Source organism: Rhipicephalus microplus, chromosome X (genome assembly GCF_043290135.1).
Source record: "Rhipicephalus microplus isolate Deutch F79 chromosome X, USDA_Rmic, whole genome shotgun sequence".
Taxonomy (NCBI): domain Eukaryota; kingdom Metazoa; phylum Arthropoda; class Arachnida; order Ixodida; family Ixodidae; genus Rhipicephalus; species Rhipicephalus microplus.
This window is the reverse complement of record NC_134710.1, coordinates 82,542,054-82,686,232: the sequence shown is the minus strand read 5'-3', so window position 1 is coordinate 82,686,232 and position 144,179 is coordinate 82,542,054. Positions and strand designations below refer to the sequence as shown.

Here is a 144,179-nt window from a genome sequence, read left to right as displayed (position 1 = left end):
CCTTTCTGAATAAAAGTTTCCCCTGTAGTTGCTTATCTTGTGTGCTACCCACTTTCATTGCTCTTCCAAAACTTAGCTTGATACGTTTGTTATTACTACCCAGACTTCTGGAGCCACATTCATCTATGTGCATTCCCCTGAGCCTGTCATATATCCTATGCGACATCAGTGCATACTCTATGGTCGACTGCAGCCTTCCTACCTCCCATGTTATTTGTCCTTCACACTTCTCAGTACTGTTGCAAATGATCAAATCATGACTTTCACACATATCCACGATCATTTTGCCTGTTGGTTCAGTATACCCACCTATATCTTCTATGGGTGCATTCGTATCTCCTAGTATAATTATCTGGCACTCTCCTTCTAATTCCTCAATGTCCTTTGATATACACTTCACCATTGCCTGGTTTTCCTCTCTGGCCTTTGCTCCCGTCCACAACTACACCAAACCAAGGAGTGTCACCTGCCCAGCTACGTTCCCTCTTAACCATAAATGTTCCATGTATCCCTACCTGACTCTTTGCCAACTCATATTTTTATGTATGAATGCACCAATTCCACTCCCTTTTTTGCTGCCTTCTGTTCTATTGTAATATTCCCATACATAGTCCGGATTACAAGGTGGTTGCTCCATGTCCCAAAGATGTGTCTCCACAACCCCATATACCATCAGCTCCTCCTGCTTCAATTGCTCTTCTATCTCTTTCCACTTTAACCTATTACTGCCACCCTGCATGTTAATATAGCCTACGTCTGACTTAGCTCGGCCCTTGTGCTTACGTCCATTTCTTCTCCCACGGACACCGTGTGGCTTGAATATTTGTGCCCCTTTAGAACCATCTTTGGCTACACTAGGGCTCTGGGTCCCCCTAAAAAAGTTGTGGCTTGACGACCCATTCTTTTACCGAACCTCCTGCCCGTCGTACCACTGTAGTGAATGCCATCCTGTGCAAAGGGGCGAGCGCCGGGCTCGTACACGTCTTGGTTCACTTCCATTACGCTGTATCCGAGTTGCCGGCTCATACCCTTGATCACACAGTTGGCCTCTACTACCCTCCTTTCAATCCTACGAGATTGCCCCCAGACCTCTGGGACTGTGCATATGGTCACATGCACACTCCCAGAGGCTTCTCGGAGCTTCCGCATCCCATTCTCTAACTGTCTCTGGAGGTTCTGATCCTTGCCCTTCAACACATCATTGAGCTCAGCATGAATAATGACAAAATTTTCGCCCTCCATGCTGTCCTCTACAACCTCCTGAGCTTTGGCCAGTGCATCCACCATGCTCTTCCCTCACTGGGCCGCCACCCTCACTCTCCCATCTTCCTTCACTACTGTCGCGAAGACGCCATCCCTAACGCTGGTCACGTTATAGAGTCCCCCACCACTAGGACCATTCTACGCTCCAATCACTGGCTTCCTGTTTGTGATGGCGCCCCTGTTTGTTTCACCTGTTTCTCTCTCTGCCGTCTGTCCTGTGTTTCTTCCCTGCTCGAAGACTGCCGCGCCACCGAGCTGTATGTTCTCGGAGCCTCCGTGCTGTGGCCAGACACTGCGGCCCCCTGACTTCTATTCTCGCCTGTTCCCGCCTGTCGCCTTCTCTGCTACCCACGCCTTGCGTCTCACACAGCTCGGAGCCGGGGCAAAGCACCATTAGCTCCTTTACCCGTTGCTCGAGCTCGGTCCGCCCTACCCGTTCTTTTTGAAGGTCGCCCTTCATTTGTTCTAATAGGCTGGCGGTAGCCTCCTCCCGCCCACGCAACGCTCCGAGCTGTTTTTGGAGTTCTATCGTCTGCTCCCGTTCCGCCCTAAGCTCCCCCTGAAGTCCCTCGATGCTAGCCTCCATGCGCTGCACGGCCGCCTTCAGTGCCTCGCACAGCCTGCACACGAAGCTCGCCTTCTGCGCGCCGGCCAAACTCGAGAATTCTGTCTCGTCCAAGTAGCACCAGCGCTTGCATTCTTCGCACTGCACCAGCTCACTCTCGCCCGTGGTTTTCCTAGCCTCCTTAGCCATCGCCCGCCCGACCATCGGACCGAGCGCCCGACAGCCCTAAGCTCAACCCTAATCCCGCTATCCAGCCGCCTCCGCTAACTCTCCTACCTCAACAACTGTTAGAAGCTGCCGCCAACACCACACACACACGTGTTCAATTTCGCTAGTAGACCCTCACTAGGTCCCCTTCGTGTTCAGCTCTAGCTAACAACTAACCGGGCGCCCCGAACTTCAAAACAGCCGCCAACCCACGGAGGTACGCCTACCCCGTTCACGTGGTCAACGTCACTGCAATGTTGCCCGAGTCCCACACCCACAGCACTCGCCCCGCAAGCTATTGACTAGAAGAGGAAAAGAGGAATAATGGTGTTCACAAACACAAAGAAATAAAGGAAAACTTATCTCTCGTTGCGCGAGGCTTCTGCACCAGCTGCTTTGTGGGTTGCTTCGTGCGTTCTTTATGGTCCCTTAAACGTAAACATTTTGACAGCAATCTGTCTGGCTGGGTAGAAAAGTTTAGAAAATTGAAATTGCTCCAGCCACAGTTCAAAAAGCCCGACGTTTCGAGACCGACTCGGTCCCTTCCTCAGGGGGTGACTGTCTTGGTCATGGAAGTGTCGTCGCGTCGTGTTCTCTCACCACGGCTCCGGCTTTCCCTTTCCACCACGTTTCGGAGACCGTGAACGTACACCGAAGGCATTGTTCCCAGCGAGCGGTTCACGTTGGCAGGCGTATGCTGAATGTGCCAAGACTCGAGCAAGAGCCTCTTTCCCAGATTCCGTTCTGTTTCAATAACAGAAGCGCCGTCTAAGTCAATTTTATGGTCGTGCTTCTCGCAGTGCTCCGCCAGAGCGCTACGTTGCACTTCCATCTTCCTGACGTCGTTCTTGTGTTGGCGCATTCTTTCCGGGAAACACTTGCTCTCGCCTATGTAGCTGGCTGGACAGTCAGAACACGACGCTTTGTAGACAACGCCCGGGTGTAGCTCCCTCGGAGGCCGGTCTTTCGGCCGCGGTAGTAAGCGAGCGAGCGTCGAAACAGGTTTATGGATTACCGTGACCCCGGCTTTTCCTAGGATTCTCGAGAGCTGTTCACTTATGCCCGGCACATATGGAATGGCGACGCGGTTGTTCGGCGTCTTCGTTTCTCTCGTGTGCGGTGGTGTGGCCAGGGCGGAAAGGGGGTCGGGCGGTGTGTCGCTTGCAGGTGTCTTTCCGCGGTGCGGTGGTTGTCGTCAAGTCTTCGTTTCTCTCCCACCGCACCGCGGAAAGACACCTGCAAGCGACACACCGCCCGACCCCCTTTCCGCCCTGGCCACACCACCGCACACGAGAGAAACGAAGACGCCGAACAACCGCGTCGCCATTCCATATGTGCCGGGCATAAGTGAACAGCTCTCGAGAATCCTAGGAAAAGCCGGGGTCACGGTAATCCATAAACCTGTTTCGACGCTCGCTCGCTTACTACCGCGGCCGAAAGACCGGCCTCCGAGGGAGCTACACCCGGGCGTTGTCTACAAAGCGTCCTGTTCTGACTGTCCAGCCAGCTACATAGGCGAGAGCAAGTGTTTCCCGGAAAGAATGCGCCAACACAAGAACGACGTCAGGAAGATGGAAGTGCAACGTAGCGCTCTGGCGGAGCACTGCGAGAAGCACGACCATAAAATTGACTTAGACGGCGCTTCTGTTATTGAAACAGAACGGAATCTGGGAAAGAGGCTCTTGCTCGAGTCTTGGCACATTCAGCATACGCCTGCCAACGTGAACCGCTCGCTGGGAACAATGCCTTCGGTGTACGTTCACGGTCTCCGAAACGTGGTGGAAAGGGAAAGCCGGAGCCGTGGTGAGAGAACACGACGCGACGACACTTCCATGACCAAGACAGTCACCCCCTGAGGAAGGGACCGAGTCGGTCTCGAAACGTCGGGCTTTTTGAACTGTGGCTGGAGCAATTCCAATTTTCTAAACTTTATGGTCCCTGCACAGAACACCTACCAGTATTGCCGTCTGGTGGCCGCCGGTGAAAGGCATCATTATCCATGCCACCGCGAAGACCGCGGTCGGCACACTAGTAGGTATATTCCAGGCACTATAGACATACCCCCGTATTCACAAACGCTCCTCGACTCGACTGTCACCCTTCACTTGACAAAGCTGCGCACTGCGCCGCTCCTCGAATAAAAATAGCGCTGCGCTACTTAAGAATAGTTGCAAATTATAGTAATATGCAGTGACTTTTTCTGCTTAAATATGGTACTTCCATCGGCTTTTTCAAGTGAGGGTGGAGCGTTGAGTGAAGGGGCGTTCTAGAATACGGGCCTCCTTGATATATATATATATATATATATATATATATATATATGGTTCTAAGGCACCAAGTCTGGCAGTACAAGACCCTCGTTAATAAATTAAAAAAACATATATATTCATTAACGAGGGTTTCGTACTGGCAGACTTGGTGCCTTAGAACTATTGGTGTCAGCTGCCAGCTCGTAATAAGTTCACGTGCTACGTGAGCCACACTGGTAGGGTGGCTAACACAGGCGCTACAGGTGCTACGTGAGCCACCCAGGCCCACTAGAGGTAGAGTGTACTAGAACTTTTGAGTGGCGCGACCGAAACGCTTTCCCCTTGCTTTCTTCTACCCCAACTTGTGGTGAAAGTAGCGGCGGCGCTGCCATCGCCCAATCTTCCCACTTGGTTTACTCGGCTGGCTCGGCGGCATGGCCGGCATCTCGGTTTTAGTCGCGAAATGACGAAGAAGTAGAGTCTAAACCATTGTTACGCGCTAGGTTGCACAACTGGATATCCGCGTGTGTAACAAAGTCGGAAGTTATCACTTTTCAAGGCCCCGAAAGACGAAGAACGACGACTTCTTTGGGAGCGGAACCTCCATCGGCTTGACAAGCCGCTTGACGCCGATTGTGCTGTGTGCGATTTACATTTCAAACCGCATTTCATTGTTAGAGACTACGTACACGTTATCAATGGTGTTCAAGTCCGAATTCCTAGGGGAACGCCGACACTTGCCCCTGATGCAGTCCCGACGATCTTGCCCAACCTGCCTGCATATTTGACGCTCAAAACTCCGGCTACGCTGACCCAAACAAAGCGGTGTCATCAGTGTGTGCCGGCTGAGAATGACAACAGAAAACGGCGACGCATTAGCACTCCTGCACAGCTCCTTGTGGATACCAACGGTGCAACTTCTGCAGATGGCGACGAAGCTGACGAGGCAAGCTCAAGTCCCTCGTCTGACGCGTTGTCACTCTCGGTGACCTTCGTGGTCTTGTCCTACCATCAAAGTCATGGGCGCTGCACGAGTTTCCTGGATTTGCCGGCGTGTCGTACGTAGCGTGCTCACTGAATCCTAGCACTCGTGAACTTTGCATTCAACGAGACGTATACTTCACCTGTGCAGACAATGGAATCGTGCAATGTGAAGCATTCGTGCAAGAAAAACTAATCTGCAAGTCCAGTTTAGTAACTGTTCGAGAAGCCTCAGATGCTCTGCAGCTTGTTGCAAGCGTCCCACTCTGTTGTGGAGCAGCAGAAACTTCATTTTTGCCACCATCTGACCTTACCCACGGTTTACACGCGCAAATGAAGTCAAGATGAGAAATCTTCTGCAGTGTCAAAAGCGCACAGAAGCACCTAAAACTGAGCAGGCTATAAATTGCTACAGTGGCGTAAAAAGGATATAATTTTTCGTGCATATTTTCTAACACTCTTAATTTTTTGACGGTACACCAAGAAGAAAAAACAATTTTTCCTAGAAGAGGCTTGTAAGCGAGAGAACGTGCAAATAATGACGCGAAATCTCAAAATAAATCTTTGATCTTGAATCTTTTTGTATTGAACCTGTGATGGTAAAGTTAGCAGCATTAGGGATCTCGGTGCATAATTCATCGATCTAAGCCAATTCATTGTTGCACTTCAGTGTCCCTTCAAACGATCTTTCGACCATAACATCTTTTTTTTAAATGCATTTTGGAAAGACAACCTTAACTCTGTCGTTCTGTTTGCTTTGCTTTATGTTATCTTTTGTATCCTGGCTCTATATTTTACGTTCTTTACAATTTACCTAATTGCAAATGTATTGCTTTATAAATATGTAAACCTTGCATTTATGTTATCAATTATGATTAACATTAGTTACGACTCTGCTTTGCAGTGTTGTTCTGTTTTTTAAACTCTCAAAATCTTCCACTACTATGTTTCACCTAAGACATTCTTTTGCAGTATTACGTATTTGCATTTCTGTGGGTCCTACAACAATGAATCTATTCCCATATTTCAAAACCAAAGGGAGGTTTAGAAAAAATCTGTTGTTCTTCAAATAATATCTATAAAGCCTACTTTTTGTCGTGTGTGCACGCAGCCACAAGCAATGAGCCTTTTATTTGAGTCCAGCTTTGGTGTTTTACGTGGAATGGACCAAGAGTTCTTCGTTTTGTGTGCACCATATTCCTTTTGGGGGGGGGGGGGGGGGAGGGGGGCGCTTCCGGTGTGTACCGGCCAGCTGGTTTCTCGTCTAAAATGTGTACACTTTAAAAATTTAAAAAAAAACGCGCTCGTTATATTGTACAATGTGCTATGCTGCTTCGGGCTGCACTGCGGTCAGCAGCAACTTCAATAACAATAATGTCAAATAACCTTTATTTGCACGAAAAAGGGGAGGTATGTGAATAAGAAAAAAAAGAGGGAGATCATCTTCACACTAGGCGCGACAGAGATCCTCCTTGGTACCAACACGTACGCGGAACGCCTGCCAGCCATCCGCCCGGGTAGATTGGTCGACGCCAGCGCCACCGCATCATTCCACGCCGAAACGGCCGCTCCCAGGCAGCTGCTCGCGCCACTCAAAAGCTTCTAGTACACTCTACTAGAGGTGTGCGCCGAGGTGATTTCGACCGGCGGCGGCGTGGGGTCGTCCAGAGTCGGTGGCGGCGGCGTTGTCGGCGCACGCCGGTTAATTCATCGGCGGCGCGGAAACCGAAACTAAAAATTCGAAAGGTTCTTCTGCCAGAGGTTGCTGAACTAGTTGAAATTAAGGGATTTTCATCCAAATAGCACTAATGACACTACAAAGATGTGTCGACATCACGATGAATGCAAAGCGTTTTGTAAAATAGTTTTTATTTCGCTTTCATAATAAAGAACGCGTATTTCAATTTATGTCCATGTTCTACCACGAATGTGCAGCACTTTGCTTGTTTTTTTTTTTAAATTTAAGATGCGGCAGTTTGTTTCTGTTGTTGGCTACGTCATACTTCATGAAATCTTCTTTCATTGAACATTGAGCAAGCACCGACGCACGTCACTCAGTTCGCTTTTTCCGAATTGGATCTCACTTTTACATAGTACGCTGCACGAAAAAAGAAGCACCTCTGCTACGAGTTTTCTTATTGCGATTGCAGGAAACCGCTCTTTTGAGTATCTGTCATGCCTTGAATGTTACTTTCCTTCAAACGAATCGAAATACCTACTTTTCGCAATATGAGAATGTTTTATGTAGCGGTATAAGATGCGGAAGAAAACAAATCTGCGAATTTAGTCAACTAGTCCTCACCGTTGTGTTGAATGAATGAAGTGTAGACATAAGCGTGGTGCAAAAGGGGCACTTGACCCCTTCAGGCTGCACCAGCACTTGCTACCTACTCTAGCGACAGCAACACGACCCCCTCCCCCATCCATGATACAAGTTGAAAGAAGGGTTTCCTTTTTTCCAAGACAAAAACCTGTCGATTGCCATATGTGAAGATGAGAGCAAATGCAATATTTTCTCAGATGCACAGTCCATACTGGTCATGACCTGGACGCCCGTTGACCACGCCTGCAGAGAACGTTGACTCCCCGACCCCTTTGTGCTCGGTCAGGGGAGGGGGACCCCCTTGCAAGTGGGCCCCATCAAAATTTCTCTTAAAAACGTCACAAATAAGAATGCTTGATAAGTATGTATAAAACATTCAACTTTTCAATGCTTTTTTTGTAGCGTGTACACGTGCTCAATACCCATCAGGTGTGTGAGACAATTGAAATCGCAACTGCCACTCTCGACTGGTTCCGGAAAAGACTCAATAGAAGAATGCAATTACGAGTGCTGGAAACCTACGTTCGTTTGTCAATTTGATTTCTAGGCATGATTTTAATTCTTATATAAACAAAAATAAAACCTGTAAAATATTAAAACAAAATGGCTGATATTGCAAGATGTGTGTCCCCCTTCGTGATTTTTCTAGACTTACGCGTCTGCAAGCCACATCTTGTGTCACAAACTTGCAAGTGTCCCCCCTCCTCCCCAAGACATCTCCCAATACTCCCCCTCCCCAATAAAAGGCACCAATGTAGGCCTCCGTAGGCCTCCGTGATTGCCTACTGGCGCGCGGCGGGCCATTACGGTTGCTAGGACACACATTACCGATTTCGACATGCTTTATTGAAGGTGTGAAGGATCAAGAAAACGCCAATTGTTGTAAATTTCTTTAGAGCTCAATGATAGCTTCTTTGTGAATACCATAGATTATCGAACCTCACTTTGTGTATAATGCTCCAATGAAAAAAAAAATGGTTTCACCCTGGGTCACTGCAGAGTCAGAAGCCATCGCATGGACAGGCTTCATTACGCCTCTATATAACATTGCTAAGGTTCAGCACATTTGTACAAATAATTCTCGTTAATTGAACATTGAGTATAATCCTTGCTTGGGTTAGTATGTGTGAAACATAAATTTGAAAATTAAAAATTCTCATTGTGGGTTTCTGCAGCAAAGACACGTTGATTAAAACTGATGATTTCGGAGCTACGGCAGAGGTAACATTCGTTATGTTTTTTCGGTTACGGTAATGGTAATGCGTTACCTTTTTTTATGTATATATAGAACGTGGAGCCGTGAAGCGTTCCACCTTTTTTATTAGAGTAACGAGTAACGTATTTAGTTACTTTTTACTGTAACGGATACAACCCTAAATATATAGACTTATAGGAGTGATGTCGGCCCACACCATCAGTTGCGGTCTATAGGCTGGCTGTAAACATTACATAGATATATTCCTTTCATCCAGCACGTGATAGTGAAGGTTCGCTCGACCATTGATGTTCTCAACCTTTGAGGAATACACAACAGCTTCTTAATAATATGCATATCATCCAACCGAAGCGTGCACTTTGTTTCGCTAAAATTAACAGTCTACGTGAGTGCTGTCGTCACGCCGTATGTTTTAGGTAGAAACTTGGCCTACTCGAAATACCCAAAGACGTCGATCCACCTAGCAACGCGTGGCTACCCGCTGACGGTTCTGTATGAAAATAGCATCCACAGTGGAGCCTGTCGCATCTGCTGAAAGTTTATCGCAACATTATTATACTGCCACTTCGCTTGTATTTTTATGTCACTGTCTTGCGCAAAGACACCGCCATTGTGGTTCAGTAGCTGAGGTACTCGGCTGCTGACCCGCAGGTCGCGCGATCAAATCACGCCTATGGCGGCTGCATTTTCTATAGAGGTGAACATGCTGTAGGCCCATGTGTGGCAGATTTGGGTGCATGTTAAAGAACACCAGGTTGTCATGATTTCTGGAGTCCTCCACTTCGGCATCTCTCATAATCATATGGTGATTTTGAAACGTTAAACACCTCACATTAATCAATTGCCTTGCGCAAAGCACGCTTGGCAGTCTGCGAAAATTCTAGATTATTTTAGAATCTTCTGATAAGCTTGAAACACCTACAATATGGATGATGTTCGATGCCACGGGTATATATGGCGACGTACCTTCGCGCAGATCATATTATCGACGACCAATGCTCTGATCACCGCTATCTGCGTAAAGCGTGAATTTCTAGTACTTTGTACTTTGTACTTTTCTAGGCACACGTTCATGAAATAAAAAGTGTCGTTTTGAGCAACCCAAGTACCATATTCTTTGCCGTCGCAACCACGTGGCAATAAGGTAAGTAAGATGAGAACGGTAAGTAAGATGAGATTGATACAAAACAGTGAGATGGGGCGTAAGTGCACGGACAAGTTTTATTTAGGATGCGTATACCACAAGCCATTTTCTTCTATAGAACCAATATAATGTGGATTTGTTAAATTACTGTGAAGTTGAATGTCAAGAAAGGAAGAACACGAACTTGGAAAGAGACAGTGGAGACGATAAGTGATAGGTATCGACGTAATGTTTGATCGGTCATTCCACGCCAAACGTCCAAGGCGTTTTGGCGGCTATCTTTGGTGTATTCGAAAAATGTCGGGATGATTTACTCCATTGAAAGCAGTCTATTGCGGAAATGTTTTGCAGAGAAAAATATTTTTGGTCACCTGTATGTGACCAAAATACCGGCTATAGGCTGGGCCCTATATCGAGTCCTAAGATAAAAGCACATTTACTGAGCGAGTCTATGTAGGCTCCATTCATTTTGCCGACCCATGGTTCAGAATATTTAAAACCTCCTACTATGGCGTGCCTTGTTGTCGTATTGACGTTCCGGCTTGTAAAGCCAAAAACTTTATTTTTCAAATGATAAAACTGTTCATATCTCTTCCTCCCCGGAACTCATTCCACGTTCTTTGATAAACACCAGTCAAATATATTTAAAAAATGCTTGGATATCAACTATTCATAACTCTAATTTAAGGATGTGGAAATGAAATGACCGTCACTAGATGACCGATGAGGTGAAATATTGACATTAAAAAGCATAGTAAACGTGACTAAAAAGCTAATTCTACGCTAAAACAATGTAACCTGAACTAATGATGTCACCACACATCTAAAACCTCATGCAATGTATATTGCATACCTGGAAGGTGCAGTTATTCAAGCGCTTTTTGCAGTGAAATTCGGCCATAGAGTCGATCCCGTTCATGGTGGTGCTATTTTTAAATTTGACGTTTGAATATATAACGAAGCATTAGGAAATTGTTTCCATGAAACCCCTATTTTTTTTTTTTGGCGATGTGATTGAGGATTGTATGCATTGTGCTGGCACGAAGTTTAATGTAGGTGATGTGTTTATAGAGTACACCGTTCGCTGGCTGTGGTGAAATAGAAACAGCAATTTATGTTAATTCATGCTACAAAACTCACGTGATCTGCTCCCCGAGAACAGAAGAATACATAACGAAGTGCGTTACTAACGAACGGGGGATTTAAATATTTCTTGGTCTTTTAATGTTGTTTCTGTAGTCCAATATACAAACGTTCGTATTAAACGAGCATGACGGTACGAAGGCATGGAATTGGGTTCTGCAGCTTGTTGTGACATATGTGCCACTCCAGGTCACCTTTATTACGTGACATCGGAATCGACAGAGCTTGATCTGTGATTATGTACCTAATCAACGGAGAATAAGTACTAAGCTCCAGATTCATTATTAATGTGGCTTCAAAGACGAGAAAGCAGCACGATTCGCGAGCAATCGAGCACCCGTTCTCTTTCTCTCTATTGCGTTGAACTGCTTGAGGCCTCAAATGCCACTCCAGTTTTTTCTTGAATAAATGTTGCGATTGGGAAAGTTGTGAGCGCCAAACAAGACGTTAACAAGAACGAGGGAGACAGGACGGGTGCTTGTGAATGTCGTGTAAAAGCATTAGTTAGCGCTAAAAATTTCCCAATAGCAATGCGCCATCTGGCTGGATTTCAAGTTTTCTTGATATGTACGATGACACAGACCATGAGCTTTTGTCATATCATTTGCTACCGATTAAACAGTGGCTGCGAAATTTAGGGTACCATGAAAGTTGTCGCGGCCATATTTCAAGAAGGAAGGAAACAGAAACGCACCGTTCATGCCGTACGTGATCCTTCATCACTCGCGGAAATAAATTTATTGAAGCTGAAACGTGGTCGAAGAATTCTTTTACCTCTCAGCAATCAGAGAGGCTTTTAATTCTCGAGTCTCTTTATGAGATATTGCTGCCATCTTTTCCAAACAGGCCTGCAATTCCGTTGTACCGACACAACATAGCAACGCCCGTGTTTTTGTAGATTTTTTTTTCATTCCCATTTAAACACTTTTCCATTCATAGTCATCTTTGAAGCGCGGCGTCCCTCACCCATCATTGCGTTTTTCCAGTCCACACTGCAAAAGGCAAGGTCGTTTTCCACGCTCAAGTTTCTCGTACCCAATCTTTCGCGCTCTTTGTGCTCTTCAAGGAATGCAGAAAAACTACAAATCGCAACGAGCTCTACACCGTGCCTTCGGGACTGGTATGGGGCAAACATGTTGCGAGTGGTGTCGCAGTGTTCTGCCATTGTGCTCCGTTCGCTGTTCCCAGAGCTCAAGTTGGGTCGACACGCGGCGTCGTTGCGGTGCAATTGGTGTCGTGTTTCCCGTGTCTTTTCTTATACACAGTGTTCTGCGAATAAATGCCTCTGTGTAGCCGCTGGTGCGGAGGTCACGGATTACGTTTTTCCTTCCTTCCGCAGCTGTGGTGACAATCGGTGGTTGGATTATCGGTTGTTTATTTATTTTAGTTTTCTCGTTTAGCTAGTTTTCTGTATTCTTGCCCAAGAAAGGTGATCTAGGACATTTTTTTTTTCTTGTGGGAATGGCCATAGGTATGTGCGTACGTGGTTGCAGCTCCACATTTCCAAGTCGTAGGACTCGGACTGCCCTGCCAACGGCCCCTATTCTCTTTCTGCTCTAACAGCCATGGCCGTCACGTTCTTCCAAACCTTCTCCTCCTTCCTACTTCTAAACTCTTTTCTCCACCCCCCCCCCCCTCCCTTCAAGCCACTGAGCCCTGCTCTCGCAAGGAAAGATAGCGTCTTTTTTCTGTTCTTCAACCACAGATTTATCCATTCAAGGGAAGCTTGCATGCAGTAACTGGTTTGGAAGGCAGGTAAGGTTCGCGGAAACTCACCTCACCCTGAGCTACCGAGCACAAAACAAAGCTTAGCCGAGAGGCATGAGAAGGCTATAGGAGATTACACAGCAAGATGAAAAGAGAAGATATTTTGCCTAATGAAGTATTGCGAAAGCCACTGGGGCCATCCTTTCCTTTACCACCATCCCCACTTCTATTCGTACATTAAAGTAATTAGAAAAGTCCAACCAAAACATATTAAAAAAAAACGACGTTTTGAAACCAATCTCTCACCCCTGAGGAAGAAGCCGGACCAGCTTCAAAACATCTGTTTTTTTTTCCTTAAATATATTTTGGTTGGAGTTCTCATTCCTTCAGTTTCTATCCAAAACAGACAGGCTTATGTCGAATGTTCACCTTTGATTCCTGACGTACATTATATCCTCGCTGCTCCGATAAACCCCCTCACACCGAAACATTTAGAGAAGCAATGACAAGTGCGCAACCGTAAACAGCCCCTCTTTTTTCTTGGACGCTTATAGCTCTGGTGTGCTTGTGTGTGCGGGGGGTGGGGGGTAATACAGAGAGGAGTACTGACGAAAAAAATGTTGCATCTTGTTTTTTTTTCTGCACCAGGTAGCTAACGACCTAGTCATTATTTTATTTTTGAGAAAGCAGCATACAATACAACACAATCATGCCCACCTAAAAAGACGCAAACACAGGCGCTGTATTGCAACTGATGAGTTATTGTCGAAAGACTCAGCTTATGTAGGATAACACGTACATGTGCACTAACCACAGGTCCTTCCAATGAAGACAAGTTTTTCTTGCAGTGTTTTGCAGGAAGACTTGATGAATAATGAACCATGAATGCACCTTACCTGTTACGAAACTTGGGACAGGTAACACACTTTTTAAAGAACGCGACTCTGTCAAGTCATGGTTCTCAGATTTTCTGCTGACAAACATTTTATATTACAGCATTCTGCACAATGACCAAATTACAAGCGTGGGCGATTGTATATACCAGCATAGTGTCACCAAATTTCAAAATAGCACAGGTATTTACAGCAGCCAATTCATATGGTACTTATTGTATTTAGTGCTATCAGCGCGCATGTGCCTATCGCGGAAATTCCATGTAATGTTAAGGTTCTCTTTAATATGATTATTTAAAGGCAGTATAAATAACTTGTTTTTGTATGTTGAAAGATAATATATATATATATATATATATATATATATATATATATATATATATATATATATATATAATTGCAATTATTTCGCATGTGTTTTTCAATGGTGCTCCTTCGACGTTTATTGTATGAGCCGGACCAAGTCGAATATCGCTCATTTTCAGTCCAAGTGCGTCTGTTTTAGAAACATTTGGCGAGTCTATTAGTCCGAGTGAGTCCGCTGGAGGAACGTTTTGATCAGTCTGAGTATGAGTGGGTATATTTGAGGAAAGTATTAGTGGATCTGGCTGACAAAAACATCGGTGAGCCTGAGTCTGACTGAGTTTAAATAGAGAGGAATTTCGTTAGTCTCAGTCCGATTGAGTCCAAAGCAAAATATTTTTATATATGGTTTCGTTACACCAGCCGTACAGACAACAGCATAGAGGCTTTCACTTGCCGTCTTCGCGCTCGCGATGATCAAGAGTTGCAATTTAGAACATTTGTGCACCGGGCCCCAGTGCATAAACCGGGTTTTCAGCAAAAATATGTCACTTCTTTCAATCAAAATATGCCGGAGGGAAAATTCCTGGTGATCGAATGCTTGGTAGTCTGTAGGAAATCCTGGCACTGCGTTGATACCGGCTTATCGTACACCATTCTATAGAAGCGGCAGCGGAGCTTAACACTCATGAACCATGGAAAAGCGCAGACAGAGAACAAGTACTCCCACGTGCGAACTTAGTTTAAAAAATATTGGAGCGATTTCCTTTTTTTTTTTTTTGGAGTATCATTTCCAGAAGTCATGCGCGGCAAATAAATATTTGTAGTACTTTAACCCAAATATATGCGACTAACAACCGCCTCATACTTCAGCTATATAATGAAAATATACTAGAATTCCTAGACTTTCAAAAAAAAAAAAGAAGCTATGGCATACACTGCACGCCTTTTTATAGAAGATGCACGTTACGTACGTCATTGCGACCAATTCCCTCTCGGAGTGAAACTGTGCGTGCTTATGTGCGTGTGTCTGTAGATGTTAAGATCGGCCTCCTTGGCTGGGCGCCGTTTGGACGCGGGGGACGATTGCATCTAAGCCTACCCTGATTTGTTCCGGATCAATGCTCTCGAGGTGCGCCAAAAGCGGCGACAACACGAAAGTCATACTTCGAATTCTTTAGGGCTGTTGGCTCCCCTCGTCAAAAACTCTTTGGACACGTACGCCTGACTGACTGACGGCCTAGGAAGAGCTGTTTGAAATCGAGGCTGCTTGTTTTGTTCGACGTGCCAAGAGACGCGCTGAACAATTAGCCGAGAGCTTGGGATCCCTCGTCAGGTATGTTTCCCACACTCTGTGGTGCTTGCAAGTCTTCCATTCTCACAAGCCCTAGCCTGCCTAGCTCCGCAGACCCTATTCTGCACATGCGATGGAATGTTATTGCACTGTGATGTGTTGTGCGTATTCTTGCACTGTGACCTACGTTATGTTTCTCTCTCGCCGTGTGACAAACTGAACGTGCACCTTCTCTCTTTCCTGGGTTGAAAAGAAGGCAGTGTTTGACTTTCTCTCTCTTTCTCCCTCTCTAGTTTTTTTTTTAATCCTTATTTGCTGCTCCCTGCGCTCCCTGCTGGGCTGCAGAAATCAGGCACCTTCTTATAACCACTACCACCCATTTGGCGGATGGAGATGAAGACGACAATTTCTTCGGACTACCCTGAACTGCATTGACATGCAGTCTGTCAGTTTACAGTGATCTGCAAGGCGGCTTTCCTGTAAGGTTTGTTTTTCAACCAAAAACTCTCGTTCACAGACTGCTTTTATTTCTCATTTTGAGCACGCGAGTACAACAAAATGTCACCTCTCCAAATTCCAGCGAAGGCACGCGAGCACAACAAGATCTCAAAAAAAAAAAAAAAAGGAATGGCAAAAACGAAATGAGCGAGAAAAGCAGCCTGTGAACGTGAGTTCTTGGTTGAAAAACTAACCTTACAGAAAAGCTGCCTAGCAGATTATTGCAAACTGTCCTCTGTTTTCTCCTTCAGATAATTTTAGAAAGACCAGGGCGTAAAGCGAGAGCACCAAGACCTGAGAAGCTCCCTGAGAAGCACCCTGAGAAGCTTCCATCACGCTTCCATGATGCTACCATCAACATATAGCTACCTTTAGTGTGTAAATAGTGTATATAAACGTTCCTCTTATCAGCCCCGGCTACTCTGCTCGACTTCTACCCGAGACTTGGCTAGCTCCTTCGAATACATCACGAGCAAGCAAAAGGGCACGGAGTTGTACAGGCGAATATGTGCGACACCGCATCGCTTTTATTACGTGACATATTCGTTCTCCGCTGCGTTCGCCCGCTCGTGTCCGCAGATAACGTTCCAGTTTTATAGCGATGAACACACAGTTGATTGCAGTCACGTCATTGAATATCGATTAAACAGAGGTTGCATTATTTATTTGCAAATTACTTCACCATAAAGTATAATGAAGTAATTTATTACTTAGCCACTTGAGGAGCTTTCTAACGTGACTAACTTTTTTTATCAAGACCTGAATATAAGGTTAAGATTTATTTGGTTAATTTTGAGCATTACCTTCGAAACAGAAGTACATCACCACTGTCCGCAACAATTATTATTCATCTTTCACAGTGCCAGTAGGCCCGTTCAAGGTACGTGATGAAAACATGTTTGCTGGAGTACGTCATATATGACATGTCGCTCAAGTGTCTGTCTCTGCATTATGCATTTCCGATGGAGGTGGAAATGTTGTAGGCCCGTGTACTCAGATTTGGGTGCACGTTAAAGAACCCCAGGTGGTCAAAATCTCCGGAGCCCTCCACTACGGCGTCTCTCATAATCATATGGTGGTTTTGGGACGTTCAACCCCACAAATCAATCATTCATGTCTCTGCATTATTGACGAATCCAGCCGTCTTTTGTAAACTTTTTGCTGGCAAGTTTCTTTTAACTTAATTTTGTTTTTTTTTAACTGGTGGCCCCAGACAAGCTTATTACGCCTCTGCTCACCACTCATATAGCGTTGTTACACGCGGCGCCAGTGCCGACGGGGGAGAGTGGCGTTTTTTGTTCGTCAAACAAGTCACCGAAGGGCTGCCAGCCGTGTTTTGTCCATCTTAGCCGGGAAGTGAGGTGGCATTCCGACACCATAAGACGTTCGAAGTGACGACCACAGTGGTTTCTTGGTGTCACAGGTGCAGCGTAGTGGCCATGCCCCAATCAAAGACGTTGACGTGAGCGAGTGTGAGCGGCACCGTCAGAAATGGTGTGTGTCCCCCGTGATTCAACAGCGCATTCTGGACCCATTCCCTGATTTAGTCAAAACGCACACTTTATAATGAGCCACCCGGCTCATTCGCAAGAGATCTCTCGCCCTGTCTGTACAGAATGTTATAAATCCTCTGTTAAGTTTGCCATCCTACTCCTGAGTGCACATGCGTTTTCTTTTCTGTCTCTCTACACCCCCTTTCTTGCCCCTATTTCTCCACCCCCAGTGCTGGGCAGCAAACCGGACGCCAAGATCTGGTTAATCCCCCGGCCTCCCTTTCTCTCTCTTGCCATCTTACTGCCTTGGCATCTTCATCCCGGATATCTGATGCCTGAATTAAAAGGCATCAAATATTTTCTGCAGCGTGTTGAGACGCTGCATATAAGTGGTCATCTTCGAAAATTATCAACTTTAACACCACGGACAGGTGATGATATACCCTGAGTAGGTTCGAGCATGTATTATGCCTCGACGTTTCTAATCTCCATTAAACTTCTCCATTTCGATTTCATCCTTCGGGGCTTTGTGTAGTTCTTCACTTAACGCGCTGCATTCGTGCTGCACTGCTACCATTTCATTTCTTCTGTGTATACGCCCTGTTTCGGGCACGATCATAGGCTGCCATCTTGGACTGATTATGATGCTGTTTTTTATCCATATGAATATTCGAATAGTGCTACGGTGAACTCGCATGCATCAACACGCTGGGCCAGTACATTCAACGTTGTATGACCAAAATCATTGCTAATTACGACATAGAAAACCAGCAAAAATTGATTTTAAGCCTAAGATGACAGCGTCTATGCATTACTGTAACTGTTACATTTATTTTTTGTCAATTTGTCCAATATGTAATTTCATGCAGCGGCCGCCGAACTTGTGCCGCTGTTCATAGTGGTACTCTCGGTCTGTGAAGCTGAATGTAGATAACTAAGAAGCCTGTTTTTTACTGGCTACATAAATGTGAAACGAAGCTATAAACTAAGATGAAAAAGAAAAGGACAAATCTGTGAAAATTCCGTGCTGGTGCATAAATGGCGCGCCGATTGCGCCGATGAAAAACGTCGGCGGCGGCGCGCCGATCAGTTCGCGTCGGCGGCGTGGCGAAAACTCTTGGCAGCGACGCGCCGACCAGTCGGCGCATACCTCTAACCCTAACACAGGTAAAGTGAGCTAGAATAGAATAGGGTAGTGGGCTTGCAGGGGTCTCCTGCTTGACGCCGGGTATGTCACACGTGTGGTGGCGCCACCAGCGACTTCAATGTAGGGCACTGCCTGACGGAGGCGTTGGTGCGCAACTGAAATCATGCTTTTTGTGCGCTGTTATCCCATGCACTGGACGGAAATGCACGAAAATTTTGGCAGTGTAAACAGTGATGCTGATGTCGCTAAGACAATAAAAAAAAGAAAACTAGCGTGGAGCTAGGTGCGTAGGCCGTTGGCCTACATGTGCGCGTAGGTAACCATCTAGAACACTGTAGCATGGTGTATGCAGCTATGCTGTTAGCTCGTTATCTGATGTTAAATGAAACACACCGGATACCGTCAGTACTCGTGCGAATAAAGCTGTAGAAAACATCCTTTTTTATAAACTTTGTCGGCGTAACTCGCGCGAACAAACTGCATGCAGAACTCGACGCATGCAAGGGATGCTGTGCAAATATGAGATGCATTTAAATTCTCTTACGAGTGATAAGCAGCGATGGCGAAATTTTCAAAGCTTACGTTGTGCGGCTATCAATTTTAAACTGGATTCTTTGCATTTCTTGGGCCCTACTTTCGTCACGCACGTCTTTTACGAGCGCGTGAAATTATTACCGATGCTGACCTTGGCACACACACGGGAGTTTACCAGGGGCTCTTAATGTTATACATTTCACAGCATTCAAAAATTTTCAGCTGCTCATTCTTTCTGCATCACCATTATATTGGCTCTGTAATTTGGCTATTTTTCCACTGAATATTCCTATGAAAAGACTGTAAAAATCCACAGATAAGAAAAACAGGAAGCCACTCTCCCCAAGTACTGGGCACAAGTGCATGAAAATTTATTCATCAGATATTGGGCACAGTTGCACACTTGATATTTCTTCTTCAAGAGCAGCGGCTCAACTTTAGATGCTTTGCCTTTTCCCGCTTCTCTGTTCTATCAGAATTAATGCCTTTCACAAAAAAGTGTAACCGTGTAACGATATAAAAGCTGATTACGTCTTTTGAGAGGCCAGGGGCATGTTGTGCGCACTCAACTTCTTGGGAAAACTTTTCTTTTACGATTGTCAATACATCCAAAATGCTGTCCAAATGCAACTTGTGGCAAGAAAAGCACTCCGTAAACATGTTTTCTAGCTTGCTCACGAAACTGTACAGGTGGCCAGATGGATACAACAGTCCACCTTTGTCACGAAAGATGGTTAGACGAGCGAGCTGAAAATCTTCTCCTTGAGCTGGCATCGTGAGTAGTGCTATGCAAACTTCGCAGTTCGTTTTCATGACACACTTTCGCGCAATATAGCGAGCAACATAAAATATCAGCCTGGAATCACTTCTAGCAATATGCTGGTTGTGGTCAATAGGTGCTGGCAGAAAACTAGGCTCATCCACAGTGCTTGCACAGCCAACTGAATCGTTTTGTGGCAGTTTGTCAGTAGCAGCATCGATCTCCAGCAATGAAGCTAGCTCGCCCTGGTCACAATTCCCCCTGCTAACTGTTTTCACGAGACCATACAATGACAGACAAGTAATGGTTACCAAAAACTGAGTCGGCGTGGGGTGGTCGTTACTGCCGGATGACTGACGTATAATACCAAATAAATTTTCTAATGGGTCTTGGCTGGTCTTTGATGTCATTATGTATTTAAATGCTACTTTCTCTGTCAAATAAGAAAGAATTTCTAGCACACTGGATATAGTCACACGCAGTCCAGTCACTGTGGAGTCACTCAGGAAGCCTCCTGTGTTCTTTGCATGAGTTTCCCATTCATTTAGGTACACTAGGAAATCCTTCAGCAAATTGACTTCTCTTGATCCTGGGCGAAGAGCTTCAGCTGGGTACCGGGACGTCATTGCACATATCACGCTGTGTATTTTGCTGAAAGTGAAGGTATATTTGATTGTAGTGGCAAATTTAATAGCATTAGTAACGGCTTTTACAAAACTGTTCTGGAAAAATTACACCTTGGACCATGATTAAAATGCTGCCTCACCTGAAAAAGAGGTGTGTCGGAGTTATGCTTCCCCATATGCGTTTCAGCTGTTCTTTATATAAATGGAGTGCTTGAATAACCTTCAGCCCAAAGAGCTGAAAGGCAAACGACACTCTCATTTTTTCGAAGCCATTTGGTTGAATGTGGCACATCGTGATTCCTGGCATGGCTTTCGATGTGACGTTGCAGGAGTCAATCTTGTGGGCCTCTTTAACATGTTGTATGGTGACCTGTAGAAATGCAGAAACTTGTGATGAATTGTTATCATATCCATATAGTTGCCTCATATTATTAAACTACATGTAACAGCCTAATCAGAAGATGCACAGTCTTGTCCTCAAAGAAGAAAGCGAAACTACTCAGGGTGTTAAAACGCTTAAAATCGTGCATGGAAATATTTTCATGGATGAACAAATAGATAACAACTGTCACTATATGGACCATGGTAAAACTTACATGGCCAGCTGGGGTGTTCAATCCCGTCTTCAACAGTAAATTTCTTAGGCACTTGATTAAATGCGGAAAGTCCGACACGAAGAAGAGGTGGCGAGAAGCATCAGTTGGGTGTTGGACCTTACACTTCACTGACTTCGCACTTGCTCCAATGCCCAATCTCTTCCACATGTTCCGGTTCCAACTGGCGCCGTCACAGGTAACAAAGTCGACAAATAGTCCACTTTTTTCTGCCAGGATTGTTGCCTCAACAACCACTTTCACAAGAATGTCCCCCTTCATATTGCCATTGGTGGCGAAGCACCCAATAATCTGGCTCCATTTACCTTGGAAAGGTACAAAAAGGATTACCAGTCCATGGTCGGAAGGTATGCCTTTGTGCGCTCCTGTAGTGAAGGGTCCTAAATCTACGAAGCCCTCGATTGCCCCAGTCTTTTTCACTGCCAAATGCTTCGACAATTTTAACTCGTAAATCAGCAGGCCACCGTGTCGTTTGCAGAGATCAAAGTTGCCCGTCTTTTCTTTCAGTTGCCTTAAAACACGTGCGGTAAGAAGGTATGTAGCGCTATAACGTGGACTTGCGGGGGAGAGATAATATGTTGTTCTTCCGAAGATGCTCATAAAGGCGAGGACTTTTCATCTTCATTATTACACATTCTGATATCCAATTTTTCGTATACCTTTGCCCGAATTTTTTCACCTTGGCGATAGCGAAACACTGTCTGACAGCTTCTCGTTGTCTTGGTGGAAGACACATGATGTGTTTTTCGAGGGTTTCTGTTTTAATTGCTGCATTTTTTTCTCGCATTTTGGTGAGGTCTTCTTGACACATAAAAGACGACGAACAAGACGCCTGTTCTCCTGGGTCGCAGTTCTCAAATTTCGCTTATGTGAAGAGCAGCTCTTGACACGCTGGCTCTGAACTCGCGACCATCGCATGAGCATAGCCCTCCTCAAATATTTGCAAGAGACGCACTGTGCCCCGGGGGAAAAAATTGTTACATTGGTAAGTGTGACAGAAAATAGCGTATAGTTCGGAATAGCGTGCATGTTATGTTAAAAGACGTCACAAGATAGTTACCTTTTTTGGCAACCTTTGTTATACAGCTTCTGCTGAAGTAGGATCCGCGGCGTGAAACAACTTGACCCTTGAGTTTTTGAGTGAACCACTCATCTTCATAATCCTCTTGTGATATGGCACCACCACATAACATTACAGAGTTTGTTTCCTCAAGGATTGTCTCAGCCTCGGCTTCACTTCGCACTAGCACCTCTTTCAGCAAGGTACCTCTAGCGTACACCTTGCAATAGACGTCAGACAAAGAGGGAACGAACATCACTACTTTTTCTGACTGTACCTCGATTTTTGCAGTCAGCACGGTTGTGCAGTACACGATGCCGTCGTTATCCGGGAACTGATGCTTGCTCCAAAACAGGGAAGGAAGTCTCAAGGATCCAAACAAGTTTATGCTGGATTGTTTATCGTTTGAGCTTTCTGCAGCAGAGTGTAGATCACCTGATATATCGTCTGGCCGCGCTTCCACGAGCTGGGCACATTGTCGCAGGCGTTTCCGCCGAGTTTACGGCGCAGCCATCAACAGTCGTGCCAATGGTACTAGAATGTACCTTCTCGCCTTGAACGCTTCTCGATCGCTTTCTCTTTCGGGTCGGTCTTTCTTGCGGTGTCTTTTTTGTCAAATACGACGCCAAGTTAGACAGGATTGTAGGCACAGCGTCCTCTCGTAGGCAAGGTTTCCCACGTGGTGTGCGTACTTCTTCCCCTTCGATTACGTGCACGTAGTCCCGTAGCACATACTTTGGCTCAAAATGAAGGTCACACACGGCAGATGTGTCGTCCAGGGCTTTGTCCTCTCAATGCAAATTTCTTTCCTATTGCTTTCTCAGGGCTGCATCGTTCGGAACACCGAACAAAGACGGCTTCGTGCTGCCCTTCACGTGGACGTAACCTGTACGACAGCCTGGTGCAAAACAGTGGTTTTGCCGCCGCGGATGCATTTTAACCTCGTTTGAGGGGCACTGCTTGTCAGGCCACATCACTGTTCGCCGAAGAACCTAGGGGATTGAGGATGCAAAGCGCGACAAGTTCTCAAAGTAACAAAACTCGCACACACCGACCGCCACTCAAACAGCCAGCAACTGCCCTAGAGCCAACGCTCGCTGCATTTAATCCGGCGGTGGCGCCGCGCCGCGGAGGTGCGCCGAAGCACGTTTGTGTGACATTGGCGGCGTCACCGCAATGCATGGCGCCGGCCAGCGAGCGAGCCCACTACCCTATTCTATCTCACTTTAACACAGGCTCATAAAAGAGTGTGCCACACCCGTCACCATGGCCACAGATGGCGCTGACTGACACTCCCACGTTGAAATTCGCATATACACCCAATAAAGTGGCTCCCTTCATCAGGGGATGAGTTATACTGACATGAACTTCCAAACTTCGTTGCTGCCGCGTCCCTCTCGCCTTGAAAGATGTTTGCGAGAGTAAGAGGAAACTAAAAAAAAAAAAACAAAAAAAAAGAGGGAGAAAAAAGACGAAAAATAAAAAAAGAAAAGAAAGAAAGTAAAAAAGAGGAAGAACCACTGTCAACACTGAACATTAGAAATGTAATTCAGACTAATGACTCGAATTGTCATGTTATTATTGCATATGATGATATATTCCCCCAAAACGCCAAATTACAATCTCTCAAATTTTTAAATAACATATTATTAGATTACTTGGAGCATGCGAAAACTAAAAATATAATAGCCACAGATGCTTCCGTAAATAATCAAAAGGCAGGTGTAGGCATTGCCTCTGATTTGCTTGACTGGTTCTTTTCAGTGAGACTGCCTGATTTTACTCCAGTTTTTGAAGCGGAGCTCTTGGCGATTATTTTAGCTCTTCGAAAACTTCCATCAAATCAAAACAATGCAATAATAATGACGGATTCTCTTTCAGTTTGTGCAGCTCTGACAGCTTCAGAGAACTCTCGAATTCTAAGCACATTCAAAACATTAGTACCGCCGCAGTTGAGACTCCTGAGATTACTATGGGTTCCGGGTCACTGTGGATTAAGATTAAATGAATTGGCCGATTCCTTAGCACGAGCCGCACTTGATGGGCCAGTTTTGTCCATACTGCCAGATGTAGAATATATCACGGCTATAAGATATCGAAAATCAGCAATCTCCACTGATACGATAGAAAAAGTAATTACATGGACAGACTATAACCACCTCATGTTTCCATGGCAACCCCACTGGAGTCAGTCCAGAAAGCTCGAACTCTTAATTACTAAATTTCGATGTCGTATCCCCCCCCCCCCCCTAAACCTGTATCTACACAGAGCTGGTCAGACAACATCACCCCTCTGCGCATTCTGCGGAGAAATGGAATCACTAGATCATTATTTTTTGTATTGTCGCCGCTACGAGATACTTAGAAAAAGGTTACTAGTTATGCCATTTCGGAAATTAGGCCTTAGGTTGACGGCGGAAACGGCGCTAAGCTTTGGCGCCTCAGCTTTGGGACATTGCCACAGGGATGCTTTCAATGCCGTTTGCGATTATATTCAGGCAACCAAGCGTATACCCTTGTGATCTTCAATCAAAAAAAAAATATTTATTACTCTCAAGGGCAGAGTGAAGTAAACGCAGGTGAGTGGTAAACATAACACCTCAAATCTCAAAATTGCTCAACTTGATTTTTTCTTTTTTTTTCGTTTGCTCTTTTTATGTTGTTTTTATTTTTACATTAGTCTTATTATAATACCAATTCATTGCACATAGTTAAAATGATCACAGAAAAACTGCACTACACTTTCTTGGCCAATCCCCCTGAGTGGGTATGAGCCAACCTCCCAGGGAAACAAAAACAACAACAAAAAAAAAACAACACTGAGAACGAAACCAACTGTCCATGTACGTCCACGTACGGTTCTTATCACGTGTTGTTCAGTTCTCGACGTGTGTCGGGCCACCCAAGATTTAGGCACGCCGTCACGGACCCTCCCAGCACCGCGGCGACAGTCAGCTGTGGTCAGCTGCCAGTTAGTAATAAGTTCACGTGCTACGTGACGCCAAACAGGCTCATAAAGAGTGTGCGGCTGTGTGCCACACTCGCCGCCATGACTACTAGTAGCGCTGACTGACACTCCCAAGTTTAAATTGACATAGATACCCAATAAAGTGGCTGGCGCGTTAGCTGTCGTGGTAGCTCAGTGGTAGAGCATCGAACGCGTTATTCGAAGGTCGCAGGTTCGGATCCTGCCCATGGCAAGTTATCTTTTCACCCACTTTTCTTTATTCAGATTTGCATTACGATTCGGTCTAATATCTTCCCCTATACTTATACTTTCCTTGGCATTATTGTCTGTTAGATCTCATTAATATATATATATATATATATATATATATATATATATATATATATATATATATATATATATATATATATATATATATATATATATATATATATATATATCAAGGAGGATACATAAAACTTGCTGGAGTGGAAGGGACGCTGTGCGAGTGAAGCCAGCCGCCGCCATCTTGCCAGTGGCAAAAAGCGTGCTCAGCGCCCTCGCGAGCTGCTGATTTCGTCCGTTCTTGTTTCACCTTGTCGGCTTGTAAAGACAAATGGTTTACAATGGTTGCCTCTTGCGTCGTTTACAGATGTGCCAATAGGTTGAAAAAAGGTTGTGGCCTCACATTCCACCTGTACGTACACGAAAACGTCTTCGACATAGCCATTCCGCGCTCGTTACTAAAAGGAGCTATAGCTGACGCGATCTAAGCGTGCAAAGCATAGCAGTCCAGATTTGTTTTACAGATTTACTAAAAATCCCATAACGCGGAGCCTCTGGGAGTGGGCCGTTCGCCGTGAAAAGTAGAATGCGAAAGACTGAGATCACTTCGCCCTGTGCACTTCGCGCCAGAGTGCTTTGACCACCTCTTTGACATTGAAGGGAAGCATGTGAAATGGGGTTATGAAGTGGCATTGAAGGCACTTCAACGTGAAGAAGGGTTGTGGCTCGGAAACAAACTTACGAAAGTCCACGTCCAGTGGGAAAAGCAAGAAAATGAAGGTGTGATATGCTGTACAACTGAACGAGTGCCTCAGTTGCCGACGCTTTGGACTTCTGCGAACAAAAGCTAAAGCTGCCGCAATTCAAGGGTGCCAGCACAAGATCTACGTTTATTAGAACTTTTGATGGCTTGTTTGACATCTTAAACTCCAGGAACCCGCTGGCAAGGTCGTACAAAGCGCCCCTTCGGCAAGGGAACGAAGCATTCTGGAAGTCGTTTTTTTTTTTTTTTTTTTGTGGAGACTCGAACGTACATAAACGGGCTGAGAGATCCGGCAGTGACAGAAGGACTGAAAAAAATGGATTCATTGGTTTTTGGATATGCATGGCAAGCACCGAAAGAATGTTTGACAGACTTGTCAGCCAGGGTCAGCTGAAATACTTACTGACACACAAACTCAGTCAAGACTATGCCGAAAACTTCTTTGAATCAATACGTGGATGAAGCGGCCATAACAACAACCCAACAGCTTCGCAGTTTATGGCTGCATACAAGCGTCTATTGGCTCAGACGGAAGTCACGTCTTCAAGTTCTGGACACTGCTCCCAAGATGTTCTCTCCGTATTGAATGCAACGACTCCTGCAGCCATGGTACATCCAAAAAGCAATCTCACTGACATGCGCTAGGCCCCAGTCCTGCAGCTCGATGACCACGACAATACGCATCGCATTGACTAGCCCGAAAGCTTTTCTGCTTTTGTCAATTCCGTGGTGCCATACATAGCAGGCTTCATTGTTCGAAAGGTCGAACTGCAACTACCTGTGAAGAGTGCATAGCAGCCATGCACTCAGATGAGCTGACACCTTTAATTAAATGTAAGAGGCGAGGTGGTCTTGTTTTACCGTCGCGAGATGTCATTAGCCCCTGTAAAGAAGTCGAGGACTGAGGTGGCTACAGGCTGAATGTGATTCCATCACAACGGTGAAGTCTAGAGCAAGACACCTCATCCTGAAAAATCTATGAGCTTCCTCCGAGAAAAACTGGTTCCATAAACTAGAGCAGCACGTCCTAGACTTTGATACGCTTGATAATCAGGTTTACAGTTTGTGCAGGCAAATCGCTGAACAATACGTAAAAGTGAGGATACAACACATGACGAAGGAAAAAAAAAACCGAAAATCGGTCAAAAGTAAGGTGGGACCACTTTTGACAAGGGCAATAATTTTCAACCACCAGTAGGGCACCTATGTTTTCGATTATGTGTTGTTTGCTTTAGGCATCGCGATTTGATGCATATGCACTTTGAGTTCTCTACATGCCACTTGGCTGCGTACAGGTCGCAATAAACATTTACAACCAGAGTTACTTGTTTTCGTTGCTTTATAAACACACGAGTCACTTCACCCGCAGCGCGGTGAAGCATTAAATTTACAGCGCTCGGCTCTTTTCTGCCACTGGCAACATGGCCGCCGCATGCTCGGCGCGGCTTCACTCGCTCCCGTAGCGGCGCATAGGCGGCTTCCACTCCAGCAAGTTTTATGTATCCTCTTTGATATATATATATATATATATATATATATATATATATATATATATATATATATATATATATATATAATTGAGCTCGCGACGCGCCCTCTTCGAACATGTATATGGCCTCCGTGTATGTAGGTATATAGTAGGTGTTCTCTGGTATAGTTTTGTTCTCTGATGTGCTTGAAGTATGCACGCAGTAACGCAGTAGTGAGTTTAGTCAGTTTAGCTGCAACCGTTGCTAAAACCAAGGTGACGCCCGGTTTTCCCGGTGCTTGAAGTACTGCAACCGGCTGCGTACAAGTGGCACAAGCCTACAAGCACTACGAGTTTGCCTTGTGCGCTTGGGAGAAGAGATGGCGCACGCTGCTGAAGTGTCTCCGCTGCTGGGAAATGCTTCCGGCGAAAGTTATTTGTCGGTCTATCCTACAGGTATACGCGACACTTGATTTGATTATGCAATCACCACTAAATGGAAAGTACAGTGAGTCCCCCTTGTCTATGCAAAAGTGGTCTTGTGCGAACTTGTTGCCGGCACTGTGCGAACAGTAGATGCTATTTGCTTTTCGATCTTCCGTGCGTGTCCCGTACTATTTCACGTCCCTTGCGTTTGTTATGAGTCTAATTTAAAAGCGTTGGTAGTGCTGTTGAAGTACCTGCGTCGTGGGGCAGGTTATTTTTTGAAGTGCCGTAGGTTGATAGTAGCGAACTGCGCCCGCAGCGAAGTGGTTAATCCTCGCGAGGTCTCTAGTTTTTAATCTGCCCTGCCTTTGCTCGTGAAATTTGACAGCGCTACGTGAGTCATGCCGCCAGGCGACACGCTTCCGGAACTGATGTCGGGCCGGCATTGTAATTTCTGGGTAATTTAATCTTGATCAGGCCGAGCCTGGAGCATAACCAAACTAGTAGCATTGCAAGGGCAGCAATTAAGCGGGGCTATGAAGAGACAATTTAACTCGTAGAATTCCACAACTTTGCAGACTTACATTGCAAAACCTTGTGGGGATGCTTACAAAGTAAGCGCTGACCGCAGCCGTACTTAAAAAGTTCAGTGAACATTTGTGAAACAGCCGGTGTCGGCGGAAAATTAACTTAAGTGTCTGTTACGCCTTTCAAAAATACTTGTAGGAGTCTTAAGGGGTTAAGAAATTATAGATTTTGCTCAATTAAATTCCTTTCATTTCATTTACCCTCAAGGCCATATGGCATTATATAATATCAGAGTGATTACAAGTAGACGAAGAAATAAAGTACAGCCTAAAAATAAGTTAGTCAACAAACGAAAGCTCCTTATTATTCAATGTTAGCTGTGTAAGGACCACGACCTCAATAAAATATGAACATAATACATAATAATACATAACATAATACATTGTACACTTTCTAATTAGGCAAAATGAGGTATTGCTTGATGAAAAAGATGGTAATTAGTAATAGTTACTATGTCCTCTGGTAGGTCGTTCAAATCTGTTGACGTAGGAGGTATGAATGATCGATAAAAACACTGGGAGTTGCATAATGCGATGCCAACCTTATGACTAGAGACCGGATCATAGGCAAATGCCTATTTTGCTTCTTGCTTTCCTATCGTGCCACTTTGATATATGAGCATGAATTAGAGGTTAAGGATAACTTTAGTAGTGTTTTTATAGTGCCTATAAATGCCTATTTTGGACTATTCTGCCTAAATTCTTATAAGTGCCTATTAATGCCTATTTTCGAAATTGGTTCTTATATGAATGCTATTTAACCTCAAATTTTGCATTTAAAAAACAGTTGGAGATCGGTATTCATGTTACCGTGCAAAATTGAGCTTTGGGAACTCAATGGGGTGCAACCTATACTCCTTCTCATGAGTTACTATTAGCACTGTCAAGGCTACAAGGTTTCTTAGCCAATAGGAAGGCCGATTGTCTACTATGCATGAATTCATCTACGTCCCGTCGTCTGCTCGGATGCATAGGGAACAGGAGGTGCTTCTGTGCAGCTGCAGTACGATGAAGAACGAATGCGAAACAGTGGAGTGTCATCAGGAGAAAGTAGAGGGTTAAAAAAACATATCCACGTGGTTTTTGTTTTGCTTGTCATTTACTTCTTAAACAGGGTTTCACTAGGTGGCATGAAAAATTTTACTGAGACACTGAATGTTGCTGCGTGCCGAATGGAAAGCTTTATACAGCTAGGATTTTTTAATTGGTTCATTGCAAGCCGCGAGATCATGATGTAATGTGGTGAGCTTCAAACCTTTGCCACTCGGTAGCTGTAGACTTTGCCAGCCGAATTCCTTCCCTGCCCCCTTCAGTATCGTAGCAACTCCGGGCCGGAAGATCACATGATGTAGAGGTATAAACACGTCATGCGCAAGCAAGGTTACATTTGCATGACATGCCCATGCCAGGTTGCGCATGCAAGCGGTGTTATTGTGTCGTTTCAACATTCTCTGTATTTTGCTGGCTGTTTCTGTGGGATGTATCCCTCAATGCCTGCACATTTGCAGAGGCTCGCATGCATCATGTATCCTTGCCAAGATACACAGAATCGCAATTTCTTGACTGCAGCTCTGGCCTTATGGTCTGCATTCTGAAAGTGCAAGCAATTGGTGATGACGAGTCAACCTCGCAGATCTTGCAATCTTTTTGGCAACTAGAAGCAATGGGCATCGCAGATTCAGCGGAACCTTCGCCCCACGAGTCTGTTGCACGATTCCATAGAAGTATTAGCAAGAAAAGTGGCAGATACACTGTGGCGTCGCCTTGGAAGGAAGATAAGAAACCACTTCTAGGGAACAACCGGGAAATCACGCTATCACGTCTACAAAGATTAATATGGAAGCTATCAATGACGGAAGGAATGTTGCAGCGATATGACACAGTAATCCGGCAATATCTGGAGTTGGGTCACGCGGAAGTGACCTTTCAATTTGTTGCTATCGCGTTCATTGCTTCATCTTTCCGGCAAAGCTGTGACTTTTTTCATGAAAGGATTGCTCTCTTTCCTAAGCACAGACAACTATGCCAATTGGTTTTGAACAGCAATATGATATATCTTCCAGCGCACAAAGAACACACATGTACGGAGTATAGAAATGGATGCCATGCACACCGGCATTAATGGTGTCCATTCCTACCGTGTCCATGTGTATTCTTCGTGCACTGGAAGATGGTGGGCACATCTAAAGCCTGTAACCATTAGAACTGCTTCGTGTACATTAACAGTTTCCTTTTTTGAACAATTTTCACTCCTAAAGCGATGGTTTCTTTGCCTTGTTTGTGATAATTTTGCATCCCTTGGTTGGTCTGACTCACTTCTAGCATTCTGTGCTCTGAGATATGCTGCTGCAAAATTTAATTGTGGTTTAGGTTATTACACATGCAAGACAACCAGCTCTGGTGCAAAGCTCCCTACCGATGTGCTGTGGCAGTCGCCTGCATCGCTTAATCTGGCAATGTGTCGAAGACACAGGCAACGATGTTTATGGTTACCCTTTGAACGGACAATGAAGGCAACTATTAAGTCGACGTTGATTTTTGAAATAGTGGTCCAGAAACCTCGTAGTGTAACTTTTGTGCCAATAAGTGCTTATTTTTAAATAAAATCTTGTTTTAGTGGTCTGCATCGGGTTAGCGCACTTCAAATTACCAGTCTCAAACTAAATGTCTCGCGACGCTGTTGCCATGCACAATGTTGCCTGGCTTTACTGCGGGGCCCCAAACACTAGTAGCAGCAAAATCAAAGTAGCGGGAGCCACAGCACCAACAATGGCCATTGAACAATTTCCTGCCATGGCCTCCGAGATGGCAGATGTGGTTTGTTCAACTGGACCCTGTTAGATGGCACGACCTGTCCAGTTTAACCAGGCAGAAATTGAACTTTTGAACTACTCTCACCATTCCCCATAGTAACGTCCGGCAATTCTTTTTTTCCCATGAATCAAACAGAAATGAACAAGCAGCATTTTATTATGTCTCTTGATGAACAAAAGGTTGTTTATTTAGTGCAGCTAGTTCGATTACTAGTGATTATTTGTAGGCAGTACCTCTCGCGTCATACGTGTAGCGTATGTGTTCTCGTGAATTTACCTTAATTTCTCAATAAGTAGGACACTGCTGTTGATAATATTGACATTCTGGACGTCATACATTGAGCTCTCACTCTGATGTAAGTTGTTATTTGACTTTAGTGTCCCTTTAACTGCTGGCGGGTGGTAGCAGGGAGTGACTGTTCGCCACGTCGAAGAGGAACATTGCACCGATCCTCACCACCCAGCATGCGTATTGATGAAAACCACAATTAAACTTTGCAGCGGAATATCTCAATGCAGACAGGCTAAAAGAATTTTTTTAAGTTGAACTGTGTATAAACGTGGCTGCCTTCAACTTTTCAATACAAACATGTTTGCCGCAATCACTAAAAAGTTAATTAATAAATGATAGTTAATTGGGTGGCTGGAAATGATTATTATTGTTTCACTTTGTGTCTCTGAATATATATGTTATCTGCAAAGGCGGTTTTGATTTCTTTCTAAGGCTGACGTTTAAGAAAAACGATAAAACCTAATTGAATACATATGTAGATTCCCCAGCTCCTTTGCTACTTAAGAATAGTTAGAAAATTCTTATTAAAAAAGGGGTATGTAAAGGAGATGTGCTGTCTTCACTGCTATTCACTGCTTGTCTAAAAGATGTTTTTGAATGACGAGATTGAGAGGAAGTGTGAATGAAGATTAACTGAGGCTATCTGAGCAATTTATGATTTGCAGATGACATCATACTCTTGAGCAGTGATGGTGATGACCTACAAAAAAAAATAATTGAACAATTAAACAAAGGAAACCTCAAAGTAGGCTTGAAGATGAATATGTTGTCGACAAAGATAATGCTAAGTGAACAAAGGTATGGTAAGTGGTCTGGTGAAAAATCTAGCAGTTCTGTGTACAAATACAGCTGATGCCTCGCCACGGTGGTCTAGTGGCTAAGGTACTCGGCTGTTGACCCGCAGATCACGGGATCGAATCCCGGCTGCGGGGATTGCATTTTAGATGGAGGCGGAAATGTTGTAGGCCCGTGTGCTCAGATTTGAGTGCACGTTAAAAAAACCCCAGGTGATTGAAATTTTCGGAGCCCTTCACTACGACGTCTCTCATGATCATATGGTGATTTTGGGACGTAAACCCCACATATCATTCAATACAGCTGATGAGTGAAGCCCCTTAGAAATGGGACTCAAATGACTATGCTGATGATCTCGCTCCTGGCTTTCATGAAGGGGGTAGGTTGGGGAGTGGGTGTGGAAGTGTCTGTTGCACTGTGTGGCAAGAAGGACTGTGTAAGTGAGTGCGCGGCACGCTCAGTGCGAGCTAGCTCAGGCACTGGAGCAACCACTGGACGGGGTGGATCCTTAAAATGCCACAGGGTCAAATTCGACAGGGCGAAACTATAGTTTCGTGTGTTCGCCAGTCCGAGGGGAGAAGGCGGAGACAAAGAAAAGAGGAGAGAGAGACAGGTGGGAGAGGGGTTCGAGCGGTAATGCGGCAGGGAGCATTGACTGTGGTGATGGCGGGGTGCGAGCTTAAAGAGCTTTGCTCCTTATAAAAAAAAAAAAAAAAAGAAAAGATTTTTTTCATGATAAACAGACCTTTAAATCTGAGGAAGTGTATGTCAGTCTAGGCCAAATGTAACGGAAGTCTACTTATGTAAAGCAAATCCACCAAAGAATAAAGATGAGCTGTTGCGCTTATGGTAGGCACTCTAAGCTCCTGACCAGTAACTTATCACTGCCATGAAAGCAGAGGTCATGCAATCATTATATTTTGCCAGTTATAACATATGGGGCAGAAATCTGGAGAATAACAAACTTAAAAAGAAGCGTTGGAATGCCCTGTGTGTGTAATGGAACGAGAAATTATAGTAGGGTTAACATTAAGAAATAAAAAGAAAGCTGAGTTGATCAGAGAGAAAACATGAGTAGTTGATAGCTTAAAAAAAGTGGGGATAATATATATATATAGCCCCGCCGCGGTAGTCTAGTGGCTAAGGTACTCGGCTGCTGACCCGCAGGTCGCAGGATCGAATCCCGGCTGTGGCGGCTGCATTTCCGATGGAGGCGAAAATGTTGTAGGCTTGTGTGCTCAGATTTGGGTGTACGTTAAAGAATCCCAAGTGGTCGAAATTTCCGGAGCCCTCCACTACGGCGTCTGTCATAATCATATGGTGGTTTTGGGATCTTAAACCCCACATATCAATCAATCAATATATATAATCAAGAACTTTTTCTGTGGATCGAGTGTTTTGTATGCGTTAAAAAACGACAGAGGAACGTGCGAAAATGTTTATTACGTCCAACATTTTGGTAGGAGGACCTGCCTTTGTCAGAAAAGGCAGGCCTTCCGGCTGAATTGGAAGTAATAAACGTTTTTGCATGTTTGTCCCTTGTTTCTCAGTGCGCATATATATATATATATATATATATATATATATATATATATATATATATATATATATATAATATAGTGGGAGTAATAATTCAATGGGCCAGTTAGTCTTCGTGAAGGTATGGGATATGGCACAACGGGAGCGTTGTCAACAAGGGTAAATATATTTATTTTCCAACAGTTTCGGGAGGGGTCGTCCCTTCATCAGGGGATAACATCAGTATAACTCATCCCCTGATGAAGGGAGGACCCCTTCCAAAACTGTTGGGAAATAAATATATTTATCCTTGTTGACAACGCTCCCGTTGTGTCATATATATATATATATATATATATATATATATATATATATATATATATATATATATATATATATATATATGCATTGAGTATATATGGGCAGTTAAAATAATGAATGGATACCATGAGATCAGAAATGTAGCCGTGGACTGCAATGTAGTTGGTGGGTTTAGAAATTTGTGGGCGTAAAGTGGAATCTGCTCGTGTATTGAACATGGCAGGCTGCCGCTGATTATGATAAGGGGTAGACAAAAAGCTGTCAGTTTTAGAATATAACATAGCCGATTCTAATTGATAATTTCATACTTTCCATCTTTAGACTACTTCTTAAGTACAGCCAAACAATAAGACAGTGCAACATGATAATTACACTCATAATTTTATGCTTGTGCTTATATTACTAGCAGATTGTCATGTTTCACCTAGGTAGCCAATATGACAAATGTGGAAATGGATGTTGCATATAACTTACTTGTTAGTAGTACTTGTTTTAACTTAATGTCAATAAGGTGATCATTGCGGCAATTTGGTTCATGTTGAAGACTTGGATATGCATTGCTTTAAACAATGTTATCTTAGATTAAACCTTGAATACGCATGCTCGAAATGGGATCCTGGTCATGCTATCTAACAAATATAATAGAAAAGGTACCAAATTGAATGGCTTGTTTCATCCTTCACAACTACCATCGAACTGCTAGCACCACTAATATGAATCAAACACTTGGCATTCCCCTTCTTTCCTCTTGTAGAAAGTTGTCCTGTTTTGTCTTCTTCATAAGATGTACTATCAAAAGGATGAGCTGAAGTCCAGATGCATTGCACCAGCATCTTATATTTCCTATGTGTCGATCATCCTTTCATTGTTCATGTATCTTCACAGCGCACAATCGCCTGTTCATATTCATTTTTGCCAAGAACATGCCACAAGTGGAATCGCTTGCCTGCGCCACTAGTCACTATCGGAGAGAAAAAATTGGCCCCGTATCTGCATTTAATCTGCAAATGTCGCCGAAAGACGATAGTCTTGCGTGTGGAGAGAGTGAAGAAGACATTTATTTGATGTTCTGCGCAAGAAAATCTGTGAATAGTATTCTGGAGACGCTGCGTTAGAGTGCCTCGAACGTGCAGCGGAGGCAAACAAGCGCATCAAGTCACGTCACATGTGAGAAATTAGCGCCATCTGGCAGTTTTCTTAGAAAACAAAGCGCGTGGCTCTGAGACGGGTGTGCGCACCTATTTCAGAGGTGATAAGGTGTAGAACGCAAGGCGACGGGTAGGTGCCACCACTGTCTCGTCTTAGCAAAGCGTTGGAAACGCTCGCCTGTCCGAGCAAGCGCTGCATGGTCAGCACAGCGTGATAAGCGCTATGGTCTTTAAAATTGCTTATGTATGCCTTTTCCAGTAAAAGACACACATGCAGAATATATACGTGTTGTTATGGTGCCCCAGACATGCTCAATAATTGCTTTTTAATTGACAATTACCCAAGCATGAACGCTCAATCTTGGTAGACGAAGAAAGTGCTTAACAGTGCAAACGACAGGAGCGAATAGAAGAGACTAGAACAGAGCGCTCTTCTATCCCCTCCTGTCGTATGCGCTGTTAAGCACTTTCTTCGTCTACCATGCAGTACTAACCAGCCCAATCAAGCACCCTGTTAAAGCTCAATCTTGAGCAACATTGGTGGGTGCTGCGGATGGGGTCGGCCGTTTCAAGTACCCGTTGCCATAAACAGACAAATGTACAGGCAGACGGACCAAAATTTTTGCGTCGAAGGTCCCCAAGAAAGACTATCGTCTTTAAAAGATGTACAGACAAGGACACGAGGGTGAAGGGGACAAAACGCAAAATCCGTTTAAGCTTGTCCTGTTTACCTCTGTGTCATTGTGTCTGCATCTACTTCATCGTTATTGTTTCAAACAGCGCTTATCGAAGTCTTGTCCTTTTTTTTATTTATACATTTATCAGTGTTGGCAAAAATTGGCCATGCCCGTCTTTGTCACAGCTTCCGATTTGTCTACCACGCTCATGCACTCGGATCTTGCAGTGTATTTCACTTCCAATGCTTGCTTGAAGATATTTCTTTGCACTTTTCACTTCTTTCACTCTTGTCCGTCGAGATAAGTATATTTGAGCACTGTGTACGTGTTAGAAGAAAAGATTTTTTTTTAATATGGCATATTTCTTTCATTTATATTATGTGAACATCAGAGGTAAACTGTGGTTGTATTTAATGTGATATGATGATAATTCTATGTGCAGGTAAATTGGTATAAGTTTTATTGGTATAAATACCAATTGCAGAAATTTTGCACCATTGTGAAAGGACATAAAAACATTGGTGGATGTTACAGTGCAACACTTTTGTATGCAATACAAACTGTTTTATTTCAGCTCCATCTCGAGAAGACTCCCCACCTCCGTCATATGACGATGTCAGTTTTATGCCTACCAGGGTAAAGGCATGTGATGTTTGCAACTACCAGATTGACATAGTAAAGCATCCGAACGACTATGTTGTTAAGTGTCCACGCTGCAGTGAAGTTACAGTAAGTCAACGCGCAATTTGCATGAATTTACTTCTAAAGTATACATCTTAGACTTAATTTTAACTGCTTGTGTCAATGTACCTATTGTTTCTTTTGAGCTAAAGAGTTGCATTGTCAATGGAGTAATGGCATGAATTTAAGAGATCTTCATGTTGTTCATGTCTTTATGTTCGATATTAAGAGATTGTTTCACAGTGATGGTGTCAACACAGTCTGACATAGATCTGAGAAACGTGGGAAGAGCACCTTGTGACATACTAGTCGCAGTTCTGTCATGCATTGTCTGTTGCGCACGATGGTGAATTGTTGTCTAGCTTCTCCAACAGTGATTTTTGACAGTGTGTTCACTCATCATGATAATATTCATTGCATTAGGGCTGGCTTGCTGACGACAAAAACTTTGCCATGGAACTAAAATATTTTATACCTGCTTCCTAGTTTTGGTGTGTGGAGATGGTCAACACTGCAAGCCAACGAAACTAAAATGGCTCATTCGCGATGCGTCACCATTGAAGGGGCCGCGCAACACTTTTCCAGCGTGGTCAGAAGACACTGTCGATTGATAGTCGTGGCTCCTCAGAATTTGGAGCCAAAAGTTACAGCACAGCCCGTGGCCTGGAATTTACAATTAATTCTTAAAGTCAGTTATAAATTGTTCTCTCTTCTTTCAACAAAGGATGCAAAATGCCCAAATGACTGCGCCTTATACTCAAATTTGCAGCCACACGTTTGAAGAAAAAAAAAAGTCTAAATGCTCAAGGTCATGACGCACGTGTGACACAATTTTCTCCTGTGCCATTCCTCTATACTTAGCTTCCAGTGTACTCCTTGGATTGAGGGAAGACAGAAAGTAATTAGCATAATGTGTGACAAATTTCTGATACTTTCACCCTATTTGATGGATTCTAAAAATTGTGGTGGTCGATTCATGAGGCAATAATTCCTTTGATGAAGCGATTCAATGGTTATTTAGAAAAGAGTTGCAGGGCCCCTTCTAAGGGTATGCTACTCAAGAAATTAGATTTTTTGCTCCCAGATAAATATTTTTTTGTTTTCACTTGCTTTCACGAGTTTAGGTTCTCTATATTCATCAAAAAATCTAGGTTATAATTTAACTTGAAGTAAGGTAAAATCACTTTCAAAGAGTACAAGGTGCCTGTTAAAAACTAACCCTGTATTCAGAAACGCTGCTTAACTTGATGTTGACTTGCCACCGACTTCAATCAATGCAGCACAAACCCGTTCTGAATGCGCTGTCTTTAGGCGGTGCCAAGGCAGCACAAATGCACAGATGCATTTGAAACACTCTGCATCGAAGGCAGCTTCAAGTTCAAGTCGAGGAGCGTTTTTGAATACGGAAGTAAAATGAGCCTAATGTCTAGAGTCCCCTGTAAATTGTCACCTGGCTACTTGCCATTGCATTTCATATGAGGAGTTCACAGATGTCGCATGCTCAAAATAGCCAAGATTACTAAGCTAACATGATTGAAGAAATCATTTTAAAAAGCATATGTTTGCCACAGAGACGAGCTTTTATTTCTATGTCTAAAATGCACTTTTTTTCTCAAGACGCACTTTTTGGAATATTGTTGAGTTTGGACATCATGTTTTAGAAGGTACTTATGGCCAGATTGGGATGAAATTTTTGTCACATTTCTCAACATGTGAAGAGTACAATTAGTATCTTCTTTGAAATTTGATATCTCTCATACCATTATTATTAAGTTAAAGTAAGCATTTAGTATGAGCTGATCATTTTAACACTTCTCACATTACAACTTTTCTTCATTAAAATACTTTATACTTTGAGCTTTGTTGCCCTGCCGCCGTGGTCTAGTGGCTAAGGTTCTCGGCTTACGACCTACAGGTAGCGGGATCGTATCCCAGCTATGGCGGCTGCATTTTCGATGAAGGCGAAATTGCTGTAGGCCCGTGCGCTTTCATATGGGTGCACGTTAAAAAACCCCCGTGGTCGAAATTTCCCGGAGCCCTTCACTACGGGTTCTCTCATCTCGTATAGTAGTTTTGGGATGTTAAATCCCACATATCAATCAATCAAAAAGAGCTTTATTATTATTATTATTATTATTATTATTATTATTATTATTATTTATACAATACTGCAGACTATTTGATTCCAAGCAGGAGGGCTATATTAGAATAATAGCGATCGTAAAGATTAAAAAGTAACTAAAGGAAAAAGTTAAAACTAAGTAACATATACCCTGAAGATAAATGAATAACAATATGCATAAAAATGACATCAAAAGCATATAATGATAGTAAGAACACCTTGCATGTGCATTAACATATGCTTATACGCCGCAAGACACTGTCACACATTGTCAGGGTACAAAACGAAAACTATGAAACTTTGTATAAAGCTCATTACATATTTCAAATTAACATAAAGCACTTATGTTAACAGCTAAAATTTCATTGCCCTAGGCTACTGATTACAAAAACTTTTCTTTGTTGTAGCTTCTGCCCCTGAAAAGTTGAAACTAGTACAGCAGTATTGCTGGAGGCCATTTTATGTAAGCAGCAGCATACTTGTTTGAAAATTGTCATAAATAGTGTCTTATCTTGGCACAATATCATATTGCCTATTCATAGCCACATTTTCAACTAGCCTGTGCTGCGATATTCTTTCATCATGTGTGTCCGTCCATCTTAGCTCCTATGCTGAGTAAATGTATTTTTTGGAAGAATCTTGAAATGCCATGAAATATTTCTCAAACACTGAAAAAGAAAATGTTGCATTCATGATGTTGCATAGAATTTGTTAGTATTATAAAGTGCTGCTCATTCATATTTCCAACATTGCTGCATCTCAGAAAAAGTTTTTCGGAAATCCCCAAAGTGGAGGAAGATCACTGAAAGGGAAAAGTTATAATCTGCATGATAGTAGCATGATGCTTTGATGTTTGCAAACGTCAATACTTGCTCACATATGCCCATTAGGGGCGTCTGCGCGAGCAGGCATTTGGTGTGTAGCAACACCACGGACCCGAGTCAACGAGTGGGGGGGTTCGACTTTCCCCACGCTTCGCCGTGCATGGTTTAGCCGTGTCCAGGGGAAAAGGGGATTCTGGAGGGGTTGAGCCAATGCCGGGTGATTTGACCTTTAAGGCGGTGGAGGCAACACACCCCTTTGGCCCCGGCTTCACGTAGACGGCACCCCTGGGCTGACCCACCGAGAGAAAATCGGCAGTCGCCATTTCCTATCTCTCTCTCTCTCCACATCTTAGTCTTTATCTCTCGATTATACACAGGGTCCCCAAATTTCATTCTAGACGCCCCAATCACGGTCGAGGAGCTCTATTCAGCCGCTCAGATCTTTAAAAAAAAAAAAATGCTTTCCCGGGCCCTGATGGTGTCACCAATGCCATGATCAGGAATCTTGACAGAGGGACACTACAATATCTCACAGATTACTTTAACAGCATAGTTTGGACGCCAGAAGGAGAACTACCTGCACGTTGGAAAAAGGCTAATATAGTTGTTATACCCAAACCAGGCAAACCCAAAACACTCAATAACCTTCATCCTATTTCATTAGCTTCGTGTCTGGGGAAGCTGTTCGAAAAGGTCATGCTGCAGCGACTTGAAATGCATGTTGAGGAGCAGCAGCTCATGCCAAATATGATGTTCGCCTTCCGCAGAGGGGTCTCGGCACTGGACATCTTTCTTGTACTCAAGGAGAAAGTATTGAATCCACCTTCAGGCAGTCTTGACAACTTAGTCTTGGCATTGGATGTGCACAAAGCGTTTGACACTATCTCTCACGAAATGATATTGCAAGGATTGGAAGATATTGGATGTGGCCATGTATTTACCACTACGTTCAAGCTTTTCTGCGCAGTTGCACTGCAACTCTCACATTGAGTTCACTCAAATCCAACCCCTTTAGTATGCCCAATCGAGGCACACTGCATGGCTCTGTATTGTCTCTCTTTATTTTTAATGTCGGGCTACGCAAGCTGGCCATAATGCTCACTCATGAACCCCGCCTTGGCTTTGCAATGTATGCAGACGATATTGCCGTGTGCATAGCGGGGTTTAGAGGCGAGATAGCGACGACAACGAAGAACGCGGATTTGCTCGAGAGGCGCAGAGCAGGCGAGTGAAGAAGACGACAATCTTAGCGGCCTTCTCTGAGAGCGTCTCTACAAGTTCCACTGTCCGTGTTTTTAAATAAACCCTCTGTAATTTATAACTCGCGACACTGGTGGAGGAGCTGGGTACTACCACCTCATGGTCAGCACCCCTGTGAGAAGCCCCGACTCCAGCCCTACGAGACAGCCGCGCGTGAAGACGCCTGTGCACCACTCAAGCTGTCACCTTCAAGGTCTTGAACCAGAATTTGGCCTTTTAGAGGGAGCAACACTCCCGACAGCCACCCCTACTCAAGAAATGGCAAGGAGTCCTGCACAGGTGACGGTTCAGAATATGCGCATTCCTAAACCATTTCATGTCCGGCCGAACGAAGATGCACAAGACTGGCTTGAGCAGTTTGAACGGGTAGCTAAATCGAACTACTGGAGTCTCGATGGAAAGCTCTTCCACTTATTCTTCGCCCTTGAAGACGGCGTGAAGACGTGGTTTATGAACCGGGAGGCAACATTGACGACATGGGAGGAGTTTTGTCGTCGGTTTCTTGACACCTTCGGTAACGCGGACCGACGCGAAAACGTACGCCTTCTTGAAGGACGCACCCAACAGCTGCATGAAAGCGTTGCCATGTTTGCTGAGGATATGGTGCGTCTGTGCCACCGCGCAGACCCCAACATGCCCGAGGCTCAAAAGCTAAGCCATCTCATGAGGGGCGTCAAAGAGCAGCTGTTTGTTGGTCTTGTGCGCGATCCGCCAACAACAGTGGACGAGTTCACCAGGGAGGCCACCGCAATAGAGCGTGCGCTGCAGCAACGGTACCGACAGTCTGATTGCCCGGCCACCGGCGCAGCTACAGGCGCCGCATTTACCGCAAACGACGAGTTTTCTCTACGCCACCTGAGTAGACAGATCGTGCGTGAGCAGATCGCGAAGGAGAACGCAAAATACACATTGCAGTCACAGGCGCCCCCGCAGCAGGAGTCCACGATAGCCTCCGTCGCTGAAGTCATTCGCCATAACTTCGACAAGCGTTTGCCTCTCCTCAGCAATATTCCGCTCCACCGCACCGTCCAAACTCGTGTAAGTACGTAGACGCTGTGCGTCGTCCATTAGCTCCTGAAGTATCCTACCTGCCGAACGGATACAGCTATGCAGACGCTGTTCGTCGACCCACGCCCATGCCAGCGCCGCAGTATCTCGAACCGTATCCTGTGACAGCCTGGGCTCAGCAGGATTCTGTCAGGCGACCCTATATGCGGAAGACCGACATATGGCGCACTGCAGATCGCCGACCACTCTGCTACAACTGTGGGGAGCCAGGGCACATTTACAGTTTTTGCCCGCATCGCCGAGCTGAATACCGCGGTAGTGCACCTACAGCTACACGCCGACAGTTCGACGAAAGCCGTGCCCCCAGAGACGACGACCAGGCTGGTAGGCAGGAAGGCTCTTCTACCTTCTGGACGCGCTCACCATCCCCGGCTCGCTTTGGTTCACCAAGCCGCCGTAATTTTGCTGACGCTGTCAGAGGTCAATCTCCCAGCCCACAGCGGGGAAACTGAAAGCAGCAATCTCTGGGGAAGGTTGCAAGCCGTCGAATTGCCGAAAATCCCCCACTGCTGCCGAAACACGTGAGAGACGATGATGAAGACTCCGCCGAGAAAACTGTGACTGCTGACCTCGCTGTGATGATTGACGGCGTTGAAGTGATGGCCTTAGTCGATACGGGTGCAGACTTCTTCATAATGAGTGAATGATTGGCAGACGAACTCAAAAAAGTCAGGATGGAATGGACGGGCCCTTATATCCGAAATGCTGGAGGCCAGATAATGACTCCCACGGGAAAATGTACAGCAAGACTCACGATTGAGAATGTGGCTTTTGTAGCCACATTTCTGATCCTACTGCAGTGCTGCAAACCTATGATACTGGGAATGGATTCAAGAGAGTACGGTGCTGTGGTCAACATACGCGATGGTGTGATCACATTCGCCGCTGACAAGTCTGTGACCCATGACCCAGACCAAGACAGGCTACGGCATGCGCGCTACTTCTCGTCAATGGACCTTAAAAGTGGATACTGGCAAATAGAAGTAGATGAGCGCGACCGAGAAAAGACTGCCTTCGTGACACCAGACGGGCTTTATGAATTGCCTACGCTAGCAGAACGTTGACACGCGCCGAGTCCAACTACTCAACAATGGCGGAGTGTCTGGCTGTCGTTTGGGCAGTTGTGAAGTTTCGCCCGTACTTATATGGCCGCACTTTCCAAGTCGTAAGCGACCATCACTCTCTTTGTTGGTTGACCAACATGAAGACCCATCTGGATGTTTAGCACGATGGAGCTTACGGCTTCAAGAGTACGACATGGCCATAGTTTACAAGTCCGGAAGGCAACACTTAGACGCCGACTGTTTGTCAAGGTCACCGATTGAATCACCGGCTATAGAAGATGATTAATTCACAGGTTTTTTAGGAGTTGTTGATGCAGCTATTATTTCTCGGCAACAACAAGATCATCGGGAGCTCAACTCGCTTATAGAATTCTTGAACGGACGAGCCGCCAATGCACCAAGAGTGTTTTCAAAAAACTTATCATCATTCTGTTTACGGGACGAAATTCTGTACAAAAAGAATTTTTCATCAACAGGTAGAAGCTATCTGCTGGTAGTTCCTGGACCTCTCCGCCGCAAAATTTTACAAGCCTGCCATGACGAAGCCACTGCGGGCCACCTCGGTTTCACAAAAACACTGACACGCATCAAAGGAAAATATTACTGGCCAAGAATCGCAGCAGAGGTGAAACATTACGTCCGAACATGCATTGACTGTCAGCGGCGCAAGGTACCCCCTGTCAAACCCGCTGGGCTATTACATCCTGTGCCCGTGCCAGAAACCCCGTTTTCTCAAATCGGAATCGATCTGCTGGGCCAATTCACAACATCGCACAGCGGCAACAAATGGGCTATAGTGGCGACGGACTACCTCACCCGATACGCGGAGACCAAGGCAATCGTGAGTGGCACTGCAGCTGAAGCGGCCCAGTTCTTCATTGAGAACATTGTCCTGAGACATGGTGCTCCAGCTGTCGTCATAACAGACAAAGGTACCGCGTTTACAGCCGAGCTTTTGCGCACTGTGCTTACGCTCAGTGGCACAGCGCATAGGAAGACGACAGCTTACCACCCACAAACGAATGGGCTTACAGAACGACTTAACAAGACAATCGCTGACATGCTTTGCATGTACGTCGACGTGGAACACAAGAATTGGGACCGAATATTGCCGTACATCACATTCGCGTATAATACGGCGCGCCAGGAAAGAACAAAAATGACGCCGTTCGCACTAATTCATGGCAGAGAAGTTACTACAATGCTTGACGCCATGCTGCCTTACGATTGCAATGATTCAGAGACAGACGCCGCAGACTTCACTGAGCGCGCCGAGGAAGCAAGGCAGCTTGCCCGCGTCAAAATACTGAACCAGCAGCAACTTGACGCCCAACGGTACAACCTTCGCTATCGATTCGTCATTTATCAACCTGGAGATAGAGTCTGGGTTTGGTTTCCTGTACGACGACGAAGCCTCTCTGAGAAACTCCTACGCTGATACTTCGGACCCTACAAGGTTTTGCGCCGTCTTAGCGACGTGAGGTACGAAGTCGTGCCCGACGCCTCCTCCTGTTCGAAACGTCGCCAGCATCTGCCTGAGACAGTGCACGTGGTCCGCATGAAACTTTACCACTCTCAGTGATGTAAACAGCCGCTGGCCGCATCTCTACCTGTTGAGCATCGGGACGACGCTCACTCTGGCGGGAGGGTAATGCCACGTGCATAGCTGCGTTTAGCGGCGAGATTGTGACGACAACGAAGAACGCGGATTTGCTCGAGAGGCGCAGAGCAGGCGAGTGAAGAAGACGACAATCTTAGCGGCCTTCTCTGAGAGCGTCTCTACAAGTTCCACTGTCCGTGTTTTTAAATAAACCCCCTGTAATTTATAACTCGCGACAATATAACCCTTTGGACCACCCAAGGGTCTTACGGAGAGCGCCAGGATACCCTGCAAACTGTCTGGAGCATAGTGGAAGACTACCCAGAAAAAGTTGGGATGAAGTGCGCACCGTCGAAGTCAGAATATATTCACATACGTCCATATAATTCGCGGTCTTGCCAAGCACCTGAGCTAACATTTTACTTGGAAGGATTGCCACTCAGAAGAGTTAGCACCCTTCGAATACTCGGCATGCACATTCAGGAAACGACGAGTGTCACGGTCGCCTTAGGTAAGCTGAAGCATACAGTAAAAAGGCTGACGGGACTCGTTAGAACAATCTCCAGAGGAAATAACAGCATGACTGAGCACAACACGGTGAGGCTTGTGCAAGCACTTGTTCCGAGTCGGCTTACAGCAAGCCGACATATTTATTCGACTGGCGACTAAAGCAGCCCTTGGACTACCTACCAGTGCAAGCACACAACACCTGCTGGAACTGGGGGTGCATAATACCTTCGAAGAGCTGGCAGCTTCCACACTGATCTCTCAGCAAGAACGACTCTGCGGCACATCACAGGCAAAATTTCTCTTATGACAACTCGAATATCCTATCTCGCCGCAATATTGTTCTGAAACCACCAACCTACTCTCATAGAATCTCGGACAGTGCATCATGGTGCAGCCCATTCCTCGCAATATGCATCCGTACTACCATATGGACGCCGAAAAGCTCGAGTACAGAGGCTGCAGCGACTGAAGAATCGTCCTGACGTTTATTATACAGACATCAGTCCCTACCCTAAGCAGCAAGGGCAATCTCGCGCTTCTGCTCTCGCTGTAGTCAACCGGGGTAAACTTGTCAACTCCGCCTCCATACGTACCTCATCCTCCGCGTCAGCCAAGGCAACTGCCATTGCTCTCGCCATTCGAATGGCAGACAAAGAGGGTACCTCTGCTTATGTTGTCTCAGACTCTCAGACAGCTTGTTGCATGTACCTCAAGGGCATATTACCTATAAAGGCCATCAAGCTGTTGGGAAACGAACTCCTCTTTGACCATGGGTTAACTTGGTGTCCGGTCCATATGGGCCAGGATGTTTGCCAAATTAGAGTACTCGGTGGCCGAGCCCCACTACCACCCGCTGCTGAAGAGGATACAGATGAAGGAGTGACACGGCGTGGAATCTTAGAGATCTTAGAGAAACAAAGATTAGATCGCCGTATCAGGGCACCTCCCCATAAGGACCTCAATAGACATCAAGCTTGGGACTGGCACCGCCTGCTGACTAATACATTCCCAAATCTGCATGAGCTTTACATAATGTACCCGGCAAGATATCCCAACGCATGCCCGTAGTGCAGAGATACTCTTACACTAACACATATTACCTACAGCTGTCCAGAGCGACCTGTCACAGTTGACATAGGACGTACGCACCCAATACATACGTGGTCGTGGGAGGCGAGACTCTCTGAACGAACCCTGGGAAGCCAACTAGTGACCCTGGGTCAGGCCCGCTGAGCCGCTATAGCCATTGGAGCCTTAGAAGAAGGCCTCACCCGCGATGAACCACTTTGTTTTTATTAAATATTGTTTCTTTCTCTTTTCAATCTGTCCTGTATTCTCCTCTCTTCCATTTACTTTCTTCTTTTCTTGTGGCGAGGGTTAACCTTTGTGTGTTCTCCCTTGGACACATTATATATGGTTATAGTAGCTGTGTACAGCCGGTGCTGGCAAGCCTTGATATAAACGTAAGAGCTGTCGCGTCTTCATGTTGGGCTACATGGTGGGCGGCTGGCATAGCTGCCGAAATACGCATAATCTATGGCATCTTTTTCGTTCCCTCAATGACATGATCGTCCTCTCCCAAAAAGAGGGCGCACCGAAGCAACCTTCAATCTCTTTCAAAAACCACAAGAAATTTCCCTCCGATTCCACGTTATTCATGGTGAAACAGCTTAAAAGAATGCTAGAACGATTTCTCCTTTTGTCATGTCAAGATGTCTCGCTGAGGCACTAGGTCAAGGATATAAGCCTACAAGAATGGCCAGTCGGGATCTTCTCCTTGAAATACAAAGCAAGACGCAGTATGAAAACCTCACAAAATGTGTCTCCTTCGGAACAACACCTGTATCCGTCTCTGAGCACCGCTCCCTCAATAGCTGCAAGGGTGAGGTGTCCGATCAAGATCTATTGGAAATTTGACTGAGAATGAGCTTCTTGATGGCTGGAACGAACAGCATGTAACACATGTGCAGCGAATTGAAATCAGACGCGATGACAAAGAAATCTCATCCAAACACCGGGTTGTTATTTTTTGCACTAGCACCATACCAGAATATCTTGAAACAGGCTACCTGAGGTTAAAAGTTCGACCATATATCCCGAACCCACGATGTTGCTTCAAGTGCCAACGTTTCGGTCATGGCTCTCAGAGCTGCCGCGGCCGCCAAACCTGTGCCATATGCAGCTCGAACAAACACCGTGCAGACGACTGCGTCGAAGATCTGCACTGTGCAAACTGCGAAGGCGGGCACCCCGCCTACTCTCGCGCCTGTCCTGCATAGAAGAAAGAAAAGGAAATCATAACCCTGAAAGTAACTGAAAGTATTTCCTTTAAGAAGGCACGAAACTGCCTCTCTTTTCTGCAGGGACCTTCATTCATGTACGTGACACGTAAGGGGCCAGTGTCACAATGGTTCGCAGCGTCCGCACATACCACACAGAGCGGACGGACGGTAGGGCTATCTGTCCCCCAAGCGGAAGCAGCCCGTGCTGCTTGGCACCCTAAGGGGTTTCAGGCCTCCAGGTCTGCAGGCTCAGGCCCTACTGTTCAGCGAGAAAGCCCGAAAACTGTGCCATCCATGCCCGCAACTCGCATACCGACATCCAGTGCCGCAACCGAGGCGATGGACACAATGGCGAGTCCAGCGGTGCCACAGGCCCCGAAGGACCGGCGCAGCTCGTTAAAGCGCCATAAAAAATTGGGAACACTTATCAGGGGGCTTGACAAGGGTTCCCTGACCTAGACCAACACTTCCTCCAGTACACACAGCACTAATCTACACTCACAGTGGATACACAAATTATTGAGTGGAACGTGAGAAGTTTTTTAAGAAACCTCGACGACATCCAAGAACTCTTACACGAACATTCACCACAAGTGCTGTGTGTACAAGAAACACACTGAAAACCCGAAAGCACCAATTTTCTACGTTCTTATGTTATATTCCAAAAGGACCGAGATGATGCTGAGGCATCGTCCGGTGGCGTGGCCATTATAGTTTATCAAGGAGCAGCATGTGCACATCTACTACTGCAAAACAAACTCGTCACCATCTGCTCTCTATACATACCCCTACATCACCTTCTCGCAAAACATGAATTTCAGCCCTTAATAGTTGAGTTCCCTGAACCTTATCTGGTCTTTGGGGACCTCAACGCACATAATGGTCTATGGGGCGACTCTCGCTGTGATGCACGAGGTTGCTAATTAAACAGTTCCTGCTATCTTATGCTGCATGTCTGTTGAATCGGAAAGAACGCACATACTATAGCCTCGCGAACAAAACATACTCATCCATAGACCTCAGCATTGCGTCTCCATCGCTTCTACCCCTACTCCAGTGGAAAGTAATCAATAACCTTTTTGGAAGTGACCATTTCTCCATAGTTCTGAGTTCACCGCTATCAAATGAAAGTCCCTCACAAGTTCCTGAATTGGTCACAGACAAAGCTGATTAAGAACAGTTTTATAATATTATCCACTTAAGTTGGACTTACTTGTGTTCCTTAAGTATAAAAGCCGCTATCGACTATTTTACAGCTTTTCTTATTGGGGCTCCAATGAAATGCATCCCACAAACAAAGGGACAATCTGGTAAACGAATCGTGTCATGGTGGAATAATGATTGTTGAAACAGGCGCAAGGAACAAAACAAAGCCGGGAGGTTTCTGTGGGACTCCCCAACAGCTGAGAACCTCACAAACTTTAAGGATATTAAGTCGCAAGGCAGGAGAACGCACCAACAAGCGAGACGGTATAGTTGGCAAATGTTTTTATTAGGCATTACTTTCTATACGCATGAGGGTAAAGTATAGAAGAGGTTCGGTAGGATAATAGGAGGGCAGGCATATTCACCTTCTCTAGTAAACACCCAAGGTGACAACCTAAAAGACCAGGCGAACTCTCTGGGCGAACAGTTCCAATGGGTGTCGAGCTCATTGCATTACTCTGAGGCCTTTCAGCGGTACAAAACAGGAATAGAAATACAAACGAATGCAAATGTACAAAATATGAGGCATGCAATGATTCTTTTTGTTTACGAGAGCTATGGGCATCTCTAAACTGCTGTAATAAATCTTCCCCAGGGTCTGATCGTGTGGTATATAAAATTATAAAAACCTTTTTGATTGAAACGCAGTACACCCTACTTTCACTGTACAATGCTATATGTATGTTGGGTGAGATGTCTACTTCTTGGGAAGAGGCTATTGTAATTCCCATTTTTAAACAGGGCAAGGATCCGTCCTTTGTAGATATTTACGAGCCCGTCACACTAACAAGTTGTCTTTGAAAAGATGTTAAGTAGGCGCCTGATACACTATGTTGAATCAAACAATCTGCTTGATCAGTACCTGTGCGGTTTTCGAGAAGGTAGATCCACTATTGACCACCTTGTATGTATCGAGGCACAAATTCGAGACGCTTTCATCCACAATCAATATTTTCTATCGGCGTTTCTCGGTATGAAGAAGGACTACGACACAACTTGGCGCTTTGGAATATTAAGAGACCTGTCCGACTTTGGCGTGCATGTTAGAATGTTTATCATAATCGAAAGTTACTTGTTAAACCCCACATTCCATGTTCAAATGGGCAATGTTTTGTCCCAAACACTTGTCCGAGAAATGAGAGTGCTGCAAGGTGGAGTAATTAGCTGTATTCTTTTTATTGTCAAGATGAATTCCTTGAGTCTTTGCATTCCACACAATATATTCTATTGCACATACGTCGATAATATGCTTTTAAGTCATGCAATCTTTCTATATGTGAGTGGCAGGTCTCGTTAGGTCTGAACAAGATATCGAAATTGGCAGGCGAGAATGGTTATAGCTTTAATGCAAAAAAAAAAAAAAAAGCACCTGCTTCCTGTTCTCCCGAAAGCGAGGCCTTCATCCTGATCCAAATATTGACCTGCATGGTCAACTTCTTTTCGTAAAGACGGAGCACAAATTCTTACGCCTACTCCTGGGCAGTAAACTGACATTCTTATCACACATTAAACATTTTAGAGGTAAATGTATTAAAACAATAAATGTTCTAAAGGTTTTGTCACTCACTATGTGGGGCAGTGATAAGAAGTGTCTGATAGATCTGTACAAAAGCCTCATACGTACCCGCTCAGACTACGAGGTAATAATCTATCAATACGTTGCACCAAACGCCTTACGGATGCTTGATCCTGTCTATCATCTAGGCATTCGCTTATCTATGGGCGCCTTTAAAATTCGTCCCATAGAAAGCCTGTACATTGAATCGAATGAGTGGTCACTCCATCTTCAGAGGTCCTACCTATCAATTGTATCTTTTCTAAAGGTTAACGCAAACAAGAACACCCTTCACACTCCACTGTCAATGATTTGTCCACTTCTATCCTTCTGTTTAATCGTCCTTCGTTACGAGAGCCCTATGCACTACGAGTGAGGGGCCTAGCTGAGAAAAGGGGGGTTCCTATTTTAGAGTACTGTTTGGCGGCCCCCGCAGCAAACCTACTACCGTGATAGTGGCAGTCCATAGACTGTGATGTGTCCTTCGTGGAAGTTACGAAACATGCCTCTCTTGCACATATTCATGCGTACTTCCTTGAACGGGAGCACAAGTATAGCTGACCTGAATTTTTCACGGATGCTTCTAACTCTCATAATTCTGTGTCATCAGCAGCAGTCGGTCCATCTTTTTCAGATATCGGCATTCTGCACATTTACACAAGCATCTTTACAGCAGAAGCCCTTGCAATACTCGCAGCTGTAAAACACATTAAGCAATTGAAACAACAAAATGCAGTAATATACACTGATTCCCTGAGTGTGGTAAAAGCTCTAAAAATAATGAAAAAAACACAAAAATCCTGTCTTAATCTGATTATACACAATTTTATGCAAAATTTACACGCTCGGACAGCATGTCACAGTGTGCTGGGTGCCTGGGCATCGTGAGATCCATGGAAATGTGTTTGCGAACAAGCTTGCTGCATCCTCCCATGGAAGTACTGCCAATACAGACATAGCTGTCCCTGTACTGAAGCTGAAACTTTATCTCAAATGAAAACTCTGGGACCATTGGCAGCGATCATGGGACAGGCAAACACAGAATAAACTTCATCTCATAAAACCACATATCGGGAATTGGCCGCCAGTATCAAAATCGCACCACACAGAAGCAACACTTACGAGATTAAGAATAGGACACACACACAGTACACACTCGTCCCTTTTGTCTGGTGGTGATCCACCTTTGTGTGATGAGTGTGGTGAACCACTCACTGTCATTCACATCCTCGTTCAGTGCAGTGAGCTGGAATCCATCAGAAAAAAGCACTTCTTGCTAGCTTATCGTCAACAAATTCCTTTTCATCCTCGAATGTTCATAGGTAATGAAGCAATATTTAAATTTGATTCATTGTTCGCGTTCTTAATGGACATTCATAGCTTTGACATCATATATCAAAGACATCAATAAGACGACCTCTCAACAGAGGTTGTTGCTGTGGCAGCCACTCACAGAAGACCTACTACCTAGCCTTTGGTCTCAAAGACCCCTAGGATGTATTGGTGTTTTTTCTTCCGATCTCTCACAAGTAGATAAAATGGTTATTTGTAATTTATTTCGCACTCATACATCACATCGCATGTCACTGTCATAATTTTATACGTATACACACCTTTTACGCTGTCATACAGCGCGTGGTTTTAGGCCTTTATACAGCCAAAATACACCCTGTCATTGCAATCATTGGTCATCGCTTAAACCACACAAAAGACATGGTGCTCTTTGGCCACCCATGGCCCTTGCGTCACAAAACTCCACTAATCATCATCATACTTGCTCACACATTGCATGTACTTTGTAGCACTCACTGATTTCACTATTTCAGACAGATTTGGGTGCACGTTAAAGAATACCATCTGGTCGAAATTTCCAGAGCCCTCCACTGTGGCATCTCTCATAATCATATGGTGGTTTTAGAACATTAAACCCCAACAATTATTATTATATTATATTGCTACATAGCTATCGCATGAAGGGTGAACCATTCTGTAGACAGAAGACGACGAAGAGGACTGGTTTGCTCGCTCTGTGTGCTGCCCTCCGATTTTATCGGTGTAAATACACTGGCAAATAGTCACGTCCCGTCTCATTTTACGTAACAATATTCATTTTTTTCATTGAATTCTAAATAGACGATGGGGCAACAACAATAACAACAAAAAAGTCGCTACAATTACAAAGCACAACAGAGGTGCTGGCTGCCGTTTCACCTCTGGCTTTATTGCTTGTACGGATTGGGTGTCCATATGAAAGACTCCCCTCCCTTCCTGCCTCTTGGTTCTGTACGCTTGCGAGCTGCCTCATTGCACATGTGCAGGGCGCCCTTGATTGTTATTGAAGTGGTGCAAGTAATCCCCTTCATTGAATTGATGTCACTGCACCCTTGTACTTTCAATGGCTTACCGAACAACCTAACTTTATGCAGTTCTGGTTTGCTGAAGGCAACCATGCTTCACTGCCCTTGTTCGCACACGAATTTCCTTTTCTATATGAGAGGAGGCAGTAACGTGTAGTGTTTTTTTTTAAGGAATAGCTGACAAAGCCTTGCTTCAAAGCAGTAGCACCCGCTCAAATTCTGATAGGTCAGGGTAGATAATTTCTAACAGCCTTACTGTGTAAACAAAATAGCATGGGCAGGCACCACTTTGTTTGTTACTACAGCAACGGCATCATTAATATGTTGGACTGAACGGGCAACAATGATGTGCGAGCTTCCCATACGTAGGTCCTTTCAGCTCATTTGATTGGCCACGTGCTTTATTATAAACGCTTTACTGCTTAGTGTTGCAAATTTGCAACATACAGAAAAACTTCAAGCAAACAAGTCGCACAATGCGAGCCGCCTTTAATGCTGGCTTTCAAGTACTCATGGGGAACACAGCTTTCAGCATGAAAATCTAGCGCTGTCTTGTGCAATATATTTTATGCTAGAAACAATTGTTTTGTAGCTAATGGCAGAGAGCACAAAGCGCGTGCAAGAGCGCTCACTTCTTCATTCTTTCTCGCCTGGCTGACGCAAGTTCCATCTTCAATAATTTTGTTTATTTGGTGTGTACGCAGACGTGGCACATGACATGATGTGTAGGTCTAAATTACATTTTTCATTGCACGGTCCTCACCTCTGTGGCATGTGGAGAATTCGCAACATACATAAAAGTATGCTTTAAAGGTGTATTTTAAAATTGTTTATGCACAATAATTTAAAGGTTGCTATTTAAAGCTAGAAAATGAAAACAATTTTCATTTTCTTTGGCTGGTTTATAATTCAAACATAAAGAGTTAGCGATGAGTGAAATGTGGCTATGTGACCCCCAAAAAATTAAGATGAGGTTAGGCTTTTTTTTGTGTTTCGTATTTTCTAGAAAGAATAATTTGGGACTGTGTGCCCTTATCGCTGGCGTTCTTCGTGCACTAATCTGTCCATACTTCAGTCTACACAACTCACTGGTAAAAAATTAGAGTTGAATAGTGTTGGAGCGACCCTCTCAGGCCAATTAATAATTATAAGTTCAATTGATGCATTTGTAAATGTCAAATTTTTAAGTGGTTGTCATACTTATAATCAGCTGACTATTCTGTTCCAAACATGTTCCACTGGCACAGTGAAACTGAGGTGTAGCAGCAGTTATGTTAATTCAGCATGCAGTAAGCTGGAGCAGTTTAGCAGCTGACTTGCCTGGTGGTTTACCCCAGGAAAGGTGCATGTACTGACATCAGAAATAATTGAAACAGTTCAACCATACAACTCGGCAATGATCATGTCAGTGTGTCTTTGCCTTCTTACTACTGTTTCAAAAAGAAAAACTTGCAGTCCTATTGCATTCTTTTTTGTTTTGAAAAACTAAGTTAACTTGGCATTTTTTTCATGTACCTAATTTTTTTCTTTTATTTTGTGTGTGTGTGTGTGCATGTATGTAAGTGCTTGTGTGCGTGCATTTGGAATGCTATGTATTTGGAAGCAGTCTTGCTTCCAAATACCACTGCATTTACATGGGCCTTGCTTGTAAATAAATGGAAAGATGAAGGCAACCACAATTATTGCTTGGTTGCCTTTTAACGTGTGCTTGAAGTATGTGGTGGACAGCTAGTGTCTTTTTTTAATGGTCGGCATCCCCTTGTTAGCGTGTAAATCTTTTTAAGATGTACTGTTGGGTGAATTATTTGTTTATCATGGGATATAGTTTGGATGGTAATTGTTTGCATGTGTCCAACGATAATGAAAATCAGTCATACTAATGAAAAAAAAAGAATTTTTTTTGGTGTACACAACAAAAAAAGCCATGCTCTTCCATGCAAGGCAGCTAACAGAGCTCACTCTTGTGGTGCTTTGGACATGCCACTGAGCAAGCTTGCGCAGTTCGTGCTATTCTATTTATAGAGCCAAACTTGCCTAGGAGTCTAGGAGTTATCAGATGGAGTCTAGGAGTTATCAGATGGTTGCAATGTTACAAGGTTGCTGAAGATTTTGTTGTTTATATTTTCAGGCTTTGGGCAACCCCCCAAAAGGGAAAAGGTACATACGGTGTGGTTGCAACAAGCTGTTGATGTGTGTTAAAAGTGCAACCAGCATAACATGCTCGAGACCTGGCTGGTGAGTTATTCTGCTTTGTTTATAATGTATGGAGGCCACCTGAACTGGGGAATTATTACTACAGCTGCTCGTTCTTTTCATTTATGAAATTGTATTGCCCTATGTTGTACATACATAGGTACAGTTGATATAAATAAATTAATCTATGCTTGTTAGTATTGTTGTGTAGATAACAGTAGTTTAATCTTTATTATTTAAATTGTAATTTCTGCTTTTGCATATGTTGCATCAAAAGCAGATGTCCTGCTTAATAAAGGTAGCTAAATAAATTTTCTGCGGTTCAGAATGAAGCAGACTTCCATTAGAGAGAATACAGAAGGTCAATAAAAGTCTGCTTTTTTAGAAGTTCATTGTAATAAATGCAACGTAGAAAACTATACAATAAACTGGATAATTCATACTTTCGGTTAATCCAAACAAACTTTAAATTCTTGGTTGGCCAGCTATGTTTTCAGTGTATTTTAAAGCCGCTTAATTCAAACTGCTTAATTGTATAACTTTGGTTAATTCATACTTTTCTCTGGTCCTAGACTGAAAATATCTGCTCCATTTGATGCTTCTAGCTGAGAAATCGCATTTTTATGTCACTACCAGTCACAGATGAAGCCAACTGCTTGCTTATTAGCTCAAAGAACGAACACTGGTGTTGCTGCGATCGCAGCAATGTGACATCACGGCAAGGACTCGCCTTTTCTGCTGCTGCTTGTCTCCTTTTTTTGCGCCCGCCGCGTACCCGCTCTTTAGCAGTGATTTGCATATTACTCCTCAGTTGCGTGACGCAAATCTCTCCAGACACAAAGTGACAGGTTTTATAACTAGTGAAAGTTATCGAGGCTGTAAAAAGTTTACATAATTTAGCTTAAATTTTTTCATTTATTTCAATACTGCCAGTCTCACACGGAGACCAAGGCAGATGGACATAATGATACGTGAGCACGCATAAAAAGAAGAAAACAACATTGTAATACAGAACAGAATTGTGTACCGTACATAAAAATGGGATAGGGTACACGTGTGTAAAATGCTTTGCGTACATTTGAATCACGCTTATCTCTAATACAAAGATAGCATTTACAATGCAACAATCAAACTAATACAATCTAATATAACATAAACAATCATGTAAACAATAGAAAAACTATGTGCGTAAACATAAAACGCTTTTTTCGGAGTTAGTGCATACTTTCTATCGTGTCACAGAGGCAGGCTCCCGTCCGAATGGCAGATTTATTGTGAAAATTGTTGCTTTCATTGCTTACATCAAGAATGGGTGCTATAAGAATATATGCTAAGTGATGCTAACGTGATTAAAACAAGTCATAGACTCTAGGATGGAAACATGTGCTGAAGTATCACAAATGAAATCGGGATGTTTCCAATTCATTAAATACATTGCGCTTTACTGTGAAAGTTGCACCTGCATCTGCGAATAATCTAAATGATTTCACAGAATTGCACTTTCTCCAACAGGTGACTTTACATGAATATGACTGTCATAAGCACAAACTTCAAATATTCGGAAAATAAACGACATTGTACTGCCACATACGATTTCGAAAATGTTGGAATATATCCGTTCACTCGGATCATATGGACAGTCGATCACAAAAGTTTATGGACCACACGAGCGCGTAGCCCAAAGCCTCTTCGCGACATTTCCGCTACGTCAGCGGCAATTGACAGCACCGCAGCGCCCGAGACGCATCCCTTCCTTAATCTATGGCCTGTCTGTTTTACGACTCAAATACTTCACACCTTTCACTTTTTAATGCGAAACGCTTTTTGGCATCTGTGTCTATGTGCTTCTGCCTCCAGAGCAGTTTATGAGCACATCTGTTATCAGTCGCAACCTTTATCAAAAAGTCATACATAGCCAATCGAATGCCTTTCGAGGCCCGCCGTGATAGCGCTGATACTGCTGTGAAAATAGAAATGTGATAGTCATACTGCAGATGAGCGCTTCGTGTGAAAACTGTGAACTAGCAATGCGCTACGTAGCAGTAGAAAATTGAAAGGCCAGTGAATAACAAGAAGAGCCGTTTCCGCCCTAGCGCTGCGGTCGACGGTAGATGGGGCACCGCTAGGTGGCGCGGACAGGCACTTTGGCATGCGCTCGCATGGACTGTAAACTTTTGTGGTATACTGTACATGTTTCTTCTCAACAGTTGCCAGGGATTGTGTAGTCGTATACCCTGATTTGTGTAAAATGTTGGGGTGGTCTACCCCCGTGTCAAAAAGAGTAATGTTCACCTCACATGGGAGCACCGCTGATAGCTACGATTCCAACACAAACACCGGAAAGTTGAAATAAACATTTTCAATGGCATAGTCAGCGACGTGGCCTGAGTAATAATTGAACAACCTTCCCCTCAATGAGGTGGTGACTGGACTCGTATGTCATGTCCATGTACAAGTAATCTGCTGCAAGGAAAATTAGTTTATGAGGTGGCGATCTAAAATGATAGTTACGAGCGCAATAGCACCATTGCTACGATTCTGCACGAAGACAGAATCTGACTCCAAAGAGAATTTTCGCACATAACCTTAACCACACTTGACCTCAAAAATTTCGGTGAAATGAAGCTCCAAAATTATTGTGAGAGAAACATGAAACTGGACAATGTGCTTAGTGAGCAAGTACACGAGAAAAACAGACAACAGTGGCGGTGGTATTCTAGAGCGAGCGCATGAGATGTTTTGTGAGACTCGATAATGCAAGCGAGCGCGAGTTTTGACACACCAATGAAAGCAGTGTTGGTAAATACGTGGATTCTTCCAATACAAATAACCCTACAGGAGGGTAAACCCTCATATCTTCTATAGGAGTCACCCATGAACAGCTTAACCTAATAATGTAAATATTGTCTTACATCTCAAAATTACATGACTATGCACCAATGAGTTGTTTGTATCCAAACAGAGGTGTGTTCTCGCTTTTCACACTCGTCAGCATGCGGCTGCCGTGGCAAGGAATGTAATACATCATCGGGGTTAGCAGCGCGACACAGACATTTTCATCCTTTTTACATTGCCTACGATTGAGGTTGCGATTGTGTAGAAGCAAAAGTAAACATTTATTGTTTCTCCAGGGACATTACTGATTCTGTTTCTGTCATTCATGTACAGCTTGAGACGAGCAGAAAGTGAACGCAAACAGGGGAACAGCGCACAAAGCGAGCGCATCATTATGTAGGCACGCGGCGGTGGGCATCGAAAAGTTCGCGCCATGACATCACCTAGGCATCCCACCAGGAGGCGCCACTCCAGCTTCTCGGGGCTAATAAACCAGTCAATGCACGCGCTCCAACTGTCACATGTTGACTGAGGTAGAAAATTTGGCAGATCCCACGCCTCGTGGGAATCTGTTTTATGTGAAACAGCCGGCGAGTGATTGTCTATGCTGTTCTTTGTTTTCTTTGAGGCAAGTCTTACTAGGTGCATTAAGTGCGGTAGTTGTGTCCACATGGTGGGATTACTAGGAATGTCCATTATATTGGCGTCTACGTGACTGCACTGGGTAACTTAGAGTCTGATGTAATGTCAGCACTCATGTTATAGCATAGACATTAGTACCCTATTATCAAAACAAGGGGACCCACTTGCTGGATTTCATGCGGACCGGTTGTGCCCCTCAATCTTTCACGACAGCGCAGCTCTAGCCGACTGGCTCGCCCTACGCCATCTCCCGACACCAACAAGAGCTCTCGCCGAGTGGTGCCCCGTCCTCGGACTTCTGCGACCGTGTCTATCTTTCCTATCTTCTCCTTACTTACGTATGTGGCTGTCCCTGCGCCTCTCTCTCTTCCTGCTCCTATCTCTATCTCTATACTTTTAATACCTCCCTATCCTTTTTAATCCCTTCTTACCCCCATCCCCTGTGCAAAACTGTGGAGGTGCCCTCCATTGAGAGAGGCAGTAACAGAACTGTGCTTATTTCTTTCTTTTCCCCTTTCAAAAGTCGCTTATACCAGGACAAGGAACCCTTTACGGTGTGACTATGTGAATATTGCTCGTCACTTTTCAGTAACAGAACTGCGCTTATTTCTTCCTTTTCCCCTTTCAAAAGTCGCTTATATCAGGACAAGGAACCCTTTACGGTGTGATTATGTGAATATTGCTCGTCACTTTTGTTAGTGTATTACCCCGGGGTCGGATGGAAGAATGGGCGGACGCTCAAAGTATCTACAGTTTGCTAAGAAATACTTCCGCATAAAAAAAAAACATTGATAGTCTCACCTTGGTCGGTTGCAAGCTCAACTCTTATCAAGTCACTTTCACCGTAACACGCCAGTATCATGCGGGAAAAGTGTACGAAGATTAGAAGGGGCTACAGCTGTCATGGGACAAAGCACATTTTGCACCTTAATTACGCACACCCACACGCTCTACAGTATTACAAGTACCAGCATAGTCACTGATGTCTAAAAACTTTACTGGCAATCATGCAGAGTTGTTTGTAACGTTTGTGGGATCCCTAGAAACTAATGTAGCAGCACACCCACACGCTCTGCAGTATTACAAGTACCAGCATAGTCACTGATGTCTAAAAACTTTACTGGCAATCATGCAGAGTTGTTTATAACGTTTGTGTGATCCCTAGAAACTAATGTAGCAGCACTAGTTGATATTTTGCCTTAAGTCGTATTTATGAGATCTTCCATTAAGGGGGTGCTCATACAAAAATGCTGGTGGGATGTTTTTTTACTGCAATATATTGCTGGAGGCCTATCAGTCATAACATGGTTCATCACTTGCTATAGCAAATGATAGATAATTAGTCATAGTCTGTTTATTACCGACCAATCTCAGTTTTGATTTAGAAGAGCTTCAAGAATGACAAATCGCCGTGTGTGGCTAATGCCATCTAGCATGTGAAATTGCATGCAGGACTGCGATGCAGTTCTGTGCTGTCTGCGTGGTCTTTTTTCATACAGCATGTGCAGCCCAGTGTCTTTGCTATCATTGGCATCATCGTCAGCTGGTGGCAAACACTTTATCGAGGCTTTCACGCGTTCATTGTGAACAGCCGCAAAATACCGTATTTACTAGCGTAATGAATGCATTCTTTATCTCGAAAAATCAGAGCAAAGTTGGGGCTGCGTTTATTATGCGGGCCAAATTTTATGAAAACTTCTTTGGGATAAAAAAAATGTGGTAATGAAAAAAACAAAAACGTTTCGTCGCTTAGCTTTTCGCAATTAACATACACGTACACTGTCTGGAAACAGTTTCTGTGTTGCACTTTACTCAACTTTGATGGTTGATGGCGCTATCTTCTTCGAGCTGTCCCCGCGTCGCCCGTGCAGGCCATAAAAGCGTTCTGCGGCCATCTTTTCTCGCAATTGTTTAACCGCAACATTGGTATCTGCTGTGATCTCGAGGGGTGCCAAGTATGTGCTACAATGCTATGACGCACTTTGCCAAATTCGCAGCAACCTCGCAAGACGACCCCGTTGACATTGTAGTGAGTAACCAACATTAGAGCAAGCCACCCCCGAAGCATCAAAACAAACTGTCGATAGCAATATTAATGACGTAATACGGCCGCGGCCTCGCTTCCAGTTGAGAAGTTCCTGTACGCGTGGAAAACAAGCGAAACGAGAATTAGGGGTGCTACTATGTTGTGGAAATTATCCAATCTTTTCTGGGTGACATGCGATATTTTTCTGGTTTTCTAGAAACCTGCAACGCGATAGCGACTAAGGACCCTTCATCACAGCAAATCCTGTCGTCGTCACTCGAAAATTGCGTGCACGTAGTTGGGCCTTAAAGTTTAATATTCGCAGGAAGCGATCGTTGGTTGGCGAAGGCAGTTTCATGACCTTTGCTTGCTGTGTGCTTATTAGCTGTGACGTCTCTATACTCGTATCGTTCGTGAACCTCGCTGTGGTGCACAGATAGAAAGAAAAACGATACGGCACGCGGCAATGAGCGAAAGGGGGGGGGAGGGGGAGCGAGCCGAGGTGGCTGAGGGGGGCTGGCGTTATAATAAAAAACGGCTGAGATCCAACGGGTAAGGAGGCGCCAGGTGTCGGTTAGCCAGACTGCAGCAGATGAATGTAGGGGGTGTCTTTATTTTGTGAGGAAAAAAATCCAAGTTTGGACAACTGAAGTTGGGGGTGCGTTTATTATGCGAGTGCGTTCATTAGGTGAGTAAACACTAGTAGCCTGTTGGACCTCGCTGCACTGATCGAGTGCTGAATCGGGTGTGCACACTTCGGCCGTGCATACAGCTAGAAAGCAGTTCATATGAATTGCCTTCCAGCTGTATTTACTCTTTGGATTTTGTAGATGATACACTCATGTTTACGAGAATCGATCGCATAGGCTATGTCATCGGCAAAATTTTGTTTCAGTACCACTTTAACACAATCTTCTGATAATTGAAGCGAAATCCCGGGGTCCCCTCGAATTTGATTATCGTGTGATAGTATATACTATCCCATGAATATTACTGTTAGCAAGTATAAGGACACTCTCAGCTGGATTTTGCTGCCGGTGTCACCGTCATTCACCGTATGTATATTCATATTTATATGAAAACGCAAGAAAGCAAAATAATTCAGAAAAAGACTCCGGCACGCGGAATTGAACGTTCAACCTCTGAATTGTGAGTGCGAGGCGTTAGCCACTGAGCCACGAAGGAGCACCTCCGTCAGTGGTTGAACCGCAAGCTATTTATATCTACCACTTGCCGCTGGTGATGGACATCTCGGGGGGGGGGGGGGTACTATTGTTTTTTCAGCATTACCAGCGAGATGATGCAATGAGCGTGCGTCGCCAGATTGTCACGACGTGGCGGCACGCGCTGTCATCTCCCACGCCATAGAGTTTCATACAATATTGTCACGATTATTAGCTGTAAGTACAACAGAGGAGGAAGAAGCCGGCATCATGAGTGGCAGTCTCTGGCGTTTTTTGAGGAAGACGACGTTGGGCGTCTGCTCTTGCGTTTTGTTCTTGTGTGCGAACATGGGCCTTGCTGTTCTCGTCGAAACGAAGCCTTGTGTCCTGTTCTTTCCACGTTGCAAAATATTATTGTATGAAACTATGTCTTACGCATACTTTGCCTCGAGAAGAGGAGACGCTGGCGCGTGCGCTCGCTTATCTCTCGGTGAGGACAATCGTACGCCTAGGGCTTTCATTGAAACGATTATGCTGTAGTTACCCGGCACACAAAGGTCATTGCACTTGTTGCACTGTCTCCATTTGCGAAAAGGGCGCGCTTTTCAGACACGGCGAAGTAGCAACTGAGACGCTTATTGGCGGTCATCTGTACCTGTGAGTATGTCTTGTGCGTGATGAATGTGGGGCACGTTTCGATCTGCTTGTCATTTTTCGCGTGACCTTCTAATTTGTTGCTATCGCGTTCATTGCTTCATCTTTGCAACAAAGCTGTGACCTCTTTTACTGTTACATTGGATATTTTAATGTGCGCTAAAATATTCATGATGCATAAGGTCAACTGCCATCAAGGCAAAAAGAATACTAAGGCAATACAATAAATTTGCATGATACAGAGAGTATTCTGTCAAAGTGAACACAAGTGTGTACCTCTGCTAGACTCGAGCACTTGAACGCAAGTTCCCACTCCAGACCTATCATGCATTTAGCAAATATTGTGCTATACGAACAATGCACATTGCAGTGCTAGCAAGATGTGCTGACAACTGCATGTTCTAATTGCTCTGTCGCAGACATACAGTACTCATGAATGGTAATATGAAATTGTCTTTGGTATTAGTATAGTGACTGCTGTATGGCATTGCTCAAAGTATAGTGACTGCTGTACGGCATTGCTCATGATAACAGCATCATGTCACTGGAAATCTGGCTGCTAAAGGTAATGCTGGCTCTGACATAAATGTTTGAGCCAAAACTACTCCTGGTGACATGAACTGTATGTGCTGGAAACAAAAGTAAGTGTATTAGCTGGCTCTAAATGTTTGTACTTAAGCACACCAGTACTGCATATCACCTTTGCCCATTGCTCAGTTTGAAGAAAGGAGCCAGGGGATGGGGGAATTGCGGGTTCAACGAGGCGTGTAGCCAGAAATTTATTTCGGGGAAGGGGGGGGGCGCACCACGTTTATTTTTGGAGGGGCACCCCTTTAAAATGGCCATCACTCTATGAAATTTCGGGTGGGTGGGACGTGCCCGGTGTGCCACTCCCTGGCTATGCCCCTGGGTTCAACCTCTACCCCGGTTTCTGCAAAAGATTTTGTTGTATAGTCAAATAAATGATGATACACACTTATTTTCATGAAAATAATATATTTTTACTGGTTTTTCTGGGTGTATTTGTGTGTGTGTGCATGTGTGTGTGACTTAGTAATTTAGTGATTAATAAGGAGTAACAAGGTACAATTGCACATACAAAAAGAAAATCGACATTTTGCTGAAGGACCAGCCTTTTTCAAAGTGGAGTTTGTCAATACATCTGTTCTGTTAAAGCATTTTCCTTTGGAGGGTGTAGAGAGAATCTATACATACACAGTACACAGCCACGCATACTCGAGCAACTCTGTGTACAGTTACAATTTTTTCAAGAGTGAAAACAGGAGGGCCTGGCTTTCTGTACTATTAGCGCCATTAGGTGACATAATATTGTTACGGATGTGATGGGTTTATTTACACTGAAAATGCCAGCGCTCAACCATCACTGCCGAATCACCATCGCTTGAGAGCGTCCTACATCTTCTTCTTTCTCGCTCTTTCAGTCCGCGTTACATTTTCCTCCGGGCAAGCCGAAACTCGCCAAGCGAGTAGAAGCGATCGGTTGTTGTAGGGCTTCAATCGGGCAATGTGCACAATTTGCGTCTTACGCGAACGCCGGTTTTGAGCTGTCACTTTTGCAACAGCGTAAGTGACATCACTCAAGCACTGAGTAATGACGAATGGTCCTGAGTACTTGGGAAGAAGCTTTTGCAAAAGTCCCTTCTTTCACACGGGCATCCACAGCCAGACGAAATCACCCGTAGCGAAAGTCACAGGTGGGTGTTTTGTGTCGTAACGGTCTTTCGCGCGAGCGTGGGCGGAGTAAGTTCAGAGCTGAGCAAGTCGACGAGCTTCTTCGGCACGACACAAAGTCTGCACAACACTGGCGTTTTCGTTCGTCGAAAAAGGAAGTATGGTGTCAAGGAAACTTTGGGAATGACGAGCATAGGGGAGAAAGAAAGGCGTATAACCTGTTACCTCGTGTTTCGCGGTATTAAAGGCGTATGTAACAAAAGGTAATACGGCATCCCAGTTCTTGTGATCTGCCGCGACGTACATTGAAAGCATGTTGATGATGGTACGATTGGTGCGCTCAGTGAGGCCGTTGGTCTGAGGGTGGTATGGCGTGGAATGCCAATACTGGCACCCACAAAGCCATAGCAACTCTTCGTCAACGTCGGTGGTAAACTGCCGGCTGCGATCACTTAACACCACACGAGGGGCCCCGTGACGGAGTATAATCGAGTGCAGAAGAAACCATGACACATCAGATGATGTGGCTGAAGCAACCACCATCGTTTCAGTATACCGCATCAGGTAATCTACGTCCACAATAATCTAGCAGCAGCTGGTGGGTATACTTGGGGAAATCTATGCCGGCTTTTTCGAATGGTGATGTCGGTGGCTTAACCAGGTGCAGACGGTTGGCCAATGGCGTGGTAGGTTGTTTGTGGCGTTGGCAGACGTCACAACTTGCGATGTAGTGCTTGGTGGTCTTTCAGAGTCGAGGCCAGTAAAAACGTTGTCGGATACGGTGAAGCATCTGGGCAAATCCAAGGTGCCCAGACGTTATGCCATCGTGCATGGCTTGGAATACTGCAAGACACAGGCATTTTGGCACGACGAGGAGTAGGGTGGAACCATGGCTGGAGTAATTCTTGCGTATAGTAGGGCGTCATGAATCACGAATGGCGTGGTGGATTTGGAGCTACGAACCGCATCGATCATTGGTTTCTATGAAGGATCACGCTGTTGTTCGCGGCGGAAGACGTCCAAATTTGGGAAGTTTGAAAAGATTGCAGCCAGGTAGTTATCGAAATCGGGATCTTCAGCATCCACAGTCGGAGATGGAAGACGAGATAAGCAGTCATCATCTGCGTGACATCGACCACTCTTGTAGGTCACAGAATAATTACATTCTTGAAGCCGTAAGGCCCAACGAGCCAACCGGCCAGCTGGGTCACATAGTCCGACGAGCCAACAAAGAGAATGATGGTCTGTGACGATCTTGAATTGTCGGCCGTACAAATAAGGTCTGAACTTTTGGGTGGCGAAAACAATCGCAAGACATTCCAGTTGGGGGACCGTACAATTTCTCTCCGCCTTAGTCAAAGTACGACTTGCTTATGCCACGACGTGCTGGCGGCTGTCGCGATACTGAACTAGCACGGCACCGACACCAATACCACTAGCATCTGTATGCAGTTCCGTGAGTGCCTCCGGGTCGAAATGGTGGAAGAGGGGCCTGGAAGTAAGCAAATACTTCAGCTGCTCGAAAGCAGCCTCACACTCAACGGTCCATCGGAATGGGGCGTTTTCGTGGAGCAACTCTGTCAGAGGATGAGCAAGCTGGGTGAAGTCTTTGATAAACTGGCGAAAATAAGAACACAGCTACGGAGATCCTTCACAGATGTTGGTTGCTTGAAGTCTCGGACAGCACTGATCTTTTGCGGGTCTGGCCGTATACGGTCCCTGTCGACTTGATATTCGAGCACAAGGGGCTTGACGCTCACCAAAACGACACTTCTTTGCGTTTAAAACGAGACCAGCTTGTTTGATTCAATCTAGAACAATGCTAAGCCAATGGTTGTGCTCGTGGAATGTCTTGCCAAAAATAACTACATCATCGCGATAACACATACATCTCTGCCATTTCAGACCGCGAAGGATGGAATCCATGAATCGCTTGAAGGTAGCTGGGGCATTACATGATCCAAACGGCATAACGTTGAATTCAAATAACCCATCAGACGTGACAAAAGCAGTCTTCTCTCTGTCAGATGGATGCATTGGTATCTGCTAGTATCCAGACCTGAGGTCGACGGACGAAACGTATGCGGCCGAGTGCAGGCAATCAACAGCACTATCAATGCGTGGTAGCGGATATACGTCTTTGTGATGGCGTTGAGACGGTGGTAGTCGACACAAAATCGCCAAGAGTTGTCTTTCTCTTTCACCAATATAACAAGAGCTGCCCAGGGACTGCTTGACTCTTGAATAACGCCTTTCTGCAGCATGTCGTTGACCTGATCGGCGATCACATTCCTCGCTGACAGGGATACGCGATAGGGTTTCTGGCGTATCGGTGTAGCATCTCCCGTGTTGATGCGGTGGGGCATACAGGATTGGAACAATGCTTGTCTTGAGCGAAATCAAAGACTCCTGCGTAGGGTGTAAGCACCTCCTTGAGGACATTTTGCTCAGAAAAAGGCAACGACTTATTGACCATGCGTTTCATCTCGGCTGAGTAGTTGGGTGCAGTCTGACTGATGGCTGGAGACTCTGAGACCCTTCTGACGTCAACTGTGGCCTGCTCCTCAAATGTTCCCAGTTTAAACCCGGCTGGTAGGACAATAGGCTCTGATGCTGCGTTGACAGGGTGTCTACCAACCTGGAAAACCTGGAAAACCTGGAAAAGTCGGGGAATTTGAACACGCCTGGAAAAGTCGGGGAAAAGTCGGGGAATTTCTGAAAAATCCGGCCAGGTCATGGAAACTGACTGTAGTCTTTCAGATCGTCACGAAAATATTCATTAGCATTAATCAAACCTTTAAAAATCGCTCCTTAAACCACACAGAACAGCTAAGCAGAAGCATAGTTAAAAAAAAGCAGTGCATAGCTGGCGCTTCTACTTTCCGAGTACAACGTTACGCGCATAAAATTGTGCATGTTTGTCTTGGCCGCGATCTCGGCTCGGCTTGAGGGTTTTCTGGTTAGGCTGGAAGTGCCATCAGCAGAGGGCAAGGTGCACAGAATATGCGAGTCGTAATTATTTTTTTACTGAAATGTTTAGTTTACAGGTGCGTAAATTGGACTGGGATACAAAAACAGTAGTAGAGCAAATATGGTAATCCAGATCGGATCCAATCCAATCCAATCCACATATCAAGATGCCTGGGCTGCAGCCATATTCCCATTCTTCATGTGATGCCGTGAGCATGCAGTGAGTTGCTATGCCTCTTGCGAAGAAGTGTTCATTTAACTCTGATTGGGTGAACGCGGAAATATCCGAGCACGCCTCATGGATTAGAGCAGTGCCGAACGATACAAGTAAGGCTCACTGTGCAGCATGCCAGAAGACTTTCTCGCTTAGCAATATGGGCATCGCTGCTGTCTCCAGTGACGCTGTGAGCAAGAAACACCTAACTGCTGTGAGCATTGTGCAAAGTGCTTCCCAGACAAACATCCTCGCGTTTTTCGGTGCTGGACCCAACTTGCCGTGTTCCATGACTGCTACGACTACGAGTGAATGTGTATCGACTGTGCCAAGCACGAGTGCTGAAAGCGTGCCTGCTAAACCGGTGGCCGTCGCGCCTGACGGGAAGGCATCTTTAAATGGGTTTCTGGTCAAAAAATGTGTCACGAAAGCAGAAGTTGTTTGGTGTCTGAACACTATAGCGACCCATGGATCGTTTCGTTCAGCAGCAGCGTCAGCGGCGCTTTTTCCCATCATGTTCCCCACGTGCGACGTCGCGAAGAAGTTGCAACTTGGTAAGGACAAAGTTGGCTATACAATTTGTTACAGTATAGCCCCGTACTTCCGAAACAGGCTGCTATGAAAGCTGCATAGTGTCCCACACGTGGTCGTGGCTTTTGACGAGTCCCTGAACAAAATTGCTCAGAAAGAGCAAATGGACGTTTTGATCAGGTTTTGGGACCCAGCTGACGACGTTGTCAAAACCCGCTACCTGACGTCCTGTTTTTTAGGACACACTCGCGCAGAAGATTTAGCTGCCGCTTTCAAAAAGGCCACTGAGAACATTGAGCCGGCAAAAATACTTCAACTTTCGATGGATGGTCCAAACGTCAATTTGAAGTTGTTGAAGTCGTTGAAGCAAGAGTTTTCTGCGTCTGATGGAAATCAGAATATTGTGGACATTGGAAGCTGCGGACTGCACGTTGTGAGTGGTGCATTTAAAACGGGCCACAATGTGACAAAGTGGAACACAGTAGTGTTTCTTAGAAGCTTGTACAATTTGTTCAAAAACGTCCCTGCACGCCGAGCCGACTATGTCAATTTCACAGGGAGCATACTGTTTCCGCTAAAGTTTTGCTCAGTGCGTTGGCTGGAAAATGGCAAGGCTCTTGCTAGGGCACTGGAAGTCCTCCCAAATGTGGTCAAATATGTTGAGCATGTCAAGAAAGAAAAGAAACTTCCAGCGTGTGGCAGCTATGCTCATGTCGAGACGGCTGTGAAAGACGAGATGCTGCCAGTAAAGCTGGCCTTTATGCTTTCAGTTTCAGAAGAATTGGAGCCATTTTTGGCTGAGTTTCAGACAGAAAAGCCGATGCTACCTTTTCTTGCAACAGCACTGAACGGCCTGTTGCGGTCACTGCTGGGACGAATCGTGCTAAAGGAAAAGCTGGATGCTGCAGGCACATTTTCAAAACTGATAAAAATTGATCTGGAGAACCCAAACAACATCATTGGTATAGCTGCCTTTGACATAGGCCTTGCCGCCAAAAGTGAGTTGCGAAAGATCACTAAACCATCTCACACTGCGGTGGTAAGTGTCAAAAAAGAATGCATCTTATTTATTAAGGCCTGTTCAGCAAAGATAATCGAAAGATCACCTCTGAAATACAAGCTGACAAGGGTGGCCAGTTGCTTAAACCCAGCAGTTTGTGCCGCTTCTGTGGAAGCTGGCCAGAAGCAGCTAAACATTGCACTTGAAGTACTTATAGAGCATGGGCGCCTTACAGGCCTACAAGGAGAGAGAGCAAGTAGATCATATGTACAAGTGTGCTCGAACAGCACTGCACAAGTGCGTTTGCGAAAATTTGATTGTGCAAGAGAGCTCTTGGAGAAGCTGTGGGTGGAACTCTGTGCAAGTTCTCATGAAGAGCTACTGCTGTTTGTGAAGATTGTGCTGTGCCTTTCACATGGAAATTCTTCTGTGGAGCGGGGATTTTCAGTGAACAAGGAATGTCTTGTGGAAAATATGGAGAAGGAGTCACTTGTAGCACAAAGGTTAGTGTACGATGAGGTGTCTGCAGCAGGTGGTGTTGCAGAAGTTGACGTAACAGACAAGATGATAGACATGGTTCGAAGTTCCAACATCAAATGGAAGGAAGACCTGGAGAGGAAAAAGAAGGAACGGTTGGACGTATTGGATGCTGAAAGGAAAAAGAAGAGGACTGCGGCTCTTGTGAAAGAGCTTGAATCAAAGAAGCAAAAACTGATGGAAGACGCACAGCTTCAGGTCTCCATGCTGCAGCAAGAGATTTAATCCTTGAAACAGTGAAGGCATTGCCGATGCAAGTAAACAAGCTTTTCTGTTTGTCGAGGGACAATTATTGTGTCTTTGAATATTTTATTTATTGTAAAAAATGCTTTCAGACAAGGGAATGCAATAAAGCAGCATGGTTTCCATTTTATATGAGCGCCTCATAATTTCTTTTTACCGCTCAGGAGTTTGTTTTCCAGTGCGCAGTTTCTTCCAAGCAGACGTAGCGGTCATGGAATTTGCTTGAAATGGTCATGGAAAACCTGGAAAAGTCAGGGAATTTGGAAAAATGTAATTGGTAGACACCCTGGTTGAGCGCCCACAAACAAGCAAGTACGTCGATGGCTGTAAGGACATACCATGGGATCAGCACATTCTTCTGGATGGCGTTTGTATGATCGGGCTCGACAAGTCCAGTGCGGGGTCCTGAGCGGACGTGAGAAGAGCATAAGCGAACAAACATTGCTGTCCGACCAGGAATCGTCACATCTTCAGACAAAGAAAGCGCATCGATGGGTAGAGTTGGAAAATCGTCAACTATGGCAGCGGGCAAGGTACATTGTAGAAGAATTTCTCCAGTTCCACAGTCAAGCGTAGCCCCGCATTCATGAAGGAGGTCTATTCCTAAAATGACGTCATGAGTTGCACGAGCCAGTACAGTGAATTGAACTCGGAAATTTTGTCCACCAATCGTGAGTACAACTGAGCAAATACCAACAGGGCATAACGCTTTGCCTCCAATTCCACGAAAAGTTTCTTTACGATCCCACGCGAATATTACTTTGTGACCCAAGAAACGATGTTTGAAACGAAGGCTCATAACCGAAACAGCAGCACCAGTGTCTACAAGAGCAAAAGTGTCTACACCGTCTATACACACACGCACTTTGTTCATCAACATCACAGCAGAAGGAGGAATTGGCGAAAATGACCGTCCCGCGACCGTACCTTCATTGGTCGCACCAGCTAGTTTGTCAGCTGATGCGGGGAAGGCGACCGACGACGCGAAGACGGCGACCGGCGGGAACGTGTCGGAGGTGGCGTCGGGCTTCGCTCGGAGCAGGGGGACTCTCTGCGAAGTTGGTTAGGCTATTGCTGTCGGGGACGGTGGTCGGCCGGGTGAGCGGTCCGGGTTTCGTGCATACGAGCTGGGCACGTCGAAAAACGTGGCTGGAACAGAAGCATGAAATATGCTCTGTGAGACTGCATGTGTAGCAAATGGGGACTTGTCGGCTTACATTAGCAGGAGGAGAAGTGGCAGAAGTACGCGGAGACAGGTCGGGCTCTGCAGGAGCATTTCCAGGTGACGCATAGTAGTCTTCTGGTAGAGGCCTGGTTGACAATGGTAGGAGGTCTGCAGCGGCACGTCGAGATGATGACATTCAGTGGTGGCCGTGACCCGACGGGAAAACGAAAACCGCGGCGTGAAATCTGCACTTTCTGTGCGTGGTCGGTTTTCAACGTGGCGCTCTCGCATCCAGTAGGAAGGTGGTTCGGGGCACGCGGCGAACGAGCATTGGTGGTGAGCATCACCTGCTTGAAGCCATACGAGCTCTTCTCGAACTACCCGACGTACAAGGAAGGGAATGTCTTCGCAGGCGGCGACGTCCATACTTGCAACAGTGGGAACATGTCCAAGCGCCCGAACTTGGGTAAAATTCTCTGGGTCTTCAACGCCTTGAATTCGCGACACTGCTGCCTGTAAATAGGAGTGTTCAAGTTCTCCTTCATTATGAGAAAATTGTACACGTCCTCGGCGATGCCTTTCAACAAATGACCGACTTTGTCTTCATCAGCATATTTGCGTTGACAATCCGGCAAAGCTTCAATACCTCTTCAATGTAGGTTGTGCACGTTTCGCCGGGCAACTGAGCCCTACGTGACAGCGTTTGCTCAGCTTTCTTTTTCATAGAACTCGTGTCCCCAAAGCAGGTCTTCAGTTCCTCAACAAATATATCCCAAGTGGTGAAGAGATGTTCATGGTTCTCAAACTAAAGCAAAGCGGTCCCGGCAAAGAAGAATGCTACGTTCACGAGCTTCGCCGGCGCGCCCCATTCATAGTAGCTGCTCACTCTGTCGTAGTGTTTTAGCCAAGCATCCATGTCTTCGTCAGTTTTACCTGATAATATCCGTGGTTCAGGCGTCCAGTAGTCTGGATGTCGAGGTAGACGGCCATTTTGTGCGATGTCGGTGGCACAGGCGGATGCAGCAGCATAGTACGTCAACGGGACTGCTGTGTCGCCGTTCGTGCTGATGTTGTCCGGGGGTAGGCCAGCTAAGCGTCTGCTTCTCCGAAGAACTTCTGCTGCGGGATCCAGGACAGCGAATCACCCAGCACCGCTCCACCAAAGCTGTTACGGATGTGATGGGTTTATTTACGCTGAAAATGCCAGCGCTCAACCGTCACTGCCGAATCACCATCGCTTGAGAGCGTCCTACCTTTTCTTCTTTCTCGCTCTTTCAGTCCGCGTTACAATATCTTTGCGAATGTGGGGGGGAGGGGTAGCTTCCTTTTGTGTGCCTCATATCATCGTTGCGCTCATGTGTTGTTTGCAAGCTGTTTGTTGACCTTGGTAGGTGATCGTATTCAGCAGCCAACTAAAATTTTGATGGTTTCAGTCCAAACTGTGTGTTTTTAAGCTTGGCCCATCGCCTAGGTTTTGTCTTTTTCTTCCTCCTGTGTTCTTGTAGTCTTGCAATAAACAGGCCAAGAAGCACGAGGATCCGAACTATGTTGCTTGGTGCACATTTTACAAAAGACCAGTATGTTAAGGAATTAAGGAAGTATATCAGTAAACCTGGAATAACCTCTTGAGTGGCAGTGGCTGTATTGGTGTATGCAACATGTTTGTGGTAGTTGTGTTTATTTTCGCCTGAAAGAGAGCAAGATACATAGCTAATTGTATGAACTGAACTTTCTCGGTAGTCAGTATGTCTTGACTTCATTGTGCTGCATATTACTGCAACCGATCACTGTGATGAAGGCACTGTGATGTCTGACGGGTAGTTCGTCGTGCTGCATTCCAGCAGCATTAAAAGTATTTACCAACCTTTTCTAAAAATTAGTACAACCAAAAACTAACGTCACGCTCATTTGGAGTCATGATTCCATTCTTTTTATATCAAAATGGAACATGAGTGACTGCACAATAAGAATTTGGTTATATGCTAATTATCATCAATTACCAAAACTCGCACAAGGCAACACATCACTTGATCTTCTTTCTTGCAACAGAACATTTAGTGCCTTGGAATTGCTGTATGTAAATTTTGTACATTTGTTGACAGCACATCGTAATTAGCACTTAAAAGGAATAATTTCTTTTGATGTTACTGTAGAATTGCAGTAAATGAAAATCTATTTACGAAACTTCTGGTTAATGGAACAACTGCCTCTGATATGGTTGGATTTGTGCTTGTATTCTGCACCTATATTGATCTCTCAGTAAACAAAGCTCTTGTTGAATAGAACATATTTTCGTGGTTCCTTGAGGTTCTGTTTAATGAGAGTCTACTATCAATAATTGGTATTTTTTTTATGTTCCCCTTTGCAAGAAACACTGCTGCCATTTTATAGGGTGGTGACGAGTCCAGTGTTGGCACAAAGTTACAATGTGCTCGAAGATTCTCCCGCTCGTCACTGATGGCTACCTAGAGCTTGCCCGCAGTCGCCACGTAAACAGGGTGTCTTACAAAGGCTGATTTTATGTATGTTTCCACATACTTTCACAAATGTTCATGCTGGCCAGAAGAGCACGGTGATGCAATGATTTTTGATGTGCTCTTTCATAACTTTTGTCATGTACGAGGTCTGTTTAAAAAGTATCAGACCTTATGTTTTTTTTTTTTTTTGTGAGCACCTAATGAATTTGAAACAAGCACGCTTGGATCAGCCTACCTTGAACCTCCGTGCGCATGTGTGAAATTTTTCTTGCCGGCCAATAGTGTCATTCGCTGGGACGCAGCATTTCAGTGAGGTAGTGCTCTTGTCGGTTTTTCATTGCAAGGAAAAAAAAGAAGTGACTGGAGCAATGCTACTGCATCAAATTTTGCCAGAAACTGGGCGACAGCGAAGAGGAAACCATTGAAAAGATCAAGACGGCTTTCGATGACGACGCTATTAGCCACACGCAGATTAAGGAATGGTACGACTGGTTTAAAAACGGCTGAACATCGTTGGAGAGCAAGCCACGCTTCTGTCGGCCATCATTATGTCAAAGTGACCTGGTCGTTGCCGAAGTGAACGCTGGGGTGATGTTGAACCGTCGTGCGACTATCCGGAAAGTTGCGGAAGAGGTGGGCATCGGAACTTTCTCTGCACACTCCATTATGACCGAAAATTTGGCCATGAAGAGAATCGCGGCAAAATTCGGGCCGAAACTGCTCACGGTGGAGCAAAAGCAACTTCGTGATGAAGTCTCGCAGTACATGCTGGGTTTCACAAGCAGTGACCCTAGCTCCATGAACACCATTATCACTGGTGATGAGTCTTGGGTGTATGGGTACGACCCGGAAATCTAATCCCAGTCGTCACAGTGGAAGCATTCCACGTCACCAAGACCAAACAAGGCCCGCCAAGTGCGTAGCAACGTCAAAGTGATGCAGAGTGCTTTCTTTGACTCCCACGGTGTGGTACACCGTGCGTATGTACCACAGGGTCAAACAGCCACCAAAGACTACAGGGATGTCCTCCGTCGCCTAAGTGATGCTGTGCAGCGCAAGAGACCTGAGTTGAGGTCAACCGGAAAGTAGCGCATCTATCATGAAATTGCTCCTGCACATTCCTCAAGCCACCCGTGCTTGGCACCCAGCTTGTCGTGATGCGCCAACGCGCGCTTATCTCCGACGCATACTTTGCCCCACGCATGGGGGCGGGGGGGTTAGGTGCTCGTGCGCTTGCGCTTACCCTTCGGTAGGGAGAATCGTGTGCCTTGGCCTTTCACCAAAATGATTGCATTAGTTGCCTGGGCCACAAAGGTCAACTTCACTCGCTGGGCAGGCTACATTTGCGAAAAGAGCACGCTTTTCAAATGCAGTGAAGTAATAACTGGGACATTTGTTAGTTTGCACTCATATCAGTACCTGTGATGACGTTTTGTGCATCGTTTTTCTTTAAACAGCGCATTAAGGGTCGAGTTGTAAACTTTATTAGTTGGCTCTCGTCCTGTGTGTGTTGTTTTCGTGTGTAATTTATGCGTGAGCAGCGCGCGGCACGTTTCGATCTGCTAGCTGTTTTGGCTTACATTGCAAGTTATTGCTATCGCATTCATTGCTTCGCCCTTGCCGTGAAACTGCGACGTTTTTGGCAAAAAGTCAGAATGCTGTAGTTCAACTGGCTCCTTACTCTCCTGATATGGCCCCCTGTGACTTCTGGCTGTTTCCCAAACTCAAGAAGACATTGAAAGGAGAGTGATTTCAGACAAGGGAGGATATTATGGCTAATAACAGCTGAGCTGAACTCCATTCCAAAAGAGGCCTTCTCAGAATGCTTCCAACAATGGCAGCATCGCTGGGAGAAGTGTGTGGAGCCCCAAGGGGACTACTTTGAGGGGTATTAGGTTTCCAGCGCTCTAATTATGCGAGTTTTTTTTTTCTTCCGCCAAAGGTTGGATACTTTCCTAATAGACCTCGTATATACTGGTGCCAAGCCATGCTACAAGGCAAAATGTGCGTCGCGTAACGCACCCGCCTACCAATATATGATGACCTGGAGAATGCCATCAAAAGATGACATATTTTCAAGTTTTATTCTGGAATCATATTGAACAAAACTGAAATTTCAAAATTGTTACTACTTTGAAGCACATGGCTTTCTTACTGCAGTGTGCCTGCTGCAGGTGACATGCGATTATTTGTACGACGTAGCATACGCGATGGGAGAATTTGCGCTCTCTGTACACCCTGCACATGAGCAGTGCTTCTCACTGCCACCACCTAACGGCTCTTGGAGTTTGGAAAGCCACACACTCCACTGTTCAGTATCAAAAATATTGTGACTGTACATCCAAAGAAAGAAAATGACATTATTTACACTTAAGAAAAAAAGTAGACACTCAGCGTCATTATTATATGTACACCACCATAAAGAAAGAACAAACAATGTGACTGTACATTCAATCAAAGAAAATGGATATCATTTACACTTAAAAAAAAAAAGTGGATACACAGCGTCATTGTATATACACCACCATAAAGAAAAAACAAACAAATAAAGCTGTATGACAACAAAAGATTGCAGGCATTTTCATGTAGAGAAAAACTTGCTGAACGAACAAGGCATATTTTACACAATTGACATATGAGTCTGCGAGCAGCAACAGATGTGCACAATTGCTAAATTCCACAAAACTCCGAAATCCTTCTGGGCATGGCTCAAGCAATGCTGGGAGATAAAGAAGGGGACACATGCGAGTTTGAAATTGAAAAAAAAAATAAATAAATAAAACTAAGGGCCTATGCCATTTTTATCCCTGCCTCACCATGAACCCAAAAAATTCAAACAGCAGCACACCCCCATGCCATAAGTAGGAGGTACTTTAGGTTTGCAGTTTGTGTGTGTCGTGCATCGCACACCTAGCCGACATGCAAAACAAAGAAATGAAATGTATATTCACTAGGAATGACAGGAATATTTTTAAAACTTGGAGAAGTGTATGCCAAATGGTGCAGATCAAAAGTGCACATGTAATTTGGTAGATACATCTCGTAAAACTTGCACCAAATCAACTTGTGATCAGGAAATGAACAAATAAGGTCACTATAGAACAACAAGACAGGAAGGAAACAGTGTAAAATATATGGTGTGGGTCATAAATAGCATTGTGTGGTTCTGTGATATTGAAAGGCATTTTTTAATGTGTTGGGTTACTAGAAAGGAGGATATGTACTATCAATTGCAAAAGTTCGTAGAACGCGAAATGTTCGATGTAGTTAAGTTTCCACTTTGTCTTGGAATGTAATTTTGAAATAAATGTTCCCTACTGCTCTTGGTGTTCCGACCTATACAGTCACCAGCTTGATTACAAGCATTAAGCACTTATATAGCGAAAATTCATATTTGTTATGGATCCAATTTCCCGCAAACTTTTGTTGTTGATAGTAAACCTTAGCAATTTTTTAACAGTATTGCGGAGGTCTGAACGCGGGATGTGGTAGCATCTAATATTCTCAAAAGGTATCGAGATCTGCCAACGATGCACAAGCCGAGAAAGTACATTGAACTGCAAGTGCTGTCTCCTACGCTCATTCCCAAAGAGTTTGAAATCAATGGGCATGTCTCGGCCTCCTCGACGCTCACATTTTCAAGCTGGATGTGTATGGCATTCATAAAGAAAACAAGGGGACTGATAATGCGGCAGAATGTACCAGTATCGAATGTGTCTAACAGAACAGCGCATCTGAGGACACTTGCACTTAGTTGCGCATAGGGCACATGCGCATACTCTTGACCACTTCTTCCATGTGCTCTGCTGTGTAGCACTGTTAACATAAATATTGACTAAAGTTACGTTAAAGTAAACAGCATAGCAGGTGGGGCTCACATTTCAGTAGGTTTTGCTCATGCATGCATCTTTTACTGATCTCATTGCTTTATGAGAATGTTAGGTGCTACCCTATCTTGCATTTAGTGCCTCTGGGATATTGTTAACAATATCCAAGGTTTGACCTCATTCTAAAAAAAAAAAAAAACACTCACCGGACTTTTATGCATTCACTTAAGATGACTCAGAGGTGAAAGCCATCTTTTTCTTTTTTTTTAATCAGTCGATGTATTGTTTCTTTCCCACCCCTTCTGAAAGCTTTCTGCATCTAACATGATTTTGTACTGCCCCAAGAAATGGAGACATTGCAAGCTTTCTGAACCCTATTTGGTTTTGCAATGCCTTCGTGTTTGGCTCACATTTGGCCGAGCAACGACATTGTGTGATGATGGCATCATTTGACATCACAAATTTTGGCGATCTGTGATGTCATATGGTGACATCATTATACAATGATGATTTCTTGCATTACTCTTATGATTCCAACGGTCAATTTTTGCATTTGGTGAGGCATTTGAGGCCTTTAAAAAAATCATAGAAGTAGAGATACTTTGAGTGGCACATTGAGTATATTATAAAAACAGCAAGCATGTACTAAACATGTCTAGCTGTGTGAGCATGCATGTCTGACATGCATACACATTTTAGTTATTTTTTGCTTAGTTAGTCTGCTTTATTTTTGGCACTTTTTTTACTTGCACTTGTAACATTGGATTGATGCTTTTTTTGTAGGGGGCTAAAACACACACATTACTTGTCTTTTTTTCCCCTGGTCACCAGTTGAAAATTATTTGCAAGCACACAGGGGGGGGGGCACATGGAAGTCTCTTGCAGCGGTCTTGCAGTAACTATGCAGCTCATGATGCTCAAGGGCCTAAAGTTTGTGTATATAATGTGACCGTTTGTGTAATATATGGCATAATTTGTAAAAAAAAGAAGGAACAACTTCTAGCATACTTTGAGAATAATTGTGAATTCCAGTCCGCATGCTGCACTATAACGTTTTGCACATGTGTTCTCTGGAGCCTCGGCTACAGATTGGCAGCATTTCCTGACAATGCTGAAAAAAGTGTTGCAGGTCCCCTTTAAAACCCCCTGAGTATGCATTATTGCAAGTTTTGGTTTCACACTGAAATTTGTAAGGCGTCATAGGGAATGTTTTACTCAAGGAATTTTTAAGATTATCTCTGGTGGAGGAGTCTAAAGAAACTGCATTGTAGCTGTGCTGCTGCTGTTCCAGCCAATACTTCTTTCTTTGCTCTGCTGAGTGTCTGCAAGTGGTGTTCTTTCTCTCTGTTCTCTCATGTGTCATGGTCTGTAATGAACCCTGCCTCTCCCACTTTTTTTTTTCTGTTTTGCGTCACTGCACAATTTCAGTTGTGCCCTTTTGCACTACTTCATGGACCATTGTCACTGATGTTCCAAGTGTCTGTTATGCAAAGTGTGCATGCATGTCATTTCCACGAGTTTTCAGCAGCAGGCCTCCCTCCACAGAAAGCGTGCATGGCCTTCTGTTTCTATTGCTCTCATATAGCACACTCATTTTGTATTTGCAGACACTGTCATCATTGAGAAATCTGTGTGCTGCACTTAATTGTTTAAAACCAACCAAGTGTTTATGCATTGTTCATTATATTAGAAAATCCGGCTTGACCAAATACGTTTTAAAGGGAGTGACTATAGTACTTTAACTTAAGGGGAGATGAGAGTTGAAAAAAGCAAGTTTTTTCCAAAGTTACTTATATTTTGTTTTTATTTGCTTCCACAAGTTTAATTTCTCCTCTTTCACAATAAAAAAAAACTGAAAATTTTAATTAAACTTGAAGTAGGTTACAACCACCTTTAAAGAGCACAAGGTGGATGGATAGATGAACTTTATTTGGTCCTTCGGAATGTGCTAAAGCACGTTCTGGGTCGCTCTGACATCGGAACAGAAAGACCAAGTCTCTCTGCTGTGTCACGGGCACAAGGTAGCTACTAAAAAATAAAAGGAGCTCATTGTCTAAAGTTCCCCGGAAATTGTCACCTGGCTGCTTGCCATTGCATTTTGCATGAGCAGTTCACTAAAGCCACATGCTCAAAACAATAATGATTGCCAAGCTTGCATGATGGAAGAATTCACTTTAAAAACATACCTTTGCCCCATAGGTGAGCTTTGACTTATATGTTTAAAATGCTTTTTTTTTTCATATCTGTCTTTGGGCAATTTTTTGAGATTATACATGTTTTTGGCACTTCTGATAGCCAGGCCAGGATTAAATTTTGCTCTCATATTCCTTAACATGTGAAGGGTCCAGTATCTCCTTTAAAACTTGATATTGCCTGTATAATTATTACAAAGCTAATGCAAGCAATTAGCATGGGCTGAGAATTTTAGGAATTCTCATATTACAATTCTTCTTGTTGATTAAAATTTTTTTATACACACTTTCTTAATATTCATTTGCATTCTACAGTTAATGAGGAGCAATATGAGCCATTAATGACTTGGAACCATAAAAGTTTAGTGGCGTAAAAAGTTTGTCCATAACAAACAAAATGAAAACTGTTCAACTTACTACAAAATTAGTACACATTTGAAATCAGAATAAAAGCTGTTGTATGGAGCAAAAAAATTTGTTGCACCAGCCTGCAGATTCACAATTCTTTTTTTTTCGAAGCGCATCTTTCTTTAATATTGCAATGCTACCCTAGAGACCTGGGCTGGTATTTCATTGTGATATTTTATGCTCGATTCTTGGCTAGCCTTATCCTGTACCACTCATGGTTGGCTGATCATGTTGATAACATCTCTCTGACCGTGTGTCAACAATGAAAAGCACAACTAGGCGTTAGCTTTGTAAAAGGAATCGCCACCAAATACCGGCCCTGTTGATTTTGAAACAGATACTCATGTATGCATTCTGAAACTTGTGCACAATTCAAAATTCTACTTATGCATAAAATCTGCCAAGAAATTCTTGCTTGTTCTTCAACTAAGCTGTTTTTATCTGCCGTGAAGTTTGTGGTGTATATTCATATCACAAAACCGTCCCTAGTTTCTTGATGCTTTACATGTTGTGCATGCTGGCAGGCCTTTACTTAAGGAAATTGAATTTGGGGCTTAAGGTAATTAAGAATAGTGCTCTTATGACCTGTATGGTATGCTGTACTATGACCACCTTTTCAAGTAATCTCGCTGATTACTTGAAGACTACTTCAATCACAGGGTTTGCCACGGTTATAACTATGCCTTAAGCGTTCAAAAGCACTAATGTTGAAACTCAATACTATAATGTAATGATGATCGCACTAGAATTATTTTATTAAATCAGGAAGTTCATAAAATCAAAAGAGGGATTTTTTAGTGCCTTCAAATAAAGAATTTTAATGTAACAATGCTGAAATGCTGTTACAACATCGTGTTTGCTGCGAAGCCATGTGTGAGCGTGAGTAGTCTGGAGGAGGGGGGAGGGGGCAGCTTGGACATGAGATGCAATTTGGGGGATGCTAATGTGAAGTTATGATGAATGAGAGCAATCATCAAAGTGTTCTTATAGGAGCACTAAAGGAACACTAAAAAACCTCTTCCCCCAGTGAAAATCTGTTCCCCCAGTGTAAACCTGTTGTTCCATGCATGGGCGCCGCCTGCAGCCTTGTCAAGATAAAGCTAGGATTGTGAATTCGGTGGCTAGTTGTCTTAAATTTAATCTTGATAGCATTAGAAGTGTATGCCTGAAAATAAAACTCATTGGTGTCAAACTTGGAAGAAAAAAATCGCTGCATTTCAAGCTGCTTGAAGATAATTACGGGGCGAAGCTTTCGGAGGTGATTATTGTGATTAAAGTTGAGATAGTACTGAGACTGATTGTGGTTGTTACGGGGCGAAGCTTTCAGAGGTGATTATTGTGATTAAAGTTGAGATAGTACTGAGACTGATTGTGGTTGTGATACTTATATATTTTTTTTATTCAAAGAGATAGTTCTGAGACCGATTTTGATATAGCGGTGATTCATCTTTATAGCTGATATGAGGTTCCGAGTTCTGGGTTACGTTTTGACTTCATAATCACAGCTTCATTAGCTATCGTCTCTGGTGTAGAATTTTCGTGTTGGTATTGCCGCCTTGCATCCGCTTCAAGTTGTCTCAACTGCGCGTCAGCTTGGCGTTTTTACTGCTTAGCCTTTGCTTCCTTAGCCCTAGTCGGTGATGTAGAACTTTGTTGTCACCGTCGCCGCTTTGCATCCGCTTCCTTCTCTTTTGTCTCCGCGGTAGCTTCCCGTCGACGGTACGCTGATACTTAGCACGTCGCGCTTTCCGGCGTTCGTCTTCGTTCATTGAGAGAAGAGGATGTGTGGTATGGAACGTGGTTATATATATATATATATATATATATATATAGCATTGACAGGAGCGCCATCACATCTACAATTAACCACAGCGCCCTCTGTTGCTTATAAGCCGAAGTTTACATGCAAAACGGTTACCACCAACGCCCTGTGTTGCTTATAAGTTGAAGGTTACATGGTGTTACGGACATACCGGAGACGGCGGACATCGTAAGGTCTTAAGGAGCTTCGCCCCTAAAAAAAGTTTTTTTACTGATTTTTTTCGGGCAAATTTTATTAAATTGGGTTTGTGCCAACTAAGCTATTTAAATTTGAGTTGATAACAACATTGAACCCTATGGGCACCTTCAAGAGAATTTGTTAGATCAGGGACTTCCTAAAATGAGTTTCGTCATTTTCGTCAAGTGCGACAAGAGTTACAGGGATTTATCACACGCTTGAAACGCTCTCTTTCCTTTTGTGTCGGCAAGCACACTGAACCCTACGCATAGGCGAAATGAAACAGGGGCCAGGAGCTACGGTCATTTGCCAGTGTGCAACGTCACCTTGGTCTGTATATTTTTTTTTCTTGAGATGCACAGTTTACTTTCTGTGTGATCCACGAACGTGGGCACATGGTGGTGTCCCATGGCAGCAGTGGTAACTACGCAGCCCATGATACTGTAATGAGCCAATGGTCGTGGACTTTGAGTTTACGACAGCATCATTTTAGTCTATGGCTGGGGTCTTAAACACGCGGCCCGCGGCCTATGTTTGTTCCATGTATTTTTTTTGAAATTTTCTTAATAAGTTTGTTCATGTGCTACTTGGGAATGACTGGGCTAAAGCACTCTTCTCGTAATTCGTCCCATGTGGTCAGCATGTGTCGAAAGGCTGAACCATGAAACAAGAGCAGTAGTTCAGAATCTGCGTCCAAATTTTATTCATTTTGGGGATCGCTATCGACATGTTGTTAGAAGGAATCCTGACCCCAAATCTTCTTCAAATGTGACTCGTACATAAGATGTGGGAAAGGATTTCTTTTTAGTGGTAATGTTTCCAAATAATGTGTACAAACTACCACCCCTTTTCCCCCACCTGTTTTTACATTCTTCCCTCAACTGATTGTGGGACAAGATTTTGTGACCGCAGCCTACTGCCTGAGATGTTGCCAGTCAGCGCCTGTGTCTTGTGTTTCCTCGGTCCGTCCTCGTCAAGTGCTTGCTCTTTTCGCCTCGGTATCAGCAACCAACTGGCTTGAGATGCGTTATGCGAGTTTGAGACTCCTGGTGTATGGCATCATTTGTCAAGTGAACAGGGAGTGATTTCTAGTTTACTTTGAGACTACATTATAAAGTCTAGGCCATGTCCTGCATTATAATGTTTTGTTGAGATATTCTCAGGAGCCTCAACAGAAAACGGAAGCATTGTCTTATCATGCTCAAAAAGTGTAGCAGGGTCCCTTCAAATGTCTATCAAGAATAATTGACCTGAACTGCTTGCCTGCTCCATAAGCACAGCTATTAGACTCTGTTAATCCCACAGACACAGCAATTCTTATGAGTACCAAATTTCTTTATGGCTTTTAGAATGTAAATTTTTATAAACAAATCATGATTTGCCCTGAACATTACTTATTTATTTATTTCAACATAATGCAGCCCCGCAGGAGCAGGCAAATACATACATAGAAGAGCATTAGTGCGCTCTACATCAATGGTTAGTGATATACAATAAATATTCATCCAGTGATAAAGATCGAACGTAACCAGGCAAAGAATTCCACAATTCAATAGAATGAACAAAAAAACTATATATAAACGCCATCGTACGATGAGCGAAGGTAGACATGTTTAACTGATGGTAATTTCGGGTGGTCGTTGGTCCAGCGTGTGCTATGTATTTGCTGAGTAAAGGAAACCGTGGGGAATTAATTAAGGTATAAAGAAACTTCAAACATTCAATGTGTCGACGGGAAGATAGACTGGTGAGCTGTAAGATAGGAAGACGGGAACTTGGTGAAATATACCTGTCAAAGCGACGATAAATGAAGCGTACAGCTTTCTTCTGAAAGCTGTACGCTTCATAGTACCCTTCATGGTTCATGATTCACATGCTTCATTGAAATGGTAAAGTTGAGTTATTATTTCCATAATGATTGTATATCCAGTCCATTATGCTGCAACAGTATATGTCAGGCAAAACTTGAAACTGAATAGCTATGGACATGTGTTAATTGTGGTTTACATAACTATTAAATATGAACTTCTTATTTATGATGCCATTTCATTTCTTTTACTCATCTTTGTACATGTTTTTTATTTGTATTTTTTGTTTTTGATGACAGTTTTGCATTCTTTTTGGTTGTCAGTGGGGCTGTCATAAAGCCTGAAGATAATGCCGGAGCAAAAGCAAAGACACAGCAGCCAGCAAGACGTGGCAGAGAAGAACTTGCTGAACCACGTACCGAGCGTTCATACCGGTTTATTTGTGGCCATTGTCAGAGTGTTTCAGTGGTGAGTGTGTATATGAAAAAGTGCATTTGCGTCGGTGGTTACCAAAAAGGGTGTTTTAATCCTGCAAGGCCTGCAAGGGAACTCATTTAATAGTGTTCCTCAAGGTACATTAGTGAATATCTCTTGCACCCTACTCCGGTAATGTTGCTACTGCCTGGCTAAGCAAAATAAATTGAGGAGGCTGGCTAGTAATATGAAACACAGATAACTGGTGGTGAGTTAGTACAATGGAAAAGGTACCTAGCCATGTGGGATGTACTCATGTTATTTGCATGACAAACTAAAAGTTTAATTTAGATAACAAATTGTGCTGTAATAAATTGCAACTACCATAAAATGCCGAGCAAGCGCCCTCTTCTCTTTTTCGAGAGATCTGAAATAAGCGACCATGACCGAGAACGCCCCCTTCCCCTTCTTGTGCTTCGTGTGCCAGGCTTGGGCAGTCATTTTGGCAGAAACAGTAACTGCAGGGGTGCGACAGCTGCATTAACTGCGGCAATTTAATAAATTCTTCATTCTTGCGCCAAAAGCATGAAATTTGCTGAAATTGCGCCATGCTGTGCTGAAATGCCCGACCAGCCTCGAAGTTTTATAATTGCGCTAATTTCAGCGAGAAACGGCGACCACATTGGCTATCTGATCGCCGTTTCCATCATCAATCAATCCAAGCGCGCAGACCCTAACACTAAACAACGGTGCAAAATATATCTCAATTAGGTCAAAGCACATACTCAAGACACGCGATCGACCAGATAAAGTAGCAAAGCCACGCGCCATCGGTCTGCTGGCCGCTGTGAATACCTATCGGCTTGCTTGGCATTTTAAGGTACATATTTAAACTTGAAAATTCCAACCAAGTAAGAAGGAAGTCCTAGTTATCTTATACATACGTCTTGAGATTAAGATTTATTTCATACGCTTGTCCCCAAAGGTTGGTTCATTTTGTATTGGTTTGTGTAACATGCTGTATTGTTTTGAATTTTTATTCACTTGTATTGCAGTGTCATTGTAAGTTTTAATCTTGATGTAATCCTTGCTCAGGTGCTGTCAGGTGAGGAGTTTATCATCACTTTTACCCAAGCACAGCTGTTGTGTAATGATGGAAGTAAATGGAACTAAAATTTTATGTTACTGTTATTGTTGCAAACTCTTAAGCAGGTAAACTATTAGAGTTGTGAATTTTCATGAAACTGTGGACATCACTGCTATGTATACTTAGTATAACATTTTGCATACTAAAGGCATATTCATACTGAACGTGGAGCATGCTAACAGGCTAGCAGGTTTTCAAACTGGAGAGGCAGCCAGGGCACGTTGTTGTTCAGGCCTTGCCTTCTGCTCGCTTCACTGCGGGGGCAGAGCAATCCACCAAACCATGGTAGCTGTGTCATTTTACATCACTACACGATGCTGCGCGCACGCTTTTGGGGCAATGATTGGTCATGGCCAAAGTGGCCGCGGGTTTTCTGTTTTTGCGGATAATCCGCACTAACTTTCCGGGTCTGTCTCTTTGATTTCTGGATCAGTGGTCGGTGTGAAGGTGCCTTGATGTGCTACTATCGGTACTAGTATGAATATTTCTACTAAGATGACATGTCTTGACTAAGGCTCAACTCCACGATTACCAGCATATCAAGTGAATAACTAAAAAGTTCAATTGTGAATTTTATACATTATGTCTATCTTGACATCGAATGTTCTGTTGATTGTGATGTCAGCTTTGTGATGATCCATCTGAACTAGACCCAATAATAATGAGAACTAATAGATAATAATAAGAAGAAAGGTATAGGTGACGTTATTGGTCGTAAACGTAATGCAAATGGGAAGAAAGAAAAAAGGACGAAAAGATAACTTGTTGTCGGCAGGCACCAAACCTGCGGCCTTGAAATTATGTGTACGATTCTTTACCAACTGAGCTACCATGTGCATTTAAACGTGGAAGCATCCGTCTGCGCCGCCAGTAGCCATGATGGCATGGGTGGAACACTCTTTTTCTGCCTGTTGGCATTGACTTGATAATAGCGAGGGTCTCGTTCTGGTAGGCTTGATGCTTTCAGGTAGTATGCAAGGAATTATTGGGCAGTTGCCAGCTCATAATAAGATAGCTTGCTATGTGACACCAATGGGCAGATAAAAAAAAGTGTTCCACACATGCCGCCACAAACCGGTGGTTGTCTAATATCCGTTTTTTTTTTACGCTGTCATGACTATTGGTGGTGCTGACTGACGCTCCCATGTTTAAATGCACATATACTCATACATTTTTCAGCCACTTCGTGTGAAACAAACATGGATAAAAGAAAGAGAACACATGGACGACCGCAATCTTTCTTTGTTGTTTTTCTTCGTCCTTGTTTAGCACAAGGTTGCTAAAAGAGGAATTCGTTCCAACTAGGCCAGCTAGCAGTGCACCTATATACCCCATAAAGTAGACGGGGGGGATGGCCTCTATGGTAGCTCAGTTGGTAAAGCATTGGACTCGTTATTCGAAGGTCAAAAGTTCGGTCCCTGCCCATGGCAAGTTATTTTTTGTCCGTTTTTTTTTTCTTCATATTTGCATCAAATTTGCTACTAATGACATCCCTATACTTTCTTTGGCATTATTGTTTGTTAGTTCTAATTAATACTGTACTGACAAAGAAAAATGAGACCTTGTAATTTCCACTTCTTTCCTCCATCGGCAATAGGGCATTGTGCTATCATGGCAACCTTTAAAAGTATATGCACTAACCTAATAAATATATTGCCAACACATTTATATTTAAGCATGGTATGTATGTAAATGTAAATTCATAGCTGAGAAACTAGTGAAGTGGCACGATAAAGAGTGGTAATGACAAGGCTGTGTTTTCTTGACCCCTGTCCAGTTTTCCACAAAACCCATCTATTTATGTTTTTCATTTATTCATTGTTATAAAAATTACATACTTGCTAAATGCACATATTTTCACTGTGCCTTGAGGCAGTAAGTAGTATAAGAGCATTTGATCCAACAAAAATAAGTTTTTTGTTCAGACACAATTATGGAGTTGATAAGAAGTGCCTACTTTTTCTGTGTAGCCAGAGACTTTGCCATTCACTGGGCTATGCGATAACAATTTACAATTGTTAATTCCTTTCATTCTTTTCTATTTGTTTTTATGCCGTTATTTCTATAAGTGAGTTATGTACCAAAGTACTACTGAAGCTTTCCTGGTGTTGTTAGAATTTTATTTCTCATCTTTTTCCTTTAATTTTGAAGCATATAGTGTAACAACTTTTGGATATGCATGCATCAATTAATGGCATATTGATTAGATATTTGAATGGATGCATGTCACAGACTTTATTTATTCTATTTCCTGTGCAGGTTGACACAGCGCCTTCGTCTCATTTTCGCTGCAGACATTGTGGAAAACGGTACTGAATCTCTTGCTGATTGTCATCTCTTGCTGATTGTCATGATTATCAAGTTATTACTAACATCAGTGTTGCTTATGGATGAAAGAGATATACTAGTTTTCATTCACACAAATACACGCTGCTAATTTCAGACTTATCTTTCTGCAGCTGCTTGACAGGCAGTCTGGCCTCAAATTTTCTGAACACCACCTGTACAAATGGTTTTATTCACTGATGTGCAGAGAACACAAAGACTCCAGTGTAGAATTCAGACTTCACACGTAGAGTACGTTCACTATATAAATACAAGCAGATTTAGCACAGTAATTCGATATGAAGAGGCTGCTGGATGTTTTCCAACAAGATGGCCATTCTTTTCAAGCAAAAGAAAGAATGCAATGGTGCAAATTATTCGAGTAAATATGGTACATTTATTTTATAAACTATGCATCCAATTTGCCGAGGTTATTGCTATGCTTATTTCACTTAATAACAGTAGTCTCTCAAACAGGCTGTCTTCTAGAGGGCGTTGGCTTGGCTTCAACACGAGATTCGCGAAATAGAAAAATGTCTCTACCTCTGCAGATGAGCGCGGCTTCATGTTATAGCTAATAAATACCACAATGTCACCTGAAAAAAGCTTGGGCACTGGCTTTAAAAGAGATCTACTTTCTTGTGTACTATCTTCTCTATTCCATCGTTCGCATTGTCGAATGCTTTACCACATGGGTCATTCTGTGCATGTAGGGAACCTTTCACTGATCATCCTGTGTCGCCAACTGGTGGCTTGCCTTTGCTTGGCTTCGCACTGAAAATTTTTTCTTTTCCCCTTCTAAACATATCAGCTCAATGCCGACAAAAAGGTAGCAAAATACCCCATGTCTTGCACAGTAGCCCGATACATTCTATTTGTCAAAGTATTTCACTACAGAGATACGCATACTCAAAAGTATCTCTGAGAGACTATCGCGATATTCTTGTACTGCGATACTTCCCAGTCCTACTTGTAACACATGCATAGCGGTGGTCCAACTGCATCTTACTACACCATACAAGTGCACCCTGCATAAATGGTGGTGGAGTTTTCTGCTGCAACATATTCTTATTCTAGCGCCAAACCCATCAGTAGCTTTTTTATGATTACTGTGGAATCTATCACCTGTCCCTGTTTGCACCAATGCTTTTTTTTTTCTTCTCAATATAATTGGACTAATCAAAGTATGTGCACATGACCTCCATCATTGATGATTTGACAGGTGGTCTGTAGTCTAGAAGCCCATAACTTTTTGTATGGAACTGATAATAATACGTAGACAAGTGACTTTTTTTTTTGGTCATGCAGTTTAGTTTTTTTTTCTTTTTATGTGTGCTCTAAATAGTCTTCATGCAAACAAAGATTCAGACGTGCAGTAGTTTGTTGATTTCATAAAAAAACAATAATAATAATAATATCTTATATCATGCACGCTGTGCAAAGTTCTTTGGTATACCAATCTAAGGCAAACTCGAAATCTCCCATGTTGCACACATCTGGACTGCCTCTCGAACGCATAGATGCGGTCGCCACAAGTCTTGATTGTGAAACTTACCAGGTGTGGTAGCAAACAAGCATGCATGGAAACTGAGTTGTAGATTTCTGTTGCGTAAATTGTGTTTGAGCAGCCAATATCATTGTGAATCACCAAAACAGGTCAGACAAGTTCTCAGCCTGCAAAACTTCTCAACTGATTCCCACATGTGTGTCCATAAATTGCACTATGACATGTCTTAAGTGGTGCTGCCACGTGGGTTTTTTGCTGCTCACAAACTGTGAAAGTGCAGATGCTGCATGCAGTGGCTTTCCTAAATCTTGAGTGCAATGAAGAATTAGTTCTCCAAATTATTGAACTGTGAAAGTTCTTAGGAAATAAACAGTATTTAGTCAGATGGGTTCTATAACTAATAACTTTTTTTCAAAGGGACACTAAAGAGAAACAATGAGCTGTTTCAGATTGATAAACTGTACTCTGAAAACTTTAATGCCCCCCGCAGGGGTGTCTGCGCGAGCAGGCGTTTGGTATGTGGGGACCCCACGGACCCGAGCCAACAGGGGGGTTTGACCCCCTTTCATGCTTAGCTGTGCGTGGCAAGCCGTGTCCGGGGAAAAGGGGATCCTGGGGGTTGAGTCAACGCCATGTGATTGGACTTCAAAGGCCCCGTGGTAGACGCAACATACACCTTTGGCCCTGGCTTCACATACACGGCACCCCTTGACTGACCCACCTTGGGAAATCGGCAGCCGCCTTTTCTTATCTCTTTCTTTCCCTATATCTTCGTCTTTCTCTCTCTTTTACTCTTTCCTCTTTTCTAGTATTTTCATTTACTTCTAGTTTTCCTGATGGGAAGAGTTAACCTCGTGTAGGTATCCAAACTCTGATAGTTATATGTTGTTGTAGTGGCGATGCATGGCTGGCATCTTTAGGTGTTCTTTATTCAACATCATCATCATCATCATCATCAGCCTAACTACATCCACTGCAGGACAAAGGCCTCTACCGTGTTCTGCCAGTCAACTCGGTCCTGTGCTTGCTGAGGCAACTTTATACCCGCAAACTTCTTGATCTCATCTGCCCACCTAACTTTGTCTCCCCCTAACTTGCTTTCCTACTCTGGGAATCCAGTCAGTTACCTTTAATGACTAGCGGTTATCCTGCCTACTCGCTACGTGTCCAGCCCATGTCCATTTCTTCTTTTTATTTTCAACTATGATATCCTTAACACCAGTTTGTTCCCTGACCAACTCTACTCTCTTCTTGTCTCTTAAAGGGGCCCTGAAACACTTAAAGTATCCACGAAATGAATTCATTGGAAGAGCTTATTGCCTCACAAATTGAACGCCGCAAAAATTTTAAGAATTCTTTCAGTACGAGCGGAATTACCAAGATTCGTCGCACGCTGCAATCGCATTCTCTCTTCTCTCGCCTCGACGAAAGTGCTGGTGCTAGAAGCTAAGCAGAGAGGAAAGGCTGAGGAAAAGAAAATATGTTACGCACGCCTCATGGCCTTGAGCACTTGTTTTTTTTTCTTAGAGTACGCTGCTTTTTCAGTGCGATCGCCCGCGCAGACGGGGACAAGTCACGGCCTTTCGTGGCAATCTCTGTAACAAACGAGCGCGCGCCCCGTTGCAGTGGTCTAGTGGCTAAGGTACTCGGCTGCTGACCTGCAGGTCGCGGGTTCAAATCCTGGCTGCGACGGCTGCATTTCCTATGGAGGCGGAAATGTCGTAGGCCCGTGTGCTCAGATTTGGGCGCACGTTAAAGAACCCCAGGTGGCCGAAATTTCCGGAGCCCTCCACTATGGCGTCTCTCATAATCGTATGGTGGTTTTGGGACGTTAAACCCCACAAATCAATCAAGCGAGCGCGTCATGTTTAAATCAGCCAATGGCCGATAGATCCCCTTCTACGAGTTATTTTTGAGCTTCCTCCATCATTTTTCGAGAGAACAGAAGCAATTTTTAGCTGAGTTTGATAATATATTTTGAATTTCAGGCCGCGGGCTTTTCTATGACATTTGGCTTGCGTGTTCTCGGGAGCCTCTACTACCGATCGGCAGTGTTTTCTGACCATGCTCAAAAAGTGTTTCAGGGCTCCTTTAAGTTTACCCCTATCATTGTTATTTATTGCTTGCTGGGTCGTTTTCAATTTAAGCTGAACCCTCTTTGCAAGTCTCCAGGTTTCTGCTCCATAGGTAAGTACTGGCAAGATGCAGCTGTTATATACCTTCCTCTTGAAGGATAGTGGTAATATACTAGTCATGAGTTAAGAATGCTTGCTGAATTTGCTCCACCACATTTTATTCTTCTAGTTGCTTCAATCTCGTGGTTCGGCTGTGTGGTTACAACCTGTCAAAAGTAGACGTACTCTTTTACAACTTCAAGTGCACTGCTACCTATCTCGAAGTGCTGTTCTCTTTGGAGTTGTTGTACATTTCTTTCGTTTTCTGCAGAATAATTTTAAGACCTATCTTTCTGCTCTCCTTGTCTAATTTAGTAATTACAAATTGCAATTCATCCCCTGAGCTACTCAGCAACGAAATGTCATCGGCGAAGCGCAGGTCACTAAGGTACTGTCCATTAGCTCTTTCCTCTAACTTTTCCCATTCTAGGCCTCTGAAAACCTCCTGTAAACACGTGCTAAATAGCAACTGTGAAGGAGATCATCCCGCCTACTTCAGATCATGCTCCGCATGAAAAAAAGAGGAACAAATATTAGAACTAAAATCAAATTAAACCTATCATTCCAAGAGGCACATCAATGGTTTTCTGCACAAAACCATTCTGATCTACTCTTCGCTCATGTGGCACGCCGGGGCTTTGTGCCACGTTTTTTGCCACCTGTGAGATTGACACCAAGTGTGACTGGTCTGCGCCAGCAGCGCTTCTGGCTTGAGCAGCCTTTCCTGCTCCGCCTCCTGCTCAAAAGGGCCAGCAGACTTCTGAGTCTGCCGAACCCTGGGCCACTGTAAGTGGAGTCAGGTCCGAAAGCACCATGGCACCACCTGCCGCCTTAGAAGAGATGATGGATACAAGCCGCACTTTTCCGGTGCCTCAGACCTTGAAGAAAAGGCGCAGCTTTTTGTAGTGCAACAAAAAAGAAAAACTAAATTACAGGGCCCCCAAGAGGCCCTACAACCTAAGGTGACAATGTTTGTACACACAGCACAAAACCACATTAAAATGGAGACACAAATACTGCAGTGGAATGTCGGAGGACTGCTGAGGAATGTTGACGATATCCAAGAACTTTTATACAAACATACACCAAAAGTACTGTGTGTACAAAAAACACACTTGCAACCAAAACACATAAACTTTCTAGGCCATTACATTACTTTGCGAAAAGGACCGTAATGATGCTGTTGCATCATCCGGTGGTTTTATCGTTATAATTAATCAAGCAGTGACCTGTACACATTTACCGTTTCAGATGTCTTTTGAGGCAGTGGTCGTGCGGGCCATTATCTTGAACAAACTGGTCACAATTTGCTCCATTTACATACCTTCGCACCACCAACTCAATAAAGTAGACCTCCAGTCATTAATTTATGGACTTCCCAAACCGTATCTTCTCCTTGAAAACTTCGGTGCACATAGCAGTCTATGGGGTGACTCCCGCTGCGATGCGCGAAATCGTCTGATTGAACAGTTCTTTTGCTCTTCTGGCGCATGTCTCCTGAACCAGAAAGAGCCAATGCTAACAATACCTTCTCGTCCATAAACCTGAGCATTGGCTCTACATCACCTCTAACCCTACTCCACTGGGAAACTGTCAATAATCCTTACGGAAGTGACAGCTTTCCAGTAGTTTTGAGTACACCACTATCAAATGATTGTCATCCACATGTTCCCAAATGGCTAATGAGAAAAGCCGCTTGGGACCAGTTTTTTAAGGTTACTAGTTTAAGTTTAACTGGCATAGGCGGTTCTAGCATAGAAGCACAGTACAGTACTTTATTGCTTTTCTGACTGATGCTGCAACTAAGTGCATCCCACGAATAACTGGTTCGAATCCCGGCTGCGGCGGCTGCATTTACGATGGAGGTGGAAATGTTGTAGGCCCGTGTGCTCAGATTTGGGTGCACGTTAAAGAACCCCAGGTGGTCGAAATTTCCGAAGCCCTCCACTCATAATCATATGGTGGTTTTGGGACGTTAAACCCCACATATCAATCAATCAGTCACGAATAACTGGACTACACGAAAAACAATGCGTCCCCTGGTGGTACAGCGAGTGTCGAAATGCACACAAACAGACAAATAAAGCATGGAGGCTGCTTTGAGACTCAGCGGCCACTGAAAATCTTATGAATTTTAAAATCAAGTCTCAAGGTTGAAGAATGCATCGACAGGCTAGGAAAGAGAGCTTGCAGAAGCTTTTATCTGGCATTAACTCGTATACACATGAGGCAAGAGTCTGGAGCATGGTTAGTAGGGTAGCAGGACGAGGAGCACATTCACTTCCTGTAGTAAAGACACAAAGTAACAGTTTGGAAGACGAAGCGAACTTTCTCAGCGCAGACTTCGAACATGCCTCAAGCTCATCTCATTAGCCAGCATCATTCCAACGATACAAGTATTGAAAAACAAAAAATAGAACACAAATCCAGAAACAATGAGGCGTACAATGAAGCTTTTATCTTAGCTGAGCTACAAGCATCGCTAAACTACTGTAATAAAACCGTCCAAGGCTCTGATCGTGTAGTATACGAAATTTTTAAATGTTTGCCCCCTGAAATTCAAAATGCCCTCTTTTCCTTGTACAGGGCCGTTTGGTTTTTCAGCGAGATTCCTTCCGCCTGGAAAGAACCCATCAGTATTCCGATTTTTAAACTGGGCAAGGACCCATCCTCACTGTCAAGCTACAGACAGATTGCCCTAACCAGCTGTCATTGCTAGGTTTTTGAAAAGATGATAAACAGACTGATGCACTTCCTTGAGACAAATAGTCTACTTGACCCATACAAGTTTGGGTTTTGAGAGGCTAAGTCTACTTCTGACCATCTTGTCCGTATGGAGGCACAAATCGGGATGCTTTCATTCATGAACAATTTTTTCCTTCTGTGTTCCTCGATATGGAGAAGGCCTATGATACCACGTGGCCTTTTGGCATACTCTGAGACCTGTCACATTTAGGTGTGGGGGGTAGAATGTTCGTAATAATCAAAAGCTACCTGTCCAATAGAAAATTCCGTGTTCGAATGGGCACTGTTTTGTCCCGTACATTTTTCCAAGAAACAGCAGTGCCACAAAGAGGTGTATTGAGTTATACATGAACTTAGCTTGTATTAGCGCGGCAGATATGAAAAGAAAAGAAAAGAAAAAAAGGAGAGATGACAGAGATGTCTAGAAAGGTAGGTGCTAAACTTCCAACTGTTCATTTCATGCCCCTCACATCTTATACATGCGTAAAAACACAACTCATCTTGCACGTGGTGTCATTAAAAAAAATGTCATTTCTTTATCCGTCAGTGCCATTAATGGTGAACTCGCACACAAGTTTCTTCATATCTGCTATAGCTTCAGCTTATTTAATTTCACGTGTCACCTGATTCCGAAACCGACCGATAATGATGAAGCTGTATAGATAGGGGGAGCACCCACAATCTTTGCAGTGCGCTGCTAGGAACCCTCCCGCTAAAAGTTTATTTCCTTGATACCATGCATGAAGTATTAAGAAACAGGTGCCTAAAAACCATGAATATTTTGAAAGTGTTGTCAAGCACTACGTGGTGTAGTGACAAGAAATGTCTGATGAATTTGCATAGAAACCTCGTACGCATGCTCTTAGATAACTGTGCTATAACCTTTCAGTCTCCGACACCATGAGCCTTGAAGATGCTCAATCGTATCCACCATCTAGGCATCCACCTTTTTATGGGTGCTTTTCAAACTAGCCCCGTAGAAAGCCTTTACGTAGAATCAAATGAATGGTCGCTCAATCTGCAGAGATGTTACATGTTTTTTACATACTATTTCAAGGTGGTCGCAGATGAGAAAGAACATCCCACTCACTCCACAAATAATGATTTGTCCAATTCTACCTTGTTCAATAACCGTGCTTCGCTGATGCAGCCCTACTCACTCCGTGTGAGGAGCCTCACTGAGTAAACAGGCGTGCCACTTTTAGAACACCATTTGATGGCTCCCACAGTATATCCGCCTCTGTGACAATGGCAGGTTATAGACTGCGGCCTTTCATCAGTCACTAAACACGCACCTGCTGCACATATCTGCACGCACTTCCTCGAACTCCAACACAAGTACTCTTGTCCAGAATTTTTCACAGATGCTTCAAAGTCTCGCACTGGTGTGTCCTATGCAGCTGTTGCCCATTCTTTTCTGATGGCTGCATTCTGCACTCCCAAACAAGCATCTTTACCGCAGAAGTTCATTTGATATCTGTCGTGGTCAAGCATATTAAATAAGTACAACTACGAATGTAAACATTCGACAGATGTCTGTCTGGTTGGGTATGTAAACTGGGAAATGATTTTAACTGCACCAAAAAGTATGTGAAAATGCGTAAACCCAATGTTTCGGGACCGCCTTGGTTCCTTCCTCAGGGGGGACTGGAGCTACGTTGAAGCAGCGTCTTCAAGGCACTCGCCGGCAGTTAATGACCCCCTCTCTCTTGTTTCGCCACGGAGTGTAGTCCATGTGCATACACCTTTGGGGAAAGGGTTCCGAGGGAACGGTAGATGTTTTGGTTGTTCGCTGTATATGCCACGACTCGAGCATTAACCTTCTCTTCTACTTACCCCCATATTCACAAACGCTCCTCAACTCGACTTCCATTCTTCACTTGACACAGTTGAGCACTGTGTCACCGGTCAGCTGAAAATGACGCTGCGCTACTCAAGAATCGCAGCAGATCATCGCTGATACGCAGTGACTCTCCATGCCTAGAGACAGCGCTCCAATCGGCTTTCTCAAGTGAAGGTGAAGCGTTGAGTGAAGAGATGTTTTAGAATACGGGGGTTAGTCTTTCTTTCAAGGATGGTCGTTGTGTCGAAATTTATCTGGTGGTCAAACGTTTCGGAATGCTCGGCGACAGCGCTGCGCTCTTTGTAGAGCTTCCGGACGTCGTTGGCGTGTTTTTTGAGTCGTTCTGGTAGGTTTTTTTGTCTCCCCGATATAGGAAGGATTCCGCACAAGATTTTGTAAATGACACCGGGGGTCCTGTCTATTGTCGGCCGGTCTTTCAGGCAGGGGAGGAGGCGGCCCAGTGTACATGAAGGCTCATGTGCGATGCGAAATGCGAACCCCTTCTTTTTTGAAAACTCGCGCCAACATCTTGCTGGTTCCTTAGACATAATGGGACCGGTACTCGTTTCGGAAGGCTGCCGATTAATGCTGATTGGGGTTTCCGTATCCTCTGTTGTTCTGTGCGGCAGGTGACTGCTCGTACGAAGTTTTTTGGGTATCCGTTTTTTCTGAGGTCTGCAATTACACGGGCCTCTTCTTTCTTTTGCTCCGTGTCATCGGAGGATATGTTCTTGGCTATCTAAAGTAATGTTGTCACAATCAAGGCCTTGTGGCAGGCGGGATGAAATGAATTATATTGAAGGTAGCGGCCGGTGTGCATTGGCTTCCTGTGAATGGAAAACTCCAAGCCGTCGCAATTTCTTGCCACCTGAGCGTCGAGAAAGGGCAGGCTGCAGTCGCCTTCACACTCTGCCATGAATTGTATGGCTGGGTGCACGGAATGTAGGTGCTGTCTAAAATTTTCAATTTCGAACGTCTTCATGACGCAAAAGCAATCGTCCATATAATGAAGAAAGAGCTTGAGTCACTGCGAGAAGAAGCTGAGTGCTTTCTCTTCTATGTGCTCCATGTTCAGGTTTGCCATTGTGACGGAGATGGAAGCTCCCATCGCGTTTCCACTGTTCTGCCTGAAAATTGTTTTTTTTGTATGAGAACTACGTACTAGACAGGCAGAATTTCAGTAGATGGCAGAGCTCGTCAACAGCCAAAGGAGTCCTTTCACTCAGGCTTGTGTCACCCTCAAGCGCAGCACGGGCAGAGGGCAGAGAGCTAAGGGCACTGGCACATTTGTGAACAATGATACGATGTCGAACAAGACCAGGCTCTCGTCATTGTCGATGCTCACCTCTGACACTAGCTGCACGAAGTGGCTGGAGTCACGGACATGAGTTGGTGTCTTCCGGGTTAAGGTGGGCGAAGAATTGGTGTAGAAAATTTGAAGGGGCTTGACATGGAGAGGAAGTGAAGTCTACAATTGGTCGAAAGGGGACGTCAAGCGTGTGAATTTTTGGTAGTCTATAGAAACCGGGCACGGATCCATTTTGGCAGATTAGTCGCAGGTAAAGTGTTCTTAGATCTGAGTAATGCTTGAAAATTTCCGGAGTAGCTTGTTTAGTTTGTTTAGCTGCGTCTATGCATCGCCTTCTAAAAGAGCTAAAATCTTTTGATCGTAGTCCCATCTGTCCAGCACCACCGTCAAATTGCCCTTGTCGGCGGTCAAGATGACAATACTCCGATCCCGTCGGAGTTTCCGAAGTGCGTGATTCTCCTCTGAAGTCGAGTTCTTTTTCCTTTGTAACGAAAATTTCGAAAGGATCCCAATTGATTTCAGCCTAATTTCTTCTCCAGCGCTCAGCCTCATGCTCTGGACGGCTTTCTCTACAGCTGCGACCAGTTTCGGTAGATGGTGCGTCGTTGATCGTTATTTTCGTGTATCTTTGCCAGTGCCTTGAAGACGCCGCTGCAACGTAATCCCAGTCGCCCTTGAGGAAGGAACCAAGTTGGTTCTGAAACATCAGGTTTATGCATTTTCACTCACTTTTTGGCTGGAGTTAAAATCGTTTTCCAACTAAACTACAACTACAACGTGTAGTAATATACACAGATTCATTGAGCGTAGTAACAGCTTTGAAAGCTCTGAAGAAACATAAAAATCCTGTCCTTGTGTCACTTTACTTTTTTTTATGCACGGTCTATGCTCTCAAGCGACAATTTGTCATGTGCTGGGTGCCTAGGCACCATGAGATTGGGGGAAATGAGTTGGTGGACCAGCTAGCTGCATCCGCTCAAGACAACACTGCCGCTAATACATCCATAGCTGTACCTGCACTTGACCTAAAGCCTTTTCTACGACGGGAGCTCAGGGCTTGCTGACAGCGCCTATGGGATAGGCAAACGCAAAACAAATTACATGTAATCAAACCGAGACTTGGAAATTGGCCAACATTATCCAGATCACGCTACACACAAGTCACACTTACCAGACTACAAATAGGATGCACACACTCTACACATTCATACCTTTTGTCAGGTGGTGATCCACCATTGTGTGAGAGATGTGGAGAACCACTTACAGTACTCGACATCCTTGTCCAATGCAGTGATTTAGATGCTCTCAGGAAAAAGAACCTTTTATTTCTCTACCGCATACCCTTTCACCCATCAATGTTCACTGGTAGGGAACCACTTTTCACACATAAATCATTGCTGACATTTTTAACAGACGTGCGTACATTTAATGCAGGGGTGCAAGAGCTGCACCAATTGTGCCAATTTGATACAATTCCCGATTGTTGCGCCGAGCTGCGCCAAACCTGTGCAATTTGCTGAAATTGCGCCACGCTGCACCAAAATGTCCTGCCAGCCTCAATTTTTTTCAGGTGCGCTAATTTCGGCGAGAAATGCAGGCCACGTCGGCCACCTGCAGCTTGCGCTTTCAGTCAAAGTGTGCAGACCCGAACTACAGTGCTTAGAATATATGCTAGCAAGACGTGATCTACCAGGTAAAGTAACAACACTGCTCGCCCATCGGTCCTTTGACTGCAGCGGATACCTATTGACAGGACGACGGAACTTCCAAGACAAAAATGTGTTGCTGTAGCTACCAACGCGTAGCGAGAAATGTAAATTTTCTAGCCTGAAAACGCGGCTATGGCTTGTTAAGAACTAAAGCTGGAAGCGTACGCCACAGTTTCCTCGCACGAACAAGCTTGACGTGCTGCGAACGCCGGAGTTGCTAGCAACCATGTTTGGTTGCCTTAGCAGTGGCACATAAAATTTTTTTTTCTGGAAGTTGCATCATCCCTGCCACAGTCCTAGCAATAAATATCCTGTACGGTTGCCTGGCCAACGAGCGCGCGTCGTTACTTTACCTGGTCGAACGCACCTTGCAAGAAAGCCGAAGCGGCACCTAACCTTATGGTGGTTAGAAAATGTCTTGGTTTTGGTTTTAATGTGGCTTGAGCCACATTTGCTGCAGTACACGAGTGCCCTGCGGAAAAGGGTATCGAGATTTAGAAGGGGCTGTTAGCGCTAGTGGAACACTGCACATTTTGCCCAGTTACTAGTGCGTTTGTATGCCGCACAATTCTGAGTACCAGTATAATCACTGACATCTAAATAAGCTAATCGCAATCATTTGAAGCAGTGTATGACATTCCTGCTTCCCTAAAAAAACTAAATTGTGCACCAATTTTTTTTTTTCCACCCCTACTCCTCTGTTTTACGAATCTCTCAAATTTCAAGGTCGCGACCTTGGCAGATTGATATTCAAATTCGCTGAGTTGGCCAAATGATTTGACAGGCGCAGCAAATGCTGATATGGATTTTATCATTGTTTACTCAATGGGGTGGTTCAAAATACTGCTTTCATTGAAATAGCAGTGCTCATGTTGACACTGCATGATTTGGGTGATGTTGAATGGTTTATTGGTATATATTTTTCTAAATGTAAGTCTTCTCTTTTATACTGCTCCAGATTTGGTATTTCACGATAAAAAAAATGCATGGTTTTTTTGCTCGTAACCTGCCCCTGGAATTTAGTGCTCCAAAAGTAACATTTTACTGCTCCAAACATTGCTCCAAATTGTGTTTCGGCTGTTACACCCCTGTTAATGTCGTATACCCAGGTGCTCCGTAGCGCGACCTTTGAAGAGAGGTCGCTGCTATGGCTACATCCCCACCATTGTTTGACTATCACGATCTTTCGCCATTCACTCACTCTCTCTGCACGTATTTCACGTCACTGTCATTATTTTAATATTTATATGTTTTCGTCCGCATTAGCGTAGGGTATTTTAAGGCTCTTATACAGCCACCTACCATAATAATCATTTTTTGCATCACTTGTTTTATGACCCGGTGCTCTTTGGCCATCAAATGGCCCTTGCGCCATAAAACACCACACATCATCGAAAACTCTGTCATCAGTTTCACTGTCAAAAGTTATTTATTAACTGAGAAAATTGATTGCAGTTTCATTTTTAAATTTGCACCGTAATTTCCACGCGTGACGTAAGAAATGCCACAATTTATTTTTCGTATTTTCGCAACATTCGATCAATAAAATTTTCTGAAACTTTGTATGCTAAGTCTATGGCACCCACAGATTGCAATGTACTTCAATTTTATCGATTGGATGCTACATAGGAGCCGGTAGACGCCTTCAAAATTTACGACGCGACAGGGTTTGGGGCGAGAATCTCAAGGTGGCATCTCCACGCGCAGTTTCTTTTCACACGTTTTCTTGCTTACCAAGTGTCATGTGGAGGTACGAGTAGTGTTTTCGGGATGGTGAAATTGTACTTTACTAATACGCGAAAAATTTGAGGCGCTATGGTGGTGTGGGGTAGCATAGGTTCTGTAGGGGCATTCACCTCCCTCCCACTCCACAACTCTTTCTAAAAACCAGAAATTTTTTTTTGGTTTGGACGCAAATCACTCACATAAACCACAAGTAACATGCTCACCTTGTCACTAATGCTTTACCACAGTGCACAACTTTCTTGTGAAGCCACTATGTGACATTTCATGTGAACAGCGTGAGCAATGGCTGCTCTCAGACTGTTGATCTTGTCTTGTTAAATTTGGAGCAGCATTTACTGTTTACCCACTATAAAAAATATACACTAAAGAGTTGTAGACTTGTAGGCTGTTGCACTGCTCTAGGGGATCCCAAACTCCGTTTCGTGTACTCCTAGCCTGCTACAATAGACAATTTTTCTTGCTCTGAGACAATATTTTTTTTCCCTAATCCAAACATTGCTGCAAATGCTGAACTGCGTAGACCACCATATAGTTATCTTGAAAGCTGTGTCGCTAACTGATACTTTTTTTTTCCTCTCTTTTGCAGATCTTCAGTTAATCGCTCCAATATGAAGGCTATTTTTCTCATTTTGGTTGGAGCAGTTCTTGTTGCAGGTGTGATGATTTTCATGGTATGTAGTAACTAACTGTCCTGACTTCTCATATGTCGATACATTAGTGTTAAATTGAAGAATGTTTATTTTTAAAACACACTTTTTATACCATGCATGGAATGCCTGGTAATGAGCGGCTGTAATGATATGCAATTTTTGATCAGTATCAGATTTTACAGTACTATGACTCCAATTTCTTGTGTACACTGTGTTTCAAGAAATGTTTCCCAAAATCCTCAAAAGTGAGGGAACTGCAATGTTTGCTTGCTACCATCACAACTACTTTTTCCACAGATGCAGGCATGATAAAGGGACGGGGAGACATTATGGCAGTGATTACAGTAATTAAATGATTAACTTTTTAATTAGTGGACCCAGGTAGCCGGGTCAAATAAAATAATGGAAGTCCTTCCTCTGGAGAGCCCATTGCTGCTTTGAGATTTCCCAAATACAGTCTCTGGTTTATCTTGCAGAGTGATGAAATTTGATCCATACTGCTGGCAAAATTGAAATCATGATTCTAACTCGAGCAACTTCCATACTCTTTTGGGTGTTTAGAATGAGTGAGAGACATTATAATAACCATTTATCTATTTCAGTTCGTGGATGTGCGAGCTGTGTGTGCCATTTTCACATGCAATAATTGTTGGAAACAGTGATGTCATTTTGGTCATGTGCTAGGAGTATGGCAGTGGTGCTCATTAGCATGTTGGTTTAGCCAGTGAACCTTGTGAAATTCCATTGCTTCGTAAAAAGTTTTGGAAATCTCAAAGCAATTGGTTTTTCGGCTGAAGTACATCGACTCTCATGTTTAACCTGACTGCCTGTCTCAACTAATTAATAAATAAGTAAATTACCATATTTACACAATTTTCAAGTCGACTCGAATGTTGGTCAATGCCCTAAAATTGTCCGGCAAAAAAGAAAATAATAAAATAACACGCCATAAAGCCACTGGTAGTCAAGGCGACTTCACAGCAGTGCTTGATAGCAGTGCAGTAAAGCTAGCTTCGCCAAAATACGCAGCGATTATTTTCAGATAGACTTTACAACTGAAACTAGTTTGTGATTCTGTGTCGACACCTATACTACGTATTTCAAATTAAGGCAAAATGGGTTGCCCTATGATAATTAATACTGTAATAATGTCTCTATTCATTTTGAGATGCCTGTGTAGATTCTACAATGTCAACAAAGGATACGAAAAAAATGAGCCAGGAGCCATTGCATCACCATGATGGAATGTGTTCTCTGCCTCTTCTTGTTTTCCTTCTCTGGCGGGCTACATTTATTTGTACTTTAGTTTTTACACAGCCTGCTGCAAAAAAGTTATAAGAAGGCAGTGAGCAAATGCCACATTTCCTAGAACACCTGCATGTATATATGAATGTATTTCATTTTTATGTAGGGCTTTTTATTAGTTCATGCATATTAAAAAAATATTACGACAGAAACTCACCTGTCGTCTTCACAAATTTTATGTTGAGTTGGAAATACCTTGCCGCAGCTAGAGTTACCTTGCAAAGATTAACAAAAGCTTGTTAGTGGACTTTGATATGATTGAATTGAAGGCAGTTTTTTATATGGGTAAGTTGTATAGCATTCAACTTTATGGCATACCCACCTTGTAGAAGAAAAAAAATGAAAATTGGGTGTATTATGACATAATTATCGCAGGATTTCCTTGAGTATATCATTGCAGAGCGCTTCAAGCGCATAGAAGTGGTGACCCCTCTGTTATATAAGACCAGAACTTCCCATGACATGGAAGTGATGAAATTTAGATCAAGTGTATCGCAGTACAATCTGGTCAGGAAAAGTGACAAGACTGGAGTACGCAAGTGAACTGCTTATTCTTTGCATGTCATGTAAGTGCTTATCTGTTTTTTTTTTCTATGAAGTACGAATAGGCACAAGGCATCGTTTTACCCATTGCAGTGGTTGCTCCCATGACTTATGCTGTACGGTGAAATAAAGGGTAGAAATTGTGTTTTGTTTATGCACAGTACAAAAGAAACATAAGCATAGTGAAATATTACTCGAAAGGCAAAGCACTTGAATATTGCTACACAAATTCAATTGTAAATAAAAATTGGGGGACCCTTAAGCTTCTCCTTTAAGAATTGAAAGCGATAGCGGTGTCACGTACTGAAATGCTCATGTGCCTGCATTCTGTGTAGTGGGTTGCACGCATAACTTTCTTTGCGAGCAGAGCAAGTTATTTTCTCTGTGTTTTTGAGCAGAGATGTGGATTAATGGTTGAACATTTGCGTGCCATGCATATGGCCTGGGTTATATCCTCACTTGGACCCAGAATTTTTTATTCTTAGTGCATACGTTTAGTGGATGAAACCGGTGTGAACTTGCTAATTACATGGCGTTAAGGGAATAGGCGCAGTAGTGTGTGTCCCTTTTGTAGTGGGTGGCCAGCTTGAAACCCCGAAGCCATAAGGATAGTCACATGTTGTGACAGCCACTTGGCAATGGGTGCTTTTACCATGCATTATTACTGCAATATTTCATTGATTGATTGATTTGTGGGGTTTAACGTCCCAAAACCACTATATGATTATGAGAGACGTCGTAGTGGAGGACTCCAGAAATTTTGACCACCTGGGGTTTTTTAACGTGCACCCAAATCTGAGCACACGGGTCTACGACATTTCCGCCTCCATCGGATATGCAGCTGCCGCAGCCGGGATTTGAACCAGCGACCTGCGGGTCAGCAGACGAGTACCTTAGCCACTAGACCACCGCGGCGGGGCTGCAATATTTCATGTTGCATTGTTAAGCATGTATACAGGAGGTTTGTGTGTGTAAAGCTTGAAAGATACTTGCACTGCATTTTCAAGCAGAGAAAGTTCTTTTCACTGTGTTCACATGGCGGTGTGGTAGAACATCCGCTTGACACGCCAACGACCTGAGTTCGATCCCCACTCGGACCCGAACAACCCTGATTCATTATTTTATCATTTACTTTATAACTTATTATATTTGCATCATTCTCAGTTTTCCGGTAATGCATAAAAGGATGATTTATAGCTCACAACCAATGACGCTGATGCCGGAATTTCTGCAAAACGAGCTAACGCTATCGCATTAATGTCACTAGTCCCATTAATTAGGGAGGCAATCACTGGGCTGGTTCCAAGGGCCCAAACTGCACCATGAAAGCACAGGCAATTTAGATTTGGTCCTACTTGGCGCGTCAGTGAACGCCGGCTGTGGTCTAAAGAACGGGTCGGAGCCGAGAGTTGATAACAAACAAAAAATATATCCTCAAATACGGCAGATCAAACAATACAGAAATAGGCACACTTGGCTATAGTCCAATACAATATTTCACCAATCCCAAGATACTCAGATCAACAGGCTACACAACACAGTATGATATACTCAAAACAATGGACACAGACAACAACACGCGCTACAATGCAATCTCATGCATCAACCAACAAAGACACTTAAATACTAAAAAGTTCGTCAAACTTATTCAGTGCAAAATTCTTGGGATAAAGCTTGAATGCTTTTCTTCAAGGAAACACTCACTCAAAGTCCAGTGCTGGCTGTCGTTCCGCTGCCCCCGAAGTTTCTCTTCCAAAAAACCTTGCCTTGTCAAATGTCCGCACTCCGACATGAAAACTTCTTCGCCAGTGACACGTCGACCTTCGTTCAACGGCGGAAAAACTCCTGCTCTACGCACGCTGGCGCAAAACTTTCTTCATCTCTTGCTCACCACTATCCGCTGCTCGCTTAAATATGTCTGCTCTGAGTTTGAGAAGCTTCATTGGCGCGCTGCATAGCCAAAGCTGGGGAAAGGGCGATCCTTTTCGAGTAATATCTGCGACACATGGTGCAACTACGGAGCGACTCACGCTTTCCTTCTCGAACCCTTTGGGGTTTGCTCAGCAATCGGTGCGAGGAGGTTGGCGTGCCCGAGGAGTTCTTTGATGCTTGCTTTCTTTTTTTACGCTGGCTTTGGCCACGCCTGTCTGGTGCCTCGTCCTCACGTAGCGGTTACAATTTGGAGGTGCACGCTTTCTTGAGCGCTCGTTTGTGACAGTTAATATGTGGCAGCCACGTGTCAGACGTGAAATTTTAATTATTTTATGAAGCGGTGCTCATTGCTTAATCATTTATCACTTTATTTGCTTATTCTGGGGAAGTGCGAGAAGTTGCTTTTTATTTTAATGTAAATTTTTAAAAATTTACTTACAAAAATGGTTATTTTAAATTGCCAACCTTTTTGTAACCACTGGTGTTGAATATTTGTATTAATATATATGTGTTTAGTGGCAGACATGGGGAGGCAAAAAGTGAGGTGGGCAGGTGAGATAAAGAATTTTATGGGGATAACGTGCCTGTACCAAGTACATGACCAGGTTCATTGAAGAAGCTTGGAAGAGGCCTTTGCCCTGCAGTGAGTATAATCAAGCTGATGAAGATCATGATGTTAGCTTTTTGCAGATGGCCCCGCCGCGGTGGTCTAGTGGCTAAGGTACTCGGCTGCTGACCCGCAGGTCGCGGGTTCAAATCCCGGCTGCGGCGGCTGCATTTCCGATGGAGGCGGAAATGTTGTAGGCCTGTGTACTCAGATTTGGGTGCATGTTAAAGAACCCCAGGTGGTCGAAATTTCCGGAGCCCTCCATTACGGCGTCTCTCATAATCATATGGTGGTTTTGGGACGTTAAACCCCACATATCAATCAATCAGCTTTTTGCAGATGTCTAATACTTGGCGTTTTGTTGCCATTGTCATTCATAATTTCGTGGTTATTTGCAGCACGTTTGAACTTTATTAAAGTATAAACTTTAACCCTTTTTTGTTCTCTGTGTTTAAAGGTATCTACCATGATGCTGAAGCACAATTCGGGCTATTGGTGGGCATACCTATGTAAGTTGAAATTGCATTTACTTTTTTTTGCAATGAGAGCATCTCATTGTTGGTTTTGGAGGGAGATTGATGAATTTTTATTCAAAATTGTGTTTTTAATATTTGTTTTCTAATTTTATGACATCTTTGTTAAGCTTCATACTGACTAGATTGTCTAAAAAATTATGTTCGTGTTTAGTGGCATCACCTTAATCAAGCACGCTATTTTATATTATGGAGAACATGCCAGAGTTTTGTGTTCTTCACATGTGCCCATGCTTCTTGAAGCCCAGCTTTGAATGTGTATTCTAATGGGAAACTCTTTTTTTCACTTCCTTGCTTTGGGCAGTGTTATATAGTGTACAGTACAACATGCATAGCATCTTAAAACACTTAAAATCCAACATAGGCAATCTCTAGCACAGGAAATGGGTGGATTTGGTTTAGCCAATGTGATTGAAGAGCCAAAGCGATATTCAATACATGTGTTCCTGTGCAAACTGCTTTAAACAAGTCTTTGAATTTGAGTTCTAATGAGGCAAAGTGTACACAGCCTGATCAGCTCTCTGCTTAAATTTGCCCCAAACAGAACTGCAGGCTTTTTTGTACGATTTTGTCTGCAACTGCATAGCCAGAAAACCATAAGGAAATTTAGTTAGTGATGCGTGTGTGTGGGGGGGGCAGCTTGTACAAAGGCTCTCATTATCCAACACAAAAGCAGTAGCTTCCAGTTGCCTTGCTATGGTTTTGTCTGCACACATGTACAGTATGGTACACTGTTAAAGGGAACACTCCAATGCACATCATCAATATTCCTGGCCCTCTAAGAGAAAGTGGATTAAGAGACAATCTTCATGCAAGTCAATAGTCTGTCAAAGGGAGTCGGAACTTTTAACCACCAGTAGCCTTATGCATATCTAAGCCGCTATGATTCTGTAAGATAGCGAAATCTAAACATGCTACTCACGCAAGTGTTCCCTTTAACAGTGGACCCGTCTGTACTCAGGTACCTGTGATGAATGAATTGATTTCTTGTACTGTGCTTCAGCAACCGCTTGCCTAAATAATATTTCATGGCATTGTGCCCCCATCTTGAGTGCAGTCTATTAGAGCTCCCATAGCCATTTCACAGAAAAGTTACAGGGCATGGGAGATAGTTTTAAGGAAGAAGGCTCACTGAGGCTAGCTTGGTGGTGCCATGCTTCCTCCTATATATTTATTCTCATAGCTATTCTAGGATGATCAGAAAAATGAAAAATTGCTGTCGGCCTGTAGCATAGATATTTCGTAAAAATATTAAAATCGTAGCTTGGTCCTACTAAAATTTTGGAACAATTACATTTGTAGCATATTGCTGTATACCGAAATATTATTACAGTAAAAGCTTGTTAAGTCAATCATCATTAATTCGGAAAATTTGTACATGTTCTGTGGTTCGAGCAAGTGTATGTAGTATTGTTTAATGGCATCAAACTCTGGCCAATATGATCTCAATTAGCTTCAATTGGGTTTCTTTGGACCATCCCAAAGTGTGCCAAGCATGAAGTGCCCCAAAAATGTGACACAAAGGAGTGATAATGGCATTTCCGAGCAACCAAAACGCATCTCGAACAATCAAAACAGCCGCGAGCCTTCAGAAAAGTTTGGTCACTATCAAAATCTACTATCGTGTTGTTGGTGACCAAGGTTTTAACATCTGCGGCAACTTTGTGTTGTTTTTATTTTAACAAGCATGCGCAAATCACATGGACACCATGTATAATCTTGCTTGTATTGACTGGGGTTAAAGCTATGCCAAGCAGCAGTTTCGTTTATCTTGTGTGCCTTCAGGACTGTGTAGTTGCCATCCATGATTGTTCAATAGCGAGCCAGATTTATTCAGCAGCAGATACGGCGTTCAGTGGTATAGTTTTGACTCTGTACATAGGCCACACTCATGTTTTGAGAACTGCATGGATGCTACAATCCTGTCTTTAGTAACCACAGTTTCATCTATAGTGGATGTGACAGCAGCTTCGTTTTGACTGAGGGCAGTGCGCAGGCATTGTCACAAAACTCAAACAGGGTGGAAGGTGTTGAACATCAAGAGCTTTACGGCAGTCTGCATGCTGGGAAAAAACTTGTTGCTAACATTGTGATATATGAAAGATGAACTGCTGGCCATTTTTTCGACAAAGAAACTACCATCACATGCTCGTGGTAGTGTACGTTGGTGGTGGCTGTACATAATAAGGGAAGGGTTCAGTGCATGTTTCGATAAGGGAAGGGTTCAGTGTATGTTTCGGCTTAACTAAGACAAGGGGGCCTTAGGGCACAGGGTAAGGCAAAGTTTGAAAAAAAAAAAAAAAAATCACTTTTTTTTTTTGCAATTAGGGAGGTGTGTCTCTTTGTGCATATTTTACACATTAGTGCTTTTCTTGGAGAAGTACTTTCTGTGGCTGAAAATTAGTTTTTCCTGAAGAAAGTGGTGAGCAAACACTCATCCCAGGACAAGGTTCTCGTATGTGCTTCAAGCTTACAGTTCATTTTTCTTAATGAAACTTTATGTACAAAAGCCAGAATGCTTGTGTGGAATCAGCTGTGTATAAGAAATTGTTTGGTAACTTCTAAGGCAATCCAAAGACTGTGTTCACTTATTTATTCGCACTTGTTCTTTGGAGCGTGTTTGTTTAAACACTTTCAGCTCCTAGCTTCATTACACTTTGTGTCTGTTGTGCTTGTTGATAAGTTGAGATGCTGAGGGTAAAGGTCTTCAGAAAGCAAAAATTTCATCCCAACTAGTACAGCTCTCTTGCAAATGTGAATAAGTATGAACAACGTATTGAGGTGCTGAACGCCAAATCAGCAAGCTCTTCATTGTTGAACACTTCAGCCTTTTCAGCATCCTTCGAGGCAAATAGCATGCAGGGTTACAACACGTATGCTCTAACGGGCATGAATATTATTTGTGATGAAATTAGACTTAATTGCATGTGCAAACTGTGCGGTGCAGTGTTAATAATGTTAATAATAATGTTTTGGGTTTTACATCTGAAAACCACAATATGTGACGCGTATGAGAAATGCTGTAGTGAAGGGCTTTGTAAATTTTGACCGACTGGTGTTTTTTAATGTGCACTGACATCACACAACACACGGGCCTCTAGCTTTTCGCCTCCATCTAAACGCATCTGCCATGACAGGAATCGAACCTGTGACATTCAGGTCAGCAGCCAAGCACTGTAGTCGCTATGCCACTGTGGAGGGCACGCAGTGCAAGTGTTGAGCTAATGAGAATCGGGTCACAGAGTCTACTAGTTTTGTTTAGGCTTCAGAGTCTTAAGGATTGGGACCTTGGACGTTCTTTCGATTAATGGTGGCAGTATTGCATAAGCCGAAATTCTAAAGTAATTAGGATTGACGCTGGCCAAAATACAGTCAGTCTGCTTGAAAAAGTTACTACAATCGACAATACATTGCAGATAAAGCTCTATGACAGCTTGCAAAAGAGGCCAAGCAAGGAAGACATCAGGCTTGAAAGTAAAAAATTGGCATTGCCTAGGATGATGAGGTCCCTAGCTTCGAAATAATATAGTTGAATGGCATCTGTGGCAAAGAATGTTCCATTTTCTGTCGTTTTTTCACTTTAACTCGAGCACCTCAAGATCAAGTTTTTTGTTACTGAGGTACCGTTATTATTATCTTTTTTTGAATTCCATGATAACTGGCTCTCGTAGTCTTCATATATGCATACAAGTGTACTATAATTGAAATTATGCACTTCACGGTGTTGTGTTACAAATTTTCAAAGGTGCAATTTAATCCAAAATTAACGTTCAGTGTTAAAGAAGTTCACTTCAATTTTAATATTTGTCAGATTTTAATAAATATGGTACAGTTCAAAGAGTGGAAAATACGGAAAAAAATTATATGTAATATGGGAATATCCCTTTTAGTCGCTGAGAAAATGGTACCTTAATATGGCCAAAAATGCATAGCTTATCATGTGCCCTGAAGATGTGGTAAAATTGTGAATGAATTCTTTAATGATGAAAATTGTGGCTTTTATACTGTTATTGTGCAAAATAAGAACTGGATTTACATATTGATTATGAAAATGAAAATGCATTGATGTAATAAAAGCTAGTTTAATGTTTTCTTCATACTATGAATAATTCAATGATGCTATCAATGTTTTTCCCCCAAAAAGTGTATTTTTTAATGCTGAATTAAATTCTTCACACAAATTTATTTAGGGAAAAAAAAAGTCTAAATAAAACAGTTTTGGGTGCTAAGTGATGAAAACATCATTTGCTGTTACGTACACATGGTTTATGTGTAAGAGCAAGATAAATTAGATGTAAAGAAAATGTATACGACTGTTAAAGAATTATGCATTGATATAACATCTGTGCAGTTCCAAGACGTACAAAAACAAGTGCACGAAGTGATGTTAAGTGGAAACGTGGAGGAGGAAAGCGATTTTTGATCAAGTCAGCATCGTCTTGCTACACACGCTTTTGATATGTCGCTCGCTCATTTATTTTATAACTTGTTCGGTTGGTACTTTTCAGTCACTGGTCATTTAGCTGGTTAGCTTACTGCATAAAAAAACCAGCAGTTGCTTCTTGGGCTGTGTACTGCTGTGCTCTGTGTCCTTTGCGCTACTTGAATACATGAGACACCACACTACTAGTCAGCAGCAACATTGCTGATCCCAAGTAAAGCCAGAACATACTGTTTTTTTGTGGTTGTCACAGTGCCTCAAGGTAGGTTACTGGAATAGGTTATTGATGTGCAACTCGTCAGTCCTGTTGGTTTTGGGGAAAAAAAAGTGAGATGGTATCTTAGCTTTGTGTGTAGTGGTAATCCATATGTCAGCACATGAAACATTTTAAATAGATGATGCTAAATGTTGATTAGATATTGAAACAAAGAAAAAAATATGGCAGTTAGTTCCTGTCTAACCTGATGCATTCACATCTACCACCCCATCCCCTTGTATGTTCTTTGATCTCTCCTAGTGGGGCTTGCCTTGGCTGAGGTCTTCATTTTTTATGGCCTTTGGCTGCTCTTAATGAAGAAAAGCACAGTTGAAGTGCGATAACAAGCAGGCCTACCACACTGACCAAACAAGGTGAGCCAGTGCCTCTTCCTTCCACATACACTTAAGATTAAATATTTTGCACCGATTACTCTTGTTTATGTTCTGGTACTAGAATAAAGTTAACAAAAAGGAAATAAGCGAGACATTTTCTCCCTTCTGTGATTTTATGGTGAAACACTGGCACTGTTAATGTTGATGATAAAATATGTAGAAGGGCTGCAACCACTCATTCCTGTGTCTCTGCTATGCTGCATGATATATTTGTTTTCTGCCGTCAATATTTTTGGGAATGTTCACTACTTAGTAGTTAGAAATGTTTGAAAACAATGTGGGTCAGTAAAATTTTCAGCACAGTGGTGTGCTGTGTAATGTAGATAAAACAGTAAAAATGTTCCTATTCTGAAATTCATTAAAAAAGTACAGGGAGAAAATTTCGTCATAACAAATTTTAATAAATTATATTTATTTGCATATGTGCATCATAAGCACACCCCCAACTTTGCTTTTCAAATATAGGATTTATTGCAATTGAAATTAGATAAACCCTCAAAGTGAATTTTCGCTCTCACTGTGAGGTTTTATGTAAAGGCCAAAGATGATGACAACACTATGCGTGTCTTATATGTGCAAGTAAAAGCATGTGAGGGCAGCTGGTGATTGAAGCTCAGGCAGAAATAAAACACACCTGGCTGTTCTTTCTTGCTAAAGGCCCATGATGGGTCCTATATGGGGGCTGTGTGTGTTTTGCAGGAACTTCGTACCTTGATCGGTCAGGCACAGTTGTGTGTGCTCTCTCTTAACAGGGATCAAAAGATGGCCGATATCTTTGTACATTATGTCTTCTCACAGCTCAGTTTGCATGAAGTGATAGCATGAAGAGTGCTTCACCTGCTGCAGCAGCCGTGTTTCCTTTTGTCGATGTTTTGTTGAGTTGTGCCAGGTGAGACACTGAGTTCGCTGCTAGCCTTACTTTGCAAAACATTTGTTTCTTGCTATTGGATTCTTTGTTTGGACCTTGTTTAATGTTGTGAGTTGTTATTTTGTAACTCTAACTTTAGCTTACTATTACAAGTGTTTTCTCCAACTTAGTGCCTATGCAGTATCATGTACAAACAGTTACTATGTAGTTTTTTTTAGTTCACAAGCTCAGCTAATGTTAGCGCATGCCACCAAGCGCCATTTATGAGTGGAACAATTCAGTTTTTGTTGAGTTGCCAGAGATAACTATTCAAAACACATTGACATAGATGTTAACTGTTGATATGTGTATTAGCCTTACTTTTAAAGTCATGGGTATCAATGGTTGTCGAGCCATTTGTTAAATTTTGCCTTTATTTTAAACTTGGCACTGTCACCTCCCTGCATCACGATTTTAGGCCTTCATTCTGATATGAATTGACTTCACTATTTCATTATTTAGAAACTGATGAACCAAATGCTATTCCTACCTGGTGCAAGTTGCTAGTGGGCAGCCATTTTTAGAGCCTTATCTAGTCACCTAAAAAAAGTGTAAGGCGTGCTTTATGTTGGGCACTCCAAAAGTTTTTTTTTTCTCTGCTGGTTTAAACACGACTCTCAGTGCACTTGGTTTGACAATCAAAGAGGAAAATTTATGAAAAAAGTGTGGACTGCGTGCCTCAAGTGTAGTCAATGGAAACATTTGCCATTTTCATCACAGTCAGGTCTCATTATTTGCCAGACTCTCCTGAATGTGAGCGATCCTCCCGATTGTACGAGTATGGTCATATACCTCCTAAGAGCAGCCCTGACCCTGCCCTAAAAGAAATAAGGAAGAACAGCGGTTCTAGAATTTTTTGGCCTTGTTCAATCATGTGCAGAATGCTTTTGCTACAGTACACTAGTGTGATGCGAAAAAGAATAGTATAAAATTGGAAAGGAGTGACTAGTTGTCTGAGGACATAGCACACCTTGTTCCTTTCAAACACTTGCATGTACTATACAATTTACGAGGACTAGTATGATCACTCACATTAATTTTTTTTATTTACTGGCCATTATTCAGAGCTGTTTATGACTTTGTTGCTATCATGAGAAACAATAATAAAAAAACATATGCCAGTTTTGTTTTTTTTCACTCCCCTTCTTCCGCCTGCTTCATGAATCCTGTGAATTTCGAGATCCCCATATTGGCAGGTATGAATTTGACAGACACTGCAGATGTTAATGTGGGCAACACAATTGCTTGCACTGTGGGGTGGAGCCCAGTTCAACGAAATGCTTTTGTTTAAGTAGCAGAGCTCACAAACTCAAGTTAATGTGTTGTATGTATGCAGCAAAATTTCATTACTATGTATACCCATTTCAAGTGTACTCAGGATTAAAATTTGGTGCTATACCAAGCGCATTTACTTACCGCTTGAGTCATGCTGGTTTTTCCAGTAGAGGATAAATGCGTTCCTCAACTTTCAATGAGGCCGACCACGCATGTAGTGCAAAAAACTTCCTACTTTTTTGTGAAGCGTAGATTGATTGACGAGTGACTTTGACTATAGTATACTTGTGTGGTGACCTCGTTAATGGTAAGCATGGGAAAGCATAAAGGCATAATATAGCGGGCACCAGTGGGTGTGCCAGAGCAACTTATTGTTGACAACCCTGTCATTATAAGCAGCTACCTGCTCAGTAGCACATGTGGCATAGTGCTATTGGCGATGCTATAAACGTACTGCACATGTTCAATGAACGATAAGCATGCCATTCACTGCCACCTCTTTGTGCGGGACCACCAAGTGTACATGATGATAACACATAGCGCACGTCGCTTGCAGTAACTTAGCAGCTCGTCATTGGCGCATTGGCCCAACAAGATCTTCTAAGCGTTTGGATCGACCTGCTTTGCTGATTGGTATAAAATCAGTTCACCTTTGGGTTTCTGCAGAATTCATTGGTCACTTTAGATGCCCAGCTAAAGTATGTTGGACTGGTGTTGAATGGTTTGTATAAATTTTTATTTTCTGTTCAAAAAGTGAGCTTTCTTTATTATATTCTTCAAATTTGGAATTTGGTGCTCAAAAATCTCATGTTTTTTTGTCTAAAGTTCTCCAAACTTTGATTTTTGTGATCCAAAAGCAACATTTTCCACCTCCAAAAGTTGCTTCAAAAGCTGCTCTAAATCTTATTTTGGCTATTGCAACCCTGTATATATTTGACTTTTTGATATTAACTCAGTCTGTGGAGCATGCTACAAACTTAGCATGTGCTTTTTTTTTTCCAGTTCTAGAGGAGGAACTCCAGAATTGTCGCCTCCACAATGCCTATCAGCGACGTAACTACTGCATTAACTTGTAGCATTCTCAAGATATTTATTGTCAGTGTTGGAGAAGCATGTGAATAAAGTTTCGTATTTTATTGCTCTGTCTGGCTGAAATGCATGCATTTTATTGTATCACTGTAGAAACTTGTTGCCTTTGCTGAGCTATCCTTTAAGGGGCTCTGCAATGCTTTTCCAGCACAGTCGGAAAACACTGCTGATTCACTGTCGAAGCTCTTGAGACTACGTGAGTGAACCATAGCGAAACATAGCTCAGAACGTGGCCTGGAATTTACAATTCTCGGTCAGTTAGAAATCGTTCCGTCATCTCTCAACAAATGATATCATAAGCTCTGGTGACCGCACCTGAAACCCAAAGCCCACAGCCATTGGCCGACTTGAATACCGTGAGCTCAAAATGACTTCAGGCACCATGGAATGTCGCCACAGGCTTGCACGTACACTTGCTGTCACACTGAAGGTGAGCTGCACGCTCAACGAAAACAAGTAAAAGTTCTCAAGGTCATGACGTGTGCTGACAAATGGATGAATCTTAAAGGCCCCCTTGTCATCCCCCCTCATTGCATAGTTTTCCATGCACTAGCTGGTACAAAAGGATAGAAAAAGCGCTTGTGGTGTGCGACGAATCCCTGCAACTCTACTCGTACTTGTCAGATTCAAAATATTAGCAAGGCAGTCAATTCATAAGGCAGCAAGCTCTTTAAATGAAGCCATTTGATAATTACTTTGAAAAGTATTGCTTGGGCTGTGATTTGGTTATATGGTACCATTTTTTTGTGCCAGGAGGAATTGATTTTTAGCTGACTTAAAAAGGTAATTGCGAATTTCAGGTCGCATGCCGCCCTATTATTAGGGCTCCGTGTTTTCAGAGTTTATTTTTCTTGAATGTTGAGTGTTTTTTACTTTTTTTTGCTCCTTCAAGAAATTCGGTGTTCATCAGGATTAATTCCTTGTAAATCTGCTATTGAAAAGTGAACGAAAAGATAACTTGTTCCTTTCAGGGGCTGAATCTGCGATCTTCGAATAATTCATCTGATGCTCTACTAACTGAGCTAATGCGGTGGCCATTACCTCGTTCACTTTATGGGTCATATATGTCCATTTAAATGTGGTACCGTGTAGTCGGCACTACTACTAGTCGTGACTATTGTGGAACACTCTTTTTCCGCCTGCTAGCGTCACATAGCGTGTCATCTTATTACAAGATGGCAGCTAACCAATAAATAATCCATCACATACCATCTGAAAGCATCCATGTCTGCCAGGACGAGACCCTTGTTACAAATGAAGGAAAGTGGAATTATTTATGTGAAGGGCTCATTTTTGTTAAATACAATTTTAATGAGAACTGGTAATAATGCCAAGAAAAACACTGGATGTTATCAGTAGTAATGTAAATGTGAAGAAAAATGAATGAAAAGATAACTTGCCGAGGGAAGGGACCGAACCTGTGAGTTACGACCTTCAAATGTGTCGGATGTTCCTCCACCAACTGAGCTACTGCGGCAGCCATCCCTGCAGCCACTTTGCACATGTTTGAAACATGTGCATTTAAAAGTAGGAGCGTCGGTTAGCACCGCTAGTAGCCATGACGAGCAGTGTGGAACACACTTTTTTCTTCCTGTGGGCATTGTGTAGCATGTGATCTTATTACGAGCGGGCAGGTAAGCAATAATCTCTCGCAGAATGAGGCCCTCGCTGCGAATCAAGGAAAGACTTGGAAATTTATTTGTTAGACACATTATTCATGAGAACTAATAGACAATAATGCCAGGGAAAGTACAGGGGTGCCCTTAGTAATTGTAATGTAAATGTGAATTTTTTTTACTGAAATTTCGGTACTTGAATGCGAGTGTTGTCACAATCTGATTACAAAGAATCTGTGTGTCGGCCACATTGGTTCAACAAAGTTTGTTAAAACTTGCACTGCCATGTTTCTCATTTCATTTTTCATTCACTTTTACCTGTGAAATTCTGAATGTGCTGCAAATGCTTTCAAAACCTATGACATCACAGCGTGTTGATGTGAGGACTTGTATTTTAACATTGCATGTTTTCTCGTTTACCAATCTTCTAGTGACAAAAGTAGTGCTTTTGGCAATGGGTAACCAGGCTTTGCAGAACTGTCAACTTAACATAATCTGTTTTTATTTAAGGGTACCAAGACTAAATTCCTGTCTGCATAGATTTATCGTCCCGCCGCGCTGGTCTAGTTGCTAAAGTGCTCGGCTGTAGACCCAGAGGTTGCGGGATCGAATCATAGCTGCATTTTCGATGGAGGCGAAAATGCTGTAGGCCCGTGTGCTCAGGTTTGGGTGCACGTTAAAGAACCCCAGGTGGTCGAAATTTCCAGAGCCCTCTACTATGGCGTCTCTCATAATCATACGGTAGTTTTGGAAAGTTAAACCCCACATATCCATCATTACATAGATTTATGTCTCTGTGGCTCTATCGCCAAAGAGGCTCGTTCTCTACTTCAGAGTTGCATGAACAATATGGGTCCGATGGGTCATCTTTCGTATCTATGCAACTGAATCGTTTATAAATCGGCGTTCACATCTTGCCGGGCCACGACTCAATTGCGTTTCTTCTCTCCGCTAGGCTGTACATTTCTGGCGCTGCAGTCGCATGGGAGAACGCTGCACATAGCTTTCGAGGCTGTAGACTGCCCACTGCGCAAAAGGTAACGCAAGGTGAGGAAAACTAGAAGACAGAAAATAGCGTCACTTGCAACCGCGTTTGTTTTCTCCGCCTTGCGTCTTTACCTTTTGCACAGTATGAACCAACTAAACCATAGAGTTTCATAATAATAACTATTGTATGAAATTCTATGAACTAAACCAACCTGTTTTATTAGACTACTCTTGTTTCACGGAGGCCTAACTGATGCCACTGTTTTTTAAAAATAATTATTTACCTCGATTTATGAATTTTGCTTGTAGCTAAAATAATATGTAATAAAATGAATTTTCAAATTACAATTTTTAATTTTTTTTGGCAGGCAGCGTCACCTGTTTAGGCATTTCCTCAGTCGGCTGCAAAGTCGACCGTTAGCCGTCGGGCTGGTTAAGCTGCCGCATTGAGCCAAATCGGCGTGCGTAAAATTGTGTTGTCATTGCCTACTCGGTGAGGAGCGTTGTTCAGTGCAGCTCAAGTTTGAATCATGGGCACTGCACGATACGACCGGGCAATCACAGTATTTTCCCCTGATGGTCATCTTTTTCAAGTCGAGTACGCTCAGGAAGCCGTAAAAAAAGGTTCTACAGCGGTAAGCGTTTTCCATCCCCTTGCCGCGTTTTCTTGTATATCTAGCGTTAACGGTATTAAAAAGTGGCATCTTAACAATGAAGTTTGATCGAAACAGGAGTCACAGCTAAAATGTAAAGTTATAGAAATGAGTATAAATTTGTACATCACATGTTTTGAAACGTCAGCGTTTCATTTTTTTTTCGCCTAACTCTTCCAGGTTGGCATTAAAGGTACAAATATAGTTGTTCTTGCCGTGGAAAAAAAATCCGTGGCGAAATTACAGGAGGAGAGGACAGTGCGGAAGATCTGTCTTCTAGATGACCATGTTGTCATGGCCTTTGCAGGTAAACATTTTTGTATCATGGTGCGCCCCTGAAATAGTAGTAAAGGCATGGTGGCTTGAACTGTTGTTCATATATCTGTAAAGGACTTACCGCCGACGCAAGAATACTGATTGACCGAGCTAGAGTGGAATGTCAGAGCCACAAACTGACAGTAGAAGATCCCGTGACACTGGAGTACATCACCCGCTACATCGCGCAGTTGAAACAGGTATGCTTGTTTCACATTTCTTTTATCGCTTTCGACTAGTGGCAACGTTGTAAACAGGTGTGCGCATTTTCCTGTGCCAATAATTTATTGTCAGATTGAGCACTGCTGTATTGCCACAGCCTCATTTCGTGCGAAAATTGTGTATGAAGGTTGATAGGCGGTCTATTTGGTATATAGTCATAATGAAATATTTGGAGCGCAAGCTAACGGTGCGCAAAGCGCTCATTTGTCTCCTCCTTTGCGTCCCTTTAGTTTGCGCTCCCAATATTTCATTATGATTATATGTGTATTTTTGTTTATTTTTTTCTTGAAATACAGCCATTTTTTGGCACTACCAATGTAGTACCTGATGTTCGTTACTGATACTGTGGTTCTGTGTTTAAACAAGGGTAATCAAAAGGGCAATATTACTGCTTAGGAGTGTTAATAGATGGGCAAAATACTGATTAAAACATGCCAAAAGTTTACGCTGAAAGTGTGCGAACATGAGTATGTTGGTACATGTTCATAATAGAAAACGGGGAGATACAATTAAGACAAGACCAAGCAGGACCAGCGCTTTTATGCTGAAATGCATAAGCCCTCATGAAAATATCTCATGTTGAGTGACAACTTTTTCATTAAGCCAAAAGTTTCACAGCATGTCCGGAAGACATTTTAAGCTGCACATTAATGCTGGTATGGATTTTCTTTTTTGGCAAAAACTTAGACCCATGCAGTATAATTTTTTTTATTCTGAATGGTTCATAATGTGGTTGTTCTGAATTACAATATTAGGACAAATCTGATAGGTAGCTGAACTCTTCACATGCTTTGCACTAATACTGTGGACAAGCAGCTGAGAAAATAGACTTCATTATCTGAAGACCTGTGGAAAATAGGCTAATCTGATGAAATTTTTTTACCATTACTGGATAGATAGATGGATGTATATGGCTGTGTTCTCTAAATCGGGTGGTGGTTCGCGCCACCTAGCCATAAAGTTATGTACTGTCACCATGCATTGAAGGATTAAATTTCACTCGCACCTTGATTTAGCCACCAATCAGTTAGCCTCCTCCTGGTTATTTCTACATGTTTAAAGCCTATGTTGCCTTCACTGTCCCTAAACCCCAATGCCTTGCAAAATTCAAGCACCATTGTTGGGGCTATAGGGCGGAGCCCTTTACAGAACATTATTGAATGTTCAGCTCTTTCCTCCTCTCCGCATGCACTGCATAACGTGTCTGGGCCCTCGTATTTGGCTCGGTACATCTTGGTCCGCAATACTCCCATTCTGGCCTCAAACAGTAGAGAACTACCCTGAGAATTATCGTAGATATTTTCTTTTGCAATTTGCTGCTTGACCGTTCGGTAGTTCTGCAGTGATGATTTCTTAGGCATTCCAGTTTTCCTCATGTCCCTCTCTGTTTCCTTCACCGTTTTCTTAGCGGATGTTTTCTTTTGGCCTGGTATTCTGCGGTTGTCTAAATACTTGCCTAATAATTTTTGAGTTCGCTTCCTTCATTTATACTCGGCGACAACTTTTCTTGGCATTGGAGCGAAGGCTATAGAGCCAAATCGCGGGCATCCTATACCAGTAAATATAGTTCCACAACAGCGCCTGTATTTTCACCTTGAAATATAGAAGTTCCCTCCTTATTTTCTTTGTGGAGCTATTTGAGACACGACGCAGCCCTCACCATTAAGACAGTTGTATTTATTTTAATTTATTCACCGTGACTTCGAGTTTTTGAATGCGCAAGAAAGTCCCGCCTTTTTACAAGCATCTCAAACACTAAGCGGTGTCTGCGTCTACATATAACGCTGATGGTGCGCCCCCGTCACTTTCCACAACGTTACGAGACGTGCACCAAAACAGACTCCTTCGCGCAGTGCTACATGTGCAGAAGCTCTGCCTCCATAGCTTTCCTTTCAGTGCCAAGAAAAGTTGTCGCCGAGTATAGTATCAACATTCTTCATGTACAAGTAGCTGAAAACTTTCCTAGCCCAATGCTCCTCTCCCATTTTTCTCAATTGCATCTCAAATTCTATCTTGTTGCTGGCTTCTCTGCCCTTGAACGATGTCCATCCCATGTCACCCTGTACACCTTGATTTGGGGTATTCCCGTGTACTCCCAAAGCATTTACCTATGCCACGTTGTTTAATTTCCAATTTTACTTGAACCTCTGATCTCGTGCACAAGACTGCATTGCCCAACCTCACACCTGGGACAATGACCCCTTTCTAAATCGCTCTCACAACGTCATACCTATTGTAGTTCCACAATGCCATATTTTTCATTGCAGCTGCATTCCTGTTGCCCTTAGTCATTACGTATCTTTCATGCTCCCTTAGGTACTCAGCCCTGTTGTTTATCCACACGCGCAGATATTTGTATTTATCCACTATCTCAAGTGTGAGTTCCTGTATCTTATGCTCACTGTCTTCGTTATAATTAAAAATTATGATTGCCAATTTTTTCCTACTGAACTTCAAATTTAACCTATCTTTCTCATCTCCAGAGATGTCTGTTAATTACTACAGATCTGCCTTGTTGTTGGACATTAATACTATCTTCATACATCAATGCTGGTAATGACTGTTCAACTTGTTTTTTTTTTGCTTAGCGAAAGAGAGGCTGAAGCCGAGTCTACTCCCCTCTAATTTGGCTTCTAATCCTTGTAGATACAGCATAAATAACAAAGGTGACAAAGGACATCCCTGTCTAAGCCCACGTTGTATCTCTAATAGGTTTGGGTACCTGTTTTCACCATTTTATAACTACTTTATTACTATTCTAGATATCCTTTAAAAAATTAGTTATTCCATCTTCTGCATCTAGTGTGTCCAGTATTGCCCACAAGTCTTCTTGAATCACACTATCGTAAGCTCTCTTGATATCTAGAAATGCCAGCCACAGGGTCGTGTGTTCCTTTTCTGCTATTTCAAATACACTGCGTGAATGAGGACAAATTGAAATATATAATATATTCAATGTTCTTACCATTATCATATGCTTGTGCCTAAGGAAAAAGGGGTCCCTTGATCGATTTTCCTTCTTTTATTCATTTGGTACAGTGGTAGGCAATCTTTTCAGGCGAGGGGCCACTTGCTGTGAAGCCAACTCGGCAGGGGCCAGACAGCAAACCAGAGGGTGACGGCAAAGAGAGAAAATTCTATGCATTGGCAATACAGCAAGAACTTGGCATAAAATTCGTGTTTATTTTTCTGCTCACATGTCACAAGGTTGCAACGTACAAACATGTTACAGGTGCAAACCCTGTTTGAGGTCAGAAATGCCATGTCAGCCTTCAGATAGGAAGTGGCATCGAGAGGGGAGGTGATCTGAAGTCGTGCCAGGGGCTGCATAATACTGGCTCTTGGCCTGCGAGCCTCAGCTTGTCGACTCACGATCTAGAACAGTTGCAGCTCGGCCCAACTGTAACACCTATGGTACATAGGAAAAAAATGGGAGTAGTTAAAATAGTATCATTATACTGTTTTTGCCAGTAGTAGCAAGAAGATTTTTAAAAAGACTGACCTGATAGAAAAATCTATCAACCATAGGCTTTTTGGTTGATAGCCGTCACACTGGAAAAATTAAAATTGAGAAATAATAGTGCATTCAAATACAAGTCTACTCTTCTACAAAACTTGCAGACTGTACCTTTCAAAATAAACAGGTAGTTTACTGATCAAGTTACCTGCCTAGTACTAGGTAAGGCATTCCTCAGCTACTGGCCTCAAATGCACCCATGTGTGTTCAGCTGAGTACATACATTTTTATTTCTAGATATGGCTTGTGCTTCACAGTATATTTGAAATCTCTATGCCTTGTATCTTTTCTAAGGAAAAGACAGAAAGGGGACATGGTAGCTTGCAATGAGAAATTTGTAAACGGGGTGTGTCAAGATTTTGATGAGTGAATTGCAGCCTTGAAAAAAGCACGTCCACTTGTTGAAAAGTCTGCTCCAGCACACGCCCCTTGTTTACAAATTTCTCATATACCTTATGGGGTTCATGATAATGTGGATTGCACAGCATGTCTTTTGTGGCTATGTTACCTCGCCGCGGTGGTCTAGTGGCTAAGGTACTCAGCTGCTGACCCGCAGGTCGTGGGATTGAGAAAATTCCGTAGGTCCATGTGCTCAGATTTGGGTGCATGTTCAAGAACCCCAGGTGGTCGAAATTTTCAAAGCCCTTCACTACGGCATCTCTCATAATCATATGGTGGTTTTGGGACGTTAAACCCCACATATCAATCAACTTATTGGCAATGTTTGTGTTAGTTCGTAAGAAGGAGCCAGTGAGCATATGTAGAGCAAGCAAATGCTCAACAGTACATGCAAGATTGATAGTAATCCTGTTATTTTTAGAATGAACTCGTAGCAGCTATGTCTTGATGTGCATCGAAATGTATTTGAGTGTGGTAGGAAATGCCTGCAATGTCATTCACCAGAAGCATTCGATAGAACGCTTTGTTATAGAAACCTTGAGGTATGTCGAGACAGTCAGCAGAACATTAACAGTCCTCTTGCACATTATTGAACATATAACAGCTCTAAATTTTATATGAAAATGTTTCACTGCTCTTTAATGTCATACACAGTATTTAAACTCTGTCGTGAGTAAGAGAAATGATCATAAATATACATTAATGTTAGTTTTTTTTACACATGCACTTGTATTATGAAGAGTTGCATTTTAAGTGGCATTTTGCTATTTCGCTTTAAAGCCCTATAATGGCCTTAATGGTGTCCATAGAAATGTTTATGAGTTTTTCAATATGTCATTGGAAAGTAGTTAGTATTCAAGCAGTGCAGTTGGTTGTTGAACTATGGACACAGTGGAGGCAGTTGTGTGGGCATGTGTATGTGGCGCAGAAAATTTTGTGCTCTTCTCGGTCTGATTTATTGTATTTTCAGAACAGGATGCAGTGCAGAGAATGATTTCAGCTGAATCCTTTTGAATGCATTTGAACAATTATTTAAAATGAGTATAAAAGAAACATGCCACATTTTTTAGCTTTCTGATACACTTTGTGTGCAGGGTCGGCATCACTGAAACACTAATTACTTCTTTTCTAGAGGTACACTCAGAGTAATGGCCGACGGCCTTTTGGGATCTCAGCTCTTATTGCTGGGTTTGACTTTGATGGCACACCTAGGCTCTTTCAGACTGATCCATCTGGTGTTTACCATGAATGGAAGGTGGGTTCCTGTTTATATGTTATGCTGTTGCATGCTCTGCCATTGGCGTGCAGAGGTACAATGACAAGACAGTTTTAGGTATACTGCTGGTTGTTTGTTGTGTGTGCTCTCTCTCGTTTATATCTAATGATGCACATTATATCCAATGCCTTACTAACATTGTTAGAGAGTCGCACAGCATAAAAACATTGAAGTACCCTTAGAATAGATTCAGAAAATCAAAAACAGTTCACCTGTTTGCATTTTCCCCCTCTTTGTTAAATGATACTCAAACATCAACTCTTTCGTGAGGTGCTTAACCTGTTGGCTGCAGAATGCTTGTTGAATAAACTTTTATATGGCAGAGCATGACTGTTTATACTGCTAGATAGATGACAATAATGTTGAAAAATTTGAATAAGTGTGTGAGCTTAGACTCTTCTGTGTAGGCAAACTTCCCTATTGTTTGTGATCAGTGTATGGCAGTGTTCTGTGTAACTGCACTAAAAAGCAAGGTGTGCCTTGAATCATTCTGGATAGCTCGAGTTGAATTTCATTGGCAGTTCTGTGATACTTTTGAAGAGATATCAACTTCTTGCTTATGCTTTGTAAAATGGGTGAGAAAACAGAATGAAACAAAAGAGGGGAGGTTGGTGTCATTACTTGGAATGTCACTAAAACTTTGATTTTGTGTTGCTGTAGTAGAATGTAATGTAAATGCCAATAAAGATAGAAGACTTCATTTATTGAATTATATAGTCAAATTGCTATACATTTGCAACTTTTGTCGCAATTAGTAGCAGCATAAAATATTGTTCAGGTGATAAATAAATTATGGTAGACTACACACTTGTTTTTATTATTATTATTATAAACAGAAGTAGTGGTACTGATACTTCCCCGGCATTTCTAGCAGTACTTTTGTTGTCAGCCCACTGTCTTACTCATTACATGCATAGAACAACACATGAGCGCAATGGAAAAAGGGAACAATAACATTGAAGAAACAGGTTGAAAAATGAAAAAAAGATATTGGTCGTAAGGTTTGTAGATCTGCGTCATTAAAAGCCAAACTCAGTATCATCACCTGTGGTGCAAGAAACAATGATAGTGTGTAGTGTTTTTACAGCAAATAATAATTGCAGCTCATAATTATCAAATCGCATAGTGGCTACATGGACATGGTGGACATAGTGGCTGCATCAAAAGGTGATGCAGCCACTGTGTTCTTTATGCTATGTCATGCCAACTGTAGCACCAACATTTCTAGTAGTAGAGCTTAACCCCAACAGGGCTGGAGTTGTGCAATCATGACTTTTCAAGGCACAGTGAAGTTAGAGGCAACGTGATATTATTTGCAGCTGCCGGCACTCGTGACACTAGTGTTGTCGACTGCGAGTGTCTGTTTCATGGTAATTGATGAAAATATTTTCCTTTGCCTATGTTTGTAGGAGAACATGCTTGTTACTTTTAATAAAATAGTCAATACTTATAGCAATTTCTACAGCCAATAGAGCTACTAGCATTGCTTCCTGTAATTGTTCGATAGCTCCGCCGCGGTGGTCTAGTAAGGTACTCGGCTGCTGACCAGCAGGCTGCGGGACTGAATCCCGGCTGTGGCGGCTGCATTTTTGATGGAGGCAAAAATGTTGTAGGCTTGTGTGCTTAGATTTGGGTGCACGTTAAAGAACCCAAGGTGGTCGAAATTTCCGGAGCCCGCCACTATGGCGTCTCTCATAATCATATGGTGGTTTTGGGGTGTTAAACTCCACATATCATATTAATGTAATTTTCTGATACTTTGAAACAAAGCAGAAGTTTAGAAGAAGATGAAGGCATAAAGAGATGAAAGATCCTTCAATAGGAGTTGTTGCAAAAGACAACATTTCAACAAGCGACCTTGTCTTCTTCAAGGCAAAGTTTTGTATGCTCATGTGTACAAAAAATTTTATTTTGAGGAAAAGCCGAGATCACTTGTTGAAACATAGGCTCCAGTGACACCCCCTGTTTGATTATTCATGTGTTCAATATTTTGCTCTTGCAATGAATTCTTCGCATTCTGGGTGCAGCTTCAAATTGTTTTTTTCTTACAGGTTCATAGGGCTGTAAAATTGTTTGCCTCGATTGTTTTGTCTTTGATCAAGAACAGCCACTAATAAACAGTTTTGGACAAGTGTACATCTTTTTCACAGACACAAATGTGTGTGTGTGTGTGTGTGTGTGTGTGTGTGTGTGTGTGAGGTTTTTTTTTTTCATGGGCTTATGGTAATGAATAGAAGTTTTGCATTTCCTATTTCATCAATCATCTGCTGTGATCGAAGCCTCTCAAAAATGTATTTTCGGTTGTAATAGGCAAATGCCACTGGAAGGAATGCCAAGACAGTGCGCGAATACCTTGAGAAGAATTATTCTGCAGATAAGATGGAATCTGATGAAGGTGCAGTGAAACTGGCCATACGGGCTTTACTGGAGGTTATCCAAGGTCACAACCTTGAAGTGGCAGTCATGGAGCGTGGAAAGCCGTTGAAGGTGAGTTTTGTTTGCACTGGTCTATGTGTTGTGCTGTTTCATCTAACGGTATGTAGTCTCATGTGCAAAACTTTTGTGGGTTTATCATTTTTTTATAGTTCCACTGAGGCCACTTCAGTTAGGTATGCCATGTTGTAAGGCCATTGCTAGCATAGTGTTAAGCTGTGACACATGATTGACTGATACTTGGTTGAAGATTATTGTTGATCTGTCACATGCATTTTCAGTTAAGGCTGGCTCTGAAAATTCAAAAAGTGAAAACAAGGCTATCAAATCGTTATCAGGGCATTACACAGCTGTTAAAAAGGTTGTAAAACGAAAATGAAGCTGCCCAGTTGTAATTTTTCCTGCTTCAATATAGATTAGACATGCCAATTTCGAAATATTTTGCTGTAATGTCCAGTCTATAATTAATGACTTCAGTTTGACATCTCAGTTTTAATGGGCTCCTAAGCAACCATGCTGCCCTATTAGCCGCCATAGGCACTAACGTGTAAGGTCAGTGAAATGTCATGCTAAGAGAAGTTACAAGCAGAGTGTTAGCTTTTTCCGATGGAGGCGGAAATGTTGTAGGCCCGTGTGCTCAGGTTTGGGTGCACGTTAAAGAACCCCAGGTGGTCGAAATTTCCAGAGCCCTCCACTACGGCGTCTCTCATAATCATATGGTGGTTTTGGGACGTTGAACCCCACATATCAGAGTGTTAGCTTGATTTTGCTACAGATCTATAAGAACCTAGGAGAGAAAGAAATAACACAGCAAATTTTGTGCTATGAGTTGTGTACACTGTGGAAGCACACCAATTGATCTGCTTGCAAGAGTAGAACCTTGGGCTAGTTGGTGCATGGCCATATTTGCAAGTTTTTTTCAGTGCGCAAACATAGAAAAAAAGGGACAGGCTAGACAGAAAAAGAGCGCTGACTTCCAACTAAATTTATTTCACAGAGTGGCAAGAATATATATGCCTAAAAAAAGATGATTACAGAACATGCAGATAAAATAAAAGCCTAATCAATGCACCAGTATCAAAGTATGTGTAATGGGTCCTCTATTGCCTCAAAGCCCAGCCAGGTAATCACGTTCTGCCTGTGATAAAGTATTAGATGAGGTGCTTACGCATTTATCACTTAGCGAGTGTATTTTTTCTGCTTCAATAACTTCTCGGGTAAGCTGATTCCTATGCCTTGCCAATATAATGACTGATCAAAGAGGGGGGTGCACCCACAATCTCGGCAATGAATGCTAAGGTGCCCTTGTACCACATTGTGCACATTGTTTCGGTGTTCTCGGAGGCGGTCATTTATGCACCTGCCGGTTTGGCCGACATAGATGCACCCACACGTCAGTGGAATTAAATAGACGACTCCCACTACGCATGGAACGTAACGTGACCTGTGCGCAACAGAGCACAGGGCAGAATTTGAGCGAGGTGTGGTAACCCGTTTGCAACGTTTCTGCTATTTTCGGTGCAGAAAAAAACCACAAGAACGTTGGCGGCTCGAGCAATCTTTTTTAGCCTGTGTGAGACGTCCTGCACGTAAGGTAGAACGACAGGCCGGCTCTTTCTGACCCATTGCGCTTATTAGGTTTGTCGCCTCGCTTTACGACAGTGACCAGCTTTTCCGCCACCGAAACGAGAACTTGTGCAGGGTAACCAGCTTTGGTTAGACGCTCCACTTATAGAGCAAAGCTGCGGTGTACCATGTGGGGGCAGGTCTTCTTTAAGGCGTTGGCAAGGCAGAGGTTAGCAATGCTCCGCATGACCAATTTTGAGTGTGCTGAACTGAAAGGCCATCCTTGTATTATGGGATGACAAAAACTACTACAAAAAAAAAAGTGGAGTATGTATTGGTTCATGACTGGCACCCATTCTCAGTAACATATTTCTAGCACATCATGATCATGTTTTGTCAAACAAACTTGATGACTCTGTAGTTTTTAAAGTTTGCCATTTTTTTGACGACTATTTAGGGTTGCTGAAATGTGATAGTAAAAAATTCTAGGACATTTTGACTGTTTTCCGAAAGGGCCTGAAACCACTTGTTCTAACGTATGAATCGCCCACTGATAACAACCCGAAATTTCTAGATTTGAAGCTTTTGCTAGGATCCTCGCATGTTAGCTGGATGTATGAACCAAGAAGCAACAATCGACTTTTGCGTTTCAGCTCAGCTCACTCAAAATCGGTCAAGCGAAGCATTGATAATCTCTGCCGAGCCAACGTCTTAAAGAAGTCCTGCCGCCACATGGTTACACCGCAGCTTTTCTTTATAAGTGGAGCGTCTGACCAAAGCTGGTTACCCTGTACGTGTTCTCGTTTCGGTGGCGAAAAAGCTGGTCACTGTCGTGAAGCGAGGCGCCAACCGGATAAGTGCAGCAGTGTCAGAAAGAGCTGGCCTGTCGTACAGTCGAACTCCGCTTTAACGAAATTTCCGCTACAACAAAAATTCACGATTCCCCATCATCGGTTCATAGGAGTCAATGCATAAATATTGTCGCCACAACGAACACTTTTTCTTCAATATTGCCGCCATTGCTCGATAGCGATGGCAATGAGACTGTTCTGCTTTTGTTTTACCACTGGCTTGCTTTCGAGCCGCAGAGGATCCGAAGCTGAAGCTTAGTCGCTCAGTTCATGGTTTTCTTCTTGCAGCTGCTGGGTACAACCGCGGCACTATCGATTCCAATGCTTATCATTATGTTGGCGCTTGGCCAGTGTGGTAACTAATCAGATCAGCTGTTCGTCCACATTATCGACAAAATCAGCTAGCCGCGAGTGATGAATTATAAGAATGGCGTAGAGTAATGCAAAAGTCGCCGCTTCACGATACCCTGCCTCCATGCCAGCATTGTCGGATAATTTTGACGGCGGATAGGTGCAGGTGTTAGCGTGTTAAAGCGCTTTTAGGCGTTGTTTCAGCGTGCTTTTCACCATGGCCTCGCTATGCATGAGTGAGAATCGCGTCGTGGCGCTGCTGGGAAAGAATCGGAAGCAGCGGAAATTTTTTAAATTTTGAGAATAAATGTTTCTTTGTTTTGCTAGCTCAGATCAGCTATATATATATATATTTTTTTTTTCAATTTCACTACAACGAAATTTTCGCATCAACGAAATTTTTTCCGCGCCCCGTTAGTTTTGTTGTACAGGGGTCCGACTGTACTACCTTACGTGCACGATGCCCTAGACAGGCTAGGCTAAAAAAGATTGCTTGAGCCGCCAACATTCTCATGATTTTTTCTGCACCGGAAAAATTGCAAAATCTTTGCAAATGGGTTACCACACCTGGCGCAAATTCTGCCCCATGCTCTGTTGCACACAGGTCAGGTTACGTCCCATGCGTAATGGGAGTCGTCTACTTTATTTCACTGACGTGTGAGTGCATCAATGTCGGCCAAACCGGCAAATGCATAAATGACCGCCTCCGAGAACACCGAAACAATGTGCACAATGTGGTACAAGGGCACCTTGGCATTCATTGCCGAGATTGTGGGTGCACCCCCCCCCCCCCCCTCTTTGATCAGTGCTCTATCGACAAGGCATAGAAATCGGCTTACCCGAGAAATTATTATAGCAGAAAAAATACACTCACTAAGTGATAAATGCGTAAGCACCTCATCGGTTGCTTTATCACAGGCAGAACGTGATTACCTGGCTGGGCTTCGAGGCAATAGTGGACCCATCACACATGCATTGATACTGGCAGATTGATTAGGCTTGTATTTTATCTTCATGTCCTGCAATCATCCTTTTTCAGGCATATAAATCCTTTAGGCTTATATAAAGTTATTTGGAAGTAAGCGCTCTTTCTGTCTACCCTGTCCCTTTTTTTCCTACGTTCGCGCGCTGAAAAAAAAATTGCCAATATGATCTGCTTAGTTCCTCTTTCAAGTGCATGTGAGATCCTTCACGTGTTGTTTTCGCTCTCTCAGCACAGCGTCCCAGTGTTTTTCTTACTGGTTGCATTAGGTTGTGTTTAGAGGCTTGTCTTGGGTGGTGAAGTCATCGCTATGTGCACCTTTTGTATTGTCAGATAGTGCCGCACAACTTATTGAAGTAAAAATAATGTTTGTGGCGGCTTTACAGAGCTGTCATCGAGATGGCATGATGCTACCAGCCTCGGTCAACTATGGCTCAGCAAACATAGCTACATTGCCATGTTTTGTTGATGACAGAGACTTTTAATTTGCTGCCTTAAAGTGATATCAACTGTACAGTTGCGAGGAATGTAATTGGGTAATCGAAATTATGCTTTTATAGCTATTAAAGGGCTCCTCACCAGATATGAAAATTTTTAGCGGATGAGCGCAATGCTACATGGGGCGTTCACGATTACGTCTGTCAAAACTTTCAACAGTACGCGCCACGGAAATGGGTCAAATTTCAAGATGAACGCTGCTTGCCCTTCCTTTCCCTGGCGCGATCTAAGAGAACTAATACATTACATAGAGTAGGAATTGCCCTACGTAGAAAGTAATTCTGTGATGTTGGTCTTCTGCGTTGACGACTGTGCTCCGATGTCACCAAAAATACCACGTGACAGGGCGAAAATTAAATTACGAGATGCCGGGCTAATGTGCCAGCATTTCGCATGTGTTCGTGTCTCCGAAGCTAGCACATTGAGCAGACACCAGCACTGGAAAGCAAATTAATGATCTTGCGTGTTCGAGCACTCAATATGCTTATCTATTCTGCCACGTCTAATTCCAGAAAAGCACGCACCGAGGAAGCCATTCTGCAGAAACGGGCACTATACCACAAGATAACGCTGGTCAATAAAATGTCGCTCGTGTTCTTGAGGGCTGGGGCTTGCTCGGGGACGTCATGTACATGTGACGGTTTGCTTGGATGCTGGAGAGGATAGGGAAGAGATATGGCTTGCGAAGACTACGCGAGTAGAGTGGCAAGGGTTTCGTGCTCGCCTCCTCTCTTCATCATTTCCCGCCACTTCTAAACACTGGTTTCCTCGTCTATATTTTTGTGCTGTTTACTACCTAAGTATGAACCACCAACGAGCCCAACTTTCACTTCTAGTACTGGTTTTCTCAGCTCGTAATGAACTGATTAAAAAAACTCTGGTGGCATAGTGTTGAACTTCGAACGCACAACTGGCAGCGTCTAACCAGAATATCTTATGGGGCCTGGTGAGTGGCCCTTTAAGTGAACCTGGATGATAAAACGAGTCGAGGTATAATATTCAATGGACGGCCAGGATTCTGAGTACACATGTAATTGAAAATTTTTGGGAAATGTTTCATGATACCTTTAAAGAAAGCATTCTGGAAAGCATCTCACACTTTCCCTCTGCTCTAGTTTTAAGTGTTAGCTGTAGTTATCATTTTCCCATTCAATTGTGGAGTATGATACCAGTGCCACAAAGTTGTATGTTTGCCAGATTTAAAAAAAAAAGATTGTGTTGTATGCTCATGCCTCCTAGGACATGGGGTAGGAAATTGTTTTGTTTGGCTTTTCTTAACGATTTCTAAAACCCATACATTTTCCCGCATTTTGATTGAGCTACAAGGACAAGATTTATGACGCCAACTGACGTGCAGCCACACCCCCTTTTCTCAGGCTGTGCACAATCTGAGCTTTTTGCCTCAAGTGAACTTTTTTTTAAAACTGAAGCTCGTAGTTTCTGTGATTTCAGCAGGTTTTTTTAAAAATTAGTTTGGCTACATAAATGTATGTGGTGCAGTTTTTTTTTACACACATGGCATTTACAAAGCCCATTTGCCTTGCGTGTGTGAGGAATGTATGTATGCACAGTTCTGTGCACTTATTTTGAGTTTAGTTCCACCTTTGTTCACTTTGTTGGGATGGCAAAGGATATTTTCATGTTACAAAGCCAAAGAAACCGCTTCGATAGCACAATAATTGGAAATCTATACACTTCGGCTACTTACTGGAATGAGACGACGAGCACTCATGCAAGCCCTTCAGCAACTAAGTTTTTTCTTCATTCGGTGTTGCTGCAACCTGTAGTAACAAAGCGGGATTACAAATCACTGTCTTCGTAGAATGTGAAGGAACCACTTCACTATTGATAACTAATGCAATGGACAGTGTTTCTTGGAATAGAAACTCTCGGAACTGTCTCCTTAAAACTGCTCTAACTTTCAACAAGGCCTGCATGACATGAGTAAATGTTCTCAACGTCATTTGGCGTGTTGCCAACGCACAGCATTAGTATGGTTGGGTGAGAGTGATTGCCGTCAACTATAATCTGCAAGTAGAGAGACAGAGGATATGACAAAATAAGCCAGGGAACAAAAAAAAAAACAAGAAGAAAAAGAAGTGAAAAGCTGATTCGTGTGGTGAGTATGTTGCTGGTTGATATTAAATGGTTCACTACACAGTGATCCCGCTCCTGTACCAACTGCGCCAAAGTGCGTCAAGTCATATGTACTGTGCCATTCTGATAATATCAATGGAAATTTCGCCAAACTGTGCCAAAGCCGGATTTGAGACCGTCTATCACTGGCTATAGCCACGCCGGCGCGTCAATACATGTGCTTCTTAGTCTCGGGTCAGCAGACTCACAATCACGTGCTTATTTTATTACGCTATATAAACAGCGGTCGTGTGTCTGCCCTAAAATCTACGTTGCTATGTTTGGTGCCAACACAACTCTGTTGTGCAAGTCCACTTAATGTCGAAACGCGTCCTCCGCAGGGGCTCGTGACGTCTAGTCCAATCAGCAGTGTGAAACTGAGGCGGCGATTCATGGGCGGACGTCGTCCGTTCCAGGAACGCTGATGATAATTAAATAGTTGCGCGGCTTGTAATAAAGCAATTTTCACTAATAACTACACACATGCCGCCAGAATGTCTGTCACGCCTATGCCTGGACATCGAAATCTAATTTTTCATGCTTCGCATCCGCAGAATGACACGTAAATGGTGGCAACGCATTGACACTTTTCCTCTAATATACGTTATCTATGGATTATCATACAGAAGAGCTGTTTCACAATTCCACCAGAACATCCGCGTTTAGAATCGCTGTGGCAGTAAAAGACCCTACTCTTTTAAACTCCAGGTTGTTAGGGGTCGAATTGAAAATTCTCGCAGGCTTTCTTTTTAAATGTCATCTCATTAATAAGAGCATGCCTCCTGGTTAGAAAAGTCGCAGTTTGGTTTTAATGCACGCTGCTATATTGAGGCCATCGCTGGCGGCTCTGGTGTCTGAAAGCCTGTGAAGCGGGTACACCTTGTTACACGTCTGCCTCTCGCTTTCAATAGTCAATATCTGACAGTAAAAAAAAAAAAAATCACGGCATTCATTCATTCTTTTTTTAATACTGTCAGCCCTGTTAAGGGATATTATAGGAGTGGAAGATACAACGTAAACATACTGGCAATGTACGTACAGAAACAGAAAAAGCTTGAAAGAATATGGTATAATCGGGTATATCACACTTTTGACGATATAAAACATATCTTTATAACATCGGAGTACTAGCAGAAGTATGCAACGAATATACGAGACACTTGTGAACAGTTACAGAAGGGTGGAACAATTGTTCAAAAAAAAAAAAAAAAAGCCTTATAGATGCAAAAAGCAAACACAAGAGAAATTGGGTTTGATAAATGGGGTCATGCTTTTAGGTAGTCATTAATTCTATTTAAAAAAAATCTCTAAGGTAGGCGAGGTTACAATGTCATCGGGTAACAAGTTTCATTGAGCAATGGTTTTAGGTAAAAAGCTAAATTTAAAGCGATTATTTCGGGCAAACGGTGGGGGAATATACATGCTATGACGATGTCTTCTTGCGAACACCTTAGAAAACATTACAAATGCTTGCACTTGTTCTCTTACAAACGTGTTTAGTTGTGGTGTGAAGGGGATATGGGTTTACCATTCATGTTTCGTGGTACTTGTTGCTTGCTACTGAAACCAAAAGGTGGTGCCATGTTTAAATGGGAGTTTTAGTAATGCTTGCATCCATGTAATTATTACTTTGAACAGCTGATCAAATTGGAGCATGTTTGTTAACGTGCTAACAATTGTTCTTTTCAGATGCTGGAAGCAAAGGAGATCGAAAAGTATGTTGAAGCAATCGAGAAGGAAAAAGAAGAAGAGGCTGAGAAAAAGAAACAGAAGAAGTAGCTGCTACATCCTCTGCCAGTGTAACCAACAATGTTTTATCAGTAAATCTGAGTTCATCATTGTATGCTGCTGTGAGGTCTTATTTGCTACTTATTGTACCTTTTGTGGTAGCAATATGGCTTTTGCTGGTTTCGGCTAAGGAAAAAAAATAAAACCAGTGTAGATGTCTGGCACATTCTATGCAGCTAATCAGTTTCACGTGCCCTGCAGATACACTTTTACAACTCCAAGCAGTGCCGTATTTGATAGTTTTTTTTTGCTCTGGTTTCACAGCTGAAATGTGTCGGTAATGTGGCTTAAAGGCCAACTCCTACGATTTTTCGACCATGTCAAGGTAACAGTGTTCATATGTTCCTGAGACGCTCTTGTCACGAGCCCAACAGCTGAAATGCTCAGGAAATTTAAATATAATTTTTAATAAGCAATAACGTGCAGTACCGAAACCAACCGGGTGCCCTGTCTGCGTATAACATACTATTTGGTTAGAACCGGAGGCTGTATACTGGTCTCAGCGGCGCATAGTATGAAAATTGTAAAAGGCAGACCAGCGAAGTGCCGGCCAAACACCCCAGAGGAAGGAATAAAGTTTTCCCATGCTATACCTGTGCCAAACGCCGCCGCTGTCGCCTTGAGGCCAGCACAATAAACGCTGTAGCGGCCAAAGTAGCGATGCGATAGGCTGCGTCACTTCCGTTGACATGCTAAACATGATGTCACAAGACAGTGTTGCCAATAATTCTGGAAAGCGAGGTGAGCTTTTCGAGGCAATCTTTAAAATTCATTTGCAAGCAATCAGCACATCTCTCAAGCCTGTAATTTGGCATAAATGATGGAAATGTGCATAGGAACGTTCCCAGTGAATTTTATTGAGGTTCATTGACCTCGAAAAATCGCTGAAGTTGGCCTTGACCACTGGCAGGGATGCTGCTAGAGTTGCTGTAACCTGCTATATACTCTTGATTGGTATGTGGGGTTTAACGTCCCAAAACCACTATATGATTATGAGAGACGCCGTAGTGGAGGGCTCTGGAAATTTAGACCACCTGGGGTTCTTTAACGTGCACCCAAATCTGAGCACACGGGCCTACAACATTTCCGCCTCCATCGGAAATGCAGCCGCCGCAGCCGGTATTTGAACCCGCGCCCTGCGGGTCAGCAGCCGAGTACCTTAGCCACTAGACCACCGCGGCGGGGCGCTATATATACTCTACATTCGCATGAGAGAAACTGTTCTATTCCGTGCTAACAGTCAGCCTCCTAGATTGCACAGGAGATTTTGCCGTGCCATGCAAATGCAATCTAAGGACTTGTGATGCCAAGAAGCAGTTGTCCCTGCATTTGACAAGTGCCGTCCAGTGTATGTGGGTTGTGAATAATTTTAGCACAACTCTAATGTTAAGGCAGCATTTATTCACACTAGTCAGTATTGAGATCAGTTATATCTGTAATAGAAGCAATAAATTTTGTACCGTTTTTTTTTTGTTTTGACAGTGTGCTATTGAACTAAGAACAAAACAGCTCTTAAAAATCTAAATATTTTCTGAAACATATAATGCAGCGAAATTTTTTTGGCCATTCTAACCATTTCTACAGTTCAATAATAGCCACATTGCATGGTCACGCAAAAAGAGCGACCAAAAAAAATGTAGTTACCGTGATTAATTTCTGTGAATGGGTGAATAGGTTGCCATACATTCGTTAGGGTTTATCATTTTCAAAGATGAACATTATTGGTATTTGTGGGACTAACGTCGACTGGTCGCGCAGGTGGTCGAAATGCTCGGCCTTTAGTTTGTGGTTGAAATAAAAATCCTGCTTTGGGATGTAAAACCGCAAATATATCTGTACTGCAATTATTTTGTGCTGGCTGTAAATGTGCCGGTAAATTGAGTGAGGTAGACTAAATGTCGGGCAAAGCTATTGTACATATGTCAGTGATGGCAGTGCTGCCCCAATCGCTCCAAACTGATATTTGTGAGGAACGGCTCTGAACCTGCTCTGAAGTTACGATGGCAAACTGAAAACAATGATTGACTATCCAGTGAGCCAAAAAAAAAAAAAAAAACTGTATACTGTCATCCTAGTATGCTAGCATTTAGATTGTATACTAGCTGCATAATGGCATATGGGTCATTCTATGCCAAATGTCCCAACCATTTTGGCAACCACCTCAAATGTACTTGGAAAAAATTGTGCCGATTCAATGCATTGAAAACAGTGAAATGATAGAATATTTCCGAGAGAAAAAACTTTTTGGTCACGTGGCTGCCTTCTGAACTTCCCACAATGCCGTTTGGGTGTTGTTTGTGGAAAAATTTATTTTAAAAGTACCACTCTTTCTTTCTATACTGAATTTGGTCTACATGTTGAGTAAAAGTGTTTGTGTAGGGTGTTTGAGGCTCAGTAATAATAGTGCAATTTTACTGGCACACACGTCTCCAAGAACTTAGCCAAAATGTGTTATGTTTGCATTTCTTCTATTGCAATACTGCACTTTGTATGAATATCTGTGTATTGAATACTTAATTCACAGAAGGTATATTTTGAGGGAAGAATATTTTGAGGCCTCTCAAGTTGCTAAACTTTACAAAAAAAATTCACAAATTTCAGAAATAGTCATTTTTGTCCATACTGAGGTGCAATTTGCACCGCGTGGTGATCCAATTAAAAATCACCTTTATACTTGAATCAAAAGAAAATAAACAGTACTTTTCATATGGCATATCTTATTACATTTTTTTGTTTTAAAAAAGAAAAATTTTGAATTTTCCCATTGATGGCTACGGGGAATTTCAAGGCAGAAGCTGTCATATGACCAAATAATAAAAGATAGGCGCCAACACAAAAGTTCAAAAACCATTTTCGTCCCTAAAACAAAGATGTAATGATAAGATTTGTCATAAAAAGAACTACTTATTTGCTTTTGATTTAGGTATAAAGGTGACTTTTGATTAGACCACCACATGGTACAAATTGCGTATTAATATGGACAAAAATGATAATTTTACGTAATTCGTGATTTTTCCTCATAATTTTTAGCTACATGAGATGTATAAAAATATTTTCCCCTCAAAATATACCTCCTGTGAAGTAAGTATTCAATACACAGATATTCATACTAAGCGAGTAGTGCAATAGAAAAGTATGTAAACATAACACATTTTCGCTAAGTTTTTAGAGGTGTATGTGCCAGTAAAATTGCAATAATATTACTGAGCTTGAAACACCTTACACAAGCACTTTTACTTAGCATGTTGATCGAATTTGGTATAGAAATAAGGAGCGGTATTTTTAAAATAATTTTTTCCACAAACAACACCCAAACAACATTACAAGAAGTTCAAAAGGCAGCCAAGTGACCAAAAATTTTTTTCTCTTCAAAATGTTCTAGCAGCTCACTGTTTTCAATGCAGTCAATCAGCACAATTTTTTTCGAATACAATTGAGATGGTCACCAAAATGGCTGGGACGTTTGACATGGAATGACCCATATTGACAATGCCGCAAGTAATGGCATCATACACATCTAATTTAGCTTGGATATTTTTATCTGACAAGGTGAATATCTTGGTGAAATATGTGTGAGATTAGTTTAACATACAAATTTCTAACTGCTGCTATGATGACTGTGATGTGAGACTGATTCTATTTATTGCTACATTAGCTTTGATCTTATTTGTGTTTTCCGGAGCCCTCCACTACGGCGTCTCTCATAATCATATAGTGGTTTTGGGACGTTAAACCCCACATATCAATCATTTGATCTTATTTGTGCTACAAGAATTGGCATTTTAAGTGTATAGGTAATTGTGAAATTCCTGTGAATCTGATTTGTAGTGGAGTGAAAGTGCGACAGTAGTGCCATCTTAGCTGTAGAGAAAACAAGTAGTCTGTAGTGAAATTTCCACACTTTTTCGAACAGCTCAAACATCTGCATGTAAAAGTGCTTGAAAATTTTCTCTTGTGCTTCATTATAAGAACTAGGCTTGTACGAATAGTGAATTTTAGGCTTGAAGTGAATTCAAAGTGAATTATGATTTTGGTTCAATAATTTTGAAATTGAATTCAAATAGTGTATATGATATAATAAAGACAGATGGCCATATTTATCATTGCCTAACAAACCTGCACGGTATTTTTTAAAATTGAAATAGAGCCTCCATGCAAATGCCTTTTTTTTTTCGTTCAAAGGAAGTCAAAGCAGCTTAGAGTAGTAGTAGCAGGATTCGACTTTTTTGTAGGATGCGAGGGATAACCTGTAATATGTGTAGCATTTTAAATTTTAATATACATAGAGTATATATAAGCAGTTGTGACAAGCTTTTAAGCTTAATAAAATGTGGAATTGATATGAGAGTAATGAGTTCAATTAAAGGGGCCCTGTAACACTTTTTCAAGTAGCCGTAGAATGGATTCACTAAAGCTTATTGACTCTCGAATTCACCGCTGCCAAAATTTTTTAAATTCGTCCTGTACGAGCGGAGTTGCAAAGATTTGTTGCACGTTGCAATTGCATTTTCCCTTCTCGTCCGACGAAGGCGCTGGAAGCTAAGCAGGGAGGGATGGCCCGTGGAAAGAAAATAAGTAACGCGAACCTCATCACCTTGAGCACTTTCTCTGTCTCTGTTTTCTTTTTCTTCGAATACACGGCTTTTCAGTGCGATTGCGCACGTGGGCTTGAACAAGTGGAGGCCTCAGTAACAACCGAGCACGCCATGCTCAAATCAGCCTATGGCTGATACAATGGCTGTGAAGAGTGATTGTGAGCTTGTGGTGTCATTTCCTGAGAGAAGAGAGCAATGTTTAGCTGACTTTGAAAATTTATTGGGGAATTGCTAGGCAGCGTGCTGCGCTATGTTTGGCTCATGTGTTCTCGGTAGCCTCGACTACCGATCGGCAGCGTTTTCTGACCATGCTCAAAAGTGTTGCAGGGCAGATTTTTTTTAATTAGGTGTTTTCACGGCTTGGTACCCCTACACTGCAGAGAAACGACCTTTACAGGTGGTTACATTCGGACAAATATACTTATTTATTTAATGTGAATACTATGAAATGTTGAATATATTAAATTCAAAGCGAATTCGAATACTTTACTATTCGTTCGAATAATCGAAGCATTCGAATATTCTCGCAAGCCTAATAAAAACATTATAAGCCTGTTCTAGATAAGCGATATTCATGGTTGGTTTTCAGCGCCACTGTGCACTTTTTTCACTTGTGGCCCTGCAATTGGGTAAATACTTTAATTTATAATGCATCAGGTGTAATTTTACAAATACTTATGCAACAATAATCTGGAATGTTACAAGCAGTGATGCTTTAAAAAAGTATTGTTGCATGGTTATCCTGATGACATGCATACAGTCAATTAACAGAGATCAAAGAAAAATGGAAACCATCATTGGGATGATTCAGCCTTCAGCCTCGTGGTGTAAAATGGCCAAGATGTTGAGTTACGTGCGCAATGATAGTGCTGACAAAGATGTCCCTTCTAGTTAGTTTTCATAAGTTGTTGCACTAAATGCCAAGAATATGTTCAACCGACAAGGACAGATGTCAACCCTTGCTAAGCCCTTGCTCTTCTGGGAATGAATTCTGTTGTTATCAGGAATAAATATTTCAGTGCACATAAGTTGAGTAGTTACACTTCTAATTGCTCCAGTGAACTGCCACAGTCTAGGTCATGCAAATGGGAAAATGTCCCCAGAAGTGATACTGAGAATGTAAGGTGGCACCTTGGGCTCTCAGACATTCACTCGATCGAAGACCTGGTTGGATTTAGGCAATGTCAATGGACTTCCTCTGGTTGTAGCTGACCAGCATGTCACGAAAGTTGCATGGGAAGGTCTGCAAGCATTTGCAAATGTGGGTCTACACACATTTCGAGGTTCCGAAATGCAAATAGATCGGAATGCTGGCTGTTATGATCTCATAAGTGTTTGGAGTTGTGGCAACAGGAGCATGCCAAAGGGTGTCAAACCCCAGTGTGTATGGCATCATTATTATGGGTCATTGGTCTGCTCACATTTATCCCATTGTAGTGTGAACCATTCATATTTCAGTGCGTGCAACACCACAGAAAAAGAAAGGCAGATCAGATGCACAGAGTGCAGCTGTGCATGTTTTTGTTGGCAACCAGCTCATCTAACAGCTTGCATATTGTGAACTGGCTGTATTACAAGGCGAAACTGACTTTTATTTAGGGCTCTGCTTGAGGATTTTTCAGGTGGGCTGGGATAATGTTAGGGGAGTACTCCAAGTCCTAATATATTCAACCTTTGTATGCATCCCAAATAGCCAGATCCTGCTTTGGGGCACTATGTGCCTTACAGTGCTCCCAACCAGTCATGGCTGTAGCATGCATTAATATATTGCAGCCTACCTTTAGTATGGCACAAATGCATAACACAATGGTTCTTGTAAGGTTTAATATTAACCAGACTAGTCTCCAATGCACCCCAGAAATGAGAATAACAACGCACAGTCAGTAGCAAGTTTTAGCCTCTTTAAAGGTGCATTTGAACAGAATGCTGGCTGCCCCAGTGGCTTTCTTACCAACAGGAGAGCAGAAAGACAGCTTGTCTGTATTCTTTCAATCTCCTATGCAATGAAAATTTTCTATATTGCTATTACATGCAAGGTAACATTTTACTGATGTTTCAATTTTGCTTCCAGTCCACTTGGTCAGCCACTTACCAAATGGCTGTTCAGGTTTATTTTCAAGCCATCACATATTATCAGCCAATTATTACAGTTACATGTACAGTCCTTGTGGATTGATGAGAACATTCAGGCCTAAGTCAATAGCAATTACCACTGCATCCTTCCATGTTCATTGGTAGGAATCAGTTTTTGAAACACTAATCATTGGTTACATAAAAAAAAATATATCTATGTTAACAGCTCTCACATGACATTCCCATGCGATCTATAGCATGACCTCTCAACAGAGGCCGCTGCTGTGGTGGCTACGTTTAAGAAAGCACCTACTTCACGGCCCTTGGACAAAAGGGCGATGGCGAGGCACTCGTGCCGATTCCATACATCTCCACCAAAGTTTTATCACAGTGAGCATCATCATTCATTCCCACTGTACACATTTCATGTCACCTTCGTGGTTATATGTTTTAGCTGCCTTAAGGCGTGGAATTTTGGGGCCCCTATATAGCCACCTATTATTCTCAAAATATACATCCTTCACATATTATCGTTATGCACAGATTATTGTCTCTTATATCATAGTTCATGGGGATTTTTGGCCAAACATGGCCCTTGTGCCACTAAAACCTACTTATCATTATTAAAGACGAAAAATTATGCTGATGTGACACAAACTCTATTTACTGGAAAGAAAGTATAAGGTAGTGGAAAATGGCCATTTCCGATGGCATCCAATTCTTTGCACTGAATGAGGATATAGAGCACGGTAAGTGGTTCTCCACATTTGTCACGCATGGATGGATCACCACCGTCCGGAGGTATGCATGTGTGCAGAGCGTGTCCTATTTGTAGCCTTGAAAATGTAACTCATCTGTGTTGGTAGCCAGTTTTCCAGTTTCAGCTTTATAACACGTAGCTTGTCTGTGCCTCTCCCATGAACACAGTCAATGCGCCCCGAGCTTTTGTTTTAGTAAGCGTTTCAGGTCAAGTGCAGGTATAGTTGCGGGTACTGTGGTCTTGGGCACATGCAGCTAGTTGATCCACCAACACCTTTTCACCGATCGCGCAGTGTCCTGGCACACAGCACACTGTATGTTAGTGTGTAGGTTATGTATACAAGAGAGTATAGTGACACAAGGACAAGATTTTTGTTTTTCAAAGTTTTTAAGGCTTTTACGACGCTGAGAGGATTGTATATAACTGTGCGTCGTGGTTTTAATTCCTTAATGTGTTTGACGGCCACGATTATCGCATGGGCCTCTACTGTGAAGATGCTTGTTTTGGGGTGCAGGATATGAAATCCAAAAAGGATGGTCAGGAGAGTATGTACAGCTTACCAAAAAAGTTAATGGACCACACAAGCGCGTGACCGAAAGCCTCTTGTGACACTTCTGCTACATCAGCGGCGATCAACAGCACTACAGCGCTTGAGACCCATCCTTCCCTAAATCTATGGCCTGTCTGTTTTCTGACTGGGTACAAATAATTTTCACTTTCCAACATGCGCTTTTTGGCATTCACATGTACGTGCTTGTCTTGAGAGCAGTTTATGAACATAACTGTTATCAGCCACAATCTTTATCACAAAGTGATACCTAGCCTACTGAACGCCGTTCCAGGAACGACACAAGAGTGTTGATCCTGCTATGAAAATAGAAATGTGACAGTCATACTGCAGATGATCGCTTCGCATGAAAACTATAAACTAACAATGTGATACGTGGCAGTAGAAAATTGAAAGGTCAGTGAATGACAAACATCCATTTCTGGCACAGCACTGCAGTCGATGGTACATGCCGCATCACTAGCTTGGTCTGGAAACTTCTGTGGTTGACTGTATATATGTGTTCAATAACTGTATATAGGCTTTGCAACTTCCACAAAGGATACATCACAGCCTATGAGCTGCCATTGCCATGGCGGGAGATGTGTAGCAGGAGCTACCAATGGTGTTCAAAAAGTGGAATATCCATTTCGTCCGCAAGGCTTCTTTTTCTATCCACACAAAGTGGATAGGGCTGTCTCACAGCAGAACAATTGTTAAAAAAGGGGCACAACTCTACAAATCATTGACAGTAATTTGCATTCACCATGAGATAACATGAAAATGACGTGTAGGATCTCTGTAAGTGGAGCGACCACTCATTGGACTCAACGTAAAGGCTTTATACAGGGCTTGTTCGAAAAGCACTAGTAGAAAGGTGAATGCCCGCATGGTGAACTGGGTCGAGCATCTTCAAGGCACTTACAGTGGCAAAGTGACATACAACAGCCTCGTAATCTAGACGTGTGCTTCTCTAACACTTATATCAGAGCCAACATTGCAACTCTAGTGGACAGATTTAGTGACATTATACAGTTATCATGAGCATTTTTTCATAGCAGCTAATAAGCTAAAAAAAGTAAAAAAAAGCTTCTTGTTTGAAAAGCTTGCTGTACTATCCAGATGAGCACATATCAATTTCAAAAAACAAATTCTTGCCCAAGCTATAATCACGAAGACATATCTAACGAAATGAGCCAATTTAATGGTGAGAACAAATGGAAAATATTCTTTGTATAACTTCACAATGAATACAAGGAAAAAAGAAATGCAGTGCTTCAGAAGAAAAAAGTGGAGCACCCAGCAACACTAGGACAGACAAACAAAGGATTGGTACAAAAAAACATTTCGCTTAGCAGTGCTTCAATCTGTTAATACTGCACAGCATTAGTATAATGCGACAGTACTAGCTACTGATTTTGGAGCGTGGTGCTCCTTGGGGAGATAAACCTTATGGCCATACCCTAAATGTGCCAGCAGAACTAATTAAAAACTTTCCAACATTTTAAAACATAATAAAAAAGGTGCAATAAAGAACCACAAATAAAATTTAACATGGGAACAGAAAGTTTGGCCAATTACCCTCACATTAGCAGTTGGTCAGACCTGCATTCCACTATGTGTTTGCCCATTATGCCTATAAAGCCATAAGCCCAGTTTTACAATCAGATATACAACTACATGATTGCAAGCAGCACTTTAGAAAAAGCAAATTTTCTATGCTGAGAGGTATGCAACAAGAGATAGTAGCAGGGTAACTGCTAGAACATGGTACAAAATTTTATTTACATATAGGCGCAAGCTAGTATAAGTGCCTCAGCTTCTTGTTTTAAAGGCTTGCTGTACCATTCAGGTAAGTACATCTTAAAGCTCAAAAACAAACTTTCGCACAAGCTGTAATCGCAAAGATATTTCTAATCAAATGAGCCAAATTAATGGAAGGTGATAATAGATGCAACATATTTTTTGAGAATTTTCACAGTGAATGCCAATTGACAATGCACTTTACAGCACCTGAAGGCTAAAAAGTAAAGCCTGCACCATGGCCGAGGTGTTACTTTCTTTTAAGTGTAATAGTTTAAGCTGTGTGGAAGGTATAAGTAACAGCTCTGCTGATAAAAGTGAACGCTTTGAAAAACATGGTATTCCAACAGAAACGAGTGCAATTCAAGCATATTTTGTTTCAGGACCAAATACAAAAAGTGGGAATTCTGAGAACTTCGAAGTACATTTGTGCCTAATTTACCAAATAACATTATAGTTGACACACAACTGCTACTGATTTTTCAACTCTGAATTTTATCTCCAAGTAATGATGGCATCAAAGCTCTGATAAATTACATAGCTCAATACTTACTGCACTTGTAAACCCCATATACACTAGATATTGTGCTGTATGATTTCAAAGCAGCAAATTTTACCGAATGTTCTGCAAATACAGCAAAAGAAAATCAGGTATTTCCTTTTTATGAAAGTGTTATGTGTGTTTCACTCATTTTTCTCTCATTCGAAATCAATAACAGCTAGCACTCAACCTGTGAGCATTGGTTGGTCAACAGATAAAAAAATGAAATAAGGAAAACAGAAAATCTGCCTAA

The 144,179-nt window shown here is 43.0% G+C and overlaps 2 protein-coding genes across 6 annotated transcripts; both read left to right on the top strand.

The window, feature by feature from the left end:
* The first annotated feature begins 27,606 nt into the window (after nucleotides 1-27,606).
* On the top strand, nucleotides 27,607-114,070 carry LOC119176165 (type 1 phosphatidylinositol 4,5-bisphosphate 4-phosphatase). Of its 5 annotated transcripts, none has more exons than XR_012886869.1 (9): nucleotides 27,607-27,991; nucleotides 36,635-36,789; nucleotides 54,718-54,824; nucleotides 83,489-83,633; nucleotides 86,986-87,035; nucleotides 100,671-100,755; nucleotides 102,415-102,605; nucleotides 105,579-105,630; nucleotides 110,613-110,699. XR_012886869.1 is itself a non-coding variant. In XM_037427319.2 (9 exons), the coding sequence occupies exons 1-8, from the start codon at nucleotides 27,901-27,903 to the stop codon at nucleotides 110,693-110,695; spliced, it is 768 nt and encodes a 255-aa protein (XP_037283216.2). In that variant the 5' UTR covers nucleotides 27,613-27,900; the 3' UTR covers nucleotides 110,696-110,725; nucleotides 113,931-114,070. The 5 variants fall into 5 exon arrangements, 1 of the variants encoding a protein (XP_037283216.2); XR_012886872.1 differs by having other exon boundaries at nucleotides 27,610-27,991; nucleotides 102,538-102,605; XR_012886871.1 differs by lacking the exon at nucleotides 102,415-102,605 and adding an exon at nucleotides 113,931-114,070 and having other exon boundaries at nucleotides 27,611-27,991; nucleotides 100,671-100,738; nucleotides 110,613-110,725.
* Nucleotides 114,071-117,032: 2,962 nt separating this feature from the next.
* Nucleotides 117,033-133,662, top strand: LOC119176164 (proteasome subunit alpha type-7-like). Its single transcript, XM_037427316.2, has 6 exons — nucleotides 117,033-117,255; nucleotides 117,454-117,580; nucleotides 117,664-117,788; nucleotides 122,859-122,981; nucleotides 125,313-125,489; nucleotides 133,509-133,662. Exons 1-6 carry the CDS (start codon nucleotides 117,151-117,153, stop codon nucleotides 133,596-133,598), a joined length of 747 nt encoding a protein of 248 aa, XP_037283213.1. The 5' UTR covers nucleotides 117,033-117,150; the 3' UTR covers nucleotides 133,599-133,662.
* The last annotated feature ends 10,517 nt before the right edge of the window (nucleotides 133,663-144,179 follow it).

Bases quoted from the DNA above. Each gene is read 5' to 3' on its own strand.
- LOC119176165 (XM_037427319.2), top strand. From the start codon at position 27,901: ATGCTTCCGGCGAAAGTTATTTGTCGGTCTATCCTACAGGTATACGCG. The intron at 54,825-83,488 runs GTGAGTTATTCT...TTTGGTTGTCAG, and splicing joins ACATGCTCGAGACCTGGCTG to TGGGGCTGTCATAAAGCCTG. The intron at 87,036-100,670 runs GTACTGAATCTC...TCTCTTTTGCAG, and splicing joins TGCAGACATTGTGGAAAACG to ATCTTCAGTTAATCGCTCCA.
- LOC119176164 (XM_037427316.2), top strand. From the start codon at position 117,151: ATGGGCACTGCACGATACGACCGGGCAATCACAGTATTTTCCCCTGAT. The intron at 117,581-117,663 runs GTAAACATTTTT...ATATCTGTAAAG, and splicing joins TGTTGTCATGGCCTTTGCAG to GACTTACCGCCGACGCAAGA. The intron at 122,982-125,312 runs GTGGGTTCCTGT...CGGTTGTAATAG, and splicing joins GTGTTTACCATGAATGGAAG to GCAAATGCCACTGGAAGGAA.